Genomic DNA, 141,880 nt, shown 5'->3' on the forward strand with positions numbered 1-141,880 from the left:
TATGCCTTGAGGCCAATAGGTCACCAGATCTTGTTGGTCCTCTTCCAAAGTGGCTTTAGAGTCTGGTCCCTTATCCCAACCTCAACCTCCTTGGTCTCAGTCTCTGCCCCAAAGCTTTTGCCTATCTCAGCAGCCTCCAAATGGAACAGGCCACCCTCCCCAGAACCACTCACTAGAGTTGCCTCCCAAAGAACAAGGCAGAGGATTTTGCTCTCCTGTTCCCCAATCTCTCTGCGTTCTCCTCAGGCCTCAGCCTGGTATCCAAGGCCCTTCACAACCTAGGCCTGGCGGCATCTCCCCAGGCTCCTCCCAGTGCCTCCCCTTTCTTGCCATCTCACTCCTTCTATCTTCGGGCCTTTACTTGTGATATTCTCTACCTGGAGTGGCCTAATCGTTCAAGAGTCCCTCTTCCAGTAAGCCTTCCTTGGTTTGCTCAGGCAAAGTTACCACCCTCCTTGAGGATCCCGTAGCCCTTCCCACAGTGCATGTTTACCTGGGTTCCTTTGTCTGCCTGCCTTGTCACTCATTCAGGGACATTTACTGAGTGTCACTGGGAGAGGAGTTGTTGGGAGCAATAGCTCTGTTATTAAACAGGCCCCGATTCAAATCCAGCTTTGTCCCTTGCCAGCTGAGTGAACTTGGGCATTCACTGCCCCTGTCTGAGCCTCAGTTTCTTCCTCTGCCATGCCCTAGAGCTTGTACCTGTCCTTGGGCAACTGGAAGATGATGCCAGCCTGGTGAGGTCAGTGCTGGGAGAGAATGGAGAGGCCGAGGATTGGGGTGAGCACAGAGGCTGTGGCAGCAGCAACCCTCAGGGTCAGAGCCATGAGGAGCATCACATGGAGCACAGAGTAGGGGTGAGACACTGATGTGGGGCTGGGAGGTGGAGCTGGCTCTTCCAAGAGGGAAATTATACTTGATCCCTAGGCCTGCTATAACCAATTACCACAAACTTGGTGGCTTAAAACAGTGTACACTTTTCCTTTTATAGTTCTGGAAGCCAGAAATCCAAAATCAGTTTCAGCAGGGCCGTACCACTTTCAGAGGCTTCGAGGAGAATCTGTTTTGTTGCCCTTTCCAGTTTTTGGAGCTGCATTCCTTGGCTCATGTCCCCTACATTCATCCTCGAAACCGGCAGTGTAGCATCTTCAAATCCCTCTCTCTGCTTCCATCGTCACGTTGCCTTCTGCCTTCTGCCTTCTGTCCATAATCTCTCTCTGCATCTGTCTTATAAGGACACTTGTGATGGTAATAACCCAGGATAATCGCCCTATTTTAAAATCCTTAATCACAACTGCAAAGTCTCTGCCATGTAAGGTAACATTCACAGATTCTAGATATTAGGATGTGGACATTTTTATTTCTGGACCTGGTCACTTGGTCTAGAGTCTCCCTCTCCGGGGGAAGCAACTGCACAGACTTGTTCTAACAGATCAGGAAGGAAGGGAAGGTCTCTCTTGGCTCCACCCCCTGCACATGGCACCCCACTCCCATAGGAAGCGGTGGCTGTGGGGCTTCTGGATGAAGGTGAGGGGCACTTGAAGTTGGGTCCTTACTGATTACCAGGAAGTAGGGTTTTTTTTTCAAAAGGCCTGAGAGCCTGAGCCTTCCTTAGCAACCCAGACACATTCAGGGTGGCTGTGACCCAGCCTGGACACGAGGGACGCATAGGGCTTCTTCAGCGCTCCTGCTCCACACTCCCCACTGGTCCCGCTGGTCACTCGGAAGGTCCCAGGCCTTCCGTGGTCAGGGCCGTCTGGCCTAGCCTGGGGCAGCTGAGGCAGGAAGAAAGGCCATCCTGTGAGATGAGGGACCACAGTCAGGATGTCGCTGAGTCGGCTGAGGCACCCCTGACAGTGACAGGGGCTTCTGGAATCAGTCAGCAGAACTGCTCTAATAGGGCTCATGGCCCCTGCTGTGTGCTTCACGGGCACGGCACGTGTCATTGATGGAGCCAAACCTCTGACAGCCTCTGCAGCTGGGCGGTGAAGCGAAGGGCCACTGCCGGCCTGTCTGATGTGCCTGGGCTTCGCTTCCAACAGCCCGGCACAGAGCCTGCCCCTTCCCATCACTCGGAAGGGGGCTGCCCTTCCAGCACCTACACTCGAGTTGTCTTGCGTATCCCGGTGGTGTGGATGCAGCTACACAGCCTTCTCAGTTTTCACATATGTAAAATGGGTCACGCATTACTTAGAGGTTGCTTCCTGGAAACATGGGGATAATCATTCTCTTTTTCAGCAAGAACCAGCACTAAATCACCAGCAAAGGAAAAGCTGCACTTATTCTTTAAACAAATGGCTCTTGGGCCCCTACTATGAGTCAGGCAGAAAGAGAGACCAGTAAGCTGTTTGCCACACTCAGGAATCTCAGAGTCTCCTGCAGATGTGTGTGAACTGATTCAATGCAAGGAGGTCAGAGCATGAGAGCGATGAATAAACTGCTTGGTAGGGAGGGAGTTTTAGGGAAGGCTTCCTGGAGGAGGGGGCATCTGAGCAGGAATTCTGGCTCAGGTTCAGAGGTGGGGAGTTTGGCACCGTGGGGAACAGCAGCCATGATAGGAGCATGAATGGGAGGGACCTAGAGTGACTTTGGGCCAGTGGGAGCTGGTCAAAAATGGGACTGATGGACTCCATGAGGACAGCACCGTCTGTGTCTTCTCCTAGCCCCCGCACGGGGCCTGGCACGGAGCTAGACAGGTGCTGAAAGAATGAAGGGATTGTAAGAGCCCTGTGTACAGGGCTGAGGGTCAAGCCTCCAACCTCTGGACAGCGGAAGCCACTGTGAGGTTTTGCATAAGGTGTAAGGTAGGGGCTAACTCCATCCTTTTGCATGTGGATGTCCATTTCTCCCAGCACTGTTAGTTCAAAAGGCTGTTTTTCCTTGTTGAATTATCTTTGCCCCTTTATTGAAAAGAATTGACCATAAATGTAAGGTATTGCAGGGTTTTGAGAGGGGAGTGACGTGGTCAGATCTGTGCTATAGGAAGTTGAATTTGGTGGCAGAGACTGGGAAGGGCTGGAAGGAGGAGGGGTGGGGGAGAGACTAGATGAATGGGCTCCAAGGAGGGAGGGAGGAGGAACTGGGGAGAAAAACAGCCCCTAGGCCAGCTGGGGTCCATGGTGGGGAGCCAGGTACAGGGCTGTGCCAAAATGTGGCTAGTGGGGGCCTGTGGCACTCCCTGGGAAACTGAGGCAGGGTAGGCAAGGGGGTGACAAAGAAAAAGCCTGTGCTCCTCAGCCCCGCAAGTTCCCCAAAGTGGAAAAATTAAACCCTCTCCAGATACAGCCATTGCCAGTAGGTTTTCAGTAACGAGAGGATTGTAAATGCAGACAATGCCAATTACAGCAGCATTATCCCGGATTATAAAGCTTCCAAGAGGCGACTCACACCTCCAGGCATGCTGTGCCTGGAAATTTCCAGGGGAGGCTTGGGATCCAAACATCCAGGCTGCTTGAAGCCAGGCCCCACAGTGGGTGTGGTCTGCTGGGCAGGCCTGGCCCCATCACCTCTACTGACCTGCTTTCATTTCCCCAAGGAAACAGAGCACTGAGGGGCAGGAGGACACCCTCCAGCCCCACGACTGGGGGCATAGAGTCCCCACATGACTCTTTCTGCCCCCCTCCCCAACCCCCGCACACAGTTGGAGCCAGCCCAAAGCCACCCCTTCTAGGCTATATGACCTTTAGCCAGTTAGCTTCTTTGCTTTGGTAAAATGGGGAGACGAACCCCCAACTCCGCAGCGTGTTTTCAGGACTAAATGAGATGTTGTAGATAGAGTCTGAGGAATAGAAACCAGTACAACCTCTGTGCATGATGGTTTAACGTGTCTGTTAAAATAACAAATGTCCAACCCCTGGGCCTCAGAGATTACTTCTCGTCATTTTCTGTGGAGAAAGTTTTGTAGATATGACCAAGGGTGTTCCCTGCAGCACCTTCTGTAAGGTTAGAAAATCATAAACAACTGAAAATGGCATTAATAGGGGCCTGATTAAATTAAGGTCCATCAGGCCAGTAGAATCCTTTGTTGTAATTAAAAGAGTCTGGCAGCTCCTATATGCTGTCCCAGGCAGATCCCCACCACGTGGGGCTGCATGAACAATGCGAGAGCGAATAACACCTACAGATGATTCTATTTAAGCTTTTCAGAGCCCCACGCAAGCACCATGTATTTTATGTTTGTCTATATGCATATATGTATGTAGATGCAATAAAAACAGCCTGAAGGAAACACGCCCTAATGACCCAGTGGGGAGGGGACTGGAACGGAGGCTGGGAGGTGGCAGAACATCAAAGAGAACTTCACTTTGCTGTAGTGCAAGTGTTTTACTGCCACACGTGCCTGCATCACCTGTGGAGATGAACACATACACAAAACACACGCCAAAGCCAAGTGCAGAGTATAGTAACTGTCAGCCTGACCCACGCGCTGTCTAGGCTCAGAGGCCATAATTACAACCGCAGGTCAAGGGAGACACCTAAGAAGGAAGGTGCCTCAGTGCCTCATGCCAGTGTCTCCAGCTCTTAGCGCCTGGATTCAGGTCTGAGGAAGCCCCTGAGGTGGGCAGATGACATCCCCTGGCACATGGGAGAGACAGAGATACCACTCAGCCTGGCTGGGCCGAGGCCACAGCCCACCTCTCCTGGCTGAGCAGTCTGCCAAGAAAACTATTAAACTACATAAAAATCCATCCTGGAAATCCCAGAGGCATCCTTAGAACGGAGCATGGCCTTTAAATTAGAACGTAAAAAAAAAGGCAAATTTGCCTGTAACTTGATTTCAGGTTAGTGAGGGCTGGTGGCCAAAACACAACATTGTGCACGGCCAAGGCCCCCACGCCAAGGTCTTGCTATGGGGCTGTGAAGGGGACCCCAGCCCCATCAAGGTCTCCAGTGTAACCAGCATGTGTTCCCATGGAAACTCTGCTTCGTGCAATCCTCTGGAAATTATTTCTAAGGAGGGGATACCGACTCCCACACCCACTTTTTGTTTCTGGGTTTGGTTTCCAGGGATAATTTTCTCAAGCAAGTGCTGAGAGGAACAGGAGTGGAAGGAAGGGATGGAGGCTGAAACCCTCCCGAAGGGGCAGAATGGGCCATTTCTAAGCTACTACCCTGGGGAGGTCAGTGGAGGCTGAGGGTGTCAACAATAGTTGAAATATTTCAGTTTCCCCAAGGCCCTGAGGAGGGTGGTGAGGGCATGACCTAGAGATGGTAAGAAATCCCAGGTCAGCATTAGGGCGGGTCAGGCAGACAGACACAGACGCATCAGCTGAGACCCCTACCCTGGTGGCGTCTTGGGGCAGAGTTTGGACAGTGCCTTCAGGGGCTGCCTGGGGCTTCTGCTACCTGCCCTAGGTCTGGGGTCACCCTCAGGATGGCTGCCATCCACCCTCTGGTCTAAGGCTCCCCTTCACCTGGGTCTTACCTGTTGCCCCTCAGCCTCCTTCCCTTGGGCACTCTTCCAGCTGGTGAAGCCCTTCTCCCTCTCTAGCTCCTTCTAAGGCCCCTCCTGGGCCGGGAACATCACACACACACACACACACACACACACACACACCCCTCTCTGCTAGACTTGCCCCCACCCACAGGTGCTCCCTGCAGGGGGCCACAGAGCATAGGGAGTTCCCCCTACCCAGAGAGTCCTGCCCCTCATTTAGCACATTCCAGGCTCCCTCTGAGCTGCCCTTGGCAGCAGGCAGCCTGTTTCTCCTGGAGGATGAGTGGAGGAGGAAACAACCCCACTGAGCCTCTGCAGAGCAGGGAGTTCCCCATCTGTCCTCTCTGAGCGAGGCCCAGTGTCTTGATTGTCACTGAGTCTAAGGTTCAGATGGATGTGGCTGCTGCGGGAGGGCTGGGGTTCGAGAGAGGCCAGTGGCCACCCAGTCCCAAACAACCCCCAAGGGCAGTTCCTCTCGCTTCTCTCCCCCACCTACTCAGAGTCCTTACAAGCCTGCCCTCAAGGAACTCAGTTTGAGGCCCTCTCTGTCTCCTCTGCCCTCAGGGCCACCTGCACCCCCTGCAGTAATCTGCCATGCCTCACCCCTGCACCAGCACATCTCCCCAGCCTCAGTCCTGGGGGCTGGGGAATGGGGTGTCAGTCTTCTTTGCCCCACCCTGAGAGTCTCAGAACATTCTCCCCTGAGGGTTCCACGTTCCACCTCAACCCTCCTCCCCCTCCCTGCCTCTCTCCTTGCTCATTGAAGACCTCAGCCTCAGCCCAGCCTTGCCCAGAACCGAGATTAGCCATAAAACTGGAAACATCTGTGTCCACAAGAGGGGTGATGAGTCAGTCCCTGAGGGCCTCACGGGCCACACAGAGGAGCTGGGACTTTTCTCCAAGCCAGGTGGGGACTGTGGGAGGTTTGGAGCCAGGGGAGGGACCAGATCCTTTGGCTGGTTCGTGGTGAGAGGACTGTGGGGGCAGGGCTGCTGTGCTGGGGCCTGGGCCAGGGCGTGGGGGCTGCAGTCCCTCCAGGCTCCCTGCACTACCCCGGGACCAGCTGGAAAAGAAGGTTTCCCAGCCTGAGGGTCTGGGGTCCAGGGGCTGAGGACAGAGAGGCCCAGGCCCAGCGAGGCAGCCGCCTCCTAGTCTTCTTTGGTTTTTCCTGAAGCGGCTCGGTGCGCCCTGAGTGACCAGTCTCCCCTCACCCCGACCTCAACCCTGGCCTCTGCCTCGCGCTGTTGGAGTCAGGAGCCTGGAGGACAGTTCTGCACACTGAACAGGCGAGGAGCTCATTTAACTGCACCCTCCCCACAAGCCCTGTAATCCAGCTCAGGGTCCTTGCTGTGCGCTCGAAGGCCAGGCCTGGAACCAAGCTGGGAGGCTGCGGGCTGTCCGGTGGGCCCCGAGGCCCTGTGCCGCCCCAGCAGAGGGGCTGGGACTCTTCCGGACATCAGTCTATGCCCACCCCCAGCCCTTCTATTCCTGTGGGAGGGGCCTGACCTGCTGAGTTAATGGTGCTGTCTACAAGCTGGTAGCTAGTGCTGCTCAGGGGCGGGGTCGGAGCCTGGGCCTTGAGCCCCCATCCTCCCAGGCATCTAGGGGTTTGTGTGTGAGGGTACCTCAGGGACCTCGGGCACAGTCCTGGGGGTGGGGAGGGAGGAGTGGCCTGCCCAGTTCATAAACGAGCAACAGTGGACCATGAGGAGGGGTTGGGGGAGAGCAGGAGAGGAAGGGTGCAGGGCCCAACAGCTCGGGTGACCCACCCTTTGCCCTTGTCTGCCTCTGAAATGGGTGAGAGTGCAGAGCTGCTGTGAGGGTGACAGGAGGGGTAATATGAGCACCCGGAGCAGCAGAAATGGCTCAGGGCCAGACACTGAGGGGCCGCAGGGCCTGAGCTTCTGCAGCACAAAGGGACCCCTCCACCCACCCAGGGGAAGCTCCGAGAACCGAGCCATGCAGCTAGACTATGATGGAGAGGAGTGGCCTCGAGGCAGCTGGTAGTGGCACTGGGCAGGGAGGGAAGGAGCTGGTCTGGCCTCCATCCCCGGGGGGCTGGGCTGGGGCATAAGGCAGATGAAGACAGAGGAGGTGGGTGGGGCCAAGATAGGCCAGATGGAGGGGGCTTTGGGGAACCAGGCTGTAGAGTGGGAGCAGGAGCAGCTGAGGCCCTGAGGGTGGGGAAGGTTTGAGAAGCAGGGGGTGATGAAACAGTTGGCACTGAGTGTAGAGGGCCAGGCCAGGAGGAAACAACCTTGGGGTCCTTGTTGGGGGAGGCAGAGCTTCAAGCCATTCAGCACCTGTTCAGCTGGACCTCCCCCTCCCCTGCCCCCAGTCCCCTGAACTCTTTACTCAGCTGCTTGTGCCCGGCCCCTCCCAGATCCCAGCCCCAGGTCTGATGACAGACACTAGCCACCTCCTCAGCCTCCAGCTCTGTCCCTGAGCCCAGCCCAACCTCTGCATGGTTCACTCTTGCCCAACTCTGTACCTCCCACTCCAGCCCCTGCTCCATTCTGCGGGGCCACCTTGTGCCTTTGGCCCAGTTGGGCAGGGGGCACGGGGCAGGGGGCATCTGCATAGTTGCTCCTTTATTCATCTACTCCACAATGCCTGTGCACACAGCACTGACAAGGGCTCCTGGCTGGAACCTCCTGGTGGTGCAGGCAGCTGCAAGGGAGCCTATGCCTCTGGAGAGGGTGAGGAGGGCTCTGGGAGTGGGTGGTGTCCAAGAGAGTCCTTGAAGACTGAGGGAGGGCCCGCCTGGCAGAGGGAAGAGCTTGGGCAGAGGCCTGGAAATGCGGAACACTCAGAGGGTGTGGCTGGGCTGCAGAATGAGTGGTTGGGCCCCCCGGCCAAGGCAAGAGGGCCTGGATTGTGAGGGCGAGGTGATGGGGCACCCCTGGGGCCTCACTGCTGGTGTAGGTTGAGTCCCCCGGAAAGAGAGGCTGCCCCAGGGCCTCTGACCCAGGGCAAGACCTGTGGGCTGGCGGAGTTGGTCCTAGAGATTTTCATAGACCAGGTTAAATTCACTGTCATCCTCAAATCTGCGCTGTTTCTCCTGGGGAGAAAAACAAAACAAAACAAAACAAAACAGTAGGGAGGGAAAAGAACACACTTGCATGACTTTAGTTTTAGTCAGAGGCAGACACACAGATGGCTTCCCATGCAGTTTGACAGGGAGGCCTGTCCTTGTCCCCAAGTCCACCTCACCAGCCTCTTCTCCACCCACCCCTGCTCTCTGCCCTCCAGCCCAACGGGGCTTCTCTTTCCTGCCTTGGGCCTCCCCACATGCTCTTTTCTCCATCTGGGGTACTCCCCCATCCCACCTGTTCCCTGACTGTCTCCTACTGACTCTGCAGGGCTTGGCTCAGTGTCCCGAGAGCCCCCTCCCCAGCTCTGGTCTAGTCCCTCCCCGGAGCCCACTCTTCACAGGAGGCTACAATGTCTGCATGTCTGTAAGATCAATGACCCTGTTCCTGCAGACCTGAGTATCCTGGAGGGCAGGGACATGTCTAGGCATCCTGGCCAGGATCTCAGGGCTTGGCATAGGGTGGGCACTGCCTGGGATGGCCCAGACATCCGTGGGGATCCTGAGGTGGGGAAGCCCTGCCTCCAGTCAGAGCTAAGTTCAGGAATGAGTATAGAAAGGGCTTGGAGAATAAGAGACTCAACAAACAGAGTCAGCCTGGGTCAGGGGGGCCAAGCACCAGCCACCTCACTTCCTGATGGCTCTTCCAAGGTGCCCACCCACTGCCCGTGGGCTCCTGAACCCAGCCTTCGCACTTTATGGTGTCCAAAACACTGGTGTAGATATTACTTAACTTGGAATATTTGAATTCAGGGGCAGTTGCGTTTGCAGGGAAGTGTCACTCATCCACTTTACAGGTGAGCGGACTGCGGTTTAAGAGAGAAGCGTGATCAAGTGACAAGTCTTAGCCTCCATCATGACAGTAACGAAGCCTTGTCAAGGCCAGCCCAGGCAGGTACCAGCTCAGACTCCAGCTCCTGACTTTAGCCAACATAAGCCTGGGGACAGCTCACACGCCATGCCTGATGGGCCAGTGTAGACACTACACTATGCCCGGTGGTGGTCACACAGCGCCTACTGGTTCCAGAACAACTTTTGATCCTCACTGCAAATCTGTGAGCTGAGTGTTGTTAGGCTCCTCCATATACAGATGAGGAGATGCAGGCACGGAGGTTAGCTCCGTGGCCAGGGCTGCACAGCTGGTAAGGGGTGGAGAGGGGTTCAAACCCACCAGGCCTCCTAACTACTAGGCCAGCTGCCTCGGGGAGATGGCTCTGATTCAGGAGCCGGTGGCTTACTCCTGTGGTCCTACCTACCCGCATTTCACGGATGAAGAGAGGGACAGATGGAGTGAGAGAGGGAGCCCAGCTTGCTGCCGCAGCCTCTGCATACCTGAGAGAGAAGACCCTGGGTGGAGGACGGGCTGCTGGCCTCCTTCTGGATGCAGGTGTAGACCTCGGTCTCTCGGCACTGCAGGTCCTGCAGGAGACGGGTGAGGGTCAGAGGGAGGGGAACAGAGGGGCAGGGCCCAGGCCCCAGCAGCCTGCTATACATCGCCCCGGGCTGAGGGAGCCCAGGGGATGGGCAAGCCGGTGAGGGGATGCCCACCTCGCCCAGCCTCACCACACACCGTCATGCCGCACCTTTGCACCTGCCACTCTCTCCTGGAGCCATCTCACCCCTTTCCCATATATACAGTGAGACTCCTCTCTGTTTCCCCTGCTGCCTCCCTCACACCACCTCAAGTCTCTAGTAGAGCCTTGAACTTGGCTCCTGCGGGCTCTCGAGATCTCCACCTAGCTGGCAAGAGGAAGGGCCCAGCCTCATCCCACTAACCCTGCCTATCCGTACGTTCTCGGGCACCTGGCAGCCAGCAGCCTGCAGATGTGACACCCATGGCCAAGGCTCCAATAGGATGCTCTGCTGGCATCTGCCCTCACTCCCCTAAGCCAAAGTCCTGCCCCTGTGAGGTTCCCTCCCACCCACCCATCCACCCTTTTAGACCTCTCTTGACCCCTCACCCCAGCCTGTGCTCACAGATGCCCTAGGTACCCATTGGTACCTCTCCCACCAAGCTGTGCTCTGGGTCATTATAGCTGTGGTTGGCACACCTGGAGAACACCACCAAATTGGTCCAGCTATGAACAGCCTGAGCAGAGGCCTCAGGATAGTGGAAAGAAATAGTTTTGGAATCAGACAAGACTAGGTTCGACCCTCAGCTCTGACACATGCCAGCCATGGGCAACCCCTGGACCTCTTTGTGCTTCCGTTTCCTCATCTGTAAAATGGGAATATTATACTCCTATTTATTAGGAATACTGTATTCCCAAAGAATTGTGCATAAAGGGCTTAGCAATGGGTCTGGCAAATCTTAAGTGCTTAATAACTGTTGAATGATCATCTGTTGAATAATCGTCAAGGCATCAAGCCTCGCTCCCCTCTCTGTGGTCATAGCCTGCACCCTCCCTCAGACCCTGTTGGGCACCCAGGTCCCAGTCAAGGGGCAGAGGCTGCTCTTTGGGGGTTGTCGGAGCAGAGCCACTAACAGCCTAAGCAAGAGGCAGGAACCTTTCCTTCCCACGTGTACTTGTCATATGGATGCCGGCTCGTTGCCAAGGAGGTGGTTTCCCTGGCAACAGGCAAGCAGGGGTTGTCGAAGCAGGCTGGAGAGACAGGTGGTGCTCTGAGGCAAGAGAAGGGAGGGGAGGTGGGGAGGGGTGGAGGGAGTCTCCGAGAGGCAGCGGGGCATGAAAACCTGTGTAATAAACCATTTGGCACTTGGGAGACCCTTACTTCAAGGGCATCAAACACAGGGATGGCAGGGCTGCCCTAGGGACCAGTTCAAGGGGCCTGTGAGTGAGAAAGAGGGTAAGCCTTGGGAGAGGGGCTTCTAACCTGCCTCTGAGTAGGGAAGGGGGCAGGGCCTCCCCAAGGAGGAGCCACAATTCCAGTGGAAGACATCTTCCAAGGCTTGCTCTGGCCTGTTAAGCCTTCACACCTGCCCAGAGCACCAGCCACTGACAGCAAGTCTGGCCCATGGGATGGGATCTGCTCCTCAGCAGCCCTGGGCCCTCACCCTCAGTCTACCCTGACCTGGATCTCCACAGATCTGACATCCTCCCAGGTTGGACATCTCTGATCACAGAGAGAAGGGAGGAAAAGATGCCCTTACTGACATCTCGGCAGGGGAGCAGAACTCAGATCCCACGGATGGCTCCATTCTCTCTCATGTCCAGTCCATGTGGGCTGCCCACCACATATTAGCCCAGAGAGGCCCAGAAATGTCTTGGGTCACACAGGCCCTTGTGCCCTCGGCTGTGTGTGCTCCCAATGGCCTGGGCATGCGGCTAAGGGATTCCCAAGACAGAGAATAGTACCCTGCCTGGGACCCCGCAGGCTTCTGACCCACACCGTGGGGTGAGTGGGAGCCACTGCAAGTCTGAGGGTAGGGGAGGCTGCAGAGGTTGCTGCCAATTAGCAGCTGCTGAGCGAAGCCTTTGACAAGTCCTGACCTGCTGGGCTGGATTTGCATGCAGGGTGTAACCTGCATCACTAGGCTGTGAAATGCAGGGCGGCCTTCTTGGCCTTCCTTGGTGGCGATGGGACTGCCTCTCTCAGGGTATGCCTGCAGGGAGAAGGCCAGGCCTCTGAATGGGCTGGGCTGGGCTGGGCTGGGACTGTGCTGTGTGAGGGCTGGACTAGACAGTGATGGCATGTGCTGTGCTGTGCTTTGCTCTGTCTGAGCTGGGCTGTGCTGTTCTGCTCTGTGCTGTGATGGGCTGGGCTGGGGCTGCTTGTTTGGGGCCCAGGCCCTCGGAGCCCTTTGCTTCCTGCTGCCCAGTATGCGCGGTGGTGCTGACGCAAGTGTTCAGCAGCCCTGGCAGATGTGTGAAGTCAGTGCCGAGGCCTTTGTCCAGGCCAGCCGAGCCAGAGCTGAAGTCAGCTGCCCTGGGCCAGGATCTAATCTGAGGGTCCTGGACACTGGTCCCCCTGTAGTACCCACCCCTGTGACCAAAGAAACTAAAGAGCTGTGCTGTCATGGGCACCTGTGAGATTATTTGCATGACGCCCTCTGGGGGCAGATGGGTGAGATCTGGGGGCATTGCTGAGAGAGAAGCGGTTGGTACTCAGGAGAGAAGGGGCCCCGCTGCTCTAGGGCAAGGCCCCGGCATGTCTGAAGTGAATGGCCCACTGCAGGGACAGGAGTCCAGGGAGGCAGGGCCGGGACAGGCCTCCCATGAAGGCCCCTCGTGCTAGGCTGAGAGGCTGGCAGTGGGGAGCCACGGGAGGTTTCTGAGCGGTGTGTTAGGAAGGCCTCTCCGGCTGCAGTGAGGAGGGGGCGGGGCTGGAGCCTGAGGGCAAGAGCGAGGGAGGGCGCTGGGCCAGGTGGAGGCTGGAACAGGGCTGAGGGGAGGTGCCCAGATGCTTCTGGGGAGAGTGAAACCACAGTGTTGGCCCCACATTCACCACGGGGTGCCCACTCTGTGCCCAGCCCCGAGTCCCACAGAACTCCGGGCACCTGGGGCCTAAGAACAGACCTCTGCTCATCGCTGAGCACCTACTGTGTGCCTGGCACTGGGCTGGTGTGGAGGGAGGGGCCCCAGACAGGCCACAATCACACAAGTAAATGGTATTTGTAGGGGCCACCAAAAGACACAGAGAAGGAAGATACGGGGGTTGGATCCTAGAGGTGGGTGAGGAGGTCAGGAAAAGCCTCCCTGCGAAGGAGCCCTCTGAGCAGAGAGCTGGGGAGTGAGGGAGCAGTCCCGTGGACAGCTGCAGAAAGGACACTCCGGAGCAGAGGGCACAGCCAACAGCAAGGCCCCGCAGTGGGTGGTGTGTAGGGCAAGCCCGATGCATTTATAGAACAGCAAGGAGGCCAGCGTGACTGGAGCAGGTGAGTGAGAGGGAGAGACAGTGAGAGAGCTCTCAGGGACCACTGTCAGGGCTCTGATGTTGACTCTGAGTGAGACAGGAAACTCTGAAGGACCGTGGCAGTCTTGAGAATGTGATTTGCAGACCTCTAACTCCAGGGATCAGCACTGACCAAAGGCTCCAGCTTCTGGCCTCTGTAACCCATCAGAGGCACAGAGGCACAGAGGCCACACACACCACGGGCTACCCCCAGCCAGCTCTGAGCATGGCAGGGATACCACCACAGCCTCCCGCCTGGCAGACCCGGGACTCCCCAGATTGGGCGCTCCCGATGGCCTTGCTGAAGCTTCCCTCAACTGTGCGGTGGTCAGTGCTTCCCCTCTGCCTTCCTTTACCCTTGCCTTCACCCAGGACCACGTCTGCATCAGTCTGACAACTCTCCCAGTCTTTTCCATTTCTCTCTCACAGGTGGTTTCCCTAATAAAACCACCGCCCATTTAACTGTGGCTTAACTTCTGCTTCCTGGGGGACCTAGACTCATCCAGGACTCTGAGCAGAGCGAGCTGTGAGCTGTCTGCGGTTGGACAGGATCACTCTGCTGCTGCGGGTGGAGCGCAGGCTGTGGGGCGAGGATGATAATGGGCCAGCTGGTTAGAAATCAACTGCTGGGCTCCAGGCAAGCCGTGGTGGCGGCCCCGCCTACTTTAGCCCTGGAGGAGTGGGGAGGCTCAGATTCCAGACATGCTTGACGCAAGGTGAGCTCACGGGTCAGATGTGAGCAATGAGAGAAGGAGAAAAAGAAAGCACAACTTCAAAATGTTTAGCCTGAGCACCAGGAAGGATGGAGGCATCATTCACTGTGTGAGGAGGAATGTGGGAAGAGGCACCCAATGGGTGAGGAATTGGAGATTGGTCTGAGAGAGAAGCTGGTAAGGGAGTTGAATGGAGTTGATTCTGCTGTTCAGAGGAGACAGCTGGGCTGAACAGATAAATTTGGGAGTTATCAGAAGGTAGATGATCTCAAAATCTTGAGGCTGAATGAAATCACTCGGGAAGGGGAGTGAAGATCAAAAAGAAAGGGTCCAAGGTCTGGACTCCAATGTTTAGAGGTCAGGGCTCCTCTGGTTCCTAAGGAGGAACCAGTGAGGGAGGCTGAGGAGGCATGGCAGTGTCAGAGGGGCATCAGGAGAGGGTGGAATGTTCCAGAAGCGAGTAAAGAAAGTGTGTTAAGGAGGAGGGAGAGTTTGATGGTGCCAGATGCTGCTGACTCATCAAGGAAGATGAGGACTGGGAAATGACCACTGGGTTTAACAACGTGGGTGGAGGTCAACGGTGACTTTGAGCAGGAAGGTTTTGGTGGGCAGCAAGCCTGACTAAGTGGGTTGGAAAGGAGAGAGAAACTGAAGACAGAATTTTGACACATGTTATAGGACGTTGTGGAGAAAGGGCAGAGTTGCTAGAGGGGGCTGTGGGTTCAAGGTAAGGAATTTAAGATGGAAGAAATCATAGTATGTTTGCAAGCTGTAAATGTGACACTGTATCATTAGCCCTATATTACAGATTATGGAGCCAAGATGCAGGAAGTTTAAGTAGCAGAACCTGTGAGCAAAAGAACTAGGCCTTGAACCCCAGTATGTCTGGCTCACTCCAAAACCATGCTCCTATCAATTTTCACATACACACACACACAAATTGGAGTAGAACAGCTTTTTTTTTCATGTCACAATATATCGTGAGCCTTTTCCACATAAATAAAAAGCAAAAATTGACATAATCAGGAGAAATATACAAATCTACAATCATATGGGCAGATTTTAACTCAATTCACATAACAACTGATAGACAAAAAAATCAGTAAACTATGACATACTTTAACAACAGGATCAATAAACTTGACCTCACTGACACATATAGAGCTCTCACTCATCCATGCACAATGCAAGTTCTCTTCAAATGCACATGAAATACAAGCTGACTATAAAGCAAGTCTCAAAAGACATCAAAGGAATAAAATCATACAGAATATATTCTCTGGTCACAGTGAATTAACAAGGAAAAAAAAAAACCCCAGAATGATAATTAGAAAATAGTTAAACACTTGAAAATTAAGCAAAACACTTTTAAATAACTCATGGGGCAAGAAGGAAATCTCAGCAGAAAATTTAAACTGAAAGATAATGAAAATATGACATATCAAAACTTGTGGGATGTAGGTAAAGCCACATTTAAAGGGAAATTCATAGCCTTAAGCGTATAAATGAGGAAAGAAGGAAGATTGAAAATCAGTGATCTAAGTATCTATTCAAAGAAAGTAGAGGAGAAGTACACAAAAGTCCTGCCCTGAGGTTGCTCACTGTCACCACCGCTATTCACCATCACTGCCCGAGGCACTACAATAAAGCAAGGAAAAAAAAAAAAAAAGAAAGAAAGAAATAGAAACTTTGAGGAATAAAAAGGAAGAAATGAAACTTCCATTATTATAGATGACATGACTGAGTTCACAGAAAATCCAAAAGAATTTACAGGGAAACTATTAGAATTAACTAGTGAATTCAGCAAGGTCACTCTGTAAAGTCAACATACAAAAGCCACTTGTATTTCTACATACTAGCAATAGACAGAAAATAAAGTTAAAACAGGACAACACAGATAGGGAGGATTAATGAGATAACAGGAGTAAAATCCTACCACAGTGCCTGGCATGTAGTAGGTATCCAAAAAGTGACATGTGACATCAGCACCACTGTTGTTAATGTCATTCTTACCTGTCCAAGTCCAGCCCCAGCTGCTGGGACTGGTCTCAAAGGCTAGCAGAGTCTGCAGCCTCCCTTCACATCTCCTTCCAGGCCCTAAAACCTCTTGCAGCCACCCTGCAGCCCTGAAGGGCCACTGGGCCTCTTCCCCACACTCCAGAGAAGTCCGCCTGAGCCTCAGAGAGGCCTAAACACAGGCAAGAAAGATGTTTCATGAAAAGTGAGTCTCTCCCATTAAAACTAATCTTGTAGAAGGGTATTTATTCATGTGGAAAGATGTTCATGAGATACTGTAACAGGAACAAAAATAGCTGTATTACTCCAATTAAAAAAAAAAGTGTGTGTTAGCGTGTGTGTGTATGAGTCTCTTTGTATGCGTTTATAGAAAAGACTGGAAGGTACAGAAATCAATGTTACTAGTATTTATTCTGGAAGAAGATAGGCTTGGGATGATGGTCATTTTCTTCTTTTTGATGTATAGAGAGGGGGGTGTGTGTGTGTGTCTGTATGGAGAGGGAGAAAGAGAGAGAGAGAGAGAGAAATGTTTCTGTTTAACAGCTGACACCAGGGTTCCTCCCAGGGAAACTCCCACGATGAGCTGCTGGGAAAGAAGAGAGACTATGAGGAAGTCTGGGCCACGTGGGGAGCAGCGGCTGGTGGGAGTTCCCTGGGGTGGAGGGGCTGAAGGCCCCTTGAGAGCTGTCTGGGTTATGGTCCATTTGGGGTTGCTGGCGCTGCCCTGCAGGAACATGGCCTTTGCCTCATCTCCATCTGCCTGGTCCTCAGTAAACAGTAAACATACTCCGAACACCCTCTGTGCAAGGTTTTTGGACATTGAGGAAAGACCCAAGTTTCACGTGTGAATCAGGGTGGTGGGGACAGGAATGGTGACAGCAGGGACGGGCAGAGTCCTCGTGTGGGAGGCAGAAGGGCTGGAGAACATGCCCCTGGGGTCCTTGCAGGACCCCGGCCTGGCTTTGGGGATCCGAGACTCCTCCCTGGCGGCTCACGTCCTGTGGGGCAGAGACCCCAGCTGACATTCATTCTTCACTTTCTCCACAATGAGCGTAAATTACTTGTGAAACTAAAATAGATGTAACCGAAAAAAATGTTTGTCACCGTCCCAGCCGCTGGGCAGAGTGGCGACGTGCTGACCGGCGAACACAGCATCCCGGCTGTGTCTCCGCTTGGTTGTAAGGATGCAGCGATGTGTGTGTGTGTGTGTGTGTGTGTGTGTGTGTGGGTGGCGGGGGAGGGGAGAGTGAAGAATTGAAAATCATTGATGTGTTGAGGGCTTGGGATACTGCCTGACCTTTTCCTCTTTTTGTGATTCTTGTTTGTGCAATAAAAACAGGAAGGAGTTGAGGAGCTGATCAACATCACTTGGGCGGGTAAGGGAACCTTCTCCATTCCTCACCAACGGCGCCCTCACAGCTACTCACTCCAGAAGTGGAGGGGCGTGCCAAGGAGGGGGCCGCACATCTACACACCTGCCTGGGCCAGGGCCATGCACTCGTAACTTCAGTTCACCTTCACAGAAATCCCACCAGGTGGGAATTCCTGTCCCCGGTTTACAGGTGAGGAACTGGAGGCTCAAGGCTCACAGAGACGGCACAGAGCTGGTACACTGACCGAGCCAGGGAGGCAGACCCTGAGTCAGGCCTGAGGGGGCAGAGGACTCACTGTGTAGACGGATTCGGATGGAGGCTGCCCCAGGCTGCCAGCAGCGCGGGGGCCCAGGCACTTCTGGGCCACATGTTTCTGTTTCTGTGGAAGAAGGAGTCAGGGCTGTCAGGCCTGGGGGCCAGCGGCTCCCCTGTCTCCCCACCCTCCACCCCCTCAGCCCCCCTCAGGGGAAAGGATGGCAGACTGTCACGAGGTCACTCGGAAATCGATCACCCGGCACCTTCCACCCACCCTCTCCAGGGAAATGTGACAAATAACTGCAAGACCTACTCAAACCACTCATCTGCCGGGAGTACGGGAAATGATAAAGATCCTGGTGAGGCGCTGCCCGCACACAGTGCCTGGCTCTGGGGGGGCAGGCGCTGCAGGGCACAGTGACAGGGCCCTCACTCAGGGGGCCTGAGCGAGTGCCGGCCAGACCAGGTGTCCAGTCTCTCTCTGCCCCTCGCTGGCTCTGTGGCCTCACTCAAGCCCTTCCCTTCTCTGGACCTCAGTGTCCTCAGCAATAAGCCCCCTTTGTGAGACTGTTGCACAGATTCAGGGAGGTGACGAGGAAGTCAAGTGCTAGACAGTGGGGTGGCACTTCGGTGGCCCTTGGCCAACCAGCACACACTTGTCAGGCACCTCTGGTAGTCCAGGTGGCGTGAAGAGGGGGACACCATCCCTGCCCTCCCCGAGCTCAGGGCCCAGTGCAGTTTTACCAAAGTGTGCTACACGCACGGACCTACATGAACAGAGCCTCTGGCACGTGCAAGGGAACAAAGCCTCAACTGGCAGGAAGGGAGGTTTCAGGCCTGAAGACTGAGATGTTCATTTGGCAAGAGAGGGAGGAGAGACAGAGGAAACAGCACAGGCCGAGGCGGGGCCTGGTCAGCGGGGCCAGAGGTGGTCAGCGGGGCCCTGGACGGGTCAGGGCGGCTGTGCAGGGCTGCGAGAAGGTGTGGACAGCAAAGAACATCTGAGGGTTTTGAGCAGGAGGCACCAGATCAGAAAGCAGTCTCAAAAAGCTCCCGCTGGGTGCAGCGTGAAGCACTAAGGGTGGCTGTGGAGGCCCGGGCGGTGGGCCGTCAGAAAGGCAAGGGCCCTGGGAGGCAGGAGATGGTGCAGTCAGTTCCTTCCAAGGTGGAGGGAGGCTGTCCGGACTCCCCCTCATTGCAGGCACCACACTGCCAACAGTGGAGCAACAACAGCCTCATCTCAGGGCAGGAGCTAATTAAAAACCCTGGCTGCCTGCCAATCCCCAGCCCATTTACTTGGGATTAGCTCTCGAGAGCTACTTAACTTCCAGGCAGAAGCCAGTGCCACCCCCAGTCACAGCATAATAATGGTTCAGGACTGTGGAGCCTCACCGGGTACCAGGTGAGGCTCTAAATGCATCACCTGCCTTATCTCACAAGCCCCTCAACGAACCTGTGAGATCAGTCCTCCTGTCCTTCTATCCTTCTTGTCTGGATGGCCCACACAAGAAGCTGCAAAGGCTCAGAGAGAACTTGCAACTTGCCTAAGGCCACAGAGCCAACAGTAACAGGGGCAGGATTTGAACCCAGGTCTCTGTGATTCACCAAAATGCTGACCTGATGGTACCTGGAGTTTTTGCTCCTGTTTTGTTTGAATGTGTAGGACTCACAGACAATTAGGTAAGTGCCGGCATCTGGGAAGTACTTTACAGTTTACAAAGAACTCTGGGACTTACTGTCACTTAATTCACATAGTAGCCTGAGCGATTGGGGGTAGAATTCCCACTTTCCAGAGGGGGAAACTGAGGTTCGTCCAGCTAGTCATTGACTGTCCCTGGATCAAAGCCAGAAGCCCTGGGCTTAAATCTAGCACCCTTCCCTTGCACCACCTAGTTCATTGCTGAGGCTGGTGGGTGTGAGCTCACGGGTAGGGGCTCTCCTGGGACCTGTGGTGAGGTGAGCAAGACCCAGGCCTGGCCTCGTGTGGCTCTTACTGAGATTGGTGGGGCTGCTGGGGAAGTAAATATCACAGTGAGGCCATGAGAAGGAGTCCCAGTCTGCCAAGGGGCTACAGCAGACTTCTGAGGGCTTTCTTGTCTCCTGAAGAAAGGAGAGGAGCCTGGGAAAGTGTCCCAGGCTGCGGAAGCAGTGCATTTTGTTCCAGGGGTGGGGATGCTTTTTGGAGCCAGCCCTGCCCCATCCGGATGCCCTGTCCCAGACCATCAACATTTACCCTTCCAACTGTGGTTTTCAAATGAATAAACCAATTAGTGTGGCTGTCAGCAGCTTAGGAAACCTGTAGAACCTCAGTTTCCCCCTCTGTAAAATGGGAGCAAGTTGGTTGCCTTGCCCACGTCATTGCCTGACCACCTCCAACTCATCCTTCAGGAATCAGTGCTCACTTACTCTGTCATTCCTTCCACAAGTTCGATGTGTCAGGTACCCCCAGACACAGGGGACACTGAGTTCTTCCTTCCTGGGCTTACACTCTGGTTGGGGAGCAGAGGGAGAAGAACCAAGCGGGAAGCAGGGAGACACATACTCCGGGAAGGGGTGATGGAGGCCGGGCCGGGGTTGGGGCAGGAGACAAGGGGCTGGCTCCTGGACGAACTGTGGGCAGGACTTGCTGAGGATCAGCTGTTGGGGGAGAGAGGCGGCAAGCACAACACCAAAGCTTCTGGCCTGAGCACCCAGGGGGTGTGGTGCCACGTGGCAAGATGGGAGAGACTCAGGGGGACTGACGAGTGCTGCTTCGGACAAGGTGGAAGCCGATGCCCGTAGGTGCCCATACGGCATGAACGTGGTCTGGAGCCTGAGGGGGGCCCTGGGCAGCAACACTGGGTGGAGAATACAATCCCAGGAGCAGGAGCAGTCACGGAGGGTATAGACAGGCAGGGAGAGCTCTGAGGAAGGGGCCCAGGACGTGTTGATGTTTAGAGGCCACGAAAATATGGGTGACCCAGCACAGGGCCGCCCAGGGAGTCCTGGAACCTAGGAAGAACTGTGCCATGGAGGAGGGAGAGCCTGCCGTGTCTGAAGCCCCGACCGGATGAGGACGGATCAGCATCGGCAGCTGCCTGCTCAGGGAAGCCAACCTGGACCCCAAGTTGGGTAGGAGGCCTTGAACCCGCTCTCAGGGCAGGAATCTCCTGCCTCTTCCGGGTCAGTCACGCTCGGCTTTGATTCATTTATCAAATGTGCTCCAAGGGCCCTCTGTGCCTCTTCCTCCTCTGCCCCCTTCTCTGGGCCCCAGTGCCAGCTGCCTGGCCTGACCTCTTACCCAGGGCCCCCACTGCATACCCTGTTCCTGCACTCAGCTCATGGTTCAAACTGTGCTGGCCTGGGATGGAACAAGCCACCCTTGGCCATCCAATTCTGGGGTGGCAAATACAGTGTCCACATCTGAATTTGGATCCAGCTGCAGGAGCTCTGAGGACTACTTTGGCAACGCTAACCCAGCAGTAGCTTCTGGCCTTCCAAGGTCTCTCTCCTTCAAGGCCAGGCTCTCACATGAGCCCTTCCTCCCCCAAGTGCAGGAGGGGATGGCAGGAAGCACCTACGCATTATGCTCCTACTGAGTAGGGCACTATCTGGTACCTCCAAAACGTGGTCTCTTCTACCCCTTCTGGGTGAGGGCAAAGATCCATCCTTATCCCCATTTCTGGAGGAGAAAACTGAGACTCAGAGAGGGGCAAAATTGACAAGAGGGCAGGGCCTGCATCTGTCTTGCTTTCCTCTGTGTCTGGCACTTAGCCCAGTGCCTGGCACATTCTAGATACTCAACAGCTATTCCTGGAAGGAGAGGAGGGAAGATGAGAGGGAGGGGGAGGAAGAAGGTGGGGGTCATCAGGCCATGCAGCAGGGGGAGGGGCTGGGATCAGAACTCAAGCTGAGGCTCCAAGGTTTGCCCCCTCCTGTCTTCCCCCCAAGACAGAGCACCTACTCTGCACCAGCTGCCTCCCTGGCCTCACAGGACACCGAGATCCAGTCATTACAGCCCACTTTTTGCAAAGCAGGGGCTGAAGTGGGGGCTCAGGGTCAAGGTCTCTCCCTGGCCCCTCTCTGCGCTCACCCGCCATGCTTCGTGCTCGTGGAAGGCACCAGTGTGGTCACACAGCTAAGCCCGGTGTGAGCCCCTCCGCACCCCTGCCTGAGGCTCAGTTACTGTGTCCAAGCCCAGGTTCCAGCCCGGGGGCTGCTCGGTGAGAGCAAATCGGGAGCTGTCCCACTTGTTCCCATCACTGGGAGTGCAGCAGGGTGGGGACAAAATATACTGAGGGCAAGTCACGGCTCTCTGAGCCTCACTTTCCAGAGCTATAAAGTGGGACGTAACCTCCCTCCTGAGTTCCAGCAGGACATAAACCAGAGCAGGCAGAGGAGGGTGCCTGGCACACAGGAGCCCTGAGGACACAATTCTTCCTTCCTTCTAGGTGGCTGGGGATCCCGGGAACCTGGGACAGGGGTTCCTAATCTGAAGAGCTGGAAATGGTAAGCCTGTGGGCCTGCAGCTTCCGCCAGATACTCAGAGGGACTCGTGACTTGGAAAAGGCTGAAGAGCCCTGGTTTCTTGCAACAAGATCAAAAGGGACCTGGTGGTGACCAGGTAGCAGCACAGGCCCAGCCAGCCCGGGACAGGGAGGGATGGACACCCACCACAGGCACCCTCCCAGGGCCCATGGTGAGTGGGCTGGGGGCGGCGTTGCAGGCGCGTGCATCCCCTACCTTCTTCCAGAGCAGCAGAGCCGTGCCTAGGATGCTCAGGACAGTCAGGAGGCCAACGAAACAAAAGAGCAAGAGCTTCTGTGGGCCCTGGGAGGGGTCTTGGTACCCTGTGTCTGGGTGGTGAGCCAGGAAGCAGAGGGGTTAGTTACCTGGGAGAGGCCGGGGCACACCCCACCCTCCAACTCTAGGCCTTTACCCGGGACCCCACTTACAACCCTCCCCGGCAAGGACCCCCAGACCCCACCTCTGCTGAGTCCTCATTCCCACACTCGCTTAGCTGAGTTCCCTTCTGTCTTTGCTGTCTTGATTCTTGTTCAGGGCAAGGACCACATCCTTTGCTTCTTAGGTGTCCCTGCCTCAGTGCACTGGCTCCACTGAGAGGTGCTTGTGGGGCCTGGGTGAGTCATTTCATCTCCTGGGACTAGTGATCATTTGGGCAGGAGTGGTGAGGGTGAAGGGGGTAGGTTTTTACTGGGCCTCACAGGTGCTGGCCTGCCCCAGGGGTGGGCCTCAGGTCACCAGCCAGAGGTGGCCAGAGTTAGAGCCACACCCCAGGCCTCTGCCCTTCCCACACGAAGGTGGATGTCTCGACCTATCTGTGTGGCCAGAGGCTCCCGAGATTGCTTTGCTCTGTTTTGCTGAAGCTGAAAGACAAGGCAGACATTCCCCGCTTTAGCTCCTGTGCCCAAACTCTGCTGGATGAAACCTCTGGACACTCTGTCCTGGAAAAAGCCACAGAGGAAGCTCACCTCTGACCAGGATGAAGGTACCGTTGCCTGTGATGCTGGAGTTCTGCCAGTGGACCGAGCAGTAGTAGGTGCCGGTGGCGGATGCATTAGGCAGCTTGGGGGTGACCTGACACACTGTGGTGTGGGTCTTGTTCTCTCTGCCCTGGTGAAGTTTGCAGCCTGTCTGCTCCTCAGAGCTCTTCTGGCCCTGGAGGTCCACATGAAAGTAGCTGACTCTGAAGTTCTTGAGCTCGGGGATGTATGGATAGGTGATTCTGCAGCTGAAGGAAACGGCCTTGTTGGCCAGAGAGACCACAATGGGGAGGCCAGTGTGGGTCACCGACTGCCCTCCTGTGGGGGAAGGAAAAGGAGAGGGTGGCAGCTCTCTCTGCGGGCTGCTTCAGTCCCATCTGCTTCCCCTTGAGGACGTGGCTCACACTTGCACTTCCCTTGCATTCAATGTGTGTGTCTGTTGTGCCGAGCCCTTTACTCATAGGACTCTACGTTTCCCAACACTTCCAACGCAAAGTGTGTCAGGGCTCCATTTTACAGAGAAAAAGAGTCCGAGGGTCAGGGAGGTCAAGCTGCTAGCTTTCAATTTCTCAGCAGGTATGGAGTGAAGCTGCAACCCCGCCCAGGGTTGGAAGACTCCAGATCCCATACTCCTAACCACTCCTTCCTAAAGGCCAAGGAGCCACACTGGATAAAGGCACAGGTCAGAGACGACTCAAAGCTAGTGAAGAATGAGAAGTAAAGACGAAGGAGGCAGGAAACAAAATAAAGAAACCCTTTCTGGCAGGAAGAAGCACTTCCTGGCACAGACAGACACACAGAGGGAGGCAGGTCTGCCCATGGCTCTCCCCAGCCTGAAGGAGGAGGCATGCAGGCATCAATCAGGAGAGACTAACCTTTCTCTGAATCTGAGCTCAGAGAAGGATTTGTCAAGTTTTTATAGAATATAATAAGCAGTTTTCTGACAACGCAGAGGTGTTCCTTATACAGCCATTTGGCTGTGACTATTACAAAGGCAGTTCTGTGGGAGCCGTCTTCTCCCCCACCCCCTCCAGCCACCCCTCTCATCAGAAGCACTTAGGAAAACTGAAAGCCCCCAGTACAGCAGCCTGCCTGGCCGAGCCTCCCAGCCTCCTGCAGGCTCTGGGATGCTGGTCAGATTCTGGGCTGGGTCAGCAGCTGCCACCTCCCCAGCCCCCCTGCTTCAATATGCCCTGTGCCCCAGCACCTTCCTTCTCCAGCAGCCGAACCACAGACAGTTCTAAATTGAGGTCGGCTGCGAGCAGCTGAGAACATGCTGGCCAGGCTGTTAATCGGGAGAAGATCATGGAGCCGCTCGGAGGGAGCAGAGAGATTTATTTGGTTGGGGAAGTGAGGCATGGGCCTCCCGCTGCGGTGTGGGGCTGGCAGGAGGCCAGGCTGGCTTCTTCTCAGGACTCTTCAGCTCAGCCGGGGGCTGGATCCCCAGGTGAGGCGAGGTCAGGCCCTGTGGGGAACTCGGGGACGGGGACGGAGATGGCCTTCCACACCAGCCAGTCTGGCCAAGCTTGGGCCACGCTGCTATTTGGAGCTTCCTGCTGAGCAACTAAAGAGACCCCATCCCCCCAAAATCTCAAGCTGGTGACAGTTCCAGGGAATTGACTGGCGTGTCTGGATGTCACAGAGGGTTGGCTTTGTCATCCGTGATGCTCGTGTGTCGGGAAGCACTGAGCCGGCTCCTGGGGCTCCCCTCTGGTGGGTGAGGCGGGGGAGTTCTTCACACCACACTTTACATCTCCCGGCTGGTGGTGGTGGTTGTTTAACTATAACAATATATTAGTTTTGTCATAAGACAAGAAGTTTTGATTCAGGGATGAGGTTTGAGGTGCCGCAGGGGCAAGGTGGGGTGCAGAGGTGGCAGGAGGGGAGCTGTCGCATGAGCCCCCGAGTCCCTTACATCCACCTCTGCTGTCCCCTTGGCCTGGAACCACCACCTCCTCACCTGGCCAGGACTGCGGGCCCCGGGCTCAGCTGGGGAACCAACTTTTACGCACCTCCCCTTTGGTTCTCCCAGGGACTGAGCCAGGCAGCCAGGCAAACACCAGCGACAGGCTGATATTTCCTCCTGGGGGTTGGGAGGTTGGAATCCAATCAAAAGCACCAGGAAAGCACCCAGCCAGGGCCTGCAGGGAGGCCTCTTCCCCTCCCCCAGGCCCTCCTGCTCCTCTTCCCGTGTACCTAAGAGGCCACTCCAGGCCCCAGGAGGCTGGACATGTCGGCACTTTGAGGTCACCTTCCTGTTTGTTCTGGCAGGAAGACATTCATCCAATTGTCTTAAAAAATTATCCTCATCTGAGGTTTCCTTCTAGAAAATGATGGAACCTGCTAGAGCAATTAAGCCGATCTTTACAATTCTGGGGAAATCTATAAAAATAGACGACCATTGTTCTGTATTCTTCCGTGACTCATTATTTTAAGGTCAGACGGATAGGATGGTGAAAAGGCATGGCCCTGGCTCAGGTCTGCCACAGAGAGAACCTCAGAGCTCGGGTGAAATTGCCGTCTCCAAAAAGCAAAATGATGAGGCTGTCTCTGTGGATCAGCAAGGAGACAGCAGGCCAACGGCCAGGAGGAGGGGGGCCGGCCTGCTGATGCAGCAGTGCGATCGGGTTCTGGCCTGGTGATGTAGCCTCCATGTCCCTTCTTCCACTGGGGCGTCAGCACCCTGGAGCCTGGACCACAGCAGCCCAGCTCCCACCCCTCTCCTGGACATGTGCCTCCGAGAGACCCCATCTGGGGTGCAGGCTGCTCCAGTTGGCTGCCGCCTAGAAGCATCCCCCAGTTAAGGCTCAGTGCTACAGACAGGTGCGGAGTAATTTCCAAGTCCACGAATCCTTTTCTGCTACCATTTGTTTGCACCTCCAACAAACATTTAGGAGTACCAGTTAGATCACAGGCCTCGTTCGAGGCCTGGAGGGGCTCCCTGCCAGGGCAGTGTCCCTGTCTAACAGGGAAACAGAGGGAGCCTGAGGTGGGAGGGCTAGTGGGGAGAGAATCACTGATTCTGACTCGGGAGATGAGAGATGGGTGGTGAGACCCTGGGGGTCTGGAAGTCATCAGTGAACTGAAAGCAGGACACACGCACAGTGAGGCTGGAAATGGCTCAAAAACAGAGGGGAAAGAAAACATACTCTGGCTGGGTGTGACACAGGCCCTATGTCAACTAAACACCATGACAAACCTATGAGGCAACTGCTGCAACCCTATTTTGCAGATGAAAAAAACCAGTGGGTCTTAGAGGTCCAAAGCTGCAGAGGTCCTAAGTGGTAAAGTTGGGATTGGAACCCAGTTTGTCTGGCGGTGCTAAGGAAGAAAAAAGCCAGTACCCAGGCCAGGCAGTGGAGGCAGAGACAAGTCCAGCCAGGTGTGACCGGCACAAGGCTGCGAGCGCTCCTGGTGGCACCAAGCACAGTAGGTGTCAGATGCTAAAGAGAGGGGTTCGTCAGACCCCTGGTAGGAGGCGTCAACTTGCACAGTTGGAGGCTGACAAGTGGCTTCAAGATCACACGAAGTCACAGACCAGAGAGCGTGGGTGAAAGGGGCTTGGACAGAGCTGCTGGGGCATCCAGCCAGCCTTGGGGGCCTGCTTCTCATCCTAGATGCAGAAGGGCTTCCTCGGGACCCTCACAGAGCTTGGAGTATGCCCCTGAGTGCCACAGGGATAACACAGTGGCTGGTGTCTGTCTCAAGCCCTGTGGCAGTGGCATCATGCTTTGCCCCTAGTTCAGGCAAAGGAGTGTTTCCCAAGGGACAAGTGGCAGAGTGAGCCGGCCTGGTGTTTCTCTTAGATTCCTGGGCTGGCAAGAGGGGCAAACAGCCCAGGGAAGAGGACTGGAGTGGACCCTGGATTTCTGGAGCCATGGCAGGAGGGAGAACCACAGGAGTGGCCCCTGAGTGACCATGAAATTGCCCCAGGGAGTCCACGCCACACCCTGCAAGCGCACAGAGACAGGGCCAGTGTCTGCAGGCAGGGCTTCTCTGCCTGTTCCCCCTCCTCCTGGTCACCTGCCACCACCTAGCTGACACGTGGGGAGGCTTGAAGCAGGGATCTGAGGGGGGAAGGAGAGAAGAGGGCCCTCGCCCCTTACTCTCACCCCCGATGGCTTTGGAATGGGCTCAGTGTCAATCAGTTCCAAATCCTGGCTGTGACTTAGGGTTAGAGACTTGAAGAACTAGGTCTCATCTGCGACTGTAAGTGACCGCAGGACTCTGACTTGCTTGGAGTGGCTGAAGCAGCTCCAGGCGCAGAGGCATCTCCCCCATGCCCAGAGGTTGCTTTGGGATAATTCTCCAGGATGTGCTTGCATCCCTGTGAAGCCTAGGCCCGCACAGGCACAGATAGGCAAGCACTTCAAAGAGACTCGAGTGTTTTCTGCAGGAGGGACAGATTGGTGGCAGGAGAGAGAAGGGGCTAGGGGTGGCTCACTTTCCAACACAGGTTTGAAAGGAAATGAGGTCGTGGGAGGTGCGGGGAAAATTTGAAGGTCGGGTCCAGGGGGAGATTTTCCGGATGGGAGAATTGTGAGCTTGCATCAGTGTGGAGGGTGCAGGGCTGAGAACGGGAGGGCGCCCCTGCTGGATGAGGTCCCTGGCCCCTGTGGGAGGAGGCTGGGAGCAGGGCCAGCCAGAGAGGGATTGGGAAACAGTTGCAGCCTGGTGTCTGGGAGTCCCTGCTCCCCAGGGCCACTCCAGCCCAGCCCTGGTGAAGTGCTTGGCTACCTGTTATGCACCTCCGAGGCCTCTCCTCATGCTACCACTCCCCCCCCCCCAACACAACTACAAGCACAGATGGTTGCACTGGGCAGCACAGGCTCCCACCACTTAGCCTTGCTCACCCCCACTCTGCAGGAGATGGAGTTTTCAGGGATGGCACATCCTCTGTCCCTCAATTACTGGCAGCTCCAGGGACTGCTAGGAAGCCTGGGGCCTGGCCAGAAATGGGGGCGGGGGTGCCTGGGAGAAGTCCAACTTCTGGAGGCACCAGGCATTGGTTCAGATCCTGACTCTGTCATTAAAAGCTGTGCAACCTTGGGCAAATCACTTTACTTCTCTGAACCTCGATGCATTCTCTGCAACAAGGGGAGAACAGTGCCAACCTTACCAGCTGTCATGAGATAAAATGGGGCCAAGAACACAGCACGCCTGCCCCAGGGCCAGGCTGCCTTTCCCCAGAGACAGGGAGGCAAGAAAGTCGGACCAGTCCTAAGTTTTCACCATGAGTCTGGAAAGGCAAATGCCAGCCTGACTCTCCTGCCCACGTAAGTGACAGGCCTATGGCACAGGGCATCTTGGCACCGGGTGGCCTCTGGGCATGACAGGACCCGGAGGACTCCTGCTCCCTGCCACAACCTAACACCTCGGGCCCTGCGCTGGGCTGGACCTTGGGGAGAGGGTGGTGCCCTGGGGCTCGCCTGACTTCCAGAGGGGAGGCTCTCATGCCTGGGCGGGGATCTGAGCCCTGTGCCAGCCAGCAGGGGATCTGAGCCAGGAGAGCCCTCCCTGCCAGCAGCCTCCTCCTGCACTTCCCTACCGGCTCCTTTGCCGCCCTTGTTGGGAAAGACTTTATCTACCACCCGCTGATGCCTGATTCCTTTCTTTTCCGGTTCTTCTTTTGAATCTGTGGGCGCTTGAACTGTGGGTTTGCAAGCTGGTTGGAGGTGTCTCACTCCCACCTTGGGCCCAGGGACCCCATGCTGAGCCCCTGAGGGGAGGGATTTGCAATCAAGAAAATCAAGAGTGTGGGCGGGGTGCCCACCCCCAGCACAACACCCCCCTTGCCCACCTCCACTGCTCCAGAATCCAGCGTCTTCTCCTCTCCAGCCAGGCCTGCCTGGCACTGCCCCCCAGGGATCTACAAGCCATCCTGCTTCTGCCCTGCCTGACCCGGCTTGGGCTCCCCACCAGAGAGGCGCAGCAAGGAGTCTGAAATCAGTTTACAGGGTCAAGACATGCAGTTAAAAAAAATAGCACATGGAGCATTTCATTTGTAGTAAGGGCGCTGTTCTGTGACCTGCTTTGTTATATTCATATAACTGGGTTCAGACAGGGTCACACTACAAAGTGCATCCCTTAACTTTGGGCCACTGTTAAAAATTTTGAAAGTCCCTGGCCTGGAGGATCCAGTCCACACATCCAGGCCCCACGTAGCCTGGCTTAGCTGCCCTTCGTCCTCCCTCCCTCCCTGACAGATGCCCCACCCCCCAGGTTCTTGAGCCTTTGTGCAGACTATGCCCGCTGCTCTGAGTGCCCTCCTGTTCCCTTCCTTTCCCTGGGCAGCGGGGTCACCCTCTGGGTCTGCGGGACTCACTGGCTACCTCCCTGAGCTGTTCCTGGCACGTGGTTCCGCCTGTACCGCACAGACCCTGAGGCATCACTGCGGATGACCAGAGTTCTAACCTCCACTGGGCGTGCTCCCTTTTGCAGATGAGAAAACTGAGGCTCAGAGAAGGAAAAGTTTTGCCCAATAAGCACAGTAGTTAGTAGTGATGGAGAAGGGATTTTAAGCTGGGTCTCTTTGAGCCCATAACCCCACAGCTTAACCATTCTTCTAGACTATAATTTAAAAATCTCAAAGCAAGCAAGGGAAAAAAAAAACTTCTTAAATGAAAGAACCACCCTCTTTTAAAGGGAGCCAAAAATTCAGAGGCCATTCCCCTAAATTTGGGCCATCTAATAGGCAGACAGACGCATCTGGCAGCCCACGGGGGTCGGAGGATGGTGGTACTCTGAACGCAGCCTGCAGCGTTAGGGGGACTGCTACTGTCATCCAGTTCAAAAGCTTGTGGCTCCCAAAGTGGAAGCCAGTGGCCTCATGAGCCCTGTAAGACTGGTCCTGTGGCAGGGCCAGCCAAGCATCCAAAGAGGGCCAGCCAGAGTCCTTCCCTGCAGCGATGACATCCCCTTCACCCCCAAGAATCTGGCACCCTCCCCATCACTCCCCTCCCTCCCCACGCTCTCCACCCACCCTGGCCCACTCACTGCTTCTCTCACCATCAACTCCCCAGCCAGGCCCTGGCCCCAGCTTCCCCCTCAGCCTGGAACTCAATCCCTTCCATGGCACGGAGCCAAGGGCATGAGAGTCCAGAAGTGGTGATCAAAGGTATCCATTCCAACTTAGGTAGATTTTAAATGAAAACACTTTGATTCTCCAGCTACAGAAGAAAGCAGTTCCTACAGTCTTTATTTTAGGCACGGAGTTTTGCCCTCCAATTTAATTCTGGCATCTCTCAGAGGTGTGCCTTTTTTTCGAGGCCCTTCTGAAGGGCTGCTGAAAAGACACAGATGCGGGGCTGCTGGTTTTATCACAGGACTCCGGCCATTTGCCTGAGCATCAATCCCAGGACGCCACAGAAAGACAGGTGAGCCCTTCAGGACACAGGCATCAAACACAACGGGTGGTGCGTGGCCAAGTGGCTGATTAGGAAGAAGCGTGAAGCAAGCGTTGGAAGGCAACCTTTGAACAGAGCATGTGTATTCTGGAGATTTTAGTGCTGATGCCCTCGGAACACTGCCATCAGACTGGCTGTCACATCTTTCAACACCTCCAAATTACAAAGATGCTCACGGATGTGGCTTGCCTAGGGGGTGGGGTGGGGGTGGGGCATTTCCACAGCCTGCCTGCATCCGGTTCTCACGCCTTCAGACTAGGACCCTGGGTGCACAGTGGCCATGTGGGGACACTAACCAGGTGCAGAATGTCACGTGTTTGGTCTCAGGACTCTGTAAGCTCCACGAATGTTGACTGGTGTCTTTACAGTAGTCGCCTTCCTTTTAGCCTATTTTGGAAGACAAGTTGCTCAAACTTTGAAACTTGTTTGAGGGTGTGGCCTGGGGCAGCAGGGACGCGGTTTCTTCCTTTATATCCAGCTCACCTTCAAAGAAGGGTGTCTGGATGGGGTGGAGGTGTGATACGGCCAACAGGTGGCGTGAGGTCCTGCTCCTTGTCTCTGAATGGGGGTGGGAGAGATGGAGTGAGGGGGTCAGACCCCACCAGGACGCCCCCTTCAGCAAGGAGTGTGTGCCCCCCGAAAGTGCCACTGCCCCCAGGAAGGGAGGTGACTGATGAAGCCGAAAGTGGTGAGATAAAGGGAAGTCTCTGGACGACAGGAACCCAGTGGAGGGGACCCAGCCCAGCTGGACAGGGCAGGGGCTTCATGGGGAGGAGATCCTTGGAGCCGGCGCTTTGTTTTTTAAATTATAATTCTTCAGAGCGCACTCCCCATTATAAAAGTGAAACATGCTCACTGTAGAAATTCTAGAAACCACAGCAAAGGATCAAGAAGGACGTCGAGCTATGTGTAGTTCTGCACCCCTGCCCGCCCCCCCCCCCGCCCCCGACGTCACAGCTGTGAACATTTTGATCTTTCTTCCCCAAGCTGAAGTTTGAAGGAAGAGTAGGACGCAACCAGGATTAGGCAGAGGGTCGCAGGTGGGGCTTTAAGCACAAGAAAGCTCTTGGAAGAAGCTTCTACAAGTCTGGAAACAGGACATGGAGTTGGGAGACTCCAGAGCCATGGTGGAGTTGAAAGAAAGGGTTTGGGGTGGGGGCTGGGGAAGGTGGGGGCGTTGAAGTTTGTCCCGGAAACATAGGGAGCCTCTGTGCACTTCTAAATTGGGAAGTGACATGATCACATGTCATGTTAGGAAGATGACAAGAGAAACATTCAGAGGCCCAAACAGTCTTCCTTAGCCGCCTTAAAACCCTTGCATTGGTGACTCGACTTGTTCTGTGGGATTCCAACCCTCTCCGGCCCCCAGCCTCTTTTTTTAAATTTCTTTTATTGAAATATAGTCAGTTTACAATGTTGTGTCAATAATAAACACTTTTGGCTGTCAACATACTAACTCCTTCCTGTGGACGCTTTCGCCAGATCACTTTTATCCTGACTTCTCTTAAATCCCTACCCCCCCAAAGATCTTATACCCTCCAAGCAAAAAAATCACTCAATTACCCTCCATCCTCCTCTCCTTCCCCTTCTATATCCTCCAATCTGCCAGTCTGGTCCTTCCCTCCCATCCCGCCCTCTTCCCTCCCAACCCTTGATGCTTTCCACCCAGGAGGTCAGCGAAGACCCTGGTGGCAAAGCTGTGGCTCCTGCTCTTCCTCATCTTGGCCCTGACCCTGCAGACACCTTCCTCTCCCAGCCTACACCTTCTCTCTCTGGTGATTCTTACACAGTGCACCTCTTAAGTTTGGGTACTTGTTCCTCGGCTGTCTGTACTCTCACCTGCTCCAGGTGAGCTTGGTCATGCCCCACACCTCTGAGCTCCTGCACATTCAGAACCACAGGTGAACACCCCGGGGAGCAAGGCTGGCTTTGTCATGGGCTGAGAGAATGGACCAGAAAGGGCACCATTGAGAAAGTACCAGAGTTCAACTTTGACTAAGAGGTTGTAGTCACCAGCGGAGCAAGTAAGAGGACACCTTCCAGGCCAAGGGAGCAGCAGGAGTTACAACTTACCCAGGCAGTCACCCAGCATGGCTCAAAAGTGGGGTATGGGAGCGGGGAGCGGGAGCCCGGGAGGAAAGGGTAGTCCAGGGCGAGGGGAGAGGGCCTTATCTAAGTAATCTGCGGCAAGAACCAGATGATGGCCGTGAGTCTGCGGCTGAGCTCCATGGATCCCGGGGAGGCTATTTTATATACACACGCTATCTCCTGGGCCCCAGCTCCTTAGGACAGGTCTGAGAAGGGGAGTTGCTGGTTCAAAGGGTCTGCATGTTTAATTTTTAATTTTTTTCATTCTCCAAATATTTATTGAGCACCTACTATACACCAGACAATGTGCTTGAAATACACTGTTAATATGACAAAAAAAACTCCTTAACCCAAGGAACTCATAGTCTAGTGTTAAAGGGAAGTCCCACCAATAAAGGGTATGCATGTTCTGAATTCTGATATGGGTTGCCAAGTGTGAACTTGCCTTCAGAAATGTGTCCCTGGGCCCATGACCAGCACCGTGGTGAGAGCCTCTCCGGTCTGTGTGAGGACGCGCTGCCTGATGGGAGGCCTCCCCTGCGCCTGGGCTTGGGCTGCACCCACTTGATGCCACCTCCCCCGGCAAACTGGCCCGTCAGCAGCAAGCAGGGACCAGGCCCAGAGCCTCAAAGGGGCTGCAGCTCCGGCCTACCCTGTCTCCACCACAGCCCACACAGTCTTGGGGTGGGGAGGGAGTCGGGGGGTGGGAGCAGATACCCACCAGGCCCACCACCTCCTCCAGGCAGCCTGTCCCCATGGGCAAGGCCCACAGTGCCTCCCTGAGAGGTCCCAGTTGCCATGCGCTGGGGCCTTCGGTGGTCCTGGATGTGTCCTCCTGTTGCCACTGGCAAGAGGCTTACATAGGATGGTACTGATCACTGTGACAGAGAAGTGGGGCTCAGAGTGGTCAGGTCACTTGGCCAAAGTCTTCTAGGACTCAAACCCAGGCAGGTCAAACTGTCCTTGCCAGGAAGCCAGGCGCTCCACCTGCCAATTTCACACCGACTTCCTCTCCCTCCACCTGGAGGCTCACCTAATCACCCCCTTCCCTTCCTCTGGCTTTGGCCCCACCCCAGTGCCTGACACCTGCACTCCCCCTACCCTGAGGCCCCAGCTAGACCCACAACAAGCAAGGAAGCAGGTGAGGGTCAGATCCTGCTTCCGGGCTCATGTTTACCCAGAGCTCCTGTCCACTCCCTCCCTCACGGCAGTCCTGCTGCTCCACCTGGGCGGAGAGGAGCCCAAGGCTCAGGGAGGGCAGGAGGCTCACCCAGCCGCACCTCACACCAAGACCACACCCTGGACCCCAGGCACCTCTCCTGGGGGCATCATGTCTCCACCCTGCTCAGAACTCCTGGGGTCGTCTGGCCAGGAGTGGAATTCATCCTGCTATTGTTTGTATTTCCCAGGCACCCCCTGGGTACCAGGCACTGTGCTGGGAGTCAAGGATTTGAAGCCAAGTAAGTCCACACATGTTCTGCCCTCTAGCAGCTCACTGTCCACACAGGGGGGCAGACGGCGCGGAGAGCAGCAGCCTTAATGGGAATGTATCCCCTCGAGGCACCAAACACACGTGTGCCTGAGACCACACGTGCGTGTTCACAGCCATAGACGGGAACACCTGGAACGTCAATTATAACTAAATAGAAGGCAGTACATTCATTCAACAGGACGCTCCACAGCAGGGGTCGACAAAAGTGTTCTGTAAAGGGCCGGATAGTAAATATTTTACGCTTTGCGAGCCATATGGTCTGCATCACAGCTACTCAACTCTGCTGTTGTGGGGCAAAAGCAGTCATAGATGAGCTATGAATGGATACGCATGGCTCTGTTCCAATAAAACTTTATTTATGGACGTGGAAATGTGAATATAGTCATCACTTGGTATCCACGGGGGATTGGTTCCAGGATCCATCACAGATACCAAAATCCACAGATGCTCAAGTCCTTTATATACAATGGCATAGGATTCCTATGTACAGTCGACCTTAAACAATGAGGTGGTTAGGCGCACCGACCCCCCGCACAGTCGAAAATCCAAGTATAACTTTACAGTTGGCCCTTGGTATCCACGGTTCCACATCCTCCGACTCAATCAACCGTGTAGCACTGTAGTATTTACTATTGAAAAATATCCACGTGTGAATGTACCTGCCAGTTTAAAGTCACGTTGTCCAAGGGTCAACTGCACTTCCAATCATCTCAAGATTACTTACAATACCTAACACAATGTGAGTGCAGTGTGAGTTGCTGTAAATACTGTGTACAAGGTTGCCTTGTGCACTGCAAATTCAAGTTTTGCTTTTTGGAATTTTCTGAAAAAAACTTTTTTCCAAATATTTTCGATCCACGGTTGACTGAATCTGCAGATGAGGATCTGGCGGATACGGAGGGCTGACTTTATTGTATAATTTTCACATGCCGTGAAATACGTATTCTGTTTCTGATTTTTTTGCCAACAATTAAAAAAATATAAAAACCATTAATAACTCACAGGCCGTACAAAAAGGCAGTGGGCTGGATTAACCTCACGGGTCAGGGTTTGCAACACCTGCTCCTTAGCGATGGAAATAAGCAAACTTCAACCACACTGTCAACTGGATATATTTTCAAAAACATAATGTTGAGTGAAAGAAGCAGGTCACAAAGAACATGCACAGTGTCATTCTGATTACACAAAGTCCAAAAACAAGCCAGACTAATCTATATTGTTTAGGGATGCAAATTAAAGGATAAAAGTATAAAGAAATACCAGGAAGCCATTGCCTTAAATTGAGGAATGGTGGTGCCTCTGAGGGGAGAGGGACGGTCTTGGGGTGGGGACCAGGGGCTTTGGGGCACACGAATGCTCTCTTTCTTGCCTAGAGGTAGACACACAGGCCTTTGTTTTATAATATTTATTGCACTTCTCTGTGCCTGTATTATATTTCACAATTTAAAAAGAGAAAGCAATGACAATGGGACCTATTGGGATGGCATCTCAACCCCTACCTGAAGGCATTTATAATTCACGAGGAATTATATCCCAGTGCGAATGGTCTCCCACAGCTCTGCTAAGAGACGCTCCTCTCCAGTCAAACTGAACCTCTCACCATTCCCGCCCCCGGCTCTGCCTTCTGGCCTCCCAGCCTTTATTCATGCAGTGCCTGCCACCCACCCACCTGCTCCGCCTCCGCCCCGCCTCCCCCTCCAATACTCCCCCTGCCCACCTCCAGCAGAGAGGTGCTTCTCCTCCGCCTGCCTCGAAAGCTCTTTATTGGGATTAGACAAAGATGAAAAGCAGAGGCCAGTCCTGACAGAGGCCTGGAGCTGCAGGAGGGGAGGCAGCAGGCTCCTGAACATCTTTTGGACAACAAAGGGAGCGGTGACACCTGGTTCCAGAGCAAACGGGGGAGGGGAGGCAAACCTGCATAGGGAACTCTTGCCTTGGGTTGTGTTCTGTGGGTGAGTCTCACAGTTTCCACCAGGCTGAGAGTAGGGGCTGTGGCTTGTTCACCACCAGTTCCCCGCCAGTGCCTAGAACTGGTCCACTTCAATGGATATTTGAGAAATAAATAAAGCCCAGAGTTCTGAAAAGGCCAGGAAGGGAAAGGAGACTGACATTTGTTAAGGACATCAAGGTTCAGAAAGGTTAAGTAACTTGCCTGAGGTCACACAGCAGTCAATAGACAAAGGCAGGACTTGAACATAGTCTGTGTGGCCCCAAAGCCTATGGAGGTGACTGAGGCCTGGTGGAAACAGGGCTAGAGCAGGTGTGCAGCTGCTCCTGGGAAAGCAGAGCCTCAAGCTCAGAAGATTCACTTCTAGGGGAGAGCCGTTGCCCATGAGAACATAGGTGGCCGCCAGACCCTTTGAGGGCTCAAGAGATCAGAGGAGAGTAGGGAGAGGATGGTTGGGAGCAAGAAAAGTCCTGAGATTAGATCCCAGAGTGGGCTGGAGACCCCTGGAAATGTCAGAGTGATCCCCCAGGCTCTGATGATCCCCCAAGATGTTGAGCTAGCCAACTGAATCTTGCACTTCCGTTGGCTCTGCTAGGCTGGCAGGTGGCTGACTTTCCCTGAGTCCTAACTATGTGCCCTAACCACTCAGTCTCAGGATGTGTTAACAGGCAGGCACTACGATCACATCCATTTAACACATGAGACCGTTGAGGCACAGCAACATTAAGAACCTGCCCAGAGGCCCAGGGTGAGTCACAGAGCTCAGATTCAAACTCAGGCTGAATGCTCGTGGCCTGCACACAACCTGGCATCATGCAGTTCAGGGAAACAGCGCATTGAGCCCCGGCTTCAGTGAGGATGCTCCCCAAGACACCTGTGGACACGGTTGAGGGCTGCAAGCTGGGTCTTGGTGCTGGCGGTCGATGGAGCTGGTTGCACTAGGCTGATGGGTGAGGTCAGGGGAGGTCGGGGGACATGGGAGAGGCAGGATTCCTTCTACCAAACCCTCAAAGCTCAGAGATAAGAGGGTGAGGAGGGGCATGGCACCCACAGAGGAGGGACTAGGAATAATGGGGTCCTGTCTGCTGATCCAAGAGGTTCTAGGAGACCACAAGGTGTTTCCACCTCTTGTGAAAGAGCAGAATTTCTCTTTTGTATAGTGTTTGTTGCAATACTGGGGGAAAAAAAATCTGTTGTTTGTTTGCAATTAAGACAGTTACAAAAGTGCAGCCCGCAAAGTCTCTTCCTCTCAGTTACTGGGATGAGCCAGGTCCCTTTTGGGGAAGAGGGACCACACAAAAAGAAATGATGAGAACTAGGGGGAAATTAAGTTAAAAATGAGTATGAGTTCCAAAGCATTGTCACCATCAAAGTGCATCTTTGCATCCCCATCTCTAGTGGGGCAGGAGGGGGAATGCAAGGTGCGCAATATTAAAGGAGATAATATGGCAAGGGGTCTGGCCCCTGAGGCCTGCTCAGCTACCACACAGCCAGGTCTTGCCTCCCTAGGGGTATAGATTTTTCTGTGAAGGATGTTCTTTACAAAGAAAGACAGAAGAGTCCCGGGTATCAAGGGTCCTGGCTCAAGGTTCAGGCTCACTCGGGTCTGAACTTGACCTCTACTCACCCTGTAGGCCTTGAGCAAGCTACATGGCCTCTCTGGGCCTCAATTTCCTGTTCTTAAGTGGTGCTAGTGGGGACGGCTTCCCAAGGGTGCCTGGAGGAGGCTGAGCGTGTGTGAAGCCAGCTTACGTGCTCATAGAGGCTAATTCATGATAATAAGAATAGCTAATTCATGATAATAAGAATAAGATAATGTTGTTCATGGTATAAAGGGGAGGCAGAGGTTGGGGGGCAGCTCCTGGAAGAAGAAGGAAGGCACCCAGCCTGCACCGTAGGTGGGGATTCTGGGATCACAAGACGGTTGGCACTGCCCAGGTGAGGCTGAGACTCAGGGACTTCAGGGTCGGCAGCCCTGGTGAGGGGCACTTCTGGGGGTTCTCTGGCCTAGATGAACTCACCCCAAGGCCACCGATCCCAGGGCCTGGCGTAGATCCAGGTCAGCCAGCTTCTGAGGGGGAATAGGGACCAGGGAAGGGGTGCAGCATTGGCCCCCAGAAAGTAAAGCTGTGGCCTCTGGTTGTATTTCAGGAAGTGGGAGGTCACCCTCTCTGGCAGTTCTTGCCCCCAGCCCAGTGCCCCCATGGCCAGCGGCTGGCCTCCCTCCTGTCCCCTAGCTAACATGGGCCACAACACCGCTTGCTTGGCCATCAGATGCCTTGGGGGAGAGCTGTCCCTGCTCAGTGATCCCGCATCTAACCCAATGCCTCTGACACAATGCCTCCCGCAGCAACGCCCACCCACCTTGTTGAAGGGCCAGGAGGTCAGGCTGTGCTGGGAGGGAGGCTGGAACAGCCTCGAGGGAGGAACACTGCCCCCGCCTCTTCAAAAGCCATCTTGGCAAGGCATTAGCTAAACATCTCCTGGTCCCTGAGGCTTCCCCTGTGAAGTCTGCAATGTTCAAACGCAACCAGCAAATCCCCCGAGACAGGTCCCGGGAATTAGCCGCCCGGCGGATGAAAGCGGCTCTGATGTGTGTGAGCCAGAGAGCATGCGAGAAGGGAGACCGCGTACCTGCGAGCTGCAGGGCCCAGGGGAGCAGGAACAAGCCCAGAAGTCGGGGGGCCAAGTGGGGGCCCGGTGGGGCACACCACCATGGAGGCCAGCTCTCCATCCTGGCCTCCGGTCAGTGTCCCTCCTTCCTCTTCAGCTCACAGGAGGGGACAGCCTGCTGGCAGCCACAGTTCCCCTTCGCCTCCCCACCAAGCTCCTCCCTGGCCGCCCTTCTGCTTCCTCAAGGCGTCCCTTGGCTACCTCATCCCCTCAATAACTCCGGACTTTCCGCGCAAGCAGTGGGAACAGCCCCGGGCTGGCGGGTGCCAGGTGAGGGATCGGGGCTCACATTGGTCCAGGAGAAGAACCCAGTGGGGTATCTCCCCTCCTCGGCCCCTGTCCAGCTGGCGGCCTGTCCAGAAGCCCTGGTGACAGAGGGGCCCCAGGATTCCCATGGGTAACCCCAGGGCTGGTTTAGCTGCTCACATCTGAAACTTTTTTTAAAAAAAACAACCACATTCACAAAAACTTCCCCTCTGAGAGACTCAGGAGCCTCTTGATGAATGTGCTTCTCAGAGAGCAGGGTTTTGGGTGGGGGCGGAAGTGGTTGGGAGAATGGGGAGGGGCAGGCAGTCGGGGTGAGGGCAGGAGCCACAGGCTCCCAGCTTTACGTGGTGCCCAAAAGGCAGCCACCCGTCTCAGCCCAGCGACGGCCACCGAGGGACCCCAGCAGAGGCCCAGCGAATGCCTCCACTCAGGCCCACCTCAAATGTCTTTCCTCCCTGCAGCTTCCCTAAATTTGCGTTCATCCCCTCCCCCACCAGGAGACACATGAATTGCTTCCCCATCTGGCTCGGACCACAGCCCCTGTCCTCACTTCCACAGGCACCAACATAGAAGGGTAATTATTTGCCAACTGGGCCTCTTTCGCCAGCAGACTGGAAGCTGTTCAGCCCTGGCATTCCAGACCCCAGCACCGGGGAACACTGGATGGCGTGGGGGACAGATGTCTGCCTGTGTGTCTGCAGCGGCAGAGGGAAGGGGTCTGGGGTGGTGTTAGGAGGCAGCTGGCATGTGGAGGGAGCTGGGGTGAATGGCAGGTGGTGGGTTTCCGCACAAGCCGAGCACGTCCCCTCCTTCCTCCATCAGTGCCCTTCAACCCTCTAGATAAAGATTATTATCCCCATTGTACAAACTATGCCCCCAAGAGACAAAGCAACTTGCCTAAGATCGGGGCAGGTACTTGGGGGGGGGGCATTTAATGCCCAGGTGTGTGAAGCCGGAGCCTCTCACCCTACGCTTGACGTGGCCCCCAGTGATGGCAGGACAGGTTCTAGGTTCCACCCTCTGTCCGAATGCTCTTCCTTTGGCCACTTTGCACACAAACAGTGAAAGCCAGATGAGGTTTCTCACCAACTCCAGGAGTGCCAGGAGGACCGCAAGCAGGAGCAGGGCCCGCCCACCAGGTGAGGAAGACGTATGAACACGAGATGTTTCCTACTGGCTGGGGGGCGGCGGGGACCCCAGTGGTATTGACTGTTGATCCATCACAGTGATATATGATCGCATATGTCACAGCAAGACACAGATAATCTGCTTCACGCTGTTTCCGAGCTCCTGGGGGTAGCAGGTTGTCTAAGCACCTCGATGCCATGGTGATAGACGTCATGTTAATGCCTCCACGCACGGAGGGAGCATTAGAAAGGTATCGGTCTGCGCCTCCGGGAGTCTCTTTATGACTTGGCATCGGGAGGCAGCTGAGTGCCAGGCTGCCTCGGAACATGGACCCGGCTCTGCCTCCACCCCTGCCTGTCTGCTCCTGGGCTGCTGCCCCCTCGTCCCTAACGGTGCAGCCCATGCTCCAGATCTGCACACCCGGAGCCCCGGGAGCTTTGCTGCCTCTGGGCCTGGGTCCAGCCCACAGCCTCTTACCTGCCCAGGGCCTCCTGTTTTGTCTTCTTCACCCCTAACTCCCCTGAGCCCAGCACAGTGCCGACACCTAGTATGTGCTTGATAAGTATCGGTGCACGGATGATGGATGAATGAGCATTAGATGGGGGTAAAGTGCCTTCCTCCTGGGCTTCCTGTGAGGGTGGGTGCCTAACATCAAGCCTGGCACACAGTAGGCTCCCAACAGACCTCAGTGGGATGGTGGGACTCCAGGGTGGGATGGGAGGAGGCCCACGCCCTCCCCATTCAGGCTCCTGGGCTCTAGAGCACATATGTGACTTGAAACGAAGTGGTAAGGGTCTTGGGTCATTATTGAGTTTCCCAGATGCTCTGAAGCCACACAGCCTCCTGGGGAGAGGCAGGCACCGACACTCTGCACAGAGTCAGTGGGCCCAGGCTGTATTGTCAGCGCCTTAGGGATCAGGTTGATGGAAATGAAACCGCAACACATTCAGAAACCTCATTTTCTTCAAAATTCTCCACCTTCTTTCACCAGTGAACTTGCTGGACTTTGCTCATCAACTCTTTTCCTCCCTTGTCCTGGGCGGGACCTACGAATAAGCGGGTGAAAGGAAGAGCAGAGGACACGAGGCCCTGTTGGCATCTCCCGTGGGCAGCCCCGGGCTTTGCAGCCTTTGGGCCAGGCGCCCACAGCTGAGTCTGCAGGCAAGGGCCCTGGAGGCAGCGCATTTCAGCTCTTACTCTGATCCAGTCATCTGTCCGCCTGTCCATCCATCTATCCATCCATCCGTCCATCCATCCATCCGTTGGTCCATTTATTCATCCGTTCACTTATCCATCCACCCCTTCACATTTTGCTGAGTGCCTGTTCTGCACCAGGCACTGGCCTCAGCAGAAGGATGCGGAAGTGAAAGACCTCGCCTTTGAGGGGCCCATCTATTGGTGGGAGAGGGATAATCAGCACAATTAAGCATCAAATAACAGTTCAGAGCCATTAATCAACACCAGACACTGTCCAGGATGATTTTAATCTACACGTCAATTTAATCCTCACTGCAATCCCATAAGGTAGGTACTATGATCACTTCCATTTTACAGATAAGGACATTGAGGCACAGGGAGGTTAAAATAAAATTTGCCCAAGACCACACAACTAAGAAATGTGTCCAGGGGAAGCGACTCTGAGGATAGCTCCTGCTCACTGCTCCAGCCCACCTCACTGGTAGAAGTGTGTACAGAGCAAAGAGGGAGGCAGGGGAAGAAGCGAATTACTTGGGGTGGAGAGGGTAGGGGGTGCCCAGGAGGACTTCGTAGAGGAGGTGGCAGTTGTGAAGGAGGAGGAAATGGGAGAGCACACATGTCCCCTGCAGTCCTAAGACGCCTTGTCCACACAAAAATTAAAACTTTCCAAACTGGACTGCAATTGCTGGCCTCTGTACACTTAACAGCCTACTGTGCGCCAGGCAGACTTTAGTCATAGTTTTGCCCTCAAGATGTTCCCCATCTCCAGAGAAAAACAGAATCCCCAGATAGGATTTCCAACTGCCCCAAGTGAGCGAGGGTGAGTGAGCAAGCGAGGCGAGGCCCCTGGCCTGGCTGTGTTTGGCTCTGATGCTCAGAAGCTGCGACGTCTCCTTTGGTTTCCTCCCCAGGCTGCACTGAGCTCTCTGTTACTAGAGGTGTGCAAACCCATCTGGAGGCCATCTGCCCTGCACGAGGTGGGAGACTGCTGCCCGGCCTGGAAGGCTGGCCTGGCCAGTCTCCAAAGTCCCTTCTCAGTTCAAGCTGCCCTGATTTTCACCTGTTTATGAAGTATTTCTTTCATGACAGACACAGTTCTAAAGGCTTTTCATGTACTGACTACTTCAGTCCTTACAGAACCGTCATGTGGGTGGGTGTTATTACTGGCCCTATTTTACAGAGGAGGGAGCTGAAGTTCAGAGATGGTAAGCCACTTGCCTAAAGCCACACAGCTAGTAAGCAGTGGAACAAGGGCTTGAGCTCCTTGGCTGCACTTTTAATCACTATGTTCTCCTGTGATTCATTTGATTCTCCCAGCGGGGCTGGTATTACAACCTTTACTTAGTGATGGAGAGAAACAGAGTAAGTGGGCTGCTTGGGGTCTCAGAGGGGACCGGAGTCCAGGGTTTTCCTACTGACAAAATACTAAGAGTTAGATAAGACTTTCCTCGCTAACTCTGTTGGGAGGAGGCAGCAAGGAGCTACACCCCCTCCCAAGTGCCTGCCACAATGAAAATAATCTTAAAGGTCTGAAAAAAACAAAGATGGCATCGTTTTTCAACCTTTATTCCATGTTTACCATGTGCCAAGGCCTTGTTAGGTTTAGGCCCTGGTACAGCTGTGTCCCTGGGAGAGACCAGCACGGACCAGGAGGCTAATCATTGGAGGGTCTTGGGTGCAGGCACCAGAGCTTGAAGGTCTTGCACTAATGCTGTCCCCCCTTCCCCTCTGGCCAGGGGACAGCCCCCAGGTTGTTCTGTGCTGATGGCGCCACCTGGTGGCATATGTGGCTCTCACCTGGGATGTCTTCCTCTCCACCAGCGGCCTCTTCCCTCTCTAGGGGTCTTGGGCTGCCCAGAGGCCACCAGCCAGGGCTTGAGAAGCAACATTATACAGTGGTGGTGGTGGTGGGGGAGCGGACAGGGCAGGCAGGACTGGGAATGTGCTGGGGGCTGGGCGTGCCGGCTGCAGGGCCCCACCGCGCCTGCCTCTCTGCCGCCTTTTCTCCTCACCCACAGGAGCCTCCTTAGAGCCCGCCCCTCTCTGTTCTAACAGTGGCTTTGGCTGGGAGCACTTTAACTCCTCTTGGGGGAACTTCATGGGAAGCAGTAATTGGACCCCAGGCAAACCAGTCCCTGGCTTTGCAGGGACAACTGGGGACTTTCCAGGCAGGACTCCTCATGGTGAGTTCAGCCAATTAAGGAAGCAATTAGCCTCCCCTGAGGCTAATTCATGCATCATCACTCCACACAGTTCTATGGTCCTTTGGGACAAAGGGCCTCCGTCCCTGTGGGCAGAGGGATGTGTGTGGCAGCCACTAACCACAAAGACTCCAGGCCTCACCCAAGATCCAGCTCCACGAGGCTCTGGGAGGCCAGAGGACCCGTGTGTTTAACAGCTGCTGCTTCTCACACTTGAGCAACTGCCCGAAGCACTTCCCAAGGCAGATCCCCAAGGGGCTGTGGGCAGGACGGGCAGCTCTCCAGGCAGCCTGCTTTGAGGGGCCACTGGCCAACGAGAGCCCTTCAAAGAGAATTGGTGGTCCCTCTCTCCTTCCCTCTCTTTTTCCTCTCACTTGTCTCCCCTCCTCCACCCTTCCCCTTGGAAGGCCAGCTGGTAAATCTGGAACAAATCCCCTCCATTTACACGCCTCCTACCGACCGGGGTTGGGGTAGGGGGTGGGCAGTTTCATCACTTACAATATGGGGGATAGATATCTGCCTTGCACTGATTGGTGAAGAAAAGTTGTAGTAACAGATGTGAGAGCACTTTGCAAAGAATAAGACGTTGGCTGAAAGTAACTGTCCTGCCTTAAACCTTTCCCGAGCCTCTCTCCTGCAGGTCTCTTCACAAGGGGCTGGGGCGGGGGCAGCATTCACAGAGAACAAGAGTCCAGCCCTGGGAGGTGAGGCAGGTACAGCCCCCACAGGTGGGCAGTTATGGATGAGGAAATCTGCAGGTCTGGGGGGCAGCAGGGAGACATGCAGAGGGGGTGGGGAGTGGGAACCGGAGGAGGGTCAGAATGGGAAACCTTCCAGGCAGCGTGGGGCCCTCCAGTTGGCCCTGGTAGGGCTCTGGAAGCAGGGTGTGGGGGCTGGGCAGCGGCAGGGGACTCTCCCACCAGCCGACCCGACCCCTCGGGAAAGCTCTGCCCTCCCTCTCCTCCCTGCCCGGAGCTGCTCGTCCTCTCACCTGTCTCCCCATCGCACTGTGGCTAGGCCAGCTCCCTCAGACTCCTGTGCCCGGGGCGGGGGGGACCTGGGTCACAGTCAGAAGGACTTAGGTTCACAAATGGCAAAGAACCCAGGTCAATACCTCTAATTCCTATGGGAGTCCAGAAGTCCCTCCAATGACCCACAAGGAACTTTTGTTCACTCGTTCATTCATTCAACAAACATCTCCAAGGCATTGCTCTGGGCCAGGCCAGGGTCCTGGGCACCCTCCACCTAGGACAGTCACAACCTAGTGGGAACCCAGCCTGAAGGGGACCCAAGCCCAGAGCAGGCTGAGCCTGCCAAGGAAACCACGGCCACAGCATTCACAAAGTCTTAGTAAGAAGCTCCCTGGAGCAGAAGACAGAGAACCAGCAGGAGGGGCTGGGATGTCAGGTCCAGGCTAAGGAGGGGAGGCGGGAGAGGGGCCCAGGGGGGCCAGACTGGGAAGGTCTTCCTCCTCCCCCATCCTCTGATGAAACTACCTTCTCTCTCCAGGGTCAACAGTCAGATGAATAAAAACATTTATTTTTCTGTTAAAAAATTACTGGTATTGCAATAGTATCAATTTCTACTGTTTGCATTTCACATGTATAGATTTTCAGCCACACTCTGAGTTAAGCAGCTTTCTAGCTGTTCCTGGAAGCCTGGCCTCATTTATGATACAGTTTCTGAGTGGAAAGACTTTCTCCGGAAGACAGCTCATTTGGAAGTAAAGAGACTTCCTGCGTTCACTGGAGTGAAAATCTCGCTCTGTACAAAGCACTGAGGAGAGGCCGTGGGCTCTGTAGGACCAGAAACCCGCAAGGGGCGTGCTGATGGGCAAGAGCCCCTCATCCAGACAGAAAAAGGAAGGGAAAGAATCAGCTGAGGCAAATACTCCTGAGGCATTTCCAGCTGGTCACAGCAGGTGAGCAGCTGCCCTGGGGCCCTGAGAGCTCACTCACCCTGAAGCCTCCTGCTCAGGAAGCGCCCCCACCCCCAGGAGGCCAGAGGGAGGTGTTTCAGGCTCCTTTCATCCGAGACGTGGGCAAAAGTATTCCTGAGCAGCAGCCCAGCCTGGCGGGGCGCCTGTGCCTGAGTCACTGCATCCCTGTGCCCCGCTGGCCGTTACTTTTCCTTTTTTCCTTCCCTGAATGTATTTACTGATCTTTATGTCACCACTCCCTGGAAGATGAGACATGCATATGTTGTGACCATCCCTGAGGTGCCCACGGGACCGGGGCTGGGCTCCTGGTCAGAGGCAGCTGAACTCAGAGTTTGCCACCTGGCCTGGGGCTTGAACCCAGGCAAAGTTCCCCTCACTCCTCACCCACAGCCTTCCAGTCCCCTTTGACAGCGCCCTGCGGTCCCCTTCCCTCAACATCGAATTGCCCACTCTGTCCTGGCCAGTGCCTAGGGGAGGGGAGGGTGTGGGGCAGGTGGCCCCAGAGCGAACGGACCTCGTCTTTGCCAGATGCTGGGCTTGCTCCATCCTCTCAGCCACCCTGTCAGGCAGGTTCTACTGTATCCACATTTTGCAGATGAGGAAACTGAGACCCAGAGAAGGGAAGTCACTTTTCCAAGACCATACAGTCAGCAAGGGCAGAGCTAGGGTTGGAATCCAGTCCCGCCTGCTCACAAGAGCTGCCTTGTAAGGATCTCTGGGGTGTCTGCACTCCCAGGTGAGTTATCTGCAGCCTCTCCCCCTCCCAGCCCCTAACCTGCCCCCCTCACCGGCCATAGCCATCCCTTCCAGGGTGATGACACCCCCATCTCTGCAGGTCCTCTGCTAAGCACATGCATCTCTTGAATGAATAAATGAATGAATGGTAAACTGGGAGAGGAGTCCTGATGAGGCCTAACACAGAGATAAAAGGGGCCCCACAGGGAATTCTAACCAAATTAATAATAGATAAATATGACTTTGGTTACAAACTTGTAGAAAGTAGATGTCAGAATCTGAAAACGTAGAAAATGTAGGAAAGAATTGGCCAATGTGTAAAATTATAAAAGAACAGGAAAAGTTGGCCTCAGAATGGGGTTCCTCCTTCAATTCAATTCTTCAGGTGTTTAAACGGTGCGCCCCAGGACAGGGCCTCGTGATTGGTGCTGTGAACACTGGAAAATCAGACACCGTCCAGATCCTCCCCTTCCCCTTGTGGGGACACCAGATCCCTGTGTCACAGACTCCCCATGAGGGACATGACTCCCTGTTTGACAGAGAAAGCCCAGAGCTGCGGAAGCCAGTCAGCCAGGATCCACAGCCAGGCAGCGGCAGGACCAAGCCCCTCTCTTCTCTGTAAACCACTTGCTTTCGACGCAGAGGAACTGGCGGTCTGAGGCTTACACAGTTTTGAGGGGGCTCTCAGTGGGGGGAAAAAATGCCACAATTACAGAGCCAAAATTAGGTATGACAGCGAATATTAACTTCCCCTTCTAGTGAGAGTAGAACTCACAAGTTACAAATTCTAAAAGGCTGACAAAACCATAAACATCAAGCAACTCAGGAAGGTAACAGGATATTCTGTATTAACTACCCAACCACCTCTATAACCCATCCCCTGGGATTTTCTGGAACATCATACTCCATAGACAGAGTGTAAACTTGGACCAAGTTTCCTTCATAGGTGAGCAGGAAGAATTCATGGCACATTCAGTTTCCTCACACAGGGACTAATCTTAAATGCTGCTTGGATGGCTGACCCTCGAGACCTAGTGTGGCTTTGATGTCTTCTCTGCAGGGGCTTATGAGTTTTGTGTTACGTTTGTTGGTGTCAACGTCATACAAGAAATTTATCTTAGTCCATCGTGTTCATTGGATGCCGTCTTCTTCACTCACTGATGGAGAATCCCTGGAAACCATCCATACCCTCAACAGCCCAAGAACTGGGCTACACGGGGAGGTAACTGTGAGCCACGTGAAACAGCCCACGGTCCCGAGCTAACGCACTCCCAAGCCGACCTCCTCCAGCATGCCCACAGCCAGCCCAGCACCACCCGCCTGGACGAGAGGTGGGAAGGGAATCACAGCGGAAAAAAGTTTAACTGACTGAAGTTAGAATGTCTCCCATCTGCAAATCTCATAGAAACCTATGACCATGTGAACACACTGCAATGACATATTGCAATTCAGTGGTCAAAATAAAGGATTTGCTTTTACTGAATGGCACTAATAGAGCAGTGCACGCAGGCAGGTGGAGCCAAGCCCCTCCCTGGCTGAGAAAGTGCCCCAGAGGGGATGCCAAATTCCCCTAGTTTGTGGTCTCCCTGGGAAGGACCAGCCTTCAGAACAACTCTTGCAGGTAGGGGTGGCTTTTCTGCCTTATAGGAAACTGGGTCTGGACTTGGAGGCAGGAGATCTGGGTTCAAGACCCAGCCCTGACATTTCCTACCTGTGGGCCCTGGGCAAGTCGCTGGGTCCTCCCCTCCTCTGACCCTCCCCTTCCTCCTCCGCGGGGAGACCAGCTACAGAGTGGGAGAGCCTGTAAACTGTGGGAGGCCGTGGATGTGTGGGGCTATTCCCTTCTGTCTGGGGACCACTGCCATTTAGGACTCTGCAGGAGGTGTTTCCCACCAGGATTTTGAGCCAAACTCCCAACTGGGCTGCGGTTTACCAGCAGGCCAGTCCCTCCTCCCCGCCACCCTGGCCCGGGCCTGCCCTCCACGCCAGGCGCTCTGACTACCCAGGCACCCCAGCAGTCAGGCTCTGAGGGGCAACGAGGCCTCATTTCCTTTTCCTTTCAGGCTTGACGGATGACAGAAGGCTCCTCCTCCAGCTGCCAAGAACTCCAGCCCGCATTTTTTCTCCAACCCGATGGTGCAGGACCCAGCTCCCCTTCATCCTTGCATCAAACGTCTGTTTGATCCGTTTTTCATCCATTTTCCCAAAACGTGGTGATTTGAGGCTGTTCTGAATCTTGCAGGACTACACGTGTTGCACACTGGCAGTGCATGGGTGAAGCCCCAGATCTGGTATTGGATGGATGCCCTGCTGTCTGGCAGCCCCTTCATCCCCCCATGGACCCCAGGGTCCCTGGCTATCTCCCCTCTGCCAGAGCCCCTGTAAGGGACAAGGGACACAGGATCACTTAATGCCCTCTGCAGAGGGTCAGGAGAGGCGGCGAACCTGTCCTCACTGGGTGGAGATCTGCTGCCCCCTGGAGGTCGGATAGGGAGGCGGGGGTTGGGGGAAGGGGGTTGGGAAGCATAGAACAAGGCCACATCCCTGTCCAGATAGCCTGGATTCCACAGCCTCTCTGCTCAGCCTTCCTGACAGTGAAAAAGACTGAGTTGGTGCGGGTTGAGAGTTCTGTATCTCGCATCTTTAGTAATAAGCTTTCTCATTTGGTAGCAAATCCTAGTTTATAAAGCATTTTTTTTCAACCATTTTTTCCCTTGAGCACAAAACCCTGTCGGGTGGCAGCTCCCTATGTCTTAGAGAAGGGAGGCGGGGATCCGAGAAGCTGTGCCAAGTTCATGAGTTACAGTTCAGGAGGCTTACAAGTTGGTCAAACAATGCAAAGGCCAGGGGCGCCCGGATGGGGACCTGCAGGTGTCAGGACCAGGGAGCCAGGGGCCTGGTAGGCAGGGCTGCAGGTGGTGGGAGTGGACCCCAGACCACGGCTCAGGAAGGAGACCCTGAAATCTGAAGGGTAAGGAAGGAGACAGAACAAAGCAGGTGGAAACAAGGGCCAGTGAGGGTATTGGGGGGGCAGAGTGAAATCGGAGCTCAGAAAGTATAATAATCAAAGATCTATAAAGAAAAAGCTCATCACCCCACCCTCCCAATCCCCAGTCCCTCTCCCCCAAAGGTGGCCACATTCTCAAGCTCACCTGCAACCTCCTACACTCTCCTGACCTGCACACGTATAAAGCACAGAGCCATGGCCAGGGAACTGGGCTTGCTTGGTTTTACTGCCCTCGGGCCATCCTCACTCTTTTCATGTGCATGCACCTTGCTTTGGGCTTGTGGGCAGGCGGGAGTGGGGCAGCTCCCGCCTGCGCCTGGCCGGTCAGCTAAATTAGAAGGGAGGGCCAGGCAGGGCTGCAGTGGGGAAGCAGAGAGGACTGGCCCCGAAGGAGGCAGCCAGCCGGCAGGGAGCTGAAAGAAGCCAGCAGGAGGAGCTGGGGTGGGGCCGGGGGGGACAGCCCTCATCAACTAAGGGAACTGGGGAGGACAGGGGTCCCCACAGGAAAATCAAGGCTGTTCCTGGGGGTGGGCAGTGCAGGGCAGGGGAGGATGCTGGGCCAGTAAAAACCGGCAGAACCACCCCTATCATAAAAGGATCTGTTTTTGCCAGGCTATTTTCTAATCTATCATCCACTGTCTCCCATTCCTCCTGGTCAGCTTGTTTCACCACAGACAACACCTGAGAAATTGCTGGGAGAAGGAAGGCGGGAGAAGTGACGAGGTTTATTAGGAACAGTGAGTTTGTGATTTTTCCGCTGCTGAGTGGCAACTCTAGTTCACCTCCCCCACCCTACCCTCATGGGACGAGGAGATGGGGACAGTGAGGGGGCAGCCCTGCCCGAGGTCTGGGGGTGACGGCAGAGGACAGAGAAGGCTGTGGGGCCACCAGTGAGCACCAGGGCTCCAGCTCGCCTCTACCCTAAGAAAGTCTTACTGAAGGTAGTGGGTTGAATTGTGTTCCCCAAAAGATATGTTCAAGGACTAACCCACTGTGATGTGACTGTATTTGGAAATAGGGTCTTTGCAGATATAATTAATTCCTTTCATCTTGAGATGAAATCATCTTGGATTTAGGGGGGGCCTGAAATCCAAGGCTGGTGTCCTTGTCAGAAGAGGAGAGGACACACAGAGACACCAGAAGGAAGGACATGTGAAGATGGAGGCAGAGACTGAGGTGATGTTGTTGCAAGCCAAGGGGTGCTGGGGGCCACCAGCAGCTGGAAGAGGAAAGGCAGGATTCTCCCCAGAACCTTCATCAGGAGCGCGACCCTGCCAATGTCTTGATTTTGCACTGCTAACGTCTAAAACTATGAGAGGATAAATATCTGTGGTTTGAAGCCACCCAGTTCGTGGTGCTTTGTTATGGCAGACTCAGGAAACTAATACACTGAATAAAGAAACCAAGAGAGGATCATTAGAAAGAATGGTGAATTTCCTTAAGAGAAGGCAGGTGAGTGATTTTAAACATCTCTGAAGCCACTTGGGAGCAACCCTTTTACAACACAGAGTTGTAGGAGGGAAATAAAGTAATCTTTTATTGTCAGGACACATAGCCTTATGAAAAGTCTGGAAAACAGAAAAGAGCATTTACCTGTAATCCCATGATACCCTTTGGACTCTGCAGACCTGGCTTCAAATCCCCACTCCATCTTCCTTTTGACTAGGATGTAATTCACTTCTCTGAGCCTCTATTTACTTATCTGTGAAGTGGGGACAATAATCCTGCCCTCCCAGATTTGTTAGGATTAAATAAGAAAACACACTCGAGGTCCCAGCATGTGCCTGGCTACTCTTCACATCTTAGTAAGGTGCTCATTGAATACTTGTTCCTCCCTCTTTCTGATAAAAAGACCCAAAATTATGAGAGTGCGTTTGTTTTAAAATCTCCAGATTTGGATGTATCACAACTTTCTGCCTTTATTTGGAAACAGTGAGGGGTTTCTCTTCTCTTTTAACTTTCAAACATTCATTTTAAAATTTGCATACGGTAAACCTCACTCTTTTTGGCAGACAGTTCTCGGGGCTTTGACAAAGGCAGAGTCAGGTAACCAGCACCACAGTCGACATAAGCAGCATTCCACACCCCCTCCCCAGTCCCTCCCGGGGGCCCCTCTGTGGTCAGCCCTTCCTCCAGCCTCTGGCCACCACTGATCTGTTCTCCTTTTGCCTCTTCCAGCAGCTCACAGAAGTGGAATCACACAGCATGTGGCCTCTGGAGTCTGAATTCTTTCTCTTGACGTTAACGCTTTGAGGCTGGTCCACGCTGCTGCCTTGGGTCCCGTGAGATTCCCTCTCACAGCTGGGCGTGCTTATCAGCCTGAGGACCACGGCTGGTAGCCCCTCCGGGTGAAGGACGCGGGCTGTTCCCAGATTCTGGTGATTATGGATAAAGCTGCTATAAACATTTCCCGTCTGGGTTTTCGTGTGAGCATGAGTTTCCATTTCTCTTGGGTAAACACCTGGGAGTGGGGTTCCGGGTCCCGATCAGGTTTCTAACGACCTCTAAGTTAGACCTGCTACGAGGTTGGGTGGGAGAAGGGCACGGCTCCGTCAGCTCTGGGTCCCCACCAGGAGCACGAGGATGACAAAGGTCAACTGACTGAGGAGCAAATGTCAGGGGTCACTTCAGCCTCCTCCCATCTGTGCCCTTTCCCTCAGAACGGAAAAATCGTTGTTTTGGTTTCATTTCCTTTCTCCCACTAATGTTAGGAGGAGGTGCCCAAGAGCAGTAAAAGAATGAAAAGGATCAAAACAGCCCAGGAAAGGGCTGAATGGCCCCTAAACTGGATGATCAAATCCTGAGTAATTGGGAATCAATATTAAAGGACAAAATAAGACCTAAAAAAACCCCTCACTATATCCTGTTTTTTTTTCTTTATCACACAACATTACATGTACTTCTAGTGTGCCCTGATCATAAGGGAGGAGGGAAGTTCTAAAGGCGAAGAGGCTGTTGCCCTAGAGTCAGATGGGGACCCACCGTCCTCACCGTAGTGGCCCCTGGCTGGAGTCTCTCTGCAGAGCAGTCCTGGACAAGGAGGCTTGGGCGGCTGGACTTGCCCCGTCACTGCCGCTGGGAAGGCAGAGCCACTCTCCTCATCACCCCGGGCCCTGGTCCTGCCCAAACGTAGCCCTGGCACAGCTCAGGGCCGGGGCACCAGCCCTCCCTGCCTTGTCTGTCTCCATAGCTCTAGCCGTTATTCAAACAGTCCTTATTGCTAGAACAGTCACGGCAACTGTACCAGTCTGGGTTCTCCAGGGAAACAGAACCAGTAAGATGTATATATGGAGGCTGGGAAGTCCTAAGATCTGCAGTCAGCAAGCTGGAGACCCCGGGGAGCCGATGGTATAAATTTCAGCCCCAGGAGAAAACCCAGGTCCCAACCCAAAGACAGGCAGAGAGCAAATTCTCCCTTCTTCCGCCTCCCTGGATCCACACTGGGAGGGGGATCCACTTGACTCAGTCTACTGATTCAAACATGAATCTCACCCAGACACACCCAGAATGATGCTCGACCAGATGTCGGGGCACCTGTGGCCCGGTCCAGTTGACATGCACGATGAACCATCCCAGAAACCAGGGATGAAGAACAGTCCTCATCACCTCCGCCCGCCCAGGTGGTGCACATGTGGGGCAGCCCCTCCTCCCCGAGTAGGGCGTGGTGGGGCGATGCCTCCTCAGGCCTGGCCGCAGGTCCTGTGCTGGGGTCTGGCTGCAGGAGGCCAGGCCAGGGAGGGGAGGAGGGCAGCCGGTGATGGCTCCTGGGTCTACGCATGAGTTTTGCAGTGTATCCCCTGAGTTCCACTGCAGCCTGCCCCCGGGCCAGGGATGGGGACTGTGTTTAGCTCTGGTGCTGCAGGGCCTGCAGGTGCAGACGTGCCATCCCTGCTTCCCGCTACTGCTTCCGGGCTAGTCTTCTGCCTCTTCTCCTCAAGGCTGCCCTCCGCACCTCCTGTCATCAGCTCTTCTTACCTGTCACCTGTCACCTCTCCTTGAGGCAGGTGCCCAGCCCTCCAGGCCATGCTGCCTTCAGTCCTTGAAGATCTTACTGTCCCCACCCTCCAATTGCTTCTGTCTTCCTGGTGATTCCAGAATCCATGTAGATGGTCTTTTGGCCTCTCAGTCCTTTACTTCCTCTCCTCCAATGGCTTTATCCTCCTCAAAGCCCAATGACCCAAGGCAGACCTTGCACCACATCCAGGTCCTCCAGACCCTCAGTCTCTAGCACTTTCCAGTCACCACCTCCTACCATCCATTCCCTGCTTCTGGATTTCCACTTCCAACAATCCTTGAGCACCTCAGGGCCTATGTGAGCCATGATCCTACTCTCACCCCATCCTCACTCACAATCACTCTAACACCTGGACCCCCTCTCCATCCTCATCCTACTTGCCTGGGGAAAGCCCGACTCTGGTTAGACCCCACCCTCTGCCCACCTGTGCCCACACCTACACGCCTCAACGGGCAGGAGGCAAACACACATCTCCACTGACCACTCTCACTCACGATCAGAACTGCTCACCCCGACGGGCCCCACTGCCATCCAGTTCAGTCCCTGCCTTCACTCCTTGGGGAAAATTCCCACCTCCCCTCTCTGCTCCCCCCATCTGCTCTATTTTCCTGAGGAAAAGGAGAACCTGACTAGCAAAGAACTCAGGATCCCTCAGAACCCCTTGTCTCCATCCTTCTATTTGTTCAGACTAAGCCTTGGAGTCATCCCCACGCCCTCTGCTCCTCTCGCCCCAGCCCCACCTCTACCTGCACAGTGTCACCAGAATACAGCCCCCTCACGTCCCCTCTATGCCACCACCCACTCTGAGTCCCTGCCTCCCCCCGATTGTCATGGAGCCTCCCCACTGAGCTCCCATCTCTGCCTCTGTGTCCTTCCCCAGTCTGTGCTCAGCAGCCAGAGGTATCCCTTACCAGCCAGGTCACATCACACTTGCATACCATTTCGATGGCTTCATGTCACTCGAGGTCAAAGCCAATGTCCTTGAGCCCCCGCAGGCTCTCTAGGACCCAACACTGCCCCCACCTGTCACCTTCTGTCCAGTCACCCCACCTTCTCTCTCGAGCTCACCAACTTGCCACACCGGCCTCCCAAACTGGCTCCCACCTGAGCCTTGACACTTGCTGTTCACTCTGCCACGATCCCTGCCTGACCCCATTTCCATGACAGTCCCTCCTGTCACCGTTCTACAGGCTCGGCTAAAATGTTCCTCTCCGAGGGAGGCCTTTCCAGGCCGCTCCATCTGAAATGGCACCTTCCCCAAACTGCGTCTCCCTCCTTGCCTGTGTTCCTCCTTGGTGCTACGTGCAATGTCTTTTTTTTTAATCTTTATTTACCTTGTTTGATATCCTTCTCCCCTCACTGTAATGTGTGCCCTGTGGGAGCAGAGAGTTGTCATTTATCCACTGCTGAGTCCCCAGCACGGCACCGCAGCAGGCACGTAGCAGGAACTCAGTAGGATTCTGCTCTCCTGCGCTGCCGCACTCACCTGGGACCTCCTCTGGGAGCCGTATCCCGTCCCTTCTGGCCAACTTAAGCCGTTGCTTTGGAAATTCTCCCTGGCTCCTGCATCGTTCCCCCGTTATAGGGTCACTTCCACCAGTGTACAAACGTACAAATACACGGTAATTTCTCCCTTCTTTAAAAACAACAACAATAAAAACCTCACAAAAGTCTCTCTTGGCCTAGCATCACTTTCTAAGAACCAGGCCATTTCCTGGATCCCTGGATCTTCTAGCAAAACTCTTTGAAAGAACATCAGTTTGGCTGGGTCACTTCCCTGTCTCCCATTCTCTCCAGATTGCACTCTGATTTCATCCCCTCCTCTGTCTGAAATAATCTTATCAAGGTCCAATGACCTTGGATTACAGCACCGGCCCTGTCCCAGGCCACATCCACTTGACCCAGGGATCCCCTCCCGCCTTCCGGATACTGGGACCATCCTTGCCTGGTTTCTCCTGAGCAGGTTGGTGAGGGAGGGGCTCAGCAGTGGACTTGGCTGTGGAAGGTCTGAGGGGCCCACTAGACCCTGAGTGGAGATTTTGAGTAGGACGCTGGACATTCAAGTCCAGAGCTGGGGTGAGGTTCTGGCCAGAGGTCTAAGGCGAGAGTCCAAGTCCCCTGGTGGGATTTAAAGCCACAAGATGAAGTGAGATTGTCACAGGAATGAGTGTGGACAGGGAGAAGAGGTTTGAGGATGGCCTGGGACTTGCCCCCCTTTAGAGGCTGGGGTGATAAGAAACCAGCAAAGGATGCTGAGAAGGAGCCATCAAGCGAGGAGACTGGGCTATAAAAGACAGTGACTTGCTGATCTCCCCTGCCCCACCACCTCCCCTCCTCCTCCGGCCACTTGCTTACCCGGATCTGTTCTGTGAGCTGTCCTGCGGAGAGGCCCACACAGCAAGGAGCTGAGGGCAGCTTTCAGCCCACAGTCTGCCAGGAACTGAATCTTGCCAACAACCACGTGAGGGAGCTTGGCCGTGGGTCCTTCCCAAGCCAAGCCTTGAGTCAGTCACAGCCCTAGTGACACCCATAGTCAGACAACCCAGCTAAGCGGCTCCCAGACACCTGATCCACATAAAGTGTGAAATGATAAATGTCTGTTGCTTGAAGCTAAGATCTGGGGTAACTTGTTAGACAGCAGTGGTTAACTAACACAGCATATAAAATGCTCATCACAATGCCTGGCCATGGTACTCAGTAAATGACCAGCAATGACCATTCTGTGTATACAGGGGGCATTCAAAAGACTTAGAAAATTCAAGAATATAAACCTATTCACCAGGTTCTCAACTTGGCCCCTTTACAATGGACCCGTGTCCTTCACTACTTTATAAAGTTATTCATAAAAGAGGTGTGTTGATGTCAGAATCCAGAGGAGAAAAACCATGTGTGCAGTGTGCTACCATTTAACTAGAAAGGGGAGGTGGTTCAAGCATATAAGGGTATTTGTTTATATTAAAACAACAAAAGAAAGGAAAACCTGAGAAATAAGATCATGCAAAGCAGGAGAGAGGGAACAGTGCAGAGAGGATGGGGTGGAACTAGACTTCCCTAAACATCTAGGCAGCAACCTTGTTTTGTAGTTTGTACTCTGGAACCATGCAAATACTTGACTTAATTATAAATGGAAATTAAATTGAAATGAAAAAAAATCCCCTAAAAAACAAAAGCAAATGAAACAAACAGTTGTATAAAGTTGATGACTCAGCCACTCAGTAGGAACTATTTCAGAAGAAAGTGATTTGACTGTACATGCCACATAAGATCCTCTAAAGATTAAAAAAAAAAAGCAAATAAATTTTGGATTGCTTTCAGTAATCATATTGTTAGCAGCAATATTGATATTTTCCGAAATATATAACATAAAATAAATGTACTATATTATATATTATAATACATATTATATAATAAATTACTTATAATTATAGGTATGAATAAAACAAATAAATAATTATGTTAATTTTTTAGGAGCCAAGATTTTCTGCATGAGAGAAAAAGGAAACAAATATAAAATTTAAAAAGATAAGTAAAAACCCTACCACCCTAAATTTAAGCTAGAAACATAAGCATACCTCATTATGCATTTTCTTTTTAAAACAAAAGTTATTTCCCATGTCTGTCCACTAAAAATGCCTGGAAACTAATGACCAGCCAGTAGCAAAGCACTCGGCCCCCAGACTGTAGTCTCTAAACATAATTTGCCACTTAAAGGAGCTAGAGCTCCTTGGTTGATTCCAAGTCTGGGCAAAAAGAAAGGACAAGATGAACTTGTAATATCTGTACACTAGGAAGCTCTCACAGACTACCCCGGCTCTTCCTCTTCCCTTCCCTGCTTTATAAAATATTTATTGGCTTTTTCCTTCTCTTTTTTAAAATCAGAAAGCCACTAGGCAGATGTAAACAAGGTAGGTTGTTAGGAGCAGGCAGGCTGTAGTCGGGTTTGGGGGGCGGGGGTGTCGGGCCCCATACTCAAGGTGGACGGCAGCCCACGAGGTCAGGAGATGGGTGTCAACAGAGGGACTGAAACAATGGGAGACCAGTTTCTCTCCGACAGAGAAGGGAGCTACAAATTATGGAAAGTGAGAAAGCTAGAATGACCCTGTAGACCTGGACTGGAATTGGAAGCAATGCTGGATACTCATGGTGGGTTTTTTTTTTTTAAACAGCAACATTATTTATAATTGCCAAGATATGGAAGCATCCTAAGTGCACATCAGTAGATGAATGGATAAAGACGTAGCATATATAGGCAATGGAACACAACTCACCTATAAAAAAGAAGGATATTTTGCCATTTTAGGCCCTTCATTCACTTTTTTTTTTTCACTTCAAAAACCAGAATTTTATAACTGGCATAAACATTTCCATTGCATCAAAAACAACAAAATACCTAGAAATAAACTTAACAAAGGAGGTTATCTATACTCTGAAAACTGTAAAACATTGATGAAAAAAATTGAAGATGATACAAAGAAATGGAAAGGTATCTTGTGCTCTTTGGATTGGAAGAATCAACACTCATGGTGTTTTAACAGACGAGAGGGGAGAAATGGAAACACACTATTGTAAGGTTCTTGCATTTTCCATGAAGTGGTATGTTATCACCTAAAGGTGGACTATGACGAGTTGAAGTTGTACTCTAAGCCCCTGAAGTAACCATTAAAATAATAAAAGACTTATAACTAATAAGCTAATAAATGAGATATAATAGAATTCTAAGTATGTCTAATTATGCTAAAAGGAGGCAGAAAAAGAGGAAAAGAGAAACAAAAAAACAGATAGGAAAAACAGAAAATGAACAGCAAGATGGCAGATTTAAACCTAACCATATTACTGGTCACCTTCAATATAAGTGGTTTAAATATCCAAATTTAAAGGCAGAGATTGATTGGATAAAAAAGCAAGGTCCAGTTGTATGTTTTCTATAAGAAACATATTTCAAATACAAAGAAAAAAATAGATTAAAACTAAAAGGATGGAAAAAGATATACTTGGCTATCACTAGTCAAAATTAAAAACTGGAGTCACTATATTAAGATCAGACCGAGCAGATTTTAGAGCAAAAGGTGTTACCAGGCATAAAGAAGGTATATAATGATGCTCAAGGGGTCAGTTCATCAAGAGGACGTATCAATCCTAAATGTTTGTACACTTAATAGCAGAGCTTCAAAATGCTTAAAGCAAAAACTGATAGATCTGCAAAGAGAAATAGACGAACGGACAATTACAGTTGAAGATTTTAATGCCCTTCTTTCAATAATTGATACAACAAGTGGACAAAAAAAACAGTAAGTACTTAGAAGACTTGAATAACTAACCTGACCTAATTGACATTTATAGAACACTTTACACAACAATAGAAGAATACACATCCTTCCCAAATTCACACAGAACATTTACTAAGATAGACAGTATTAAACAAGTCTCAGTGCATTTAAAAGGATTCAGGTCACACAAAGTATGCTTTCTTATCACAATGGAATTAAGTTAGAAAGTGGTATCAGGAAGATCTCTGAAAATGCCCAAATATTTGAAAACTATCACACTTCTAAATAACCCACGGGCCAAAAAAGAAGTCAGGAGAGAAATTTAAAAGTATTTTGAACTGCCTGAAAAGGAAAATGCAACATATCAAAATTTGTGGGATCATTAGCTATAAATGCTTTGTAGATGCTGTTCATCAAGTTCAAAAAATTTCTCTCTATTCCCAGTTTGCTGAGAGGTTTTTTTAATCACGAATGGACACTAGATTTTGTCAAATCCTTCTGCATTAGTTGATAAGATCAGATACCTTTTCTTCTTTAGCAGCCTATTGATAGGGCAGGTTATGTTAATTGAGCTTTGAATATTGTGGCAGCCTTGCTTATGTAGAACGCATCCCGCTTGGTTGTGGTATGTAATTCTCTTTATATATTGCTGGGTTTGATCTGTTAATACTTTGTTGAGGATTTCTCTATATTCATGGTTATACTGGTCTGTAGTCTTCTTTTTTTCATGCTGTCTTTGGTTTTTACATCAGGGCAATACTCAAATACTTTTATATCAGGCCTCGTAAAAGGATTTGAGAAGTATTCTCTACTAATTTCAGGAAGAGACTGTGTAATATTGGTGTTAATTTTCCATTAAATACTTGGTAGAATTCTTTATTGAACCCGCCTGGACCTAGAGGTTTTTTTAATGCAAGATTTCAAATGACAAATTCAATTTCTTTAACGGTTACAGGACTTTGCATATTATGTATTTCATCTTGGCTGAGTTTTGGTAGTCTGTGGTTCTCAAGGAATTGGTTCGTTTCATCTTAGTTATCAACTTGTGAGTCTGAAGCTGTTCGTAGCACCCTTGGCTGTCCTTGCGATGGCTGTAGGATCTGTGCTGATGTCCTTGTGTCATTCCTGATATTGGTCATTTGTGTTTTTTCCCTTTTTGCCTTGTCAGTCTTTCTAGAGGTTTTTGTTTGTGTTTTCAAAGGACCAGTTTTTGTTTCATCGATTTTGGGGTATTGCTTTCCTGTTTTCCATCTCATTGACTTCCACTCTTTATCTTTCCTCCCTTCTGCTCGCTTGGGCTTGTTTTGTTCTCCTTCTTCTACTTGCTTGAGGTGGGTATTTAGGTTGCTGGTGACCCTTTTCACGTACAAGCACGTCACGCTTTATACTTCCCTCTCAGTTCCACTCTACCTGCATGCCACAAGTTTCAGTATATTTTCATTTTCAGTTCTACACAGATGGTTATTTTTTTAAAGTGGTGCCTAGAGCTGTTTAGAGGAGGCAAAGACAGCTGGCCACTAAAAGGCGTGTTCCTGCCCTCAACAGCGTGGACATGTTGCCAGGAAGTGGCTGTCCAACCAGGGACTATGTGTCCAAGTTGTCCTTATCTCTGGTGAGGCAGCATGAACAGTTCTTGCCAATGGAGTGTGAAAAGTACAGTATGTCACTTCCAAGCCAATGTAGTTAAGAAATAAATATTCTTTCTTCACCCTCTCCCTTTCCATGACGGAGGCAGGCAAGGATGAGGATGCTGCCTTAGGGGGTAGTGCAGCCAAAAGATGGAGAGGATACAGTCCCTGAATCCCTGTGTGGAGCAAAGCCTCCCACCAACCATGAACACTCATGTTATATGAGTGAGACACACGTATTTTGTGTTAAGCCATTAACGGTTTGGGATTTATCTGTTAATGACAACTAGCATTTCCCTGCTGTTAACCTCAAAAATCGTCAGTGTAACTTGAAAGACATCTTCTAATAACCCATTAAGGACATGGCATCCACAAACAGACCTGAACTTACTGACTTTCTCCAGAATCAAATCTTGGGTATGAGAGGCCTTATATTTATTGCTTTGTTATACCTACTATATTGAGAATATAAAAAAGAATATTTTGGACCTGAGACCTGATCAGAAGTCCCAGTTTGGAAGCATTTGGGAGCGATTCAGAAACCACAGGCCCCAGAGCTATCATCTCTGACAATGCTGGCCCCGACCGCTGCTCTTCCCCCATCAATGTCTGCTGAAGACAGGTGTCTGGAGAAATGAGAACCTCTGCACTGTCTCACCACAATGGGCACATGGAGAGGAGCTGATGCTCTTAGGCACTGAACCTGTTCTCATTCTTTATGTCTCGTTTCTGTAAATCAGAGAGGACGTGGTCCGGAACTGTGTACAAAACACACCACCAAACCGCCTCTCGGTGTGTTTCCAATTAAAACAAATGAACTGCTCTAGTCTCAGATCTCTTTCGTATCACTTGCCCTATCTGTCTCACTGACCTCCTCTTTTTTAGCAAAATGTACTTATATTTAAAATAGAAAGTGAGTGGTTATATTTTTCAAAGCTCAGTGTCTTCCGACCAGGCCAAATGAGGGTGCTTTCTCCCCATCTTTTTTTCTCCGCACTTCCTCTCATACGAAAGCTATTGAATTTGCGCTATTAAGTCCTATCTGGTTTATAAGCTCTGATTTATGGAACAAATTACCTATGTAGCACTCAAGAAGGAACCTGTCTGTCAGATAACACTGGAGTTTCATTTCACCGCCCTGCCCCCACCCCCATTTATTCATTCATGGCAGGGAAAGATCCAGAAGGCCAGAGCAATTTCATCAGCCCTTGGAATTCACGTACTGTGAGCCTCCTCTCCCCAGATCACGCCGCTACCATAAATAGACATCACGTGGCTTCCTTTTATGATAAGGTCAGAGGAAACGAGTGCACAGGGAGAAGCCGTTAGGAGAGTCAGAGCTCTGAGTTTGGGGTATAAAACCTGAACTGTGCTAGTCCTCTTGCCTGGGGGCTGGATCAGAAAGGAGGGGCCATGTGGACGACTCGGTTCACATCCCCAGGCAACTCCCCCGGATGCCTGAGCGGCTCCCTGACTCCCAGCAGTGGTCTCTGCCCTCAGCCATCCTCACCCCCTCGTGGGGAGGCCTGCAGACTCCTTCTCGCCCCACCGGCCTTGCCGGGCTCCGGGGCTCCCCCAGCTCATTCTCTGATAGAGCTGTCAGTTTTTACTGCTGATGGGAGAAATCATTTTCTGTCTTTGCTGAATGTTAATTGGCTTTTCCCCGCTCTTTCATTCAGTTTGTACATGTGGTCCCCTCGCTCTTCCACCACCCCAAGGGCAAGGTACCGTAGAGGAGCAGTCAGGGAAGACAAGGAAGGTGGTTCTTGCGAAACTGTTAATTGGTAATTGCAAAATCCGAGGTTAAGAAAAAGCTAAAGAAGAGTGTGGGGTCGGGGGGAGGGTAGCCAGGCACGCTGGTAGTTCCGCAGGAGTTTTACTGCCTGTGTGCTCACGGCTACAGCACCTACCACTGTACAGAGCTCAGTACTGAATAGGGAGACCTGCGAAGCCAGCTGGGTCTGGTTGAAACATCCACCGAGCATCTTTGAGGCACCAGGCACCAGACAGATCCTAGAGGTGCAGAGATGACTAAGACGTAGCCACAGGGGACAAATCAATAAACTGGGGACATTGGTTTCCATGTGACCAGAGCAGTGGCAGAAATAAGCCAGGATACTGCAGGACCCACAGAGCATCAGAAACTTCCTGGAGAACGCCAAGCTGCAGCTCAGCTGTATAGGGTAACTAGGGGTCGGCAGGGGATCCCAGGTGGAGGAGGCAGTCTGTGCAGAGTCCTGGTGCAGTGAACAGGGTGGTGCGTGGGAGGAGGTTAAAGTCACGTGGGGGACTGGGTCACAGCAGTGCTTGGGTGCCTGAGCAGGTTTTTTCACCATCTAATTTCATGCCCTTAAAAAAATAGTCTTACTGAGATTTAATTTATACTCCATAAATTCACTGCTTAAAGTGTACAACTCAGTGGGTTTAAATTTTTTTCTGTGTATTTAAAGAGTAATATTTTTATGTATTTATAGAGTTGTGCACCCATCACCATGATCTAATTTTAGAACATTTTCATCATCACTGAAAGAAACCTTCGGAGTAGGGTTTTTGATAGGGGCCTGGCCCAATTATGCTTCACATCAGTTTGGCAGCAGAGCAGACGGGATCTGTAGGGGCAGGCCTGGCCCCTCGCTCATCAAACCCAGAACATAAGCAAGGAGCAAGCAGTGACTTGCACAAGGGCTAAAGATTTGTGACGGCGACAGGTAAAATTTACTCCGGATCTTAGATTCTTCTTCCTTGACAGGAAAAGAACTCGGTTATGAACACTCAGGTCATTTTTTTGCTGGCTGGCTATTTAGTGGTAGTGATACAAATCAGTACTATAGATGGATGCCACCTATTTACAAAGAAAAATGGACAGAGGCCATATCACAGCAAAATCCGGAAATCTGAAGTTTCTGCAAAACAGAAACAGCACAGAGCACTATCCATGTTTCATGCAGCAAAAACCACAGCTGGTCTGGACCAAAAAAAGGGCAGAGGGCTCTGTCCCCAAAGGCTCTGCAGGGTGATTGATGTGCAGTCACTGTGAACCAGAGTCGTGAGCAGGTCTGCCTCTATGTAGTGTAGGTGGCCCCGTTCAAATCTGAAGTCCTTAGCAAGGCAAGAACCAGAGACAATGGGTGCACCTCTGCAGTGGCTTGGGGGGCAGGTGGGGCTGATCTGAACATGATGCTGTGGTAATTGTGCCCCTTAGTTGTTTTTTTTTTAATGCAGATAAGAAACAAAAGCAAATTAAACCTGCTTTTTCACAATAAAAGGGACTTGGTTCTCACAAAATCTTGACCAAGGGAATGTGAAAACATTCTCTCCACAAAATACAGAAATGCATGATAAAATATAACCACATAACTAAACTACAAGTGCACGGCCGAGTTAGCAAGCGAGGAAGGGATATCCCTGGGGGCCAAGACAAAGAAAAACTACAGTGGTGATCGCGTGACTTGACCTGCAGCGGCCTCGGGGAGGGATGCAAGAGAGGGTGGAAAGATATCCGAACCAGTAACCCAGGGTCCTTGGCTTTGGCCTCTAGATTGAAATGAGATGTGTAGGCAGGAGGCGGAGAGTTGAAACTGTGACTCCTTGCAAAGCCAGGCTCCTCTGAGGGCTGATCTCCCAGTGGAAGGGGGAGAAGGGAAACCCTATCCCCTGGCACAAGGAGATGACAAGCTTGTCCATCACAGCTTAGGCAAGGGCAGTGGGGGCTTAGAAAAAGGATCCTCTGAAATATTCAAACCTCATGTATGCGTGCTTTGAGTGTATGTGAGGTCTAAATTTGTATTGTGTGCATGCTCTGAGCTTCTTATGTCAAAAGAAAAAAATTGGTTCCAGGCTGGTGATGACCCCGGACCACCTAGCAAAGCAGATACTGAATGGCTTTAGAGGGACACTCTTACAACTCAGGAGGCAGGAAGTTCTCATGGGAAAAACAAGCTCCTCCAAAGATGAGCTCACAAGATTAAACCCCAGGACAGGTGTACCTCATTTTATTGCACTTTGTTTTACAGTGCTTCACAGATACCGCATTTTCTATAAATTAAAGGTTTGTGGCAACCTTGATTACCTAAGTCTTTCAGCACCATTTTCCCAACACCATTTGCTCACTTCATGTCTCTGTGTCATATTTTGGTAATTCTCACAATATTTCAAACTTTTTCATTATTATTTTTTTTATGGTGATCTGCCATGTTACTACTATGACTTGCTGAAGGGTCAGATGATGGTTAGCACTCTTAAGCAATAAAGTACTTTTAAATTAAGGTATGTGCCTTGTTTTTTTTAGACATACTGTATTTCATACTTAATAGGCTATAGTATAGTGTAAACATAACTGTTACGGGAAACCAAAAAATTCATGTGACTCACTTTATTTTGGTATTTGCATTATTGTGGTGGTGGTCTGGAAGCAAACCTGCAATATATCCAAGGTATGCCTGTATTCATGAGGAAAGAGGTCATCTTGAACACAGCAGATGCCACAAGCTGGAGAATGGAGCATTAGAGCCCTAAGACTCTGAGACAGCAGAACAGCAGGGCCAAAAGTGACGGTGCAATAAGAATGTTAATAATGATTAAAAGGCCAAAATGAAAGATTCAAACTCTCAAGAAAATAACAATATATTATGAAAACAGGAGTAGACAGATCTGAATAATATTTACAGATGAAATGACGTAGCATCGGAGATTTGCCTGAAAACAATCTCAGCAAAGACAGCTCTGGGAGGGAGTACGTACAAAACAAGACTGGCCGTGGTTGATACTTGTGGAAGGTGAATAATAATAAGTACACAGGGGCTGCTTATTTTATTGTTTCTAATTTTTATATACCTTTGAAATATCCATAATAAAAATTTAAAAAAAAACAAAATTAAAAGCTCCAAATACAAGTTCTAGAAGGGAATACTATAAATAACAAAATTTAAAATTCAAGACAGATTTAATGGCAGATTGGACAGAGATGAAGAGAGAACTGATAAACTGGAAGATATTAAAAATATATACGGAATGCAAAGTAGAGAGAAAAATGTCTGAAAAACTTTAAGAGAGATTAAGAGTCACAGAGGACAGGCAACAACTTTAGAGAGGAATTTGACATTATGCAGTGCTATGCTATGACCCAACAGTTTTACTTCTAGGCAATATCCTAAGGAAACTTCCATGTGTGAGCACGAGAGCTATGTGTAAGGATGTTCACAGCAGCAATACAAATAATGGAGAAAAGATGGAAATAAGCTAAATGTCCTTTAGTAGCAGAGAAGATACATAGGTTGCATCTTATTCATATAAAGCAATAAAAATAAATGAATTGCATCTGCATGCCTCTCCATTAATAAATTGCAGAGGGATACTTCAAAATCACTTTTATTTAAAGTTTAAAAACATAAAACAATACTACAGATTGTTTGGGGATATAGATGCTTTTAATAAAATGTGCTATTAGGAATAAACAGGACTTTACATACAATAATAGGAACATCAAGAAGATATAATAAGTCTGAACTTTTGTGCACCCAACAACATGTCAAGAATCGTCAGAATTACAAGGAGAAGCCGACAAATCCACTGTGCTAATTTGGCTCATCCAAGAAACAATGCCAAGAAACAAATGTCAAGGTGGAATTAGATGCACAGAAAATTTATTAGGGAAACATCTGATAAAGGGGAGACAGTGCAGAAGCAGGCTGGGAGAGGCTCAGACCACTCAAGCAAATCTGCAAGGAAGTCTGCAAGGAAGGAGATGCCTCAGGTGACAGAATAAACCAGAGAAAGCTTTGGCCAGCCCACTGGGCAATCCCCATTAGAGGAGTCTCGCATGGGGTAGAAACGGTCCAGCTCTACCCTGGTGATTAGTTATAGTCTGGGAGCAGCCCAGGGAGGTGGGAGGTGGGAGATGGGAATGTGGTTTTGGTGTAAATGCCACAGTGGGTCTGAGGGTGTCCCAGCTGGAAGCTATAGGCTGATGATGCTGTCTGCAGTATGTTCCTCTGAAGGGGCATCTGAGCAGCATATATCCATGGCTGCCACGTGGACCATCACAGTAGATTATCATAATATCCAGCCCTTAGTAATTGATAGATCAAGCAGGCAAAAATGGAGAGAGCCTCCTAAAGATTAATGGACAATAATAGACTCCCATATCCACGAATTAGAGAACATACCTTTCAAAGTACATGGGGAACTTTTACAAAAATTGCACATGTAGTTGTTCATAAAGCCACTCTCAGCCCATACAGAGAATTGATATTTGGGTATGATGAAATAAAACTAAAAATAAATCATAAAACTTTTTTTTACACCCATGTGTTTTGAAATTTAAATTCATGGATCACCCAATATAAAGGTCAAAGAAGATATCATAAGGGAAATCAGAAAATATTTAGAGCTGTAAGATAATTAGATCACCATGTGCCAAACTAGAAGGATGCCACTGCAGGAGTGGCAGAGGGACAGTTACAGCCGTTAACATTCACATTAGAAAAGAAGAAACACTCCAAGTGACTAAGTGTCCAATTCTAGAAGGAAGAAATAGGATAGAATAAAGCAAAAAAAAAAAAGTAGAGGGAAGGAAATAAGGAAATAACAAAGACAGGAACAGAAATTAAAGAAAAAAATGAAAGGATCAACAGAACTACAGCTGGATCTTTGAGAAGACTGATAAAATAGGCAGATCTCTGGCAAGAGTGGCTAAGAATATAAAGGAGAAGGGACGAGGCATTTTAGGAATAAACAAAAAGAACACAGCACAGCCAGAAGAGAGACTCAGAAATGGTGATAACTCACATTTACAAGTCGGTCTTTCATGCTTCATTCTATAATGCAATGATTATTTACAGTGTAGGCTGAAACACAAATCCTTTCGGCAGAATCCTCTGCGGGTACAGAACAGTGATGAGCTGACATCTATACCGAGCTTACTAGGAGCCGCCCCTGCACCTGCCATGGGCTCTCTTGCCTCCACCCCTTTGGTTAAGCTGTTTCCTCAGCTCAAGGTACCCTCCCCATCTTACACATCTTGCAAGGTTCAGCTGAAATGAAACTCCTCTGCTGTTCTTGCTGATCACATACCCATTGTCCACTCTACCCTTTCTCCTTGCCAACAGAACCATCATTTTGTTCAGGATAATAAGATGTCCCATTTAAAATGACCACAACTACAATACTAGAGTCCCAGCTTCCCCTGCATCTCAGGGAGGTGTGTGACACCATTTGGCCAATGAGATGTAAGTAGGAGTTTGCTAAGTATATTTTTTTGAGTATTTTTAATCTATCCACCCATTCAATCATCCACCACCCATTCTTTTACTCATTCATCCACCCATCCACACTCCCACTCTTCCACACATCCATCCATCCACCCACCCATTCATCAGCCATACAGCCATACAGCCATCCACCCACCCACCCACCCATCCATGCATTTATCCACCCACCCACCCATCCATCCATCCATTTCTGAGAGCCTATAAAGTGCCAGGCACAAGCTAGGTACTTGACATAGAAAATGAGTGATATTTGTCCCGTCTTTAAATAACTACACTCTATTTAGGAAGACAGATAAGGAAACAATTTCAATACATTTGTGGTAAGTGCTATGCTAGACATAAAAGAGAAATAAAAATTTTAATGTATTAATATTTTTTCCTTCTCTTATTCAACCAGAGGCACCTGTTTGCCTCAGGGAGAATTATGGTTTTTGCAGAAGGAATGTAACAAGAGAAAAAAAGACCCTTTTACCTTTGAGTGTTAAGACCGACTCCAAGTGTACATGAGATGATAGTCTTGAAACTGAGCTGGGTTCAGAGAAGAAAGTGATTTTCTAAATTCCAAGGGCTCCCCATCAAGAAACAATGACTGAATCTGGTGGACTTGGACAGGGGAGGAGGGCACAAGGTCAGAGGATATGGTCTGGAGAAGTTCCCATCAGGTAGGAAGAGGCAGGGGATCAGATGAAAGGGCCCTGGCTCCTCCCTCTGGGTCAAAACAGCAGTGGGAAGGGCGGAGGCGAACGTGGGAGCAGAACATGGGCTGCCGGGCGGTGGGTTAGAAGGACACTGTGGCCGGAGCGCTGGGCTGGAGCCTGAACCAGGCGGGACGGCTGCTCAGTGGACACAGGACAGGCAGCCCGGGAACCACCTCAGCCACACAGCTTAGAGGCGGGAGTCAGGAGCCCGGACCCTGCCGGGGGAAGAAGGCGTGGAAAGAAGGTGCTCCAACAGGGAACCTGAACCTGAATGTACTTAATTCTTATCTTGATGTGCCTGAGTTAACTCGGAAGGAGTTTTTGAAGCCTGAAGAGATTGAGTTAGCTTTGATTAGCAAGTTCATGGTGTTTAAATTTTTTTTTCTTTTTTTCTGCTTTTAGCAGGAGTGGGGACTTGTGAGCAAGACAGAATCAATTATAGACAGTTTTCAGTTACATTTCTGGGCGCCTCTGCCTACAGCATGCAGATTTTTTACCCCACCATGGAGGCGTGCAGGGGTGCTGGGGAGCCAGAGGGCTGGGAGGTAGCAGGCCTACTTGACCCGGCCAAAGCTCAAAAGGCATCACCCCACTTCCTAGGAGACCCCCCATCACGCAATCCAAGTGGGGCTACAGTTTCGGAAACACTGAAGCTTGATTCCAGCCCCACTAGCAACATCTCCAAGGTCCTTTCCATCGAGTATTTCAGTTTCCAGGGGCATCTCGTTTATTTTCAAGCATATTTTTTGCCACATTCCTTCTCTCCTTCCTGGGAGGGCTGCCATTGGAGCTGTCTGCAGTCCTCAGAGCCTAAGAGTACACTCGGCCACTGCCTGCCAGTGAGCACCTTGGTCCCACCTCTGTGAACAGATTCGTGTATGAATAGCTAGGGTGTTTGCATTGCCTACCGTGTGCCAGGGACCCCCCTGAGCACCTGACTCATCGAATCCTCTCACCAACACAACGAAGTGTGCACTTAGCGCTGCCTTTTTTCCATATGAGAGAACGGAGGCACAGAGGACATGGACTGAGTAGGAGGTGGAGTTAGGATTTGAACCTAGGCAGAGAAAATGATAAAACAAAAGATGTCACATAAACCCCATGGCATATTGGAAACTTGAATGCAGTAGCTGAACATGCGTTTAACCTGCCAGAAAGGATTTACCAGTGAAAAGGAATCACTGATATTAATGTTACGGTGACAGTGCAGCCAGATTAGAGAGCTTCTGCGAGGCTAGGGGACCCCCTTGTGATAAAGAAGGGTAGGGAGGGCGGCTGGGACAGAGGAACATGGGGTGGGACTCAGGGGACGTCAGAGGCTGGCGGCACAGACACATCTGAAAGGCCTCATCAAACCACTCAGCTCTGCCCCAGGCCCTGGGGATTCCAACCCAACATAACCCCGGGGAGCAGCCCATGTCTCCACTGTACAGCATCCCCAGACCCCAACTCTAGCCTAACAAGGTCAGTCACAAAAAGTCATAACACTAAGTCTGGTTGCTTTAGAAGCCAGGGTAGATTAAAAAAAATTTTTTTTTAGATTTAAATCTTTAATAAAAATGTTATGTACTTGGCCATAGCTGATTTATTTGAAGGCTAATTTCTTTCAGTCCATGGGGGCCCAATTCAGATTTCAAGGTTGAAAACTGGTTGAAACCTTCTGGTCCCTCCCCGTGACAGCGACCTCACAGAGCTCTCTCCCTCCTCATGTGGCCCCAGGGCCCCTCTCTGCATTTCTCCTCCAGTGGCACCTGGTGTGGTGCCCTCGCTGTTTCCGTCCACCTGTAGCTTTTGATTGTCACAACCCTTTCTTGGAACAGATAAAGATCTGCCCTACTCAAAATCTGTGGGCTACCCAGCCTGAAACATGCTGGGGGTCTGTCCTACTTTCACCATCTCAAGGCAAAATGCTGCCCCTCCTGACGGCTGGCCTCCCATACTCCAGCAGAGCAGAGGTTACACGTTTAAGATAACTCTCTGCAAATTTAGAACCATGACATTTTAGATATAGTTGTTTCTGGGAAAGCGCCTGCATTTTGTTTAGATGCACTTTTACTTGAATATTTGCCAAAGAATCAGTCATTTTCAAACTACAACCAATTTTTAAAAGAATATTTAACTCTGTGTTGCCTGTATGTGTATGCAAACACACGTACTATTTTATGCATACATGCATGTGTAATTAAGTCTCTGGTCCTCTGTTAACTGCGGAAATAAATGAAGACCAAACAAATGAGAAAAGCAAGGCTATTTGTTTTGAACTTGCTATAGCGAAGGAGTGGGCCAGTGTCACTTGAGTTTCGGTGAATGACTCAGAGGCAGGAAGAGTGGGAAAGCTTTAAAGTGGCAAAAAGGGAGAGGCTTCAGGTGTGCCCTGATTGGAGCTGGAGGTGGGGTAACTACAGTGAATGTCTTACATGATTGGTTAAGAATGCACAGTTGGCTTTCTCTGGTTGGTCCTACACTGGAAGGGAGGACAAAGGTTAAGAAAGCTGTTGGTTATTCATCTAGATCTGGTCATTTGGGGTCAACTGTTGTAGAATTTTTGTTTAGCTTCTTGGATTTGTCACAAGAGGTAGGAATCTGGCTTCCTGCAAGTCTGATTTGCAGTGGGCTGGCTTCCTGGGTTGTTGACTGTAGGGAAGGAGTCAGTTTCCCGGGCTGGTTGCTGGTCAAAGTTCTATTGTTGTATATGGTCTGGCTATTATCTTTAACTAACTTACTTTCTTTCTTTCTTTCTTCCCTTCTTTCTTCCTTTCTTTCTTTCCTTTCCTTCTTTCCTTCCTTCCTTCCTCCCTCCCTCCCTCTCTTTCTTTCTTTCTTTCTTTCCTTTTAATGGAGGGTCTGGGGATTGAACCCAGGACCTCTGGCATGCTAAGCATGCATTCTACCACTAGGCTATACCCTCCTCTCTCCCAGCCATTCTCTTTATATGTTCAGTTTCTCATGATAATTATGTAAGAATCGGTCAAATAAGTCCATCCCTTCTCTTTGAAGGGTCCATTCAGCAAGTTGAAAAGGTGATCTATTAATGAGTAGCAATTAATCTGCTTAATTCTCTCAGATCTCAAACAATTTCATTGAACAAACCCACAAGAATCACACATTATCAAAATGCAGCTGCCTCACACATAGAACCGAGCTTGTGTTTGGCAATGGCGTAGAAATCGGACATGATCTAGATTGGGAGAGAAAACCAAGGCATCTCCTCAGAAAGCTACAGGCAGCTCCTTCCTCCCACTTTCCCTGCCGGGGCTCCTCTCAGCATCCCACCAGGCAGTGCTACTGGATGAATTCTGATGGAGGACAGAAAATTAAGGAAAGGAAAAAAGAAGCTTGGTAATGCAATTCAGAAAAATGTATGCTTTCCTCCTGAATTATTAGGATAAACAACTCTGCTGGGCAAGACCGCCCTCCCTTCTGTGGTGGGGATGAAGCAGGAAGACCCGTCTCCTGTCTTGATGGTGCTGCTTCTGATTTTTAGGGGTACAGCCCAGTTCAGTGGCCTTCCTCGTACCAGGAGCACTCGGAGCTTTTCTTTGTGAAATTAATTCTCAATCATTGGTGCCTCTGCCTTCTAACCTGGGCGCTTCCAAGGCCCTCACTTCACTATGGCACCAAATTTCAAACAAAGGCAAGGATGTGAGGCCCGGAGGCCATGAATTCACAGCCTGTTGCTGCAGATGTGGAGTCAGAGGACCTGGATTGGTGCCCAGTTTTGCCTCTGAGACAATAATGACTTTGGGCAAACCACTTATTTAATTTCTTTTGTTTCAGATTTCTTATTGGCACAATGAAAATTAAAATGCCAGTTCCTTTCCATCCACTATCTCACTCAAGATACGTTGAATGGCTACTCTGTGCCACACAGTGTACACTGGGTGCTGAGTAAGACAGACAAGGTCCCCGCACTGTCAATCTTCCATCTACAGAGAAAGACGCATGTAGCAGCTCAGAGACTCACAGGCTTGGAAAGTCCCTGAGGGAGATGAGGTGTCATCCTCAGCTCCCCGTTTCCTCACCCCACTTCCTGTGTGAAGGCAACTCCTGCAGGCTCCACCATCAGCCTCCATCTCTCCCAGTCCACTCACTGCCCAGGGGCCCTTGGGGATCCCGGGAGCCCTCACCAGCCTCCTGTCTCTGCCCTCTTGCCCTGAGGTTCAGTTCGCACCACGCCAGCTAGGGGCAATCCTTTTAAAACATAAACCCAATCATATCCTGCTCAAAACTCTCCCATCATTTTCTACCTCCCCCGGAGTAAAAGACAGCGTTCCCACCGTGACCTGTGAAGCTGTACCAAACTTGCTCCTTTCCTCTCGGACCTCATTCCTACTCCCTCCTTCATCCACTCTGCTCCAGCCACCTGTCCTCGCTGCCCAGGGACCCTGCGTTGAGAGGTGACCCGTGTCTGGGTTTATGCCTGTCGGTCCGGCACAATTATTAATAGTGCCACCTGTGCTCTCAGAGGCCCTGGTTTGGATGATGAATTAGATGGCTGTGCTGGCTGCTCACCTGCTATTATGTTTTCTCTCTGCTCCTTCCCCAGAGAGCCGCTGCCTCCCCTCACCTGCTTCGGGTCTTTGCCCACAAGTCAAGTCATATTCTGTGTCCGCGCCATTTACATGGCACAGTCCTCCAGCCCCAGGACCCCCATCCCCTTCCTGGGTCTGTCTTTCTTCCCTAGAATTTCTCACCATCCTGTTTATTTTCCTTATTTGTTTATTGTGTCTCCCCATTCCCCCCAAACCCGGCAGGATCTGTGAAGGCAGAGATTTTTAATGTCTTGTTCACAGCTGTATTCCTACTGCCCGAAACAGTGCTTAGCACACAGAGGTGCCCGAAAGAGTAACTAGATGAGGCAGGGGTGCTACCTTGAAGAAGGCGGTCAGAGGAGGCTTCTCTGAGGGCTTGTCATGCAAGTTAAGGTCATATTAGTTTCCTAGGGCTGCTATGACAAAGTACTACAAACGCAGTGGCTTAAAACAACACGAATTTATCAGCTGACAGTTCTGGGGGTTAGAAGTCCAAAATGCATCTCAATGAACTAAAATCAAGGTGCTGTCAGAGCTGGGTTCTTTTTGGAGGCTCCAACAGAGAATGAATATCTTTGCGTTTTCCAGCTTCTAGAGGTTACCCGCATCCCTTGGTTCGTGGCATCTGCCTCCTCTTCAAAGCCTGCAGTGATCAGTCAAATCTTCCTCGCAATGCTGTCTCTCAGTTCTGAATCCTCTGCCTTTCTCACCCCCATTTAAGGACCCTTTTGATTACACTGGGCCCACCCAGATAATCCAGGATAACCTCATTAAAGTCAACTGATTAGCAAAGTCATTCCATTTGCAACCTGAATTCTCCCCTGCAAGGAACAGAATATATTCACAGGTTCCAGGGACTAAGATGTGGACATACTGGGTGGGGGTGCCTGCTACAGTGGGGCTGCTACTTTGGATAGGGTGGTCAGGAGAGGCTTCTCTGAAGACTTGACATTGAGGGCAAGATCTGAAGGACAAGGAGGAGCCAATCACGTGAAGAGCCAGAGGAGCTTTACAGGCAGAGGGATGAGCTTGGAGTATCAAGAAGCAGACAGTTGCCCAGACTGGCTACAGTATATCGAGCAAGGTGGAGAGTGGTCCCAGGTGAAACTGTGGAGGGAGGCATGAGTCAGATAGCATAGGTGCGGCAGTTTTCTCTCCCAGTCTAGGTCATGTACGGTTCCCATGCTGTTGGTTCTGTGTGTGAGGCGGCTGTATTTTAACCATGTGTGATCCTTGCGGGTTTGCTCTAGGAAGTTGTTTGAGAGTTGACAGCATAAAGCAGACAAGTATTATTCATTGATATGACCACCTTTTAAACTTGCTGAACTGACTGATTCACCCTTCCGAGAGAAGAAATGTATTCTCTCACAGTTCTGGAGACTAGAAGTCTGAAATCAAGGTGCCAGCAGGGCCATGCTCCTTCTGAAGGCTTGAGAGGAGGATCCTTCCTTGCCTCTTCAAGCTTCTAGTGGTTCCCGGCTGGTATGGACTGAATGCCTATGTCCCCCCAAATTCAAATGTTGAAACCCTAACCCCCAATATGATGGTATTAGGACATGAGTCCTTTGGGAGTTAATCAGTTTAGATGAGGTCATGAGGGTGAAGCCCCCATAATGGGATTAGCACCCTTATAAGATGAGAGACAAGACCTCTGTCTCTCTCTCTGCCATGTGAGAACACAGCAAGAAGTCAGCTGTCTACAAACCAGAATAAGAGCCCTCAACAGACACCAGATCTGCTGGCACCTTGATCCTGAACTTCTCAACCTCCAGTAAGTGTCTGTTTAAGCCACCCAGTCTGTGGTATATTGTCACAGCAGCCTGGGCTAAGACACCAGCAGTCCTTGGCATTCCTTGGCTTGTAGCATTACTCCAATCTCTGCCTGCATCTTCACATGGCCATCTTCCCTCTGTGTCAGTGTCTCTGTGTCCAAATTTTCCTCTTCTTATGAGGACATCAGTCATTGGATTTGGGCCCACCCTAATCTAGAGGGACCCCACCTCAACTTGATTATGTCTGCCAAGACCGTTTCCAAATAAGGTCACATTCACAGGTTCCAGTGGATGTGAATATCTGAGGGACACTGTTCAACCCAGGACACTTTCAGTTCCATATGGCCCTCCCTGACTAAGCCACTCCAGCTGACCCTAACTCACTCTCCTTGAGCTGCCCTGGCCTGGAGCTACCTTCTTAGACCGAATTTTCTTGTTTGTGTGTCTGTACACAAGTTACTTCTCCTCTCCATCCCCTATCAAACTTGCCCCAGATTTTGACTGCAGCCGCAACTATTCTTTTTATCAATAAGACTTTCCACAATTCCTAGCAGACTGTAAGCTGTTTAAATCCTCCAGATACCCCCTTTTCGGTCCATTTCTCTCAATAAAGTGCTTATCTTAGGAAATCTGGGTAGAATCTGAGTTTGATCTTTATACCAACTAATTAGTATACACAGGCTCACCCTACTAAATGGTTACAGCTAGGGTGAGCTGCTGGCCGACTTCAGGCTTCCATGCAAAGGAGGCTCAGGGAAGGAGGAGCTGAGCCACACTGTAGGCAGAATACTATTCTCTGTCATCTCCCACTGGACACTCACTGCTGTGTCCTGTTAGTCGGGTGGCCTTAGAACCCATGGAGGCCACTAGCCATCTTCTATTTGGAACAGGAGGAAATTGGGGCCCTGGAAGTTTACAGGACTTTCTCAAACCCACAGCAAGTATGTGATACAAGGAAGACTCTGGAATCATGCATCCACTTCTCTTTCCAATCTCCCAGGATCTGCACTTAAGTCTTAGAAGGACTTCCCACCACTGGTCTTGTAAGACAGCAGCCACTACATACGGTGATTGTAACAGCGAAGAGCCCCTCCTCCAGCGAGCTGGGTCCTAGAAAATGTGCCAGCCACACTGCCATAGGGGGCCACAGCCAAAGGGATGTGGGATCTTATTGTCCCGGGAGTGGGCAGTGGAAACTGAGACGAAGATTACCAGCTCTGCCTCAGCAGCCAGCATTCGTCAGTTCCTGCCTTTTAGGTCATCTAAACTTGCAAGTGAACTGCGCAATCAATCCCCTCTCCGTCAAAGCCATGATTTCCTCAGCAGGTGGATGCAGAACGCTCGGAGACCTATAATGATCAGCGCTTTGCAACAAGCACTTTTTCTTCCTACTCATTATTGCGGTGCTTTAAGCAGAGAAGGCAGTAACCGCTCCCGCACGGTTACAAAGAGACACTTGGAAACATGCTGCGGGAGGCCGCTCTGTCACCAGCAAAGACAATGGAATACATTTTAAAGTCTTTTCCCCGTGTTCTGCCAAGCAAAAGCATCGGACCCCTTCCAGGAATTCACTTTACAAGGAAAGAAAATGAGGCCCCGCATCCCGGGCCCCCGGAGCCGGCCGGGCCCACATGCACCCCCTCGGCTCAGCCCCCGCCAGAGGTCGGTCGCCCCCGCCCGAGGTCGCAGAGGCGGGGCCGCCAGTGCGGGCTCCCAGCAGATGCGTAGCTGGGACACACTCACAAAACGCAGTCGTTCTCTGCAATGGCTCATGTATGTCCCTTTCGGTTTTGAAGCCGCCTCTGTTTTTCCCATTGAACCGCCCTGCGCAGAGGACGACTGTGATTACAAAGTCCCGGGGCGCTGTTTAGCTCCTCTGTCCTCACTGGCCAGACGCTTAAGGTTCCACACACGTTCGGGACCTGGCGCTGCGGCGACCCCAGCTAATGCTTGAGGGATGGAGCCAGACGCTGTCACCGGCATGAAGTTCCCGCGGGAACACCCATTTCTCATGCTTTAAAAATTCCTCTTGAAAAAAAAATTAAAAAGTCACCAAAGATTCCAGGCAGCAGGAACTTCAGAGATGGAGAGCTTGAAATTACTTGCTCTGAAGGTGGTGCTACACCAGCAGAGTCATCCTGACCATTAATCTGCACACTTGCTGGGTCAGGGACCAGTGCTGGTCCTAGTGCTGGCTACCGTGGTGTGTAACAATTTGGCCATTTTGGTCCACTTTCTAATCCGAATCATTGAAAGGTCTGAATTAGACAGTGTGATAAAATAGAAGCATTTCAAATTATCTCTTTACCATCTTACTTATAAACTATTCATGCATATTGTAAAGAAAGGGTTTATTAAGATGAATTTGGGGCAGACCCTTACCAGTCATAATTGAATGAAATAATGTTTTGACTTTTGCTATAAATACAATTAAGGACCAAAGTAAAATCATTTCAACTTCTGTCACTACCCATGATGAATGAAGATGCAGTGTGTATCAGCAAACAAGACACTCAAGTAAAGAAAGCTTTTCTTTCATTAACTATTCTTATAAAACAGTGTAATGAAATCAACTATACTTCAATAATAAATAAATAACTAAAAATATAAAAGATCTGTGAAAAACACAACCAAATGATCAATTAAAAAATCAATATTTGGCTATTTAGAAGCCACAGTGTCCTTCCATATCCAGGATATAATGTTCCTAATACCAGAAAAATCATTTTAACTACAATCTTTGACCATCTCTTATTAAAGAGACTAGGACTTTCTAAGAATGTTTAGATCTGGGCCTAACTTGTGTTATTCAGAGTTCTGCTGAAAGGTTCACTAAGGCAAAAATCTATCCTGAATTAAGACCAAAACTCTTACCAAGACTGAGCTTGAGCTCCCCCGACGAGTTACAAAATATTTATGAAACACCTTTAAGGGAAAATCATTAAGTCCACTGAATCATACATCACAGACAGTCCATATGGGGCAATGGTTTGTGTTTTTTATTGTAAAAAATATTCACACACACACAAAACATTTTCCAGAATCCTTCGGCCTAATAATTGTGTGGTTACAGAAAATGTGGGCCAAGCTGCATAAAACTGTTACCTTTGAAAGACATTTTGGGTAAAGATTGTGGGATAATCCATCCCTCAATATCCAACTGTTTCCATAGTGTGTTTTTGGTCCTTTTATTTTCTATTTGCAAAGTTCTTCAGTCAACACACATTCTATGGGCAAAAGAACCAGAGCCCTGAGGCTATGCACTGAGCCAGTGATGAAACTGGTGGTGAACACCCTTCCGCCAAGAAGCCACAGCCCTGGAGGACTCCACGCTCTCCCACTTAACTGTCTGTGGGACTGAGTGTTGTAGATGTACATACATGGAGCTGAACAATTCAGTGCCTAAACGCAAACTTGTTTTATAAAGCTGCCTAAGGTTCCAATAAGTTTTTAAAATCTGATTTGATGTTTAATATAAAACATTGAATATCAACCCTATAACGAGGTTTTAATGGAAAATATAATCCAGAATCCAGAACACAGGTTTGCAGGTAAATAAATGACATACCGTGTTGGTTGACAAATGTTGCCCATGAGTTAGATCCATATTACAAGACCCGGCATGCGATTCACTTATTCGCTGACCTTTCACGCTATTTCTATTTCCTTGCATTTTAGGGTTTGGACCAGCATTCATTAAAGAAAGATTATCATAAAATAGTAAGGCTAATAATAATTACATATATGGATATAACGTTTTTATAAGCCTATAATTTTAGAAAAAATACTGCTAACCTAATATTTAAAATTGAGAATATATAATAATATCTCATAGAACTACTACTTCATGAAATACAATTTGAGAAATGATGTTTTCATATAAATCTAATGAGTTTTAAGAGTATGAAAATTTTTTCCTTTTCTTTAGAAGTTTAAAAAGATCAAATCAAATCAAATCAAGAATGGTCTAGAAGAAAAATCTACAGGCTGAAGTCAGGAGGTCCTGGGCAAATCATTTCAATTCTCCAGACCTTAATCTCCCCAAGAGATTCAGGTCCACGGTTCAGCTCACACCAGGACCCATGACCTAGCCTTACACCCACCGCCAACAAGCTTTCTGTCCAAGCCCCGAGTCTCACTTGTGAAAGCTCTTCCGTTACTTGCTCTTTCAGTTCAGTGTCAGCCTCGTGCTATAAGCCTCCTCCACAGCCACAAGGCTGCTCCACATGGGCTCACTACATTTTTACTAAATGAATCAACGACTCTAGAAAACACATACAAATTACCATGACATGGTGGTGGTGTGAGGAAAAAGGAATTGGCATCTCGCTATAAAGCACTGGCATTAAAGAGGACATTTATCAGGCTTGCAAATTAATTTGGCTTTCCTATCTTTGATCTACCCATTAATATATTTTGTAATGCTCTATTGGGGGCTGCCTTGCAGAGTTTGCTAGGAGCAAAGAGAGGAACAGTGGGAGGTGAAAACCCCATCCTGCTATCTACGTGCCTCTACTGACACCAAAGGTTTATCGTGATACTGACACTTGGAGCCCGGTCTCGCCTGCCGCAAGGATGATCAAGTATACATCTGCTCTGGCTGTGCACGAAAGGCAAGTGACAAACTGTCTTTACTGGGAAACGAGGTATTCTGACTAGTGACCAAGTTCTAAATAAAAGGTGATTCCTCACTGTTCTGGATCTGTGTCTAATTTTGCAGGTATGTGTTAGAACACACCAGCAGCCACAAAATCCCCACCTTGCTTTCTCAAAAGCTGTAAAAGAGAAAAGGAATTAATTTTGCTGGAAGTAGAGCCACAAACCCCCCGTGGGGACAGCAGTAGGGGACCACGACGATCTGTTTAGGATCAAACAAATGGCTTCAACCTTTCCTTCTACAAGTAGAACCACCACTGTGGGGTGGGGGTGGTGGGCGGGGGAAAGGCTGGCCCAGGGCATCCTAGGAGGGGCATTTAAGCAGGATTCAGCCACCAGCAATTGACTAACACAAGGAAGCGCGTCTCAAGCGTCGAGTTCTCTGGCTGGGAACTTGTGTCCCAGGCCAGCCCTTCCTCACACAGCTGAAAGGCTGCAGCCTGCCCAGCCTGGTGTTTTCCTGCAGCTCCAGCCCTGGCCGGGCATGGTGCTCACTTAGGCTCCCAGTTCAGTGGACAGAGCTGTTCTGAGTTGCTTCCACAACACTTTCCAGAAGCCTCTCCATACAGTCAGTCACAGAAAGTTCTCCAGCCAGAAGTAGCTCCTACAGATGGAAATCCAGAGGCTGATGGGGCCTGAGGACACCACACACTGAAGCTTGCAGGCAGGTCTGAGGAAGAAGTCACCCTAGCACGTGGGCTTTGATGTCTCTGATCAGGGAGGGGTGGGGAGGGGGGACTAGTTCACAGTGAGGGAGCTGTCACTTCTGGGCTCACAGCGTGGTGGACACGCATGGGCTCCGCCACCCTCCACTGCAGTGGCTGAAGGTGGGTGCCTGCACACACAGGCCAGAAGTCAGAGTAGCCCCCCAACACTACCCTGGGTATGCACTGAATTCAGTAGCTGGGTTACCCATCGAACTCTTGGGAGTTGCCTTCTGAGCTCAGGATGCCTATTTTGAATTCTTTATCTTTTCTTTAATTTAGACCCCAAAAATGTGTACTTTCTTTTAAGTGTACCGTTTGATGAGCTTTGATAAATACACTTATGAAACTGGACACTCTTTTTATTGTCCTCAATACTGATGAGTTTTCATCTTTGGGAGGTGAATTTAATTTCTGAAAATATGCAGAAGTCATCATAACCCAGCCTGATTAATAAGGATACTGATCAAAATAAATAATATCATTTAGGACCCAGAACAAAACTCAAAGATGGCCACAAAGTAATTAATTTGTTGCACAGCTCTGACTACCTCCTAGGGTTCTTTTTAAGAGAAATTCCAAAAGTATTTCTTGATCAGTGATATGATCAATTAAATATTCTAAAAATCACTGATGAGGGTATAAAGCACGTTGTCTGTTTCATTGGGGAAAAGTATTTTGTTGTTGTACTTCATATTTTATACATATTTCTACCTAAATTTAAAACAGTCTTCCAGGAACCGAATCTTTTGAGTCAGATCTTCACTGACATCTAAATCCTAGAGTTACAATGTTGGCATAGTGCAGTCCTCTGTGCTGCTGAAGTTTTCAGAGCTGAGGCCCACCTGTGTTGAGCACGCCCTTCACACCTCGTGCTATAACACAATATTCAATTACCTTTCAAGTTGAAATACAAATCCCTCTACAGGATATTTTGGCCCAGTATCATACTATTAGTGATGGTGGCCCTATTGTATATTTACATGTACATGAGCCACAGGACAATGTAAGCCTTTATGTGAATTAACCTGTTCAGCACAACTTATCCCCATTCTCCGATGAAGGAACTGAGGCTCAGAGAGGTGAAGTAACCATCCAGAGTCACACAGCAGGCACTTGCTGGACCAATGTTCAAACCTGGGCCATCAGGTTCCTGAGCCTGAGCTCATATCCTTTGCTGCAACTCCTTACCAAGTAGCTCTCGAGAAAGTTACATCTTTTAAAGTGGGGAGTCAGAGGCAGGAAGAGCCAACAGCAACTCTCTTGGGTGCCAAGGTGGCAGGCAGTCAGCAGCACACAGCAGACACGTTCGGGGCTGTCCTGAGTCAGAGGCTCCTAATCTTGTGTGGGTCATGGGGTCTCTAAGACTGCAGTGAGGGCTCTGAACACTCTACACAAACATGCACATGGGTACATGCACACAAAACTTCACACAATCCATGGGGCCATCCAAGGTGCATGGAATCTCAGTGTTCATAGCCACACTGTTTACAATAGCCAAGACACGGAAGCAACCTAAATGTCCACCCACAGATGATTGGATAAACAAGCTGTGGTATATTTATACAATGGAATACTACTCAGCCATAAAAAAGAATGAAATAATACCATTTGCAGCAACATGAATGGACCTAGAGATCGTCATTTTAAGTGAAGTAAGTCAGAAAGAGAGAGAAAATCCCATATGATATCCCTTATATGTGGAATCTAAAATATGATGCAAATGAACTTATTTACAAAACAAAAACAGACACACAGACATAGAAAACAAACTTATGGTTACCAAGGGGAAAGAGGATGGGAAGGGATAAATTAGGAGTTTGAGATTTGTACATGTTAACTAGCCTGCCCTTTATTAGCAGGGTGACCTTGAAGAAGACCCCATAAGAGGGTGATGCAGTTTTGCTGGCCTGTCTCAAAGGGATGCTGTGATCCAATGAGAACATTCATTCAGTAAATATTTGGTAAATCACGCATGTGGAAATGTTGTGGAAATTGTAAAGTGCCTACCATTGAAAGATACTGTTACTTTTCAGCAGAAGGCAATGAACATTTTGTTCTGTTGGTATCCACAATCTCGAATACCCTCTGAGCTGTCAGCGGAGGGGGGAATAGCTATGAACAAAGTCCTGTGCCGGACTTCAGGTGCGTACTTGCCAGTTTTTAAGAGAAGGAAGGAACCAGTATTTCATGAATGCCTGCTGTGTTTTTCCACGATCCTTTCTGTCTGTTTTGATCCCTGCTGTATCCCCAGCACTTTGAAACGTACCTGGCACTTTTCTTTCCCATCGTATCTAAGATGACTTCAATTATAAAATGAACCATTATTTTATGTACCACTAGAAAAAAACTCTGAGGATTAAACTCTTGATATCTAACAACAGTAAAATTCATCCCAATTTAAGAGATGCTAAAATGTGAAAAAAAATGGGCATTTTACAATCAATGAAATACAGACTCTCAATAAATAGTTTGAGTAAATTCACACTTTCATATAAATTTCACTTTATCTTATGTTCCTGTCTAGCTAAAACTAAGCTACCTAAAGATAGAGCATATGTCCCATGCTTCCTGTATGCCGGCACAAAGCCACGTGTAGAAAGCATTCAAAATATTTACCTTTGGTGATGCCAACAGTAGATATTTTGAAAATCTAAATTAAGGAGAAGAAAAAGTTATTCCAGAAAGTGGATAGCCATCTCTGTTATTTGGACAGTTATAAGAAAAAGAGGAATAAGAGGTAAGGAGCTAGTATTTGGTGGTGGGGACAAAGTTTCCATTTGGAAAGATGAAAAAGTCCCAGAGATGGATGGTGGTGATGGTTGCACAACAATGTGAATGTACTTAATGCCACAAAACTGTACACTTAAAATGGTTAAGAATGGTAAACTTTATGAAATGTGTATTTTTCCATTATTAAAAAAAACTACAAGCAAAGGTATTTGATGGGTAAATAATGTCTTATCAACTTTGTGTCTCTAGAATCAGACATTAAAGAGATTTATAAAAATGTAAAAAAATGGGGTTTTTTTGGTTTTGGAAATAGTTATTTTTCATAAAAACATGCTATTCATGACATAAACAACAAGTTTCTACTGTATAGCACTGGGAACTATATTCAGTATCTTGTAGTAACCTATAATGAAAAAGAATATGAAAAGGAATATATATGTATGGCTGAAACATTATGCTGTATACCAGAAACTAACGCAACATTGTAAACTAACTATACTTCAATTTAAAAAAGAATGAAAAAAATGCTATTTATGTGAACATTTAATGGTGGGCTTATTACTGTTTTTTTCGAATGCATTAGTACCTATGTTTTCAATTTCTTGGCTTTATTATAGACAGATGTAATCCACATAAACCAAAGCTCTTTGGGGTCCTCAATTTTTACGAGTGTGAAGGAGTCCTGAGACCAAAATGCTCGGGCACTGCTGGTTTAGTGGAAGTGACAACAAGGAAAAAGATAAATTAGTAATCAGGAAATGTCTAGTGCCGAGAGCAGATGTTGATGGGAAGGGAAGGCCTCTCCAAGGAGAGGAAGCAGCCACCTGCCCAGCACGGAGGCCGGCAGTTCTTTACACGCCTGATTAAAGAAAACAAAACACCTCAACATGCAGCTCCCGTGAAACTGCATGGCGGTAGGCCTAGAGAGGACCAGCGCAAGAGGAGGGCCAGGATGGGCGGGGGGGGTGTGCGCTGGAAGGGGTGGTGATGAACTGGGGGCCGCTGGGACTCTGGTGCAGGAGCTCCGTTACAGACAGCGCCTGGCCTGGGTGGGAGGGGCAGAGACGCGCAGCTGCGGGGCCCCTCGGATCTTTAAAGACTCACCTGGGAGCCAAGTCCTCCAGGGAGGGACGCTGCCTGGGCTCCCGGGCACACCTGCAGGAAGGGGATTACTCTGAATTGTCAGGGTTGGCTGCCCTGCTCCCCCGCTGGATGGTGAGCTTCTCTGTGCTCACCTCTGTTCGTCCACCACCTGGAGCGGTGCCCAGCACAGGGTAGGAACAGCAGTAAGAGCAATGCTAGCAACTTGGTGTGCCCAGCACGGTTCTACACATACGTTAATTTATTTAATCCTCACAACAAATATACGAAGGAAATATGACTAATGTGCCCACTTTACAGACGAGGGACAGCATGGTGAGGGCTGGTCTGAGGGCACATCACATCCCTGGTAGTAGCAGAGGCAGGATTCAGCCTGGGCTGTCTGGCTTGGGTCTGCTTCCCCATAGCAGCAGATCATTAATAATTATTTGCTGTGGGAATGAACGTGTTAATGAACACCGCAGAGCATTTTAAAGTCCATAGATTCAGCAAAATGATACAACATCAGCATTCATGATTCTTTGGGGCAAAGATCTATCTCCATCTGCTGGACATCTTCACCCAGCTCTCAGTCTGAATCAGAGCAACCCAGTCAGTATCAGTCCAGGAAATGGATATTTACTGAGCGCCCATCTGTGCCAGGCACCGAGCTGGGCCCTGAGGATGCAGCCGTGAAGGAAGCTTCCATGCCAGCAGGGACACAGACAGTAAACTCAGGAGCAAACAGGAAAGGCCCTTGCATGCTGTAAATGCTGGGAGAGGAGACGGATGGGGGAGCTGTTTAGGTGGGATTGTCTGGAGCCCTCAGGGCCCTGGAGGCCTCGGAGAGAATCTGCACTTAATTCTGAGTGGTTGGGACGCTGGTGAAGGATTTGGGAGTGAAGGCATAGCCTGGTCTCACTCACATTTTAGAAGGAGTATCTTATTTGCTCAGGGGACAATCTCCCTAGTGCACGGGCGAGACTGTGGCTTGGATTAGAATGGGCGGTGGTGGGTGGAGGAAGAAATGGACCGGCTCTGGATTTATTCTGAAGATAAAGCCAGTGGGATTCGCTGATGAACTAGAACATCTTTTTTTTTTTAATTTTTAATTCCTGCTAGTATTTTATCTACCGTGCCAGGTCCTGCTGATTCTACTTCATCTGCATCACTCAAGTCAAGCCTTATTTTTCTGCCAAAATGGAAGTGGCCAGGGCGGCCCCTTGTGGCCTCTCACCCTGGTGGCTGCGCTGGGCTCCTGCCCTAACTAGGCAGCACCAAGCAAACTGCACAAGCCGACTTGAGGCTGCAATTCCACTGCGAGGGTTCCCACGCCTTCACTGTGTGGGCTGCAGCCTCACCTGAGAGACTAGATTGATGGCAACAACGTGAATGCTCAACAATAGGTAAATTGTGGGACACCTGGACTCTGAAAAATGACAAAACTGTTTAAAAAGAACGAGGTAGATCTCTACGTGCTGACAAGAAAGATGTCTGCAAGACAGATATTTTCAGTAAAAGAGTAAATTGCATAAAAATACATATGCTTTCCATTTTTATTTTAAAAAATGTGAGCAAAGAACAGAGAGCTGGGGAGGACAAATCCCAAATTGTGAGCAGTAACTCCCTCTAGGAGGGGGCAAAGGGCGAGAGGGAGGACCACATATATCTCTGTCCTGTTTTACTTTTTTACAGTTATGAAGTGTTGTTTTAATAATAAAAAATGACATCTTTTCCCCAAAGGCCCTGTCTGGTTCCTGAAGGCACTGGAGGGCCATCTCTGCCCCTTCACACACCCTCCGTCTCTATGCCTTGCTCCCCTCGTCCTGCCAGGCAGTGCCCTGCCAGGATGTTTCTGGCTCTCAGCTTTTGGCTGGACTCCTCCCTGGACTCCATTAAAGCCTCTTTCTTGTCTGCCAAAGCCCACAACCCACCATCTGGGGACGGCCCTCCCGCCCGGTTCCTACCCTGCCAGCCTATCCCGGCCCCTAACTGCTCCCCGTGCCCCCTTCTCTAACCCAGCCCCGGCCCCGGCCCTGGCCCTGTCTGTGTAAAACGCAGATACTCGTTCAATCACCCCTCTGCTGGGAAACTTCCAAGTTTTCTACTGCCTATGAAATAAAATCTGGACTCTCTGGCATGGTGGCAAAGGCCCTTTGCAGAACTTGGCCCAATTTCCCTGCCCTCTCTGGGCCATTCCCCCGTTTCCTGTTACCCAAGCTCAAGTCACACCTGACAGGTCCGTGTTCCAAGTGTGCCACACCCTGTGGACTTTGTCTTTATTCCTTTGCTCAAGGAGCCTGGAATCAACTCCCCATCGGTCCTTATCCTCCACTCTCTTCAACTGACACCTGGCAAACAAACACTAAACTGTTAAAGCTTGTGTAAAATTCCCTTCCTCCTGGAAGCATTCTTGGAAACTGCCTCAGTCCTGCAGAAGCAGTTAACCTCTGCCTGCTCTGTGTTCCGTAGCATTTCGTACACGCGAGGTCCATCACAGCCCACTCCAGGAGTCAACAAACTGTGGCCCGTGGGCCAAATCTGGCCCACCACCGGTTTTTGTATGGCCTGTGAGCTAAGTATGTTCTTTACATTGTTAAATGGTGAACAGAAATCAAAAGGAGAATATTTCATGACACATGAAAATTATATGAAATGTAAATTTCAGCATTCATCAATAAACTTGATGAGAACACAGCCACACTGACCTACCTGGTTAGCCATGGACCTTGACGGCTTTTCGCGCTACAGTGACAGAGTTGAATCGACCGTATGACCACAAAGCCTAAAATATTTGCTATCTGGCTTTTTAGAGAAAAAGTTTGCCAACGCTGGGCAACTCTATTTATGTACTTACATGTCAGTTTTCAGCAAGACAGTAAACCCACAAAAACAAGAATATATTGTAATTCCTTGTTAATACTGTATCCAACACGTGGCAGAATTTCAGTATTTACTGAGCAAACACCTAGCTGTTCAGTTCACAGCAGTGTGTCCTTGGAAGGGAGAATGTGCTGGGTCCTGATTCACAGAGGAAATGTCACCACAAAAGGAAGGTCAATGCCAGGTGCCACTGGGGTAGGGAAGTTAGCATTTTTTTTCATGAAGTGGAGAGAGAATAAAGCATGTCACAATCTCAATTCCACTCACTATTCTTACTGATTAATGAGGACAAAAATTGAGATACAAATAAACACTTAAAAGTTGCTTTTCATGAAAACTTCCCAGGCTCTATTCCACTGATCCTATTACCCTAACACACACTCTTTCAGTCGGAGCTGTCATTATCTAAGACTTTGCTTAAGATACAAAGGGCCTCTCCATTTCCTCTCATCACATCTGAAGAGCTGATTAGTTTCCAAAGTCCCCCTTAACTTGGTCCCACCCTACCCCTCCAACCCCAGATAGGAATTCTCTCCAACGAGCAAGCTGGGTGCTACGGTCTCCCCAGGCACCCACCTCCTGCCAAGGCCACCTATCAGACTTGATGCATCCTTGAAGACCCACCTCTAATCCACTCCTCTTTCCTTGAAGATTCTGACTCCTCTGGGTTTCCAGGACATGCTTGAAAAACAAAGCAATTACCTGTGCTAGACCTTTTAGCAGTTGACAGAGTTTGGAAACCTACTAGCTACAATGGAACTGTATATTCTCTGTGAAAGAAAACCTCATCTCATCCTGTTTGTGTATGGGACCCTTAGTGAATGCCTCAAGTTTTATTGAGGTGGGGGGGGTCAAAAACATGAGTAGCCAAGATCAGACAAGAACCCCAAAACTGTAATGCATGGAGAACGAAAGTAAATTCTATAATGGAAACATACATGGGATGCTAACAGCAAGTCATTGGAATCGCAAGAGGTTTAGGGAACAGGTACATGTGAAATCCTCACTGAACATTGGAGAGGCTTCTAAGACATAGAAATAGGAGAGATATTGCAGACTGAAGGTACAAAAGCACAACGTAGTCATCCTTGGTCCTTCCTAAGACTGCTCTAGACCTGGGTGTGGGAGGTGGGGAAAAGCTGGATTAAATATTTAGCAATTATCAAGGGCTTTACATGAATTCATTAATTTTCAACAACCCATGAGGTTATTATCCCATTTTATAGATGCAGACATTGAGGCACAGAGAGGATAAAAGTAACTTGTCCCAACCACACAGGTTATCAGTGTCAGAACTAGGATTTTTTAAGATCAAAATTACATTTACTTCTGTAAGTAAACAGTATACATTTTTAAAATTCTAGATGCTTTAAAAGAATAAGAAACATTTTAAAAAAACAGTGTGATTAAATTATTATAGTTGGCACCAAGGTTTAAACCCAAGCAGCAGGGCACAGCATTTGGGTAAAAATCAGTCCACTCCATACATTTTTACGAGGTTAGTCCTAGGAGAGGGATATTAGCTCAGAATTCAAAAAAAAAAAAAAAAAGAAAACTCAAGCTCAGATTGATTATTATATCATTTCTTTATATGCTGCATTAGTCATTTTTGAAAAAGCAATTTCCATCTAATATTTGTTTTCTTAAAAATAGCTTGGGTTTCTAAAACCTCCACTATGTTGTACTCAAATGTCCATCAATAGGGAACATCACCGTGAAAAGGACAGAGGCAGCTCTGCATGGCTGAACGTGACAAAGACTGTGTCCTTCACCAAACTCTAGTCAGGCTCCTCTGAGCCCTCTTCTCCACTAGACCTCAACGTTGATCTATAAGAATTGCAGCTTTTAGCACAATCGGTTTCAGCCACCACTATCCCCCTGCCACGCACGGGCACGTGTGCGCGCACACACGCACACACACAGAGACTTGAACAAACATTAGCATGGTTTCTAGCAGCTCAAGGCTGTCCCTAGGATGAGGACCCTAGTCCCCTTAAAGTGCCTGAGAAGACTCAGGCTGCCAAGAGAATGCACCATTTGCTCCAGCCAGCATGTGAACTTTCTCTTAGAGCAGTTATGTTAGAAAGTTCACAATTGTAAGTTCTTTCTGTGTCCCTTTGAGACACACCCAGGAGTATCATTCTCAGAGACCTGAAGGCCATTCCTTTGAAACAGCATCTTCAGGAGAGATAGGGCCCCTGTTCCCAGCCTCTGTGGGAGGGCAGGAGCCTAACTTCCATGACTTCCGGCTGGCTGGCCTGATGGCACTGACACTGACCCACCCTCTGACTTGCTCCCTCTCCCTGTTCACTCACTTGTGCACAAGTCAGAGTGGAGCTCAGCTCTTTCCTCGATGCAGTGGATACTGAATAAAATGTTTTCTAATGTCCAGCTTTATCTTTGACGTGTGATCACCAAGATACACTGTTGAGTGTAGTCTGCAAGGTGTGGGCTGGGAGGCCTGGGGCAGGTGGGCGGGACCATGCCTGGCCAGGTGCCCTTCCATGCCTGCCAGTTGTAGAGGACACATGCTTGGCCATGATTTTCAAAGTCAAGGCATAAATACCAGAATAATTTTAGGTAACATTCATTGAATGCCCGGCATGATTCTCCCCACTTTGTGTGATTAACTCATCCTATCCTCATGGCCCCTGCAGAGTGTTACTTTTATTGGACCCATTTTACAGACAAGAACCAGAGACACAGAAAGGTAGAGTAGCTGGCTCAAGATCATGGAGCTAGTGAGTGACATGCACAAAGGTTTTCTCACGTGCTTCTCATTTAAGATTCCCATAGTTTATCTTTCTACCAAAAGAGAGGAAAACAAAAACCCAAATTCATGGAAACTGGATATACTTGGCATTTAAATAAACATGTTGTCTTTTCTCATAATTAGGTTTATCTTTAATTATGAAATTTCCTAATTAGCAGAAGTAAAGTACTCATAAAACCAACTCACCCCAGCCACCAAAAGAAACTAACATTTATGTTATAGACATGAGACTTCTTGCCTTTGCAAAATTTAAAATCTTGCAGTCCTCACCCTCTGTTCTTATGAGGAACATATATTTCAAAGCACTACTGATTACTCATTTCAAAGTGTACGTAATAAAACACAAAAAGCCTGGAAGATACCAAGACTAAATACACAAACTTTCCCAAGAAGGAGGCTTGCATCTGGAGTCTGGTGGCCACAGAGGCAGCAGATTTCTTCCCAGCTGTGCAGGTGTACAGTTCCACCTTTACAAGCAATCAGACACAACTTCTTTCAGAACATTCTATGGAACAAGCAAGCTGGTGTCCCTCATTTCATGTTTCACCTTTGTACTTAATGGTCCTAATTAATTCAAGGATATTTAAAAATAAGTTCTATCGCTCATGGACACTTTTTTAATGGAAGTATTTATTTATTCATCTATATTAAAGTAAATAGTCAGTTTACAATGTTGTGTTAATTTCTGTCTCATGGACATTTCTATTTTGACTATTTATTTTAGGAGTCCAGCTAAGCTGTCACTGAGCACATACTCTATCAAAACTGCACTAAATATTGTAAATATTATAAAATTATTTTATATGAAAATAAATAAATAAATTTAATTATTTTCTTTAATCTTACAATAAGTTTTAAGCACTTAACTGAATTTAAAAAATTCTTGTACACTATAAATCAATAATGCCAAAATATAAACATTCAAATGAAATGTATGCAGCTTACAATAAGAACTTGACATATTCTTAAACTTAAAATACATCACACCAAGAAGCTTAAGAAGCAGTTAAAATGCAACCTTTGAACGTTTTATATCAGTTTTCTCCCATGTAGTAAAACAGGAACATTTTGACTGTGTAGATAAATTGCATTTTCAATAGGCTAAAGTGGCAGTAAGAAGTTTTCTATCTATAGTCTCTTTTCTCATTGAATAATTTTGAAAGCTATTTTTAGCTACCGTTATCTGGTGCAGGCCTCTGAGCCAGGCACCCTACTGGTATTATCTCATGGATTAAATGATTCAATACACAAAGTTCTAAGACCCGTGTTGGGCATAGAAAGTGCTCAATAAATGTTAGCCATTATGATCGCACTTAATCTCCACATGCCTCATCATTCCTGATGAGGGAAGGACTATTCTGCCCCACCATAAATCAGGACATGGTGCTCGGTCCAGAGTGACCCAGCTAGTACGTGGCAGAGCCCAGCTGAGGTCCGGTTTGTCCCTTATTGCTGCCACTTCTCACTTCATACTTGACGTCAGAACATTCTTGGGCGGGATTTGGTGGCTTGCAAAAAACTACAGTTCAGATACACGACATAATGTAGAGTCCATGTGGACTGGAGATGACTGACTCAATCCCTATGGGAATTGGAGGAAATCCGTGGAAGAGGGACCCCACGGTACAGAGACTGCCAGAAAACCAAATGAGAACTGATCCTGCCCTGCACACAGCTTCTGAGAGGGCACTGCCTTCGACACATGTTTGCTGGGAACCAGCTCTGTACCAGGCTCAGGACTGAAGCTGCGGCACTGACTGCCCCAGGGAGCAAATAGACTGGGGCCAAAGCAGACCAGAGACAAAGAGAAAATAGCTGCAAACTGAGATAGGTGATGAAAACAACCAGGGCGCTGAGTTAGGGACAGGGTTACAGCTTCAGATGTTCAGGAAGCAGTTTCTTATGCTTTTTCTATTTTCCTATCTAAATGTTTTGTCATCAAATACTATGGGCAAGAGAAACTGTTCTTCTTTCCTATCCACCTGGCACTTCCATAACGGTAAACTGGATGGATTTGCTTTCTTTTTTGACTGCATAGGACAAAATTTTACCCTTGGGTGACAAGCACCAGCGTATCAAGAAAGTTTCTTATGTGCCTTGACAATGAAACATCTAGAATAAGGTAGGAGAGGGGGAGGTGGCATTTGCTGGGTTAAATACTTTGACTTTTTTTTTTTTCATGTTTGCTTCCAGGATTCCCCAACTGCAAGACTTTCTAGGGTAAAGGGTAGATGTCCAGACGTTCTTCTTTGGTGCTGTCTCAACCGATAGCAATTGATTAGAGGCAAAGGGAAGTGCAAAGCGCTCAAGGAAAATTTAAGACACTGAGTAGGTAGGTGTGTGTTCCCCCATGAATCAGTAGTAAACTAAAAACCCACCAGGGTGAGCCAAACAGATGAAAGGGCATGATGTGTGTGTGTGTGTTTTATAAGCGTTAGTTACTCTCCAACTACGTACCTAAAGCATAAAGCTAAGACTTCTTTGGGTAAAGCCAACAGTATTTGCCTCACTGTCCTAGTAAAATCCTAAGTTAGGAAGTAAAGTTTTATTTCAACTGAAGATGTTGAGCTGAAAACAGTTTTGGGACACAGCTATATAAACAATATCCAATCTATTTTCCGGTTGAAGATGGGGGTTAGAGTAGTGGGTGGTGGGAGTAGTTGGGGTGAATATTTTCACATATACTTGGTCTAAAACTTAGGACTGTGAATGCCTCAGATATAGGCTGGTCTCCTACTGTATCCAAGGATGTGAAGACAGTTGCTCTGTATAAAGACAGCATTTGGGATGCTTAAGTTACATATTCTTTATCAGCATTATTATCATAATAATTATTATATATTATTGTATTCTCAGTTTCATGTTTGAAGATGGATGAAAAAAGCTAAATAGAGAGAGAAGAGACAGAAAATACATCATATGAAGATAGGCTAAAGATTTTTATTATTTAACCTAGAGGAAAGGTTGAAACAGATTTAATTCATAATTGTCTTCAATTATTTGAAAATTTATCATGTAGAAGTTGATGACAAATTGTCTTCCATTTCCAAAAGCAACAAGCAATGGTGTTCTAAAAGTGTAACAGAAAGGGTTTAAGTGAGAATTTAAGACTAAACATTATGAGACCAAAGAAGAAAGTAAAATATATTTCTTTCTAGCCCTGTATCGATCAACCAATAAGTATCTTCTCCTAAATGATGTGAATAAAGTGGGTCTTATCCCTAAATGGATTACATTCAGAAGTCCCTTTCCATCCAACATTACTTTGATAAACTTTACTCTATCAACAGTTCATCCAAACTGGAAATAATTCTAAAATAGTCAGAGATCCTAGGATGATCCTGGTGCCATCAATTCAGCCTAAAACAAACTGACCATCCTTACAATTCCTGCCTGGTGAATCAAAAGTATCTCCAACACGGGTCCTGAGTTGACCCCGGAAGGTCTTCCCCGCAGTGTAAGAAGCAGAGGTTCAAAGAATCAAACCACAAACGAACCAACAATTTGTAAAAGCAAACAAAAACACTATTCTGTTTTCTGTACATACCTGAAGCCCTATTCCAAAGTGCCAAACCTAACTTTTCAGTGACTATTCAACAAAAAGCTCAAGGCTGAAGAGGTTCTTTGAAATCTTTGACCCCGAAGCGGTCGTTGAACCAGAAACGCTTAGAGAATCCCACCGAAGTGTACGTGTATGCCTCTCCATTTTCTCACACAGCGAGGGAAAAAGGCCCTTCTTCCTCGTTCTCTTTAAATTACGGCTAAAACAGCAGCAGCCGAAGTGCGAACCGGCGGCGGACCTTGGGAGGAAGCCCCTGGACGCTCCGGGACGGCGGGCAGGCGCTGCAACAAGGCGGGGCGCCGGCAGGGGGCGCGCCAGGGCTTCCTGGGGGCGGACCGGAGCTCGAGGAGCTCGCCGGCTGCGGGCTGGGGGTCCCGCCGCCGCGCGGCTGATCTCCGCGTCTTCCCGCTTCCCGCTTCCGTTCACACGAAACACCGCAGCGCCCACCTGCGCCCTCTCACCCGGCGGCTGCTTGCGCGGCCCGAGTCGCTCTAGAGGCGCCGAATTCGGGGTCTGCAGACGGCGGGTCTTCCCCGAACTCAACACCCAGGTAAGGATAAAAAGCTCCGACAGACGCCGGCCCCGGCCTTCCCTTGGTCTTGCCGCCCCACTGCCCTCAATTCAGGAAGCTCTCTCTTTGGCCAAAAAAGAGTCGCACAAGTCGCGGCCAAGATGGAGACGCGCCCCGCCCCCGAAGGGGCTGTAGAAGGAGGGAGAGCGGGACTGGGGGACGCGTTGAGAAGCCCCGCACACACACTCGGTCTCTGTCTCCCCCCGCTCCCTCTCCCCCACGCCGGCCCCAGCCCCGAGCGGATTCTCGGTCCCCCGCGCGCCGGGCTCCCCTCCCCGCCGTAACCGCAGGCACCCCGCCTGCCCCGCACCCCTTGCGCACCTGGGAGCAAATTCGCGCCTGGAAACCATCCAACGGGCGGGAGGCGGCTGGTGGTGGGCGGTGGAAGAATCAAATTGAATCGAACCTCAGTCTGTGGACAACATTTCCGCACCCGGCGGTCCCGGGCCGCGGGATTGGTTAACATACTCCCTTGTTTCTTCAGTTGCGACACGAGGGGCTTGGATGAAAATTATTTCTGGAGCCCATTTGAGGGCCTCGAGCGTCTATGCCGCCTTCGGTCTGGAGACTTTTCCAGATTCTAAATGGGGACTGAGCTGCTGTCTCACCGGAGGAAATTCCTTGAGACCGCGAACGGGAGCGAAGGGGAAGCACAGTGGTAAAAACGCACGTGGTGGGAGTTAATGCGCATGTGCGGCGCATACCACAGGGATCAGAGATAGGACCGGGTCCCCGGCACTGTGATGGCGAGGCTGAGTGGGGCACCTCACATCTCCGCCCCAGGCCAGTGAGGGGAACCTGATGGGCTTTGTGAAGGAGATTCAGAAGAGGGACGACGTGCAAAGGCCAGACTTTAACCTCCCTCGCCAACTTGCCTCGTGCCTGCCCTGCTATGTTGGAGGCCAAAATGATTACCACCCCAACCTCCTGAAAACCACGTTTTCTGTAGAAAACATTAATTTAGGGAGGTCCAGCTCTAGGGCCAGCAAGGAAGCGGAGATGCTTATTGGGAGGAACTGCTGCATTGTCATAGCAACCATCAGTTGTTATGCCAACAGTCCCTTTGAACTGTAAGCCTTTTGTCTTAGGCTGGGTGCCTGGGAAAACAGAGCTGGAGTCTCTTATTTGTGCCTGCAGAAAGCTTATTGAGCAGAGCTTCTCAGGAACCAGCCTTTGAGCAAATCAGAGAAGCTGCACCGGGCAGAAGTCGAACTTGGATGCAGCTAGAACTCTTATCCAATTCCAGAGGGAGCTCAGGAACAGGGATGGTCCTTCAGAGTTGTTCTGAATCAAGGTAGGGGGTGCCGGCCCTTTGTACCCCTGCATGGACTGGTCGTTGATGGTGGACTGCCCTGGGGAGGTCATATCCTTGAGTATGGCTGGTCCCTTCAGTAAAGGGCAAGTCTCGGGGAAGAACTCAGCTGTGAGCTGTCACTGCCAACATTCACCAGTGGCTGGAGGAATGGCACCTCAGACCTACGAGGATCCTGAGTGGCACACCACAGCACTCACTCCATTCCTTGAGGGCACCCTGTTTCATTCGCCTTTGCTCTCTGCACATCTGATTTTTTTTTTCTGCCACTTAGGTTGCAGGGGTAGATAATGGTCATTCAGCTCCTAATTTAAAAATGTATGTGTTCCATTCTGAAGACAAGCCCATAGTAAGGCTGGAATATCAAACCCAATTCCAAATTTTCAGGGCAGAAACCTTGGCCCAACTTGGATCAGGTCCCCACCCCAGTAATTGGTTATGGCCTAGGGACAGAGTCCAGGATATGAACATGGCTGCCCAGGACCCACCCTGGTGACTATATGGATGGGAGGGGGACAGATCTCCCTAAAGGAGAACTATTGCGAGTTAGGCACACCTCCAAAGGTAACCACTGCAATGAGCAGGAGCTTCTAGACTGAAGTAATAACATATGCCAAGGCATGGGAGAGTGAAAAGAATGACATTTCAGAGATTTCATGCATTTATTCATTTGACAAACATTTACTGAGCACCTGCTATGTACCAGATGTAGTTTCAGGCTAGAAATACAACTGTGAAGAAACTGGAAACTGACAACAGAGATGTTAAACAGCAGTCCCCAGAGCATTTCCCAGTGGTACTGAATGTAGTGCCATAATAATTCCCTGAGAAGACATTTTGGTGAGAAGTTGAGTAAATAAAGTAGCGTAGGCCGAGTTGACCCTTATCACAATCACTGAGCAAAAAGAAAGGAAAAACCCCACTTCTTCTTACATGGCAGGAGTTGCTGGGCTCTAGTCTGTGTTGCTCCAGTTGCTTAACAAACCATGAACTCAACCCATTTTACTGTGGAGACCCTGAGGGGCAGGATGCAAGATTCAGGCTAAGGATATACGTACCCTGAACCTGACTGGGGGGTGCTAACACATGAGAACTATGAGAAGCCTCTGAGAACATACACCGCTTCATTTTACAGCGGGAAAATGTGTCCCACACATGACTTGGAGTCAGAAGAACTCAATGCAGTTGGACTCCCTGTTCTGTGCTCTTCTCATGACTCAGGGAAGATCTGGGTCCTGGGCTCATCTGTCTGACTCTGGCAATAATTACACTGACAAATTGTCAGCCCTCCACACTCCTGTCCCTCTCCCCAAGCCCTCCCCTGGAGCTTGAGGATAATGATAGTGGCTAATATAGAATGCTGATAGAAGAAAGAATCAAAGAACCTGAAGACAGATCAATAAAAAATTATCCAATCTGAAAAACAGAAAAAAAGACTGAACAATATATATGCATTAGTTTTCTATCATTGCTGAAACAAACTTAGTGGCTTAAAACCACAAATGTATTATCTCACAGTTCTGTAGGTCAGAAACCTGACAGATCTTACTGAGCTAAAAAATCAATGTGTCCACAGAGCTGTGTTTCTTTCTGGAGGCCCTAGAGAATGCACTTCTCAGCCTTTCCAGCTTCTAAAAGCTGCCCATGTTCCTTGGCTCATGACCCATTCCTTCATCTTCTAAGCCAGCAACACTGCCCATCTCTGTGCCTTTCTACTGTAATCACATGTTCCTCTCTGACTTTTCACTTCTGCCTCCCTCTTCTGCTTTTAAGGACCTTGATGGTTACCTTGAGCCCACTTGGATAATCCACATTAATCTCCCCATCTCAAGGTCCTCATATTAATCACATCTGCAAGGTCTCTTTTGCCATGTAAAGTAAGACATTCATAGGTTCCAGGTATTAGGATGTGAATATCTTTGGGAGACTGTTTTTCTGCCTACTCCAATGTACTTTATAGTTTTCTTCTTTTTGAACATCTTATAAAGTATATTACCCTGTCATCCCCTTCTCTTTTGTGTCTTGCTCCTTTCACTCACCATTATGTTTGTAACATTCATCTATGGTAATATGCATAGCACTCACTCTTTTTCTGTCATTGCTGTATTGTAGTCCATCAGATTCATATACCACACTTTATTTATTCATCTTTGTTTTTGGACATTTAGATCATTCAGCTCTTGGCCTTGACAAGCAATACTATTTGCATATATATCTTGATGCATGTGTGCACCAGTTTCTCTGGATGTTATACCTTAAAGTGAAACCGTTGGGTCAGAGAGTATCAATCTTCAACTTTACTAGTTGAAGCCAAACTGTTTTTCGAAATGCCTCAATTCACACCCCCCACCAACAATTTCAGTTGCTCCACAACCTACCCAGTACTTGGTGTAATCAGACTTTTAAACTTTTGCCAAGCTGGTGGGTATGTAATCGTATCAACCAGTGTCTAGTTAAGTAAACAGAAAAACTCTATGTATTTCAACAGAGGGACTTTAATAAGGGAATTTGTTTACAAAAATGTTGATACAGAAGGAAGGGCAAACTAAGAAAGATTGCAAGATTAGTAATTGCCAGAAGCTGTCACAGCGCCTGGGGCTGACACAACAAAAGAGCAGTAGATCGACGCGTCCTCCAACGCTGGCTGCTGAGCTGGTGGAGGTGCACTTGACATTCTATAGGAACACAAAAGGGGCTCCTCTCTTGGCGCTGTTCCTACAATTCTGGAGGGACATTCACTATTTCTAGTACATTTACTGTGGCTTCTGAGAGTACCTCTTTGTAGCCCATGGCTCAGTACCAGTACACACCCAGTCACCCTGGTCAGAACCCTTGGAGTTGCCTGATGCCCTCTTCCAGACTCCTCCCCACTCCTCAGCCACCCAAACCCTGTCTGTCCTACCTCCTGAATCTCTCTAATCTGCTCTCTTCTCCCTCCTGTCATCACAGACTGCCCAACGTCAGGGACACCTGACACGTCTCTCTACTCCAGCTCCCCGCACACAAGTCTTGCACAAACCACTTGTTTGGGAAATGCTTCTTTAATGAATCTGACAACAGAAGCCTTGGGGACAGATGAACCGTATGATCCCCTCCAGTTAGACATTCTAAGATAATGAGAGAAAGTGGCTTCCCCTTCTAACCCAAGGCAACTGGAGGACAGCAGTGGCCACGCTGACCATGAGGCTGTACCAGTTGTTGAACTACTGAGATGTTCTCACACCTGATGGGGAGAAGCCTCTTCGAGCGCCTCCCAGGGATTCCCTGCGGGCCTCCCCAGCAACAAGGGGTTAAGGTGGACCCCAGCCTGAAGTGGCTGCACACCTTGACTATCACATGGAAGGGTGAGTTTGGGAGGAGAGTAAGTTTCACTGAATCAGGATCTGTCGGTTTGGGTGAACTCTATTTTGTGACTTTTAAGGTCTAATTGCAATGAAGTGAAACCCCAGAGCTTCTGGGCAAAAGAACTGAAAATGAAGCTGTGGATATTCTCAGGAAGGGCCCCCTATTCAGCCCCTCCAAGAAGGGGCTTGGACTGTGGAGAAGAAAAGAGCAGAGTCATCTTCCTCCCCCACATCAGTTACCTTAGGGCTCTAAGGAAACAGATCAGGCCCCTCCCCCAAGCAGGAAGGGGAGGGGAGGAGGGAACGGCCAGGATGCTTAAGCCACTGTGCTTCAGGCCAGTAGGACCAGGCAGGCTGGCAGCCAGCTCAGCCTGATGACAGCGGAGCACAGACAGCTCTTAAGACTATGCCTGGTGGGGCGCCAGAGTGCGTACCCAGCCCTGGGCTGGAGTGTCAACAAAGGGTTTTAATAGCTCCAGAGTTTGCCAAGCTGCCCTGGCCTATGTCACTTACTCTGAAGCTACATGCCCAGGCTGGGCACACCACAGGGACCCAGAATTTCTGTCCATCCCCACATCTGTACCCTCAGCTGGTGAGACCCCCGGCTCACCAGCCCCTCAGTCTACCAGGCTGGGCTGAAGCCCGCCACTTCAGTTGGCTCTGGCTGTACCGTGTCCCCTGACTCACCACCAGCACTCCTGAATCCGTGCCCAAACCAAAGAGGATCTGCTGTCTCGAAGCCTCAGGAGCATGTGGCCACTCACTCTGGCCCTCCGTGCAGAACCTAGTCTGCGGTGGGTGGAGGGCAGGGACTGTCCTGAGGCTGAGCCATAGCAGGTCACCCTCTGTCAGGACCCCTGTGACCCTGGTGTGATCCAGGGTGTGTATTTGTGTAGAGTGGGTACCTCTCTAACAGTTTTCTCTAACAGTGTGAAACTAACTGACCCACAAGGGATTGAAAATGAAATCTCATCAATGTCTCACACAGAGACGGACCTCTAAAACTGGAGACCAGGGGCCTCAAAACATTTTAAAGAGCCCTCGTGGGCACTCTAAGGAACTAAAAAGAAAAATAGTTTTTGAGGTTCACTGGCTTTCCCCAGGTTGTGTATCATTATGTATTCTTTCATTTATTAATTCATTAAAAATTCTTTTCCAAGCACCTTTCATATGCTATAGCTGTTCTAGTAACCTATTGCTGTATAACCATCTACCCCAAAACTTAATGACAGTGGCTTTTCTGGGGACTAAAATCTAGAAGTGAAATCAGAAAATATTTACTGATTGGACTACATAAATTTTTTTTTAAAAACTTCGGTGTGGCAATAAATAAATTCAAAAGTCAAATGACAAGCATTTGGGAAAAAATATGCAACTCAAATCACAGAGAAAGAACTAATCTCTCTAACAATTAAAAGTTCTAAGAAATCAGGGAAAAAAATAAAGCAAGGACATTTGAAAAACACAGATGGCCCTTAGGTTCATAAAAAGATCAAGCCCACTTAATCCAAAAAGAGAAATTCTAATTATAATTACCCTACAATGCAGTTTCTCATCTATCAGACTGACACAGATTCAAAAGCTGAATACTGGCCTTCTCTTTCAAGGCCACCAGAGAGTAGGCAGGCTTGTCCAGCACAAATGGGGTGCAGAATGGGACAGTCTGGCGATGTGGAAACATCCAGCAACATTACCAAAATGTTCAGCCTTTGTGCCAGCTCGCCCTCCTCTGGGAGTCTGTCTTACAGTGATCCCTGACCATGGTGTATGTTGAAGCATTGTTGTAAAGCAAAAAATGGGACACAGCACAATTCTCCCTGTATAGAGGGACAGATAAAAGTGCAGCTTATTCACACCGTAGAAGACCACACAAGTATAAAAAAGCAAGAGGAAATGTGTTTTTAATGAATATGGGTAAAGCTTAGGAACCTATTGCTAAGGCACCAAATGACGAGTATAGCAAGCTACTTCTGGTGTCAGAAAAGTGGAAAGATTTGCCCATATGTACGTTAAAAAAAAAACTGACGAATACTAAGAAATTAATAGAAGTTTCCTGAAGTGAGTGGTGAGAGTGGGTTGGCCAGGGATGCAGTGAAAATGAGATACCCCACTGCACACCTTCTTATGTCTGTGTCTTCTTGGAACCATATGACTGTATTACCTCTTCCAAAAAAAATGAAATACATGTAACTCATTAAGAAAGAAAACACATCATGTCAGATTATGTGGGACACAGCTTAAAATCATCTTTAGACATTTAAATCATTAAATACATTGATTAGAATACAAGAAAAAAATTTTAAGTTAAAGCAAGTTGGAACAGAACAAAACAGGCTTGTTAATGGCTGTACGACATTTCACAGTGCAACATACACACCAGTCCCACATGTATTTAATCAAATTAGATTATACATCAAGTGTTCTTGTGAGGGTTTGTTTTTTTTTTTAATGAAACTCTTTAAGTTTTGGTATAATTTTAACTTACAGAAGAAGTTGCAAAGGTAGGACAGAACTTCCCCGAGGCCCTTTGCCTTGTTTCCTGTGATGCTAGCATCTCACATAACCATGATACAAAGCTAGAAACTGACATTGGTACGTTACTATGAACTAAACTCCAGACTTTAGATTTTTCCAATTTTTCTAAGAATGTCCCTTTCCGGTTCCAGGATCCAATCCAGAATACCACACTGCATTTAATGTTAGAGATTGCTTTTATTTCATAAACTTAACCAAGGGACTTTCCTTTTGCTGACGGAGGAGGAACTCCTGGGAATGTTTCTATCTCTCACTTGTTAATACCTTCCCACCTCTCTGGATGTGGGTACTATTTTAGTCTAGGGAATATAGCCAAGGTAGTAAGGACATAAGAATTTAAGAATCACCCTCTGACTTCCTCTGTTACATGGAGCTGCTTTTGTGAGCCCGGAGGGACAGACTAGGGGAGGAATGTTCTTTGCAATTCTCAGCTAATTCAATTGGCAGAAGTTGATTGAGCTTCTGCTGTGTGCAAGGTACTCTGGTAGCTGCTATGGGGGAAAACAGTTGAGGATGTGGGGGTGGGGTGACAGGTGAGCCTGAGGGACAGAGTGGGGAGCAGATATGGTCTGTGTTGTTGGGCTAGGGAAACTTGAGGTCAGATGTGCTAGAAGTCCCCAGTCAGAGGTCAGGTGCCAGGTGTAAATATGGCATCATCCATGAAGAAGAGGTGGCAGTGGTGCCCCAGGGCAGAGCAGGAAGCAGTCTTTTCACAGGGGCCATGCCCTCATTGCTTCTGTCACCTCAGGATCTGTGACCCCCTGCATAACTTGTCAAGGAAGCCAGAGCATTTCTGGAACTAATGGACATCACTGTGCAGTACTCATCTAGAGATGGTCTGGTCAGCCCCAGCTCCCAGCCTCCCCAGACCCCCCACCCCAGTAAGGTCCAAACTCAGCCAGCTCCACACTCAGCCCCATCACTCACCCTTGTCCACATTTTCCAGCCACTGACAACTTTCCCTGCATTGTGACTCCCCCAGCACATCCTCCAACACACTGTCTTTAGGGCCTGGGTCTCTGGTCAGTACCCCCCCAGCCCCCCAGGGAGAATTCAGTGTACAGCTCTCTTTCCAGCCCTCAGTCTGCTGGATTCCGGTTCACCAGTTAGGGGCTCTGCTAGACTGTGACCCCCCTCAGGGACCACGTGGATTCACTCCTAGACCTTCCAACTAGCAAATGGTGGTGTGAATGAAATATGTTGCCTGCCATTTCAGTAAACAAAGGATGTTGTGGCCATCAAGCCATCAGCCACTGCAGCCACCCCTCCACCTGACCCCACTGGGCACCCTGAAGCGATTCGGGATGGGGAAGAGCAGGCTGTTGGCCTTAGACAATTAAGGTGTACATCAAAAGCGTGATTGCAGCAAGCATCAAAGGAATGATTGCAGTGACCATCTCCCGTAGAAAAGTGCTGAGTTCGTAAACTTGAGATACTGGTTTTCTTTAATTAATAGGAATCTTTTGATGTTCCAACTGTCTGGTTTTTGTTGTAAAACTCCTATATATCCTGACTCCATCTTTACCTCTTTGGAGCAGTCCCTCAGAGCTATCTGAGAGGCTGTCTTCCAGGCTTAAGTTCTCAGTTTTGTCTGCCAAACAAAACATACTTTTCAACTTTTAGGTTGTGCGTTTTTCTTCAGTGGATAGTGGCGAATGAACAGGAAGTACTTTCCCTTGTTTGTCTTAGACTTGCCACTTTCTGAGACTCAAAGGATGCACTTTAGTGTCCTTATTATAGGATGTAGTGCCCCACGCATCGCCTTCATGACTTGGGGTTCTTGATCCTTTCCAGGCTCAGTGTCGTTATCTATAATCCTTCCCCCTGGGGGAGGTCGTCCATGTTCCCAATTTACACATTCACTTGTTCACTTGTACAATAAATGTTAAGGCTGCTTGTGCTGTTACAGAAACTACAGGCCAGCCAAGAAACAAACACCACTCGGAGGGTTGGAGTACTCAGATGTATTACACTGGCGGCCTCAGAGGGGCTTCTGCTCCGAAGCTCTGAGCACCTCCAAGACATGCACATGAGGTTTTATAGGGTAAAGTACAAGCTTGGGGTATTCAGCCAATAGGCGTGGAACAGCTTTAGCAGCATCATTATCACAAAAGTGGAGGCAGGGAGGCAGCAAACCAACATTCCAAAGCCAGATACATATCTTTGAAAATCTAGCTGGCTAGCAAAAAGACATGAACAGCAAACCAACACTAATTAACTTAGATTTATGAGTTAGTCCAGCAGAACTCAGATCAGCATTCCAATATTTAGATTTGTGAGTTATCTTGTTAGACCAGTCCGGCTTTTCCTTCACAGTGCCAGGCCCTGCTGAGGACCCCAGGACAAGGTAGAAACATGGTGGATGCAGCCCAGCCTTCCAGAAGGACGTTAAACCACTAAACAGTCACCCCACCTGTAGCCCTACAGTGAGGGTCAGTGAGGACTCACTATTGTGAGATTCGGCAGGCCGGTGCTTGGGTGGTAAAAGAATTTACCAAAAACAAAGGATGAAAATAGAAAAGGAGTTTATTAGGTACACTCCATAGAAAACAGTGGGCCACAGAGATGAGAGGTGCCTGTGTGAGCCCCAAGGGTTGGTTGTTGAGGTCTTTCATAGGGGAGGGCATGACCTTGGGCACAAAGGGGGCCGCAGGGTGTATGACCAGCTCCTGCACTATTCTCTGATTGGTTGATGTCAAGGTAACAGGAAAGGGAGGGGGACATGAAAGGGCAGGGCTAGGGATTTTGGTAGGGGGTTGTGAGGGTTCTGGTGGTCAGGCTTCCAGGCATTTGTATAGACGATCATGATCTCAGCTGAGGCAGATATGTATTAGGAAAGTGGTGCAGGAAAATGAATGTGAGGCTGTGCCTCTGTGAAGAAAAAGCCCAGCTGGGCTAACAAACTAAGTCACAAATCTAAATGTAACAAGTGTCGGATTACTGATCTGAGTTCTGCTGGGCTAACTCGTAAATCTGAAGTTTAGTGTCAGTTTACTGGGCTAACAAGCTAACTCGTAAATCCAAGCTCAACAAGTGTCAGTAACGTGATCTGTTCCGAATTGATGAGCTCCAGTGTACTGATTCCTTGCTTTTTGTTGTTTGAGCCTTATTGGCTAATAGCCCTGTACTTGTAATTAACCCTATAAAACCTCATGTGCGCGTCTTGGAGGTGCTCAGAGCTTCGGAGCAGAAGCCCCTCTGAGCCCGCCGGCGTAATAAATCTGAGTACTCCAACCCTGTGAGTGGTGCTTGTTTCTTGGCTGGCCTGTCATTTCCGTAACATTTCTGGAGGCCCCAGCGAGATACAACCACGCCGGCCCCTTGAGCCGCTGGACTGGTGGCTCCGGCAGATCGGGGGACAGGGCTCCGGCAGCGAACGAGGTGGCGCCGCCCGATGGTATTCCGGGTTCCCTTTCGTGACGGCAACTCGGCCCCCTGGGTGGCTGGGCTACAACCAGAGCCAGACTCCGTGGAGGGACGGACAGACTCACCAGGTGGCCGTCCGGACAAGGTAGGAACCCCCGGGAGAAATCAGGTCCTGTCCCAGTGGACAGAGGAGGAGGCGGATCCCCTCCTACAGGCTCTCCGTCTGATGGCATTTCAGACGGGGAAATCAGGTCAGGGATCAGGTCCCGTTCCAGTGGACAGAGGAGGAGGCGGATCCCCCCCTACAGGAAGCAGGATACTGGGATTGGTGGGAGGACTGTTGTTAACCTCTGTGTGTGTGTGTGAGTGAATGAGCGGCCTGTGAAGCATGCGATCAGGCTCGAGTTTGTAGCTCCACGGCATTCTGCTACAGAGTTCGAGTGAGTCCCAACCTGCGGTTCCGTGGTGACCTCATACGGCTCAGGGCGGTATCGGTCCCTCAGGGTCCCGATCAGAGTCAGAGGCTTATACTGACCCGCCAAAGCTAAGAGGCATCTTCGTCCCCGCAAGGGGAGTGGCCAGGTGGACGCAACGAAAACCCTCCCTTGTCTTGTCTGCGACACCAGCACAGGGTGGCTACACTGGGAGGGAAAAGGACATAGACAGCCAATGAGTCAACGCCCCGCTGCCCTCGGAGGCTAAGATGCTATTTCTTTGAAAAAGTCTCCTACCTGATTCTGTCACAAAACACCTGAGACTTATTGTTCCCCTACTGAACTGACCCAAGTAGTGCCCCTTTTGCCTAGACTCAGACCCCCAGGACTCAAGTTTAGAAGACGAATTCCTTCAGGACCGGGCTCACCCGGCCTCGGAGGTCCCTTTTTCAGTCCATTTGTTTTACCATCTGTCGTCAGTCCCACGCCCCTGATACGTTAGTTCAAAATATAGAGAAAATTTAATTTAAAAAGTCCCTGAAACTGCTTGAGGCTTTGAGATCCAGAGACATCAGCTGTGACTGGAACCCAGAGTCCCTGACCAAATTAGCCTTCAAACAATTCATAGACGAAGCAAGAGAGCAGTCTCTCTGGGAACTCCGGTGTTTTAAAGAGTAAAAAAAAAAAAAAAAGATATAAAGGCTACCTTCCTAAACATCTAAAGCAACAAAACTATTATCCTTAAACATCTAAAAGGAATGGGAGGCTCTAAGTCAAAACCCACCACTCTAGACTACATGATTAAAAATTTCAAAAAGGGGTTCTCAGGAGACTGTGGAATTCAAATGACCCCCGGCAGGCTCCGCACTTTGTGTGAGCTTAAATAGACGGCCTCTGGAGTCAGGTGGCCCTCAGGAGGAACTCTGGACCTAGCAACAGTGCGAGCAGTCTATCAAATAATCACTGGAACCCCAGGCCACCCAGATCAATTCCCTTACATTGACTCCTGGCTAAATATCGCCCAGACTCTACCCCCATGGATTCGGGTTTGCTCAAATGGACCTGGACAATACAAGATATTAGCAGCTCAGCCGGTCCAGGCCAAAATGACAGTCAAATACTTGGGATTTATTATCTCAGAGGGACACCGAGCCCTAGGACCAAAACGAAAACAAGTTATTTGCACCATACCCAGACCGGAAACAAAAAAAAAAACTGCAAGAGTTACTGGGCACAGCTGGGTTTTGCCGGATCTGGATCCCCGGGTTTTCAAAAATAACCAAGCCCCTCTACCAAGCAACTGCTGGATCAGGAAAAAAAAACCCTCAAATGGGAAACTAAACAAAAAAATGCCTTTAGGCAATTGAAGGAACTACTAACTCAAGCTCCGGCACTAGGCTTACCAGATGTAACATGAGAGTTTAATCTGTTTGTACATAAAAGAGACCAAACTGCTCTTGGAGTCCTAACTCAAAATATGGGGCCATGACAGCGACCTGTGGCCTATTTATCTAAAAGACTAGACCCTGTATCATCAGGATGGCCACCCTGTTTACGAGCCCTCGCTGCCACAGCCCTCCTGGTCAATGAGACAGACAAACTCACGCTGGGACAGACTTTAAATGTAAAAGTTCCCCATTCTGTGGTGGCCCTGATGAACGGCCCAGATTATAAATGGATAACTAACACAAGGATGACCCACTGCCAGGGGCTTCTGTATGAAAATCCAAGAGTCCGTCTAGAGACTGTGCAAACCTTAAGCCCAGCCACAGATTTGCCTGGGGGGGAAGGGCAGCCTGACCATGACTGCAAAAAAAATCATCAAAGAGGTGTATGCAAGCAGGCCTGATCTAACCGACAAGCCCCTGCAAAACCCAGACCTGGAACTTTTCACAGACGGCAGCAGTTACATGCAAGACGGACAACGGCGAGCAGGTTACGCTGTAACAACAACCCGAGAGGTAATAAAGGCAGAGTCCCTTCCCCCAGGATGGTCTGCTCAACGAGCAGAGGTCTGGACACTGGTCCAGACACTAAAAAAAGGAAAAGAAAAACGAGTCAATATATACACCGATTCCAAATATGCATTTGCAACCTTACATGTACATGGAGCCATCTATAAGGAGAAAGGACTTTTGACTGCTGGGAAAAAAAAAATCAAAAACAAACAAAAAAATTTTACAGTTACTGGAGACAGTATGGGATCCAAAGAAAGTGGCCGTTATTCACTGTAAGGGACACCAAAAAAAAAATGACCCTGTGAGCCAGGGGAACAGGCTAACTGATCAAAAAACAAGAAAAGCAGCCGCCTGGAAACACTCAGTAATTAAAGTTATGACAGCACCACAGCTACCCACTGCCCCAAAATATAGCCACGACGAAAACAAGTGGGCACAGGCTAAACGAGGGAAAAAAAAAGGACGGATGGTGGATCATGACGGATGGAAGGGTTTTCATCCCAGAACGACTAGCTTATCGTCTAGTCCAACAACAACACAAAGCCACACATATGGGAAAAACGGCTTTAGAGGCCCTCTTAAAGCGTTATTTCCTAACTTCTCGTCTCCCTACTCTGTGTGCATCAGTTTCCCAACGCTGCTTGCTCTGTGCACAAAACAAGCCAAAACAAGGGCTAACTGGGCCAATGGAAATACAACGATGCAGATTGGCTCCCTTTGAAGATTTAAAAGTGGACTTTACTGAACTTGGACCCAGTAAGAGATATAAGTACCTGCTGGTTTCATCTGCACCTTCACAGGGTGGGTAGAGGCCTACCCCACCAGGACAGAAAAAGCAAGGGAAGTGACAAAGTCTCTCCTCAGGGATGTTATCCCTTGATTTAAAATGCCTGCCTCCATCGGGTCTGACAATGGACCCGCCTTTGTGGCAAAAATTGTACAGCAAGTGACAAAGACACTGAGCATCCACTGAAACCTGCACACAGCATACCGGCCTCAAAGCTCAGGAAAGGTAAAACAAATAAACAAAACTCTAAAACAAATGATAGCTAAAATCAGCCAAAAAACCCCAGCTCCCCTGGGTGGACATTCTACCCCTGGCTCTGTTGCGTATTAGATGCACCCCAAGATTTAATATTGGGTACTCTCCCTTTAAAATCCTCTATGGGCGACCGCCACCTTTAGTCTGGATAAAAAAACCCCACCCCAAAAATAGAAAATTTAGGGCTCCACCAACAACTGTTGGAACTAGAAAAAGTACTACGAGAAGTTTGGGGTTGGGTGATTAAAAAAAAAAACCATTTCATTAGGGGTCCAAGTGCATCCCCATAAACCAAGTGACCAGGTATGGGTAAAGGATTGGAAAAAAACACCTCTCAAACCAACATAAAAGGGACCATATTTAGTGGTATTAACTACTCCTACAGCTGTTAAAGTTGCAGAAATCATACCTTAAATCCACCACTCCAGGGTCAAGAGAGTGACTGCACCTCAGATGGAGGGTCCGTAAAAAATTGAGAGTGTCCCGGGAGACCCGCTCAAAATCAAGATCAAGAGTGACCGAAAAAGGATCTACGAGCCCTGCTCTAGCCACACCCGGAAGCTGACTAGTCCACACAGGGCCAAAGCCTGAGGATCTACGAGCCAAGCCCTGCTCTAGCCACACCCTGAAGCTGACTAGTCAACACACGGCCAAAGCCTGAGGATCGACGAGCCGAGCCCTGCTCTAGCCACACCCGGAAGCTGACTAGTCAACACACGGCCAAAGCCTGAGGATCGAGGAGCCCTGCTCTAGCCACACCCAGAAGCTGACTAGTCAACACACGGCCAAAGCCTGAGGATCGAGGAGCCCTGCTCTAGCCACACCCAGAAGCTGACTAGTCAACACACGGCCAAAGCCTGAGGATCAACGAGCTCTGCTCTAGCCACACCCGAAAGCTGACTAGTCAACACACGGCCAAAGCCTGAGGATCGACGAGCCGAGCCCTGCTCTAGCCACACCCGGAAGCTGACTAGTCAACACATGGCCAAAGCCTGAGGATCGTCCAAAGCCTGAGGATCGAGGAGCCCTGCTCTAGCCACACCCGGAAGCTGACTAGTCAACACACGACCAAAGCCTGAGGATCGACGAGCCGAGCCCTGCTCTAGCCACACCCGGAAGCTGACTAGTCAACACACGACCAAAGCCTGAGGATCGACGAGCCGAGCCCTGCTCTAGCCACACCCGGAAGCTGACTAGTCAACACACGGCCAAAGCCTGAGGATCTACGAACCAAGCCCTGCTATAGCCACACCTGGAAGCTGACTAGTCAACACATGGCCAAAGCCTGAGGATCGAGGAGCCCTGCTCTAGCCACACCTGGAAGCTGACTAGTCAACACATGGCCAAAGCCTGAGGATCGGCCAAAGCCTGAGGATCGGCCAAAGCCTGAGGATCGAGGAGCCCTGCTCTAGCCACACCCGTAAGCTGACTAGTCAACACACGGCCAAAGCCTGAGGATCGAGGAGCCCTGCTCTAGCCACACCTGGAAGCTGACTAGTCAACACATGGCCAAAGCCTGAGGATCGGCCAAAGCCTGAGGATCGGCCAAAGCCTGAGGATCGAGGAGCCCTGCTCTAGCCACACCCGTAAGCTGACTAGTCAACAACACACGGCCAAAGCCTGAGGATCGACGAGCCGAGCCCTGCTCTAGCCACACCCGGAAGCTGACTAGTCAACACACGGCCAAAGCTTGAGAAAAGCTCAACACAGCTGTTAAATGTATTTCTTTAGTGCTCCCTTGCCTCTTTCCTTATTTGCTATACCAGTCTGCGTACTAGCAGTGGGGCTAGCTAGCGTCGCCCCACCTGACTAAAACATAGGCCATAAAATCCTAATAGCTATTTTATATCTTGTTACAATTAGTGCCATCACCGCAGCATCATGTCTAAAATAATCATAAGGCTGATGCTACTGACGCTAATGCCCTCACTCCCCTTGGCTGCACAATGCACCTGCACGAAACCGGGTGACAGGTGGTCCATGTACCGGCCTGTATTTTCAGTTTATACTTATCAGCCGAGTCAATGCTATGACTCCACTTCAGATACACATATCAGGAAAAATCCTACTGGATTGACACAATTAAGGCTTATTATGTATCTAACATCAAATGCTATGGCACACCCGGCAAGCTGGTGTGCTGGACCAAGCAAACACATTATGGGATGAGTGATGGAGGAGGGGTACAGGACCAGGCATGCCGGCAAGCAGTCCAACAAAAAGTCCAGAGGCAATACCAAAAGTTATTACCTACCCGAAAGCCAATAAAACTTCCATCTTTAGCCGAGCCTCGGGATCTGAATCCACAAATAAATGGGCTGTTAGCCACAGTCTATGGGATTCTCAATCATTCCAATCCAGACCTGGCTAAAGATTGCTGGCTATGTTTGCGTCCTGGCCCCATCCAGCACCTGGCTTTACCTCTGACAAACCTCACTAAGACTTTCACCACAACTCATAGCGATGCCGTTTCTACCACTAGGAATTCCAGGCTGAACTGGGTACAGCTCGCCTACAAGGCACCAAAATATTATTTCAACAATGGAACTAACCCTTTAGAGGATCTAATCTAACTATAAATCAATGTATTAAAACCTCTCACTGTGGGTCTAGGGTGCCAACCCACACAAGGATGGTGTTCTAATAATGGGACTTATTTTGTGTGTGACAAATTTGCCTACCGGTGCCTCCCTGCCGGATGGACAGGGTTGTGTGCTTTGGCTTATCTCACTCCCCAAATAGACATTATACCTAATAATCAAAGTCTGCCCATCCCTATCATAACTCACCAGCATCCACGGAGATAAAACAAGCTATACAATTGATTCCCCTTGCTAGTGGGGCTCGGAGTGGCAACAGGGGTAGGTGCAGGCATCAGTGGCATCACCTCTTCATCTTATTACTATTATCAGCTTACAGGTAAATTCAGCCACGATCTCCAACAAATAACAGAAACCCTGAAAACTGCAAAATCAGATTAACTCTCTGGCTGAGGTGGTCTTACAAAACAGGAGGGGTCTGGACTTACTCACGGCCAAAGAGGGGGGACTATGCCTCTTCCTAAACAAAAAATGCTGTTTTTATGCCAATCAATCAGGAATTGTCCAAAAAAATGGTTCAAGAGTTACAAGACCGAGTAAAAAAAAAAACTTATTTTAGATAAGAGCCCATAGACAGGCTCCTGGGGCTGGACCTCCTGGCTGGCACCGTTCATAGGTCCCTTACTCCTGATTTTTGCAGTTCTGCTATTTGGGCCCTGTGTCCTAGACTTCCTGACCCGTTTTGTCAGTGAGCAAATAGAGGCTATAAAACTTTAGATGTTAGCCTCCAATTATAAACCCCTGCAACAGGTAAATGATGATGCTTACTCCAACAAGGGTTGTAAAAGCATCAAGAGGGGGAAATATAAAAAAAAAAGCCCAGCTGGGCTAACAAACTAAGTCACAAATCTAAATGTAACAAGTGTCGGATTACTGATCTGAGTTCTGCTGGGCTAACTCGTAAATCTGAAGTTTAGTGTCAGTTTACTGGGCTAACAAGCTAACATGTAAATCCAAGCTCAACAAGTGTCAGTAACGTGATCTGTTCCGAATTGATAAGCTTCAGTGTACTGATCCCTTGCTTTTTTGTTGTTTGAGCCTTATTCGCTAATAGCCCCGTACTTGTAATTAACCCTATAAAACCTCATGTGTGCGTCTTGGAGGTGCTCAGAGCTTCGAAACAAAAGCCCCTCTGAGCCCGCCGGCGTAATAAATCTGAGTACTCCAACCCTGTGAGTGGTGCTTGTTTCTTGGCTGGCCTGTCATTTACTCAGGCCTCAGTTGAGTCCCTGGGACATGCCCCACCAAGTGTGGGTCCTTGGCTTCTTGCAGGAAAGAATTCAAGAACAGGCCACAGAGAGATACATAGTCTATAGAGTACAGGCTGTTTCAGACAGCAAGAGAAAGGAAAGAAAGGTGTGAGGGTTGGGTGCTTAGTTTACAGTAAAAGTAGTTACACACCCCATAGTCAGAGTGCGATCTGTCTTAGAACGGAGAGTGGCCACAAGGTGCGGGGGGTTGTTAGTTTGTATGGGCTCAGTAACTTTATATGCTCACAAGTGGGAGGATTATTCCAACTACTTTGGGGAAAGGGATCGGACTCCCAGGAACTGGGCCACTGCCCACTTTTTGACCTTTTATGTTCAGCTTCGGTACTATCTCGGTGCCTGTGGGAGAGCCACTTACCATGTTAATAGATTACAATGAGCCTATAAGGATGCTCAAGTTCTCCAGGTCTGGAAGTCAAATCTCCCACCATTTTGGGCCTTGATGTTAATTGCTGTTGTTTCTTGAATGGCTGTGCTCTGCCCGCTTCCTTCCTATGGTGAAAGGAATGTTCTTTGTTATATTCAAAGGGCAGCAGCCAGGTGCCTGAGGGAACCTGAACAGATGTCCAGGGATCCCACACTCACCAGGTGCCCTGCCCGCTGCGGCTGCTCCCTGGGCCTTCACCATCTCCTGGTCCCCCACAGGGGCAGGGGTGGCCATGGGGACTGTCCAAAGGTCAGGGTACCGCCGCCCACGTGTCACCGTCCCCTGTGTAGCCCGGGATTTGGGAGGTCCTTTGGCCACAGCCGCCGGACGTTCTGCTCACAGCCTGCGCCGGGAGGGTACTGGGGTTTCCTAGTGCAAGTCTCCAGAGCGGAAGGTCCCTTCCGGCCAGAACTGAGGACCGGATTCCACTGCGGCTGAGACCCAGCCGGCTGCCAGGAAGACTTCGGCGGCGCGCGGAGAGGCAGGGGGCGGGGCCGGGGCGGGGCCGGCGGGCGAGGGGCGGGACCTGGAGAGATGGGGTAAGGACCTGGAGAGATTAACCGGAGTGACAACCGCTGGGAGACTGCTGGAGGCAGCGATGGGTGAAGATTCCTGGTCCCGGGCCCCTTAGACCTAGTGGGATGGGGAGGCCTCGCGTGCGCTTCCACCCGCCCAGCTCCCTACTTGGGAGCGCGGAGGGGATGTGGGGGGGATGCGCCGCTCTCCTGGCTGTAGCAAGTCCTTCAGCAGCCTGGGGAGCATGCCGAGCCTCACTGGCCGGCCGGAGGGTGCGGTCTCCGGGAACATGCTGCATGTGGCCTCGCAGGATTCCGGGAGCCCCGGAAGTTAGAGAAGCAAGCTCCGGGAGTTTGGGGGCACGCAGGTCTCAGGCCCAGTGGGAGGGCCTGCAGGGTGGAAAGTTTAGCACTGAGCGGTGGAGGAAGCAGCCCTGACCCGAGCAGGACAGGGACAAGTAGTGCCAGGCGGTCAGGGCCACGGCCTGAGGCCTGAATCCTCGCTTTGCCTGTTCTCCCTGTGTGACCTTGGGCACGGACTGCACCTCCCTGTGCCTCAGCGTCTGGGTTTGCGGAGGGAGGGCGATAGTGATCCATTTTACTGAGGGTGTGGGGTGACGGACCACCCCATCTGGCCCTCAGTGAAGGCTTAGACGATGTTGGCCATTGTTGTTACTCTGTTTACGGCAGTTTTACGGAAAAGGAAACTGAGGCTGAGAACTTGTTTTACTAACTTGCTCAAGGTCACACAGCCAGCAAGTGGTAGAGCCCAGGCCCAGCCAACCCCCAACCTATTCTAGAAAATTCTGCCACAAAGCCTTCTCAAGGTTTTCCTCACCCAGTGGACCAATTTACCTTTCTCTCCAAATATCCCCACACCCACATCTGGCTCTCTCCCCATAACCCCCTGGGGGCAGCACGGGAATCTGAGCCCCCTGGGTACTGCTGATGCCCTGGACACATTGGGGCACAGAGGAGGGGCTCAGGAAGTGCCGGCTTCGACTTGGTGAATGGTCACTTTTTATTTCAGATCTGTTCTCAGAGATGAAGCTAGCCATGCCTTGGGGCCATATCTCCGCCAAAGCCTGGGGCTCCCAGCAGGGCCTCCCAGTTCTCTGCCTGCACGGCTGGCTGGACAATGCCAACTCCTTTGACAGACTCATCCCTCATCTTTCGAAAGGTGAGCCCGGGGCTGAAGGGAAGCCAAGGGGTGAGGCAGCGGGACTGCAGGAGAATGAGGAGGGGGAGACGGCTGACCTAGACGCCTTCCTCTACCCTTTACCTCTGTCTCAGACTTTCATTATGTTGCCATGGATTTCGGGGGTCATGGGCTCTCGTCCCATTACAGCCCAGGTCTCCCATATTACCACCAAAACTTTGTGAATGAGGTCCGAAGGGTGGTGGCAGGTGAGTAAGAGATGGAGTGCGTATGTTTTTGTGTATGTATGTGCAAGCGCATGCTAGGGGCCAGGGGTAGGGTGCCCTGGGATGTCCCCTCATCCTTGGAGTGGGGTGTGGTGGCCAGGAGGCAATGCTGGCTTGGGAGTGACTTGGGGTCTGGCCCCAGTTTTGCCAGCAATTCTTAGGTGACTTTGGGAAAGCTGGAGAAAGCTGCCAAGAAGAGCTCGCTTCCTCCTGTGGGTTCTATCGGGGCAGTGGAGCTGGGCCCCCACTAAGCTGGTGTCCTGAGTGGGGCATCCCAGAGGCTGGGGAGGGATTTCCAGAGCACAGGGATTGCAGGATGGAGGGCAGAGGGAGTCTGGGCCCATCAAGACCTGGCTCCCTGTGCTTTCAGCCCTGAAATGGAGCCGTTTTTCCCTCATAGGCCACAGTTTTGGTGAGTACACTTTGTCCAGGACCAAACTGGTCCCAGGTGGTGGGGCTGCAAGGAAGGGAAAGGAGTGGGTACACGGTGCCTTTCCCCTGCACCGTAAGGAGAGACGAGGGGGTCCACTAGACACTGACCTTTGGGCCCTTTCGCCTTAGGCCCTCTCCCAATGTGACAAGGAAAGCATGGCCTTTTGAATGGTCAGGTCTGATCCGGGGGCCACCTGGCCCTAGGGAGGGAGCCTCAAGTGTAATGGTGGGGACAGGAGCCAGGCCCTGGACTTGGGGGTGGGTCAGCCCCCTGGGAAGGAGTTTTAGTAGGGTTTTGAGAGCTGGGGAATATCGACTGACTATTCTTTTGTCCCCCAGGTGGCCTTGTGGGTGGAATGGTAAGTAGATTGCTTTGCAGTGACACCACTGGCCACTGCTCCCGGTGGGGTGGGGAGAGCAGGACGAGGAAGGTGAGTTTACCTGGAAAGAGAAGTGCCTCCTCATAGCAGGAGTTTCAGGCCAGCGTTTTTGGGGGTGGTGCCAGCGTGCTTTGTGGATCCCATGGTAACCATTATTGCAGGGAGGTTCCTGATGGCGAAGTGTTTCGACATTGCCCATCCCTTCTGTCACAGAGAGTCCTGGAGTCCAGCCATCACACATAAATTGGTGCTGGGTGTGGACTGTCGGGGGAGGGGAGAGGAAGGTGCCCTAAAGGGATAGGAGATTCTTACCGGCCAGCACCCTCCCCCTAGCCTGAAACACTAGTGTCCCCAGGGAAAAGTCTGCACCCCATTTCCTTCTTCCTCTTCTAGTCATTCTTCCCTTCTTGTGCCACATCATAGTTTTCCTGTGTCTTCCCTGAGATGGTGGATAAACTTATCTTGCTGGACGCCACACCATTTTTTCTGGACATTAATGTAAGAAGGGGGTTTCCATGCATGCTGTCACTAGGGGAGACCCAGGTCCCAGGTAGTGGATACCAGGGAGGCGGGAGGAGGTAGCAGAGGGTAGATAAGGGGGCTCGGGGACCCCCCACAGAGGACAGGGTTATGCTGTTTGTACCCTAGGAGTGGGCAGCAAAGGGGTGCAGGGACCTTTGTTATCCTTGGAAACCCTGTGTGTGGCCTGGGATCTGCAGAGTGCCCTGGCTTTGATCATGAAGTGGCAGGGATGGGAGAGGGTAAGAGCAGTGGGCTGAGGAAGCTCTGGGGGCGCACAGTTTGATAGGCACTGCACTTGTTCTCAGACAAGTGCCTTTGAGCTGTGCACGCACTGCACAACTGCACACAGTAGGCCTGAGTGTGGTCTAGTGTGAGGAGTGCTGACCCCTCCCTCCACCACCACCCATGACAACCACCAGTGCTGTCTCTGCATCTGAGTCCTGGCTCTGCTGTTTATCTGCTGTGTGACCCTAGGCAGGTCACCTCTCCTCTCTGGGCCTCAGTTTGCTCACCTGTAAATGTAGGAGGTTGGACTGGAGGACTCAAGAAGTGCCTTCCAGCTCTGTCAGCCCATCATTCTGTTCCCAAGGGCTCGGTCTCTCACAGCTTCTTCATCAGTTTCAGTTTTCTTGTCCATAAAATGACCACAAATTGCATACAGGCAAGAACCATGGCTATCTCTTTACCACCACGTGCCCAGTCCTGGCACATAGTAAGTGCTCAATAAATGCACACTGTGTGAATGGAGAGTCGTGGGTTACTGCGGGGATCTGAGACTGCGGTGGCCACGGTCTCCCTTCTTTATCAGTGTCATCCACTGAGTTCATAGACACAGTGCTCCTGGGGGCTTCCTCCTGGGGGCTCTGGTGAGTGTTTGGTCCTCCATGTCCTGCGTTCCCTGGAGGATGGGTGGGAGCGTGACTTCACATTGCTGCTCCAGGCAGTGGGCTGTGGATAGGGCCAGGTCGTTCCCAGAGTGAGCTGGGGTGGAAATGGGTGCACTGGAACCCTGGAACTGTTCCCCCTCTGCCATCTCCTCTCCACCATGTGGACTGATAGCGTTAATTAAAACAGATGGCATTGCCAACCCTGGATGGTCCGTGACTTATGGACCCTAATAGTGCACCTTGGCCAAGCGCTGGGCAGTTGACGGAGATTTCCTTTCCCCTCCGTCATCCATCCTGATCCCACTAGCTGTCTCCGGCCACAGACAGGGCTGGGCTGGGTGTGGCTGAGGCAGACAACTTGCTCCGGATCACAGGGCTAGCTAGCAGGGCCCGATCCCTCACTGGGTCAGAATGCATCGTGGGCTAAGAGGGGTGCAGCTGAGGGTGGAGGGTGGGGCTGGGGGTGGGACTGGGCCCCTTTGCAGCCGGGCGCCCTGCCCACCCAGCAGAACCCACGAATCCTCAGGAAGTAGAGAACTTGCTGACCTACAAGCGGAGAAACATAGAGCACACGCTGCAGGTGGAGGCCTCCAAGAAGCCCTCAAAAGTGGTCAGCCAGGAGGCGATGCTGCAGGGGTGGGTGCTGGCGGGTGAGATGGGTGGGGTCGGAGGCCTGGGGGAGCTGGGGACACTGAGGGGGGAAATCCCCACGGAGGAAGCTTCCGTCTCCTACTTACAAATCCACACCAAGCCTGTTTTTCTCTGCGCTCCCCGGGCGGCAGGCCTCCTGGGGCTCCTCAGATGCCCCAGCTGGGACTTTACCTTCCTTCATTCTTCCCTCTCTGGAGCCACGCCCTTCACCCCATCCCTCCACATGCTCTCTGCCCTGCTACACACACACACACACACACACACACACCACTGATGTGAATATCCCCATCTATACTGGTCCGTGTCCTTTGAGGGGCGGCGTCCCCTTCCCTGCCCTCCTCTCCTTTCATCTCCTGCCCCAAGGCACCCAGCTTCCTTCTGTCTCCCTCAGGTTCCTGACGAATAACAGTCACGTGGGAGAGGAGTGCGGGGCTCTCCTCCTGCAGAGAGGGACCACGCAGGTGGCCACAGGTAAGGGACTCGCTTCCCGAGCCCATTGCTATTGGCAGTTCTTACTGAGGAGTGATGATCTCTAAGCTTTTTCACTGCTTGCTCTGGACCAGACATACTAAGTGCTTTGCAAAAAGTAGTTCATTTAATGCTCCCACTGCCCTATACTCATCCTATTTAGAGCAGGAGAAGCAGGCTTAGGTGCCCGGTCAGACGGCAACTGCACATCCCAGAGAGCCACGTCCTATGGGGACCTTGATCAGGGGTCTTGGGACTGAATACTGCTCTGCTGATCTTGTGCGGTGGGTGCCCAGTCCGAGACTAGGCTTTGAGGACTCCTACGGGGCTAGTGACTTTGAAGAGGTTGTTCAGAAGGGAGAAGTGGAGTTGATGGTACCTTGGCTTCAGGGCAGCATCAGGCCTGTGTTTTCTACACTTTGTTTCATTCAGGAAACCCAAGTCTGCTCTGTGCCCATTCCCAAGCGAGGCTGTAGGAGTCTTGGTGGGCAAGAGCAGACGCCCGCCGTATCCTGGTGGCTCAGTACCTGCTGGCACAACTCCACGGGGCGGCCATCCACAAGTGCCCTCGCTGGCAATGTCTCCCCCAGGAGTTGCGCAGGGAGGAGGCTCTGCTGCCTCAGGCGTCGTGGGCGAGCCCCTCCCCAGCACCAGACTCCCTGGTCTTCTTGGATGAGTTCAGCTTATAAGGAGCCAAATGAGGTAAAGATCAAAGACTCAAGTGCCTGTGGGACTGAGCAAGTTGTGGAATCACTCCACCTGCTGTGGTGAGGCCGCGGGAAGTGATGGAGCCTGGGCACGGAGACGGCGCTCTCAGTGGTTATCATGTGGGAGACTCGAGTCCAGCATGGCCAGAATTCCCAGTTGCTCAGGAGAAGTCAGAGGTCTGCTGTGTTTTAACTTCCCCCAGAAATTGCCAGTGCACCGTGAGGTCAGATGGAGTATGCCTAAGGAGGTTTTGTGAGTTGCTGTGGGGGACTACCTTAGTTATCGCCTCTGAGCCTTTGCCCCTCCCTGCAGATCTGTCGGGGGGAAGGGAGGTTGTCTGACGTCTTGGATGTGCTGGCACAGATGGCTGGCCTGAGGGGCCCCGGGCGCAGAAGTGGGCTAATCTGGAGTAAGACACGTCCCTGACCAGGCTGGGGAAGCCGATCAGGCCAGGCTGGGGTCACGTGAAACAGTGAGCACAGATGCTGAGCCAGTTGTCAAGAGGGTGGGGAGAAGAGGGAGGAGGGTGGGAAGGGTCCTGGGGCAGTGGGCAGGTGGCTGCGTCTTTGTGTCCCGACCAGCCCTTCTGCAGCAGTGTGGCCCTTTGAGGCCTGGGGTTAACCTAAAAGGAGACTAAACAGGCTCCCAGACCCAGCCGAGCCGGGGGACAGTGAGGGAGCCAGTGTTCCAGGCTCCTCCTGAGCCCTTTTCCTCAGGCCCCAGACCCCCTCACAGCCCCCATTCCATTCTGGAGCAGGACACACCTCCATCATCCAGTGACCCCCCCCCAAAATCTGTATCCCTTTCCTAGGGCTTCTGTTAAAAAGTCCCACAGACAGGGCAGCTTAAACAGCAGACATTTATTCTCTCCCAGTTTTGAGGCTAGAAGCCCAAGACCAAAGCACTGAGGGACTGTGACAGGCTGCCCTGCCTCGCCCAGCTTCCGGTGGCCTCAGGCACGCCTTGGCTCATGTGCGGCCCTCTCCCTGCGTTTCACAAAGTGTTGGGTGAGAGCGCACTGACAGAAACAGCGGTGAAGGAGTCAGGATGTGGGACCGAGTTTGTACTTTGCTCTTCAAAATAGAAGGGTCTGGGTTGGCCTCGCGGAGAAGGTGACTTCTGAACTCAGTGACTCAGGTGAGCTTCCAAGAAAGGCTTCGAGGCATGAGCTTCATCCGGCTTGTGGGAGGAACAGGAGCAGTGAGCCAGGGCGAGGAGGGAGGCCAGCTCTTGTATGACCCACCTCGTATCCGCGTTCCCATCACAGCCCTGGCCCAGGCCTCCTGGGAACAAGCTCGAGGTATTGGCATAAAGGAGGGAGAGTCCAACTACGGTTGGGGTTAATGACCAAGGATAGGGGTGGATGAGTGGGTACAGTTCAGTGGTAGAGTGCATGCTTAGCATGCATGAGGTCCTGGGTTCAATCCCCAGTACCTCCATTTAAAAAAATACATTAAAATTGAAAAATGACCAAGGACAGCCCTCTGTCAGTGTCCAGCCCTTGCAGCCAGCCTACCATGGAGGGTGCTCAGACCCTTCACAAGCTGGGCTGTTCTGGGTCTGCAAGCATGATTTGTTTTGACTTGTGCAGTTTAAACACAAAAATTTGGCATGAGGGGGATTTTTCAATAGGTTGGTTGTATTTAGCATAGAAAGGTTTTATGTAAAAATGGAGATTTCCAGTTTCTTTTGACAAATGGCAACACATTCTGCATTCCCCATGGGCACCAGCAGCTGGGCAGAGAGCCGGTGGCCATGTGAGCAGGTGGTGTACCCTCTCTGCCCTGCCTCTGTTGGCATTTGAGTCCATGAACTTGGCAGGTCCCAGCAGAGGAAGGCTGGTGGTGCACCAGCTTCCCAATAGCTCCGTGTGTTCACCAACACAGAAGCTCCCCAAACTCTCAGGTTCAAGGATGTTTATGGGGACTCAGTCACGTTCCATGATTGATTATTGACTGAATCTCTAGCTCCTCTGCTCTTCCCGAAGGATCGGGGGCAGGGCTGAAAGTTCTAAGCTTCTAATTACGGCTTGATCTTTCTGGTGACCAGCCCCCATCCTGAAGCCATCCCAGAGCCCACCAAGGGTCCCCTCATTAGAACAAAAGATGCTCCTATCACCCAGGAAATTCCAAGGAATTTAGGAGCTCTGTGTCAGGAACCTGGGTTAGTGACCAACTGTTAGGTTAAAAGATGCTCTGAGCACTTTTACCACTTTAGAAGATGACACATTTTTACAAGCTCTGGCCAGGAGCCAAGGACCAGGATGAAAAAATATGTTTCACAATATCATAGCCTCAATGTCACAATATTATAGCCTCTAGTTATTGGCTATGGCAGGAATGGAGGGAGTCTAGGGTTCTGATAATATGTCCTGCATTCAAAACGATTGTCTTATAAAATGTGCGTTTCATGCAACTTTTCCATGTGGGCGGGACTGAAACCCTTGGAGGGGGCATCACTCACAGGTCGCGGGGGAGCCCCAGGCACTGGTGCAGAGTCCACCCCTCCAGGCTGCGCCCGGCGTCTCCTCCCCGGGCTGGCCCCAGCCTCATCCCTCCTTGCTTCCTTCCCAGTAAAGCTGAGATGCTGACATCTGCCTCTGTATGGTTGTTAAGGGAATTCAATGAGATAAATTGGTGCGAAAGCCCTGTTCCCCTGGCTTTTGGCACTTGGTGACTGTGGGGTTGGAATCTAACTGAGGAAAGTATTGAGCACCAGTCTCTTTCAAGTCCAGAAATGCCAGGGCCACTTGATATTTGGACTCTTTATTTAAGTGACATCTGTGCTGGCCCACTGGGCTGAGAAACACAGTTCCTGCCCTCACAAAGATCGCTGTCACAGCAGCCAGCTGTGGGAACGCCGCAGGAGGTCAGGATGTGTCAGGTGGAAGGAGCCTTGGAAGAGCTGGAGGACTTGGCTGAGGGGAGGAGCAAGCCTCAGGGCAGAGAAAACAGCATGATGGGGGAACCCCAATACCTTGGGGGTCACCCCCCCACCAGATAACCTCTTTTAAAGTCTTTTCACGTCTTCTGAGCGGCTGAAGCCCAGGCTGGGAAGAAGGAGGGCAGTGAGCCTGGGGCAGGGGACCCAGGGGTCACCCCCAGTCCTGCACACACAGCGGATCCAGTCATCTATGCAGGGAGGTCATGGCAGGAGCCAGAGGCAGCCCAGAGGCCTCGGCCTTGGCTTCGTGAGGCTGAGAGGATCTAGTAGTGCGGCAACCAGAGAGTCTTCCAGTTGCATGGTCCTTCTAAGCATCTGAGTCATAAATGCCTGGCTAAGAACCTCTGTCAACAATTAATCATCTAAATTTATCATCTAAAAGTTCCATAATCTCTAATTAAAGGGGGAAACTTATTTATGGAAAATAGCTCTCTTAATGTTTCCATAATTGTTTCTTTCTCGGAAAGCCACTTTGTATTCAAACATCAGTTTTCCGGCAGGGAGACCTAACGTCCCTCCCCTGATGGACCTCTCACCTTAAACCCTCTCCCCCGTGGGATTGATGGTCTTCCAAAGTGCTGGGCAGAGATGCCAACCTGGTTATCATTTATTTTTGTTTTTTAATTTACTATTACTTTTTTTGAACAGGTGCTAGTTCACATGGTTTAAAAATTCCATACCCTCCTGTTTAAGTTTGTTCACGTCGTTCCTGTATTTTCTTAGATAAATACAAACACTTGCAAATGTATGCCTTTACCTCCCTCTTACAACCGGCCTCGCTGCAGAGCTGGTTCTGCAGCCTCCTTGCTACCTGTACTCACCATAGATCTTGGAGATTAGGTCACATCTTCTTCACGGATGCAGAACGTTCCCTGTATGACTGTCATCACCAATTTAACCAGTTCCCTGCAGAGGACGCTAAATGTTTCCAGTAACAAGCAAGGCCACACTGCATAGTCATGTTCTTGGCTTTGTGGAAGTGTTAACAACCTATATAGTTCGTGGACACACACTCAGATTAAAACTACATTGAGATATCATTTCTCCCCTGGCAAGAGGTCCTAGGTTTCAAAGGCATTGCCAGGTGCCCTCCATGGCTGTCCCTTAGCACTCTAGCCTGTGTTTGTTGGGTGAAAGGCCTATGTGCCCGGCTGTCACTAGGTTGGAATTCTGTCCACTTTATGGGTGAGAAGTTATATCTCAATGTGGTTTTAATTTGTATTTTCTTTTTACGATAATTTGCATTTCTCGTTTTTTTGTTTGTTTGTTTAGTTGGTTGGTTCTTTCCTGAGAACTGTACATTCCTGTCCTCTTGTCCATCTGTCTAATGGGTTACTGGTCTTTTCTCAGTTTTTAGGAAATTTTCATTTGTTGGAGAGATTGAATTACAAATACTTTTTCCCAGGTTGTCATTTGGTTTTGCTTAGAGTTTTTTTTTTTTTTGCTGTTGTTTTTTATTTATTTCCCCTTGCAATGCAGAATTGCTTTTAGTGTAATTGAATTAGGTCTTTTTTATGGCTTTTGCAGGTTGAGTCATAGTTAAAAGCTCGTGTTTGATTCTGATACTGTTCGGGGCGGTTGGCATTTAAACATTGGACACATTGGGAATTGATCTAGAGGACAGGGTGAGGTTTGGATCTACCTTTGTCATTTTCCAGATGGCTCCTCAGTTGTAATTCCACTTTATAAAAGTCTGCCTGTCTGCACCCTCACCGGCATAAGGGGCAGCCGCATCCCACCCTGGCTACCCGTCTGTCCTGGCTCATCTCTGGGCCTTGTTTCTGTCTTTCTGTGACTCTGGCTGTCTGTCACTTGCCAGCACTGCATGGGGTAGATTACTGAGGCCCCACGGTGGGCTTAATGTCTATAGGGCAGTCTCCTTTCCTTGCTCTTTTTCAGTTTTCTTGCTACGTTGTTTTTTCTGATTTATTTTTCCATATGAACTCTAGAACCAAGTAGTTTAGTTCCCTTCCAAAATCCTGTTGGTGCATATGTGTACATTTAACTAATAATAATATTATTAATAATAGTAATCACAGTAGCAGTAATGTGCCCATCACCCAGCCAGACAAGAGAACAGCACCTGTTCCTCTGAGCCCTGGCCACCCCCAATGCCACCCCCTCTCTGACACCCGAGGAAAACATCTACTCACTCGCTCACCAAGTGCTTTCTGAGCACCTGCCGTGTTGCAGGCTCCATTCTTGTTCTCGGGCCTGGGGACTCAGCTGTGAATAACGGACCAAACTCCTTGTCCTCAGGGAAGCGTAAGGCTTCTCGGAAGAAAGAAGCAGCAGAAGGTAGACACTAGAGCTTGTTAGAAAGTGCGGGAGTCATGGAGAAAAGTAATCAGAGGGGGCGGAGGGGCTCGGACGAGATGTTTGTGGGTTTAAAGGGGTCATCAAAGAGGCCTGGCTGGGACGGGGGTGTTTGAGCAAAGACGTGTAGGAAGGAGGGGGCCGCCTTACTTCTCTCGGGCAGCACGTTTGTGGGGTTGACCCCCTACTCTCCACGCTGCTGGCGTTGGGCCGGGTCTGAGGGTCTGTGCCTCCGACACCCTGTGGCCACTTCCTGAGGGACACTGTCCAGGCAGGAATTGCTGGCTGTCCATCCGCCTGGGTGAGGCCAGGTTGCCCCCGTTGGAACTGTCAGGTGGAGATGGGACCACCCAGGCCTCCACCCCTCCCACCTTTCTTTTTTGGCTCAATTTCTCTTCAACAAGTGATGATGCGATTCTTAGCTGTTGGGTACCTCCTGGTGCGTAAAGATCTGAATGAACATTGTAAGGTTCTCAGAGACGAGACTGCAATGCCAGGTGGGTCCTGTTCCCACCACCATCATCCTGTACTCCCCTCTGGGGTGGCCCTGGCTGAACCCCAAGAGGACGTTGGGGGTGGTCCCCGCAGGTCCAGGCTGAAGAAATGAGCCCCGGCTGAAAGGGCCTGGGGTCCCCGGGGAAGCCGAGCTGAGGCCCCGTCTCTGTGCTTCCTTCCAGGTCTGGTGCTGAACAGAGACCGGAGGATCACCAAGGTGAGTACCGCCGTCTTCCTGCCCCTTCACAGTTTGCCTGTCAGCCTCTTTCTTTTTCTTCTTTTACTGTAGTAACATAAATATAGCATAATACTTATCACTGTAAAACCATTCATAAGTGTGCCTCTTAGTGGCGTTGAATACATTCACGATGTTGTGCAACCATCACCCACCACCCCCAAATTTTTTATCATCCCCAAAATAAAACCTCCATACTCACTAGACACCAAGGCACCCTCCCCCAGCCCCTGGCAACCACCATTCTGTTTTCCGTCTCTGTCCACTGACTCCTCTAGGGACCTCATATAAGTGGAATCATACAGTATGTGGCTTTTTGTGTCTGGCTTCTTTCACTTAGATAATGTTTTCAAGGCTCATCCACTTGAGAGCGTGTGTCAGAATTTCATTCCTTTTATGGCTGAATACTGTGGATGTACCATTCATCCACGGATGGTCACCTGGGTTGTTTCCACCTTCTTGGCTGTTAGGAGTAACGCTGCTGTGAACGATGGTGTACTGATATCCATCTGAGTCCCTGCCGGCAGTTCTTTTGGATGTACACATAAGAGTGGGACTTCTGTGTCACGTGTGAGGCCAATGTTTAACCTTTTAAGAAACCATCAACCTGCTTTCCATAGTGGCTGCACCGCTTAACAATCCCACCAGCAAAGTGTGAGGGTTCCAATTTCTCCACGTCCTCACCAACACTTGTTATTTTCTGTTTTTTAAATTGTAGCCATCCTAGTGGGTGTGAAGTGGCATCCTGTCTCTTTCGAATCATCAGTCTCCTAATGGCAAGGGCTGGGGCAAGGGAGAGGATCCTGAAGTTAAGATGTGTCCCAAATGGCGCTGGCAGGAGTGGGGCTGCACCAGGGTTTGCTCTGCCCCTGGGAGAGGTGTTGGAGCCCCTGGGAGAGGTGTCAGAGCGGGTCAGAAGCGTCTGGGGCTCACAGCAGGGGCCCCTACTCTTCTCCCAAGTGCCTCATGTATGTGTGCTCCTGGAATCCTCACCGTGGCCCTGGAGGTAGGAACTGATGTGATTTGATAGTAGAACAAGTCCACTCTCCATGTTCTTTTAAGCATTTTCTTGGCTCTTCTTGTGTATTTCACTTCCAAGTGAAGTTTAGAATGATAAACTTCTGCTAAAAATTATATTGGGATGGCATGGAATTTGTAGAATACTTTGCGAATTCAGTTATTATAAAAATTATGAATAAGGATCACCTGGCTTACAGTAAAGACACCACCCCAATTCCGTGGGGACTGGGCAGTGGGTTATCCAGAGGGAGAGGTTTGACCCTAGATCCCTGCCTCACACTATGCACAAAAAATTAACTCAAGATGGATCATGGATAAAATATGAAAGGTACTACAGTGAATGTTCTAGAAGAAAATAGAGGAAATGGCCTTATGACCTTGAGGTAGACAAATACATTTTAAGTAGAACAGCACACACATATCATGAATTAATGAAAATAATGATAAATAGGGCTTTATTAAAATTTAGAGTTTCTATTCATCAAAAGACAATTTTAAGAGAGGGAAAGGGCAAGCCACAGACTAGGAGAAGACATTTAAATGTATAGGTCTGCTAAAGGACTCACGCCCAGCATGTAGAAGGAACTCCTACAAACCAGTAAGATTAAAGACTGACAACCTCATTTTTAACAACTGACAAGATGTGAACAGGCACTTTTTTTTTGTATTAATGGTTTTTTAAAAGATTGTTCTTCCTCTATTTTATTTTTTTCAGTGAGGGGAGCATAACTAGGTTTATTTATTTATTTTAACAGAGGTACTGGGGATTGAACCCAGGACCTCATGCATGCTAAGCATGCCCTCTACCACTGAGCTATGCCCACCCCTGCACATCTTGAAAGAAGCCACCCAGATGGTCAGTAAGCACGTGAATGGTGCTCAACGTCATCAGTTATTAGGACAATGCAAATCAAAGCCCCAGTGGGATACCTCCGCGCCCTTTCCAGAACAGCTGAAACTGGGAGGCCTGACAGTAAATGCCAAGTCTTAATGGGGAGGTAGAGCAACCAGGCTCTCCCACACTGCAGGAGCAAGTATCCCTTGAAGCAACCATTTTGGAAAACTGTTTGGCAGGAACCACTAAAGCAAAACATATGCAAATTCCCTGCCCAGTAATCCCGCTCCTAGATAAACACCCAGCAACAGTGTGTGCTGTGCGCTCCAGACGATGTAACGGGAACGCTCCTGGCAGCTTTACTCATAGTAGCCCTGAAGCGGAATCACCCAAATGTCCCTCAGCAGTAGAGTGGAGCACATGTTATACATTCACACAGTGGAACACAGGCATGAAAACACACACACACACATTTACAGTGTGAAAGCAGCCAAAACCAAAAGAGAACAACACCTGGTGTGATTCTCTGTATATGAAGTTCAGAAAGAAGCAAGATGGATCTGTGGGGCTGGAAGTCAGAATAGGTGGTGTGCTCGGAGAGAAGCCCCGGGGGAGCCTGCGGGGGCAGGGGGGCTCCAGGCCTCCTTCGGGTCATGGCGGCCCGGCTGCACTCACTGTCCGAGGCCACGAGCAGCAGACACTCAGGTCTGTGGACTTGGCTGTCAGTTACGTGTGAACTACAAAAGAGAAATACAGATCAAGGACTGAAAGTGGACAAGGAAAAGAAGGTCCCAGGAGGGGTGGAGAGGATGAGAAAAAAGAAGCCAGAAAGAGAAAGTACGCACCCAGCAGCCGTCCTCAAAGGCTTTCTTGGAGAAATGCCCTTGTGTTGTCGCTTTTGAGGAAACTGCACAAAGCCAGGCTTGTGTGACATCTTCACGTCTGGAGACATGAGTGGAGGTGACATCCCTCAATCTCTGCCTTGGGGACCAGCATATAATTAAGTTGAGGGCCTGACCGAGCCTGCAAGCCACAGAGCCCCCGTCCTGGCGGGAGAAGCCTGTTAAGCAAGGCTCGGGTGGGGTGGAGGGCAGTCCGGTCCGGGAGTCTGGGCCACCTGAGTCCTGGCGCCACCTCCCGGGAGCTGCTGATGGCAGCGCAAGCACTTGGCCTCTCGGATCCTCCCCGGGAGATCACACGTGCATGTCTGGGTCCTCAGACGTGCCTGGTGGATGATAAGGGAACCTGTTTCTGGACAAAGCACCCAAGGTCATTGTAGCCTGAGGAGCAGCAAGCGGCTGGGAGGGATCAGGGCAGAACAAGGACAGTGAGTGTTCGGGGCTGTGACCAGATAGCTGTGGGGTGTGCTCTCCCAGGAACAGTCCATGCATCGCAATGGGACAGGAGTACCGCGCATGATGTGACAGAGCCCGTCCGTAGGGGGCGCCTGCCCTCGGGGACTTCTTGGACTACAGCAGCGCAGGCCAGAGTCCATCTGAAACGAGCGAAAAGCAGCGAGTGAGATCAACCTTAGTAATATTTTCTAGCTCCGTGTATCCCAGATGTTACCATTGCAGCACGTAATCAACATAAAAATTACTGAGATGTTTGATGTGACTTTTTCATACTAAGTCTTCAAAATCCAGTGTGCAGTTTATACCCACAGCACGTCTCAGGCCGGGCTAGCCCCTTCTCAAGCACTCAGTAGCCACGTGTGACTGACGGTTATTACCGTGTGGACAGCAGACTCAGACCTCTTCAGTGGTCCCAGGACAGGGAGGTCAGGGCTGTGATGGAGGCCAGTGGGGGCCGTGGGGACATCAAGGTGTACTCTTTCTGCACGGTGGCTTAGCAAATTTCTTCCTCATTGAAACGGTCAGTGGAGGTGGGTGAGCTCTGCTTGCAGAGTCCAGGGCCCAGGGTGGCTGGGCAGCACTGCAAGGCAGCGTGTGGGACAGGACAGGAGGTGTGGAGGGGCCACACCTCAGGCCTAAAATCAAAGCCCAGGAGTAGCCCAGGTCACTTCTCTGCGCTTAGTTGTACGGCGACCCTTGGCTGAGGGGATTCTGGGAAGTGCCCTCTGGCCGGGCAGCCACGAGCCCAGCAAGGACAGATGCAGGGGGAGGACGACTCTTCGGCCTGAGGGAGTTAAAGAGCCCTCTGCTGAGGAGGTGATGTGCCTGGGCACGGGGCGTGCTCCTGGGTTAAATGGCCAAAGGAGTCCCCTCTTCCCCTAAAAGAGGGTGAGGCTTCACACCCACAGCAGTGCTGGTGCCTTGTGGTGAAAATTCTATGCTTTTGTCTCTGCAGATAGAGCATTGCTTAGATTTCGTCAGCAAGGAGCTGTTTGAGCACTGCATCAGGAAGCTGCAGGCCCGCGTCCTGCTCATCAAGTAAGTCTGAACCTAGTGCCCCAGACAGACAGGAGTGCTGGCATCTCCAGTGTCACGCTTCCGTCTTTCTTGGTTAGCACCCCCGCAGCTGGTGTGTGGAAGGCAGGGCGATGGGAGGGCTTGGGCAGCAAGGAATGGCAAGGACTACACCACACCTTCAGCAGGTGTCTGTGGAGGGGACACCCGGGTAAGGCAGAGGCTGGCAGACACTACAGTCTGGCCTTCGCTGTACCAAATCCTCCAGCCCCTGCACCCCTCGCATCCCCAGGCCTACACTTCCTCTGTCTGCCTTCCTCCCCTCCCCCACCCCCCAGCCAGAAGCCATCCACTGCCCCTGGGTCCCACAGCACAGCGAGATCCCACATCCACAGCTTCGATGCCACCCCCAACTCCACCACAGCCACGCTGGACCATGGCATGCTCGAGGCAGGAACTGTGACTCCCAGGGACACATCTGTGTCTCAGGTGTCGAGCACAGGGGTTTAGAAGGCATGGACTTGAGGTGCAAATCCAAACCACAGTGAGATACACTGCACACCCTCTAGGATGGCTAGACTCTAAAAGTGAGATAAGAAGTGTGGCAAGGATGTGGAGAACCAGAACCCTCACGTTGCTGTGGGACTGTAAAATGATGCAGTCACTTTGGAAAATAGTCTGGCAGCTCCTCGAGCCATTAAATTACCAGGTGACCGTATGACTCCGCAGTTCCATCCTAGGTATGAATCCAGCACCTGTCCACACAACAGCTTGTACTGACAGCTCATACAGCAGCCTTCAAAATGGAATGCATAGTGCTGGAGGCAACCCAAATGTCCATCAAGGGACAGATTAGCAAAACGTGCCTTATCCGCACAATGGACTATTTTTCAGCAGTACAGTGGAGTGAGGCAGTGATACACACATGGATGAACTGTGGAAACACTATGCTAATTGAAAAAAGCCATTCACAAAAGTCCACTTAGTCTGTGATTCTATTCACATTTAAGTCCAAAGAGGGACCTCTAGAGGCAAAGCTGAGCAGTGGTTATGCAAGACTGGGAGCTGTGTGTGTGGTGTGTGTCTGAAAACTACAGGTTTGGGATTTTTTTTGAGGTGATAAATGTTCTAAAATTGATGATTGATGGTTACACAACCTTGAGTGTACAAAAATCCATGGGATTGTACACTTGAAATGGATGAAATGATCCCAATAAAGCTGTTAAAAAGAGCCCATCCAGATCCTGGCTCTGCCATTTGGTGGCTGTGCCCATGGGCAGGACTGTTGAGACAAGCCTGAAACACTTTGCTTGTGGGGGCCGCGGTGAGCCCTGAGTGCCAGTGGGGAATGGACGACTCAAACGTGAATTAAATTTGGTTCAGAGGGACCCAGCTGTGGGAAAATCAGAGGGAGCCCAGGCCTGTTTTCTTCAAGCCTGGAGCCCAAGGGAGGGGGAAGAATGCAAGATGGTCCGAGATGAACCTTCCTCCTCCGTTTTCCAGGGCAACCCAAGGATATCATGATGTGAGGAGAGAAAATGATGCCAACAAAGAGCCCATGCTGTTCAAGATCAGGATGCTGAGAGCTGTCCTGAAAGAGGTGGGTGCGCAGGGCTCGGGTGGCTGGGGCCTGGGGTGGTGCCAGGCTGCTCTGGGCTCCACACCTCACCCACCCCTTTTCCTGCCCTGGTCTAACAGGTGACTCCCAGGAGCTACCAGGCCTCACTCCCTACTATGGTCAGTCCGAGACCTGGGGTCACTTGTAAATCAACAGATTTTTTCATTGGCAGAATCTTCCAGTTTTATTGTCCTCATATATCCCCAGGCCAAGCCCAACTCAGCAGCCCTGTAATTTCCTAGGGCCCCAAATGGGAACAGATGACCAGTCCCGTCAGTAGGTGCTGGCCTCCAAGTTGGAGGGCTGGGACATGTGACTTTGACCCTTCCCTGCGGCTTGTGCAGGTAACTTGGCATTGTCCCAAAAGGGAAGCCCATGTGGCTGGCTGGCCAGAGGGCCGTGCCTTCCTGTCTTGTCAGCCTCTCTCCTGGGCAGGAGCAAGTCTGAAAGGCTGCTCATTCTGCTTTTTCCAAGCGGACCTTATATGATGATCAGAACCAGTAGCCCTGACTACTGCCCCCCCCCCCAGTCTAGCTCTATTACCTCAGCTCCGAATGGCCTAGAACCCCAGGCTTTAGGCTTTTCCCTCCCAGCAGGCCTTTCTCACTGGCCAGGCCCTGAATCACCCAGGGGGTGCAGTGACTGGCTAGGGCCTGCAGAGCTGTGGGTCAGTCACTGCCAAGGCTCCTGGTGCGGGACACTTGGAATCTCGGGAGGCAGTAGGCACGGGAAAGCCCCAACATGCCCTCGGCCCCCTCCTCTGTCACCTCACCACACATCCCCTCCCTCTCCCAGCGGTTCCAGTTTGTGGAAGTCACAGGCAATCACTACGTCCACATGAACCAACCCCAGCTCGTGGCCAGTGTCATCAACTCCTTCTTACAGAGCAAGGAGAGGATCCCAGCCCAGCTGTAGCCCCAGGGCTACGAGACCTCCTGCTTAGCACGGGACTCCCAGCTCCTAAGCCCAGGCCAGGCGTGGTGGGGACAGGCTTTCCTGATCCTGAAGACCAGCATGGCTGGCAAAGAAGCTTGTGGCAGAGTTGAGGAGGACATGCCAGGATTCTGACTTTAATACCTGTGACTGCAAGGGGAAGACGGTGTCTGGATTCGGGGGGTTATCTGTTTTGTGAGCGGGTAGTGGGTGGGGGGGCTAGGACAGTCCCACCCAGCTTTTGTGGCCTTTACTTGCTGCCCAACTGAATGAAAAATAAAATGCCCTTGTATTCTCACTGCCTGCAGGGGCTTCTCCACTGGGGAAAGGGGAGAATATAGCAGACACTTAGCCCTGAGAGGGAAGTCCAGAGACCGGCTGGGAACAGAGCTCAGGGGAGGGAAGGAGCCACTTCCTGGGCCAGTGGCTTCCTGAGGCCAAGTCCTTGTGCTGGGCAGGCCGCGCCGGTGCTGGGCCCCAGGACTGCTCGAGTACAGGAACCGAGGGGGGACACTGCCTTTCACCCAACCCTGCCCAGGCTCAGATCTCTGGGGCTGTTTGACACGGTGGCCCATTGGCCCGGGCATAGCCTCTGTGATGGGAGTTTCAGACCCTCGTGTCCTCACTGGCCACACGCTGCCACCCGCTCACCAGCCCTCTCCCCGGCGCCCTCGGCCGGTGAGGCTCAGTAGGGTCGGAATTTGCGCTGGGCCCGCATCAGCTCGATCCTCTGCTTGTCCTCCTCAAACTTCTTGCGCAGCTGTGCTAGATCTGGGGCAGGAGGGGGACAGGAAACAGGCCAATCAGACAACCTGGCTCTGTGGGAGCTGCCCCCCGCCGCCCCTCCTCGCAGTCCCACTCCCCGCTGGGGAAGCTCGGCACGGCCTCCCCACTTGCCTCCACTGTGGGAAACGGGTGCGGACTGCAGCCCCGTCAAAGGACGGAGGCTGAAGTGGAGAAGCCGGCCTGCCTTAGTTTTCAGACAGAAAATGCACCAGGTCAAAGGAAAGGCACAGAGAAAGCAAAAAGGCACTTGCTCCCTCACCGCTCCCAACACACACCCCAGGGTGAAGGATGAAGGGTGTGGGGAGGCTGGGAGACCCCCGGAGACACCTCTCCCAGCCCCTCCCACTGCAGCTGTCAGACCAGAGAGGATGCTGGGAAGAAGTAAAGGGCCTTGACCCCAGAGAGCCACAGAATTCAGATGGTGGCTCTGGCCAGGTCAGGGAGGTGTGTGGGGTCTTGAGCCCGAGGGAGGGAAGGCTGACGGAGGCCCAGTGTCAGGTGAATATAGAGGAGAGGCGAGCAGAGTGAAGGCGCGAAAGGAGGGATGGGCAGGGTGTGGGGAGGAGCAGTGAGGCAGACGAGAGCAGTGAGACTGGGTGATGCGTCAGCAGCGACCACAGGCCTCATCCACGGCCTGGGCGCCCAGGGCAGGGGCTTGGGGCGCGCCCTTACGCTCCATCTTGGTCTCGCGGTGCTGCCAGGCGTAGAAGTTGAGCAGTTCCTTGCGCGCCCGCTTCCGCCTCTCCTTCTCCAGCACCCGCAGGTTGGCCGCCTCGGTCCGCGGGAGCACGGGCCGCCGGCCGCGGCGGGTCACCTTCACCCAGCCCTCCTCATCAGGGACCCCTTCCTCTTCCTTGGCCTTAGCTTCCTCCTGCAAGGAACAGGACCCTGGGATGGGCAGGCACCTGGGGCCCTCCCTGCCACCCCTGGAACCCTCTAGCCGCCCCTCTCTCCCCTCCACACCCAGGACACCCAGCACTGCTGCTCCCTCTGCGCGGTGTTAGCAGCTGAGGTGGGGCAGGGGTGACGTGCCAACGCTGCCTCCTCCTCCACCCTCCACCGTCCGTTCCCTCAGGCCATTTAGAGACTAGATGTCACCCAGCCAGGAGGTCCAGGACTCAGCAGAGGAAGAGGGAATCCGGGCTCTACATGATGACCAGAACAGGCTGCCCCTGGAAGGGTCCCCTTGGAGCCACCAGGACACCTATAGCAGCACTGTCCCGTGGCCACACAGGTGACGTCCGTGCCAAGGCCCCACCTCAGCTATCTTCTTGTCGTACGTCTCCATGAACGTGTCCACTTCCACCCTCAGGGCCTCGGGGTCCGGCACCGAGTCTGCATAGTCTCTGATCCACTCTGAGGGAGAAGGGAGCGAGGGAAACGGGGATTCCTCAGGCCCGACTGTTAGGGCCCCAGCCCAGGACCTGGCAGGCCAGCCAGGCTCTTCTCACACGGGCTGCAGGGGTGAGACTTGTGGGCCAGGGCCCAGGTGGTGAGGAAGATCCTAGTGGTGGCAAGCTGGGCCCTCACCTCTGCTCACCCCGGGCACCACGCTCAGGCCTCCCACAAGCAGTTCTCAGGGCAAGTGGACGCGGCAGACGCTGCCCTACAAAGGTCCCCTCCCCAACCCAGCGGGGAGGTGCCCGCGGTACTGACTGTGAATGCCACTCTTCACAGGGTGACTCTCTGTCGAGACCAGCAAAGGGCCCTTCAGTGCCAGGGCAGCTGACACCCCACCTGGCTTCTGGAACACCACGTAGGCCACCTGGAACCCCTGGGGGGAGGGAGAGACGTCAGTTCCCAGAGCTTCCCCTGGCCTGGCCCAAGGGCTCCCACCTGTCCCCAGCCCAACTTGTCACCGGACAGGGAAGACGCTGGGCTGCTCCTGGACGTGAAGACAACCAGGAGGCTGCCCGAGTCCAGGGGTGGGGCGGCCACCCTCCCTTATCCCACTTCTTCATCAGGGAGAGGTGAGACACTTGGGCCTTTCTTCAGGTTGTGGGAAGGACTCAGTGCAGAGCCTGCTCTCCCTGGGCCAGGAGTAGATGGACCGATGGGGTGCACACTAGTTTAAACCCCACTAAACAGGAGGGGGTGTGGGCTCAAGGGACACAAGGAAATGAGACCAGGGCCACTGAGCCTAAGGAAGAATCGACTTCAGTGTGGGAAGCGGGAGGGGAGCTCAGGGAGGCCCCTCAGGGCAGAGATCTCTGAGCTTTCACACAGGACAACAGCGAGCCGGACAGGAAGCTAACAAACCTGGGAAAGGAGTGGAGGCCTTTTACTTGACAGCCCTCCTAGACCACACACGGCCAGGACTGGCCCAACCACAGGGAGTGCTCGAAAGTCCACTGCCACCCCCGATGCCACCTTCCCCTCACACACAGGGGACATTGTCCTAGCCCCACCCCACATCCTCATTCAAGCAGACCCCAGTAGTGGAGGCTTACCGGAACTGGCTTGGGGTGAAAAAACCTTGACTTTGGCTCCTTTGGGCTCTCAGCAAGGTCCGGCTTCTCCTGTAACTCCACAGACTGCACAGGGCCGCAGGGGGAGAGGAGGCGGGACAGGCACTCCTGCGTGGCCAGAGAGAGGCACAGCGTGAGCAGCGCAGCCCGAGTGGCTACAGGGCCCTCTGGAGCTGCCAGGGGACCAGTGGCCAGGCCACACGGGAGGGAGGAAATGGAACGTGACATGGAATTCAGGTAGAAGCTTTTTGGCTTTACGACCCAGGACCTGGCTGGAGGCATATGCCTAGGTGTGCTTGGTTTGTTCTTGAAAGGGATTTCTCCCTGTGAAAGGCCATCTTGCTGAAAGATCTGTCTTTCCCTATCAGTTTCTCAGAGTGAATGATCCCTAAAGTAGGGGTGGGTGTAAGCTTTTAAAAAAATCATTGCAAGAATAGGTGGGGACATTTTTGGTTTTCTTCTGAGTATTCTGATTTTATGAGACAACCAACTAAGTTTTACCACCTGAATCAGCCATTTAAAGAGTAAAATCTACCCTGTTGGAATGAGGATGGTGGTCATCCTTGGTAGGGGCAGGGGCACAAGGGGATTTCTGGGGCACAGGTGATGCTCTGCGTCTTGATCTGGGTGCTGATTCACAGGTTTGTTCAGTTTGTGAAATGCCGTGAGCTCTGCACTTCGGCCCAGGCCCTTCTCTGTATACACTAGACTTCAATAATGATTAAAAAATGACACCCTCTTCTCTGTTTCTTTCTCTCTTTAATGCTAGAGGACTCTCTTAGAAATGATTTCTTTTCTTGAAAAAAAAATTCATCTAAATAAGGCCCTTAGTTTCTCTTCTGTAAATTAATGAAATACTAAATTTAACAGTTTTGTGAAAAAAAAAATTAACAGACATGCCTGGATAGTAAATTCAGAGGTAATTTTATTTTCTTCTACTTTTCCTATCTTCTACTATAAACATGGGTCAATTTTCAAGACAATGATTATGTTGTCACACATCACACAAGTCGTTAGCACAACTTTCACAATACTCAAGAAAAAATAGCTGAGACCAACTGTCTCCGTCTTAGTATGGAATTACACTAGACAGAGACAGTTACGCATCAACTGCTTTAAGCAATAGGACACTTAAGCTGTATTTTAACAGTAACTAATCGAGGGGAAAAACATGTAATTCAAACAATTATGGATAATATATAAAAAGCTCTGGGCTCCTTAGAATTTCATTTTTTAAAACACATCTTTAAAAAGCCTATTTCCTGGGTTGAAGTAGGGTAGAGCTCAGTGGTAAAGCTCGTGCTTGGCATGCACGAGGTCCTGGGTTCAATCCCCAGAACTTCCATTAATAAAAAAATAAATCAAATTAAAAAATTCTTCAACACAAACAATTTCCCATCACAAGAGAGGCAGCCTTCTAGATACCAGAGGACTTCAGTTAGCTGCTTCCATCTCACTACTAAGGATTTGGTAGGGGAGTCCCATTGGAGCCCAGCTCTGCCTGGAGCCCCCACCCAAGCCTCAGTTTCCCTCCCAGACACCAGCTTACCTCTGTGCAGTATGGAGGCACATTGAGGACAAAAAGGGTCCGCTTCTGAGGCCAGGAAGACTTAGTGTCTTCTCGAACTCTGTGCTGTCTTATGTAGAGGTAATGAGAAGACTGCTGCTTTTCAGAGAACTTGACTGGAATGGCTGGAAGGAAAATGGGGGTGGGGAGAGATGGCATGAAAGTCAGGTTCAGGCTGTCCCTTTCTGGTCCTGTGTATCCATCCATCCATCCTTCACTGAGCCCTTCCCATGGGCAATGCCTTTGCAGGGTGCTGTGCAGGCTGTGAGAGTGAATGAATAGCTAATCTGCCCAGGAGAGGCTCTCAAGCTGGTGGGAGAGAGAATGTAAGTGAGGAACGAAAGGAGAGAAGTTCAACCTCTGCTGCTTTTGGGGTGAACACTCAAACCTTTACCATGGCCAGGGGCCCGTGCGACCCTGACCCCCTCTGCAACTTCTCACACCATTCTCCCCACACCACGCCACACACTGGCCCCGCTGGCCTTCTCTGTTCCCCCAATAAGCCAGGGCCTCACACATACTGTTCCCTTAGCCTGAAACATCAATCCTTGTTCCTCTCCTCCACCCATTCTTCAAGTTTTAACTTTACTCCCTCCGGAGAGTCTTACTTGCCAGGTTAGATCCCCCTTCTTAACTTCTCTCACGGTCTCTAAGTCTCCATTTGTGTGATTACTTGGATAATCGGTGGCATTCCCATCAATTTTAACCCTAACAAAGCTAAGGACTATTCTCGGGTTTTCTCACCACTTTCTTCAGGGCACAGTGAGGATATAGTTGCAACTCCTGCCCTCAGGAAGCCCACATGATAAAGGGAGAAGACAACAAGAAGTAAGCAGGTAACAAAGTTGTATCAGCTAGGAAGGAAACACAGAGTAGTGGTGCAGGGTGATGGGTGGCAGAGGCCTTTAGATAGCCATCGGGACCACCTCTTTGAGGAAGTAACATTAAAGCTTAGACGAGAATGACATGAAGCCATGTAACAGGGTAGTGCTGTCTGACACTCTAAGGAAGAAGACAAAAAATCCCGAGGGTGTAAAGAGCTTGTCTCCGAGAAACAGAAAGACAGAACTATAGATTAGCAGAAGCCAGAATATATGGGGCCCCACAGATCAGTTTGGATTTTGTTTATGTGCTAACTTTGGCCACTGGAGGGAGCTCAGTGGGTATTCAGGGGGACATAGGTGGACGTGTGAGGCAAGATCTTATTTAAATTTGACTTTAGAAAGAACATTCTGGCACCTGGGTGGAGAAGAGAAGGCAGGGACAGGAACAGAAGCAGGAGAACCAGTGAGGAGAGCACACAACAGCTCAGGTGAGAGCTGAAGAAGGCTGGACTACGAATTGCCAAGAGGTGCTAAGTGGATGGGCGCACCTTAGGGGGAGAGTGTAGACGGACATAGGTGGATTCACTCAAGGGAAGCGTTGGCCAGACTAGGCTCGTCCCGGGCGAGTGGAACCAGACAGGAACAGGGCGCCGTGTGTGTCTTGAGGGGCCCGGGGCTCACGCCCAACCGTGCGGCTGCTCCTGGGGACCCCGAGCCTCCTTCCAGCGAAGCCTGGCCGTCCCACGTCCCTGCGTCCTACAGCCCCTCACCTGAGTAGCCCGGCGGGCTCAGAATCTCCGTCTCAGAGGTCCCAGCCGCACGCTTCCTTCTGCGCGCCACCATCTTGCCCACCGGAAGCCGCAGGGGCCGCTGGGAGTTGTAGTTCGGTGCTAGGTGCGGGCAGAGCGTTTCCGTGACGATGGCGCCGCGTGGGGGCGCCGCCCTCTCGGTTCCAGGCTGGCCTCTCCGAGCCCTCTTTTTCCCCTCACATCCCCCGCCCCACTCCCTCCCGCCCCGTCTTCCCAGGGCGCCACTTTATTTGCTCAGAATAAAGTCAGCGAATGAATGTAGGAGTAAATGGCGTAGACCTGAGCCGTTCACGGGTGCGAGCTCAACTTTCCATTCATTCATTCATTCATTCATTCCACAAATAGCAGTGGATGTGCCTGGCACTGTCCTAAGAGATAGGGATACAGGGGTGAAATAAAATATAGCCTTCTCGGAATTTATATTCTAACGAGGGAAAGAAACAATAAACACATGAAGAAGCAAAATACAAACTATATGCGTCAGTGCAAAGTCCTGAAGAGAAACTGAAGGAGGATGGGGAGCGTGGTGAGGAGAGGTGTAATTTTAAATAAGGTGAAGACCTCATTGAAGTGACATTTGAACAAATACTGAAGGAAGTAAGGGAGCAAGGCATTCAGTGAAGAGTATTCTGGGCAGAGGGAACTGGCAAGAGGCGCTGGGGCTCTACCTGGTGTGGTAGAGAAACAGCAGGGAGAGCAGGGTGGCCAGAGCACAGCGAGCCAGAGGAATAATCAGGGAGGGGGCAGGGGGCTTGGCCGGTCAGCTAGGATCAGGTAGACCACTGGAAGCACTTGAACTGTTACTCTGAGAGTGATGGGGGTCACTGTGGGATTTTGAGCAGAGAGGAGTGATATATAAACAGTCACTTTGGCTGCTGTATTGCAATTAGACCATGGGAGGGCTAGGGCAGCCGTGGGGGCCTTTAGAACACTATCAAAATAACCTAAGAGAAAGATGATGGCTTGGTCACCAAGGAAGTGGCAGTAGAGGTGATGAGAAGTAGTCGGATTCTGGGTATGTTCTGCATAATTCCAATTTGGATTTGCTGACAGGTTGGATATGCAGTGTGAGAAAAAAGAGTAATCTAGGACTACTGCCAGGTTTCGGTGTCTGAGTAACTAAGAAGAATGGTGTTGTCATGTAATGAGATGGGAATACGATAGGAGAGGTGGACTTGGAGCAGGAGGGGGTGCAGTCAGATCTGGACTTGACTGCAAACCACACTGAGATGCCCTTAGACATCCCCGGGGAATGTCAGGTGGGAAGAGAGGTAGGAAACTGATGATCAGAGGAGAAGTCTGACCGGGAGAAATACATGTGGGAACTGGCGATGTACACACATCATTAAAAGCTGTGAGTGAAGGTGTCATCAGCCAGGGAGTGAATGTAGACAGATAAGTCCAAGGACTCCATCTATCTGGTGACCAAAGGCCCACTCAGATCACATACTCAACTGCCCTTGAAACTTCTAGTATTCCCCTTTTCCCGGTTTACAGTTACTTCTTGGAAATGGCCATGGGTCCCTTTGGGGAATGCCTGGGGGAATTACCACTGCAAACGTTCGCTGTAGCATTACAGCATTCTTCTTAAGAGGACCCAGCCTCCCTTTCAGTGACCTCTGAGTCAGAGGACTGACTTGGGCCTGGAAACTGGGTGAGGGGTTGAGATTTTTCCATTAGCAGGTGGCACTAGCTTTCTGTTTACTGTTTTCCATCTTTCTTTGATGATTAAAAATATCATGGTTGCCATAGTCCCTGGGAATACCATGGTCTACTAGCCATCAGCACAGAGCCCTGCAGGCCCAAGCTCCCTGACTGCCAGTTGGCCTTGCCCCTGTCCTGATGTCTGACAGCAGAAGAAGATGGACTTCCCTGCTCAAGCAGAAGGAGCAAATTTACCCTTCCTCTGCCTTTTTGTTCTATTTGGGCCCTCAACAGATTAGACGATGCCCACCAACACTGGTGAGGGACATCTTCTTAGCCAGTCTACAATGCAAATGCTAATCTCCACTGGACACACCCTCCCAGACACACCAAAAAATAATGTTTTACCAGTTTTCTGGGCTCCCTTATCCCAGTCAAGTTGACACACAGAATTAACCATCACAGTGGGGACTCTGCATGGTCTCCAGGTAAAAGGCTGCCATTCTCAAGCAAGAGGGACTGGGTCACTTCTGCTGGCCCAGGGGGTTAATGGGAATCTGGGGTTAGGGATTCTCAAGCCCATCTACTCGGATGCTCTGTGCTAGTTCTCAGTGTCCCGATCCTTCCCTTCTGGGACCTTGACTGGAGCACAGACTCTAGGAGAGTCATCTGTTTGGCCTGCTACAGAGCTCCACCCTGCTGGTGAGGGCAGGGTCTGGGCCTTCCCTGGCAGTCTGCCCTCTGGCTGCAGTAGACTAGTCTTCAAACACTGTTGTTTAAGCCTCCTGGTTTTCAAACTGGGCCATGAGTAGATAAAAGGCTGTCCTGAGCCTATTATTTTCATCCTCAGCACATCATTGCCACTTAGTAACAATCAACTTCACTTTCCTTATAAATGACCATTGCCCCATGTATCTCAAATATTAGAGACATTGCCTAAGCCAAGGCAACCCTTTCACCAATGTGCCCCATCCCAGAGCAGAAGAGATTAGTCTCAGTAATGATGAGACTCAGCATGCCAAGTGTTACCACCATGTTCCAGCTAGCTGCTGCTGCAAAACAAATTTTCTCAGAACTCAACTGCTTAAAACAATAGCTCTTTTATTATCTCTTATGACTTGGCGGGTTAGGTATTTGGGCAGGATGATTCCTTTGCTCCACATGGCATTAACTGAGGTTACTCTGTGGTACTTAGTTTGCACATGGTCTGGTCTGAAGGGTCCAAGTCAGCTTCATTCACATGTCTGGTATCTTAGCAGGGAAGGCTGGAAGGTTGGGCTCATGTGGGACTGTCAGCTAGAACACCTACCCATGGCTTATCCAGTGTGTAGTCTCAGTGGTCAATCTTCATATGTAGTGGCTCAAGACCTCCAGAGAGTACTCCAGGGGTAGGAAATGGGGAAAGTGTAATTCTTTCAAAGTCTGGGCCCGGAAGCTGGCTGAGTCATGTCCGATCAAAATAGTAACAGAGCCCACTCAGATTCAGAAGGGATGCAGACCCCACCTCTTGAAGGGAAGAGTGGCAAGTAATGTGCTATCTTTAATCCACCATACTACCTACCCCAGTTAACATCACTAACTGGGTTTTTGTTGCCATCTAGCTGATGAGTCTTCCAATTCCGGAATCCAATTCTAAGGATCTACTTCTTAGGCCTCCTCCTGGTACCAATTGTTCTAGAGTGGGCTCTCCTAGAAGCAGACCTTGGGACAAGGATCCAGGTGCAAGTAGTTTATTTGATAGATGATCCCAGGAGGCACCACTAGGGAATTTAGTATGTGGCTCTTGTGTGGGCTGATAGCTTTGTCTCCTCTTCCCATTTCAGCCTTTGAAATCCAGCATTTAAGTCCTTGTATCAACAAATACTTTTAGGGTAGCTAAAGCTTCACTGCTAACTTAACATTCCAGTCTCTAGATTCTTCATTTTTGTACCTGGAGATAATCTTTACTTTCACGGGTGCACAGCAATGAAAGGTTATTTGTTATATGAAGAGTTTCCAGGTGTTTTGTAAGAAGAGCGTTTTCCGTATTACTTAGTTCTGTTTATTGCTGGAAGTAAAGGTCCTATTATTTCAGCTTCAAATGGTCTTTGGGAGATTCCTCCTATCTCTATACATACATGCTACTCCTTTCATCAAGAAGTGGAGTCTATGTCCCCTCTTGAATCTGGCCAGTTTTGTGACTTGCTTCGACCAACAGAGTATGACAGAAGTCATAGACTGGTGTTTTCAAGTCCAGGACTTAAGCTGATAGCTTCCACCCTCTTGGGATCCAGCCACCTAAAGAAACTTGACTTAGACTTCTGAGAGAGAGAGAGTGCACATGGAGAGAGGCTGCCAGGTGAGACGGCAGTCCTGTGAGTTAAGTGGCGTCAGATGTTCTAGCCCCAGCTGAACTGATGGCATGAAGCAGCAGGAGTGAGCCCCGCTAACACCATGTGGAGGGGACATGAGCCATCTCTGCCAATCCCTGCCCAAACGGCAGAATACCGAGAAAATAAATTACCCTAGTTGTTTTAAGTCATTAAGTTTTTTATAACTGATTTATTGAGATATAATTCACATAACTTATAATTCACTGTTTTAAAGTATACAATTCAGTGGTTGTTAGTATATTTACAAGGTTGTCACCATCGCCACTACGTAATCCTAGAGCATTTTTTGAATCCTGAAAAGAAATCCCTTACCCATTACCAGTCACTCTCAGTCTCCTCCTTCCGCCTTCAGCCCCTGGTAACCAGCCTAACTTTCTGTCTTATGGATTTGTTTATTCTGGACATTTCATATATACATGAAATCATATAATATGTGGCCTTTTGTGACTGGCTTCCCTTGCTTAGCATAATTTTTTCAAGATTCATCATGTTGTAGCATGTAACAGTGCTTCCTTTTTAAAAAACTGTGGTTAAGATAAACATAAAACTTAGCATTTTAACTATTTTAACTGTACAATTGAGTGGCATTAAGCACATTCACATCGTTGTGCAACCACCCATTACCCATCTCCAGAACTTTTACATCATCCCAAATTGAAACTTGGTAGCTGCTTCCCCCTTCCCCCAGCCCCTGGTAACCACTGTTGTTTCTCTTTCTGAGTTTGACTATACTATGTACCACAAAGTTCCTTTTGTGTTTCATTTATTTCACTTACTATGTTTTCAGCATTAATCCATGTTGTAGCATGTATCAGAATTTCCTTCCTTTTTAAGGCTGAATAATATTTCCTTCTATGTATATACCATCTTTTGTTTATCCACTCATCTGTCAACGGACATTTGAGTGTTCCTACTTATGGCTATCAT

The 141,880-nt window shown here is 50.4% G+C and overlaps 3 protein-coding genes and 2 long non-coding RNA genes across 6 annotated transcripts; 1 reads left to right on the plus strand and 4 right to left on the minus strand.

Moving 5' to 3' along the window:
- Positions 1 to 8,006: 8,006 nt before the first annotated feature.
- On the minus strand, positions 8,007 to 94,452 carry NFAM1 (NFAT activating protein with ITAM motif 1). 2 transcript variants are annotated; one of them, XM_031671808.2, is made up of 6 exons: positions 93,767 to 94,452; positions 23,211 to 23,540; positions 22,462 to 22,574; positions 17,780 to 17,863; positions 9,861 to 9,947; positions 8,007 to 8,498 (listed from the first exon to the last, which is right to left on the minus strand). In XM_031671808.2, exons 1-6 carry the CDS (start codon positions 93,909 to 93,911, stop codon positions 8,439 to 8,441), a joined length of 819 nt encoding a protein of 272 aa, XP_031527668.1. In that variant the 5' UTR covers positions 93,912 to 94,452; the 3' UTR covers positions 8,007 to 8,438. The 2 variants fall into 2 exon arrangements, with proteins under 2 accessions (XP_031527668.1, XP_015097163.1); XM_015241677.3 differs by lacking the exon at positions 93,767 to 94,452 and adding an exon at positions 38,791 to 38,959.
- Positions 92,233 to 93,606, minus strand: LOC140700299 (uncharacterized). Its single transcript, XR_012078688.1, has 2 exons — positions 92,860 to 93,606; positions 92,233 to 92,382 (listed from the first exon to the last, which is right to left on the minus strand). It is a non-coding gene; the product is annotated as an uncharacterized lncRNA (long non-coding RNA).
- Positions 94,453 to 112,339: 17,887 nt separating the features above from the next.
- SERHL2 (serine hydrolase like 2) lies at positions 112,340 to 130,781 on the plus strand. Its single transcript, XM_031671803.2, is given in 13 exon segments — positions 112,340 to 112,572; positions 112,575 to 112,614; positions 113,277 to 113,426; positions 113,540 to 113,653; positions 114,042 to 114,083; positions 114,443 to 114,462; positions 114,907 to 114,981; positions 116,419 to 116,528; positions 116,935 to 117,014; positions 123,656 to 123,690; positions 127,874 to 127,956; positions 129,436 to 129,532; positions 130,346 to 130,781. Coding segments are annotated over 13 exon segments (1,095 nt in total). The 5' UTR covers positions 112,340 to 112,443; the 3' UTR covers positions 130,466 to 130,781.
- On the minus strand, positions 125,157 to 127,788 carry LOC140700520 (uncharacterized). The gene is made up of 2 exons (XR_012078931.1): positions 126,409 to 127,788; positions 125,157 to 126,300 (listed from the first exon to the last, which is right to left on the minus strand). It is a non-coding gene; the product is annotated as an uncharacterized lncRNA (long non-coding RNA).
- Positions 130,782 to 131,036: 255 nt separating the features above from the next.
- RRP7A (ribosomal RNA processing 7 homolog A) lies at positions 131,037 to 136,991 on the minus strand. The gene is made up of 7 exons (XM_006207150.4): positions 136,899 to 136,991; positions 135,287 to 135,429; positions 133,720 to 133,845; positions 132,926 to 133,043; positions 132,528 to 132,625; positions 131,942 to 132,140; positions 131,037 to 131,254 (listed from the first exon to the last, which is right to left on the minus strand). Exons 1-7 carry the CDS (start codon positions 136,969 to 136,971, stop codon positions 131,169 to 131,171), a joined length of 843 nt encoding a protein of 280 aa, XP_006207212.1. The 5' UTR covers positions 136,972 to 136,991; the 3' UTR covers positions 131,037 to 131,168.
- Positions 136,992 to 141,880: the final 4,889 nt, after the last annotated feature.

This window comes from Vicugna pacos, chromosome 12 (assembly GCF_048564905.1).
Source record: "Vicugna pacos chromosome 12, VicPac4, whole genome shotgun sequence".
Classification (NCBI taxonomy): domain Eukaryota; kingdom Metazoa; phylum Chordata; class Mammalia; order Artiodactyla; family Camelidae; genus Vicugna; species Vicugna pacos.

Excerpts from the sequence above, each read along its gene's own strand:
- NFAM1 (XM_031671808.2), bottom strand. The coding sequence starts at position 93,911 with ATGTTAACCAATCCCGCGGCCCGGGACCGCCGGGTGCGGAAATGTTGT. Across the intron at positions 22,575-23,210 it reads TACCTTCATCCTGGTCAGAG|ACACAGGGTACCAAGACCCC; the intron begins GTGAGCTTCCTC and ends CTCACCACCCAG. Across the intron at positions 8,499-9,860 it reads CCCAGGGTCTTCTCTCTCAG|GAGAAACAGCGCAGATTTGA; the intron begins GTATGCAGAGGC and ends TTTTCTCCCCAG.
- RRP7A (XM_006207150.4), bottom strand. The coding sequence starts at position 136,971 with ATGGTGGCGCGCAGAAGGAAGCGTGCGGCTGGGACCTCTGAGACGGAG. Across the intron at positions 132,141-132,527 it reads ACGACAAGAAGATAGCTGAG|GAGGAAGCTAAGGCCAAGGA; the intron begins GTGGGGCCTTGG and ends TGTTCCTTGCAG. Across the intron at positions 131,255-131,941 it reads CCGCGAGACCAAGATGGAGC|ATCTAGCACAGCTGCGCAAG; the intron begins GTAAGGGCGCGC and ends CTCCTGCCCCAG.